At 45.0% G+C, this 111000-nt stretch overlaps 8 protein-coding genes and 3 long non-coding RNA genes across 19 annotated transcripts; 8 read left to right on the top strand and 3 right to left on the bottom strand.

The window, feature by feature from the left end:
- The first annotated feature begins 2725 nt into the window (after positions 1-2725).
- On the top strand, positions 2726-6359 carry HOXA9 (homeobox A9). Its single transcript, XM_079948091.1, has 2 exons — positions 2726-3413; positions 4799-6359. Exons 1-2 carry the CDS (start codon positions 2861-2863, stop codon positions 5035-5037), a joined length of 792 nt encoding a protein of 263 aa, XP_079804217.1. The 5' UTR covers positions 2726-2860; the 3' UTR covers positions 5038-6359.
- A 6776-nt stretch (positions 6360-13135) lies between these two features.
- On the top strand, positions 13136-17067 carry HOXA7 (homeobox A7). Its single transcript, XM_079948094.1, has 2 exons — positions 13136-13735; positions 15093-17067. Exons 1-2 carry the CDS (start codon positions 13357-13359, stop codon positions 15413-15415), a joined length of 702 nt encoding a protein of 233 aa, XP_079804220.1. The 5' UTR covers positions 13136-13356; the 3' UTR covers positions 15416-17067.
- A 40-nt stretch (positions 17068-17107) lies between these two features.
- Positions 17108-25616, top strand: HOXA6 (homeobox A6). Its single transcript, XM_079948093.1, is given in 4 exon segments — positions 17108-18504; positions 18507-18509; positions 23070-23340; positions 25026-25616. Coding segments are annotated over 4 exon segments (720 nt in total). The 5' UTR covers positions 17108-18315; the 3' UTR covers positions 25283-25616.
- Positions 18364-30229, bottom strand: LOC307199924. The gene is made up of 3 exons (XR_013832261.1): positions 30105-30229; positions 20763-20830; positions 18364-18501 (listed from the first exon to the last, which is right to left on the bottom strand). It is a non-coding gene; the product is annotated as an uncharacterized lncRNA (long non-coding RNA).
- HOXA3 (homeobox A3) lies at positions 18368-70786 on the top strand. Of its 9 annotated transcripts, none has more exons than XM_079948057.1 (6): positions 32098-32231; positions 41247-41354; positions 46914-47092; positions 51933-52014; positions 65384-65999; positions 69074-70786. In XM_079948057.1, exons 5-6 carry the CDS (start codon positions 65501-65503, stop codon positions 69835-69837), a joined length of 1263 nt encoding a protein of 420 aa, XP_079804183.1. In that variant the 5' UTR covers positions 32098-32231; positions 41247-41354; positions 46914-47092; positions 51933-52014; positions 65384-65500; the 3' UTR covers positions 69838-70786. The 9 variants fall into 9 exon arrangements, with proteins under 9 accessions (XP_079804184.1, XP_079804190.1, XP_079804182.1 ...); XM_079948059.1 differs by lacking the exon at positions 32098-32231 and adding an exon at positions 39273-40011; XM_079948058.1 differs by lacking the exons at positions 32098-32231; positions 41247-41354 and adding an exon at positions 18368-18509.
- On the top strand, positions 27567-31105 carry HOXA5 (homeobox A5). Its single transcript, XM_079948087.1, has 2 exons — positions 27567-28524; positions 29732-31105. Exons 1-2 carry the CDS (start codon positions 27831-27833, stop codon positions 29980-29982), a joined length of 945 nt encoding a protein of 314 aa, XP_079804213.1. The 5' UTR covers positions 27567-27830; the 3' UTR covers positions 29983-31105.
- Positions 42757-45194, top strand: HOXA4 (homeobox A4). Its single transcript, XM_079948084.1, has 2 exons — positions 42757-43527; positions 44039-45194. The coding sequence occupies exons 1-2, from the start codon at positions 42846-42848 to the stop codon at positions 44371-44373; spliced, it is 1017 nt and encodes a 338-aa protein (XP_079804210.1). The 5' UTR covers positions 42757-42845; the 3' UTR covers positions 44374-45194.
- Positions 70750-73744, bottom strand: LOC307199925. Its single transcript, XR_013832262.1, has 2 exons — positions 72446-73744; positions 70750-71481 (listed from the first exon to the last, which is right to left on the bottom strand). It is a non-coding gene; the product is annotated as an uncharacterized lncRNA (long non-coding RNA).
- A 21-nt stretch (positions 73745-73765) lies between these two features.
- HOXA2 (homeobox A2) lies at positions 73766-78056 on the top strand. The gene is made up of 3 exons (XM_079948077.1): positions 73766-74691; positions 75724-76152; positions 76916-78056. The coding sequence occupies exons 1-3, from the start codon at positions 74682-74684 to the stop codon at positions 77680-77682; spliced, it is 1206 nt and encodes a 401-aa protein (XP_079804203.1). The 5' UTR covers positions 73766-74681; the 3' UTR covers positions 77683-78056.
- A 127-nt stretch (positions 78057-78183) lies between these two features.
- Positions 78184-82680, bottom strand: LOC307199919. Its single transcript, XR_013832256.1, has 2 exons — positions 82562-82680; positions 78184-79265 (listed from the first exon to the last, which is right to left on the bottom strand). It is a non-coding gene; the product is annotated as an uncharacterized lncRNA (long non-coding RNA).
- Positions 82681-83015: 335 nt separating this feature from the next.
- Positions 83016-86032, top strand: HOXA1 (homeobox A1; the record flags this gene model as incomplete). The annotated part of the gene is made up of 2 exons (XM_079948085.1): positions 83016-83670; positions 84310-86032. 2 exons carry the CDS (start codon positions 83016-83018, stop codon positions 84663-84665), a joined length of 1011 nt encoding a protein of 336 aa, XP_079804211.1. The 3' UTR covers positions 84666-86032.
- Between the last annotated feature and the right edge of the window lie 24968 nt (positions 86033-111000).

The following is a 111000-nucleotide window of genomic DNA, read 5'->3' as shown; positions in this document are numbered from 1 at the left end:
TTTACCCAGAAGTAAGTCCCACTGAGCTTTAATGGGACTTACTCTGTAGTACGTGCCGGGGATTGCAGCTGGATCATTACCGTTGTTTCCCACTCTCAAAGGCTTAATCCGGAATGAAAAGTCACTACCGCCTCCGAAACCCCAAAAAGTCATAAAAACATTTAGGAATCCTGCTGTTAAGATTATTTTTCTCCTTCGAGGAGGAAGGAAGTTCTGCCAGCATATTTCACAACAGCTGACTCTCGATTTTAAACAAAAATGACGTAAGACTTCCGTCTTTCCAGGAGAGAAACCGACTAATAATAATATTTTCCTCCTCTCTCCTGTTGAGGATATCGCACTAAGGCGATCACATACTTTAGCTGTAATTACATAGGAAGACATTTGTTTACATTTATTTTTATTTTTTTTAAAGAAATGGCTTTGTTGAGGCATGGGAAGAGATTTCCAGCAACGCCCCTGCGAAATTGTTTCTGCTGAGGATCTGTGAAATATTAATTGTTTCTTGTAATCTCGGGACCTTATGTCAAAAAAAGAGAACTGACTGCTAATTTAAGTTTTTCTCAAGACTCAGCTATTGGAGAAGTATGAAAGGGGGAAAAGAACGTTGACGTGATGTAAAGCTAATGAGAACCATACTTTTTGCGCTCACAATATTCACAGACGAATTTCATTAGCACGGTTTCCTTGCTATTTGCCCCGTCTCTAGCCTGACGAAGAGTTAAAAAAAATAATAATAAAATAAAATACAGAGATCCTTATTCTCTTCCCCCTCCTCCCAGTAGCAGAACACAGCATTTCTTTCCAAAGAAAGAAAGAAAAAAAGAAAGAAAGAAAGAAAGAGAAATAAATAGGGGGGGGGAAACGTTTAGGAATCCTCCGGAAAAAGACAATGAATGCAAATGTCACCGACAATCCACCATTTAGTCATAACTTTAATCCACAACACTGGACTTGATCTGAGACCGTATCACCTTCTCCTTGTTTTTCCTAGACGGCGGTAACCCTCCGCCGCTTACAGAAGCCATATAAGAACGTGCCAGAGAGTAAATAACTATTTGCACCTCAAATCCGACGGCTCGGGAACGCGATCCGCCAGCGGGGATACTGCATAAAAATGCAAGGGCGAAAGAGGGTGCCCCTTTAAAGGCAGGCGACAGACAGGATTTTGCTCCTATTTTGCTTTCATGCATGCTTAGGAATTAATCGTCATGAAGAGTGTGTGAGTGTGTGTATTTTTTTTGTGTGTGTGTGTGTGGTGTGTGTGTGTGTGTATTCCTTCCCCACCCACAGACAGACACACAGTCTCACACACTCACAGGCTCCAACATAGCTGTGCTTTATCCGGTTCTTGACAGAATGTGTAGTTACACTTCAGAGAGAGAGGGAGAGACAGAAGGGATAAAATGCCCAGTGGCCGTGGATCCCGCCGCAGTCAACTTGATCGAGGGGGATGTGTCCGCTCAGTTTTTCTCCCGCATAAAAGTTCTCTTCTGCATTCCTCCTCTTGACTTGGTCTCTTCCTTTTACCAAAATAAAATAAAATAAAATAAAATAAAATAAAATAAAATAAAATAAAATGGTTATCTAGTTGTCAAACCTGCCTCAAACAACTTCTTGATAAAATGTCACAATGTTATTTAAAAGAAAAACAGCAAGAAGGGTAATTGTCTCCCACACCTGCACGTTAAGCTAGTATTTGTGGCAGAATTTAAATGTGTCTGCGGTTCCTTGCCTTATTCTGCTGCTGGAATTATTTCGGGGGCTGTGCAGGGGGTGAGGGGAGGGAGAGAGAAGAGAAAGAGATTACTGAGGAGCCAGGAGGTGGGTGTTTGGGATTCCTAGTTGTGGGTCCGATTCCACAGTGAGGGATTCCTGGCTGTGGGTCCGAGGACTCTTAGATCGGAGGTGCAGATAAGGATGCAAATTTCGGTATCGATTTGAGATCTCTCGCCCCCAGCCCCAGTTATCCTCCTGCTCTGTTCGGCGGTGGGCAGATTCCCTTTTGGAAAGGGGAACCGTGTTGGATTTGACTTTTCCCTGCCAGCCCCAGTTAGCTCTGAACTCAACGGCACAGTATTATTTACAGTGAGTTCCCAAACTAAACACAATAGTATAATTTAACCTTTCCAGGCACTCGTAAATTTTTACTGCTGTGAAACACAGCGATGCAAATGAATACGCTCGTAGTTACTGACTTAATAACAACCCCGTGGCTCCCGAAACAATAACTCCTTATGAAATATAATAAATATATATTTAAATACAGTATGCCGCCAATGTTATTTTGCTTTTTTATTGCTTCAATTATTGTATAATTTTATGTGAAGGTCTCCGATCACAAGGAGGGTAGCCTGTCTTTGTGTGTGTGTGTGTGCGTGAGTGAGTGAGTATGTGTGTGTGTGTGTATGAGAAAGAGACTTGGCTTTTTTTTTTTTTTTTTTTGCAAGGAACACGGACCATTGATGGGATGATTAATTATGATATAAAATAGTCCGCTTTAGAAAGGTGGCCATACCCAAAATTCTGATCTTTTAATCTCGATCAGCCACAATTAAAACAAATATTGCCGTACAAGTCGTCTATCCCTTTGCATAAAAACATATGGCTTTGCTATAAAAATGATGACGGGAAAACACTGACCCATTAATAGCCTGCGGACTGATTTATACTTTATTGTTCTGCTGCCCGGCCATGTGACGCGAGGCAGCCAATGGGCTGACAGGCAGCCTTCAACTTATTAGGTGACTGTACTTCTTCGTGAGGACCAAGTTGTTACATGAAATCTGCAGTTTCATAATTTCGCCAGGTCTTGCCTCTCCTTTTTTTGCACTGGGGCTGGGGCTGGGGCTTGGCTTGGATGGCTATGTCTTCTTCGGGGACGCTCAGCAACTACTACGTGGACTCTTTCCTCATCCACGACAGCGAGGAGCTGGTGCAGTCCCGCTATGGCTCGGCTTCTCTAGGTCAGCCGGCCAGGCAGGCGACCCTTGGAGACCACCCCGAGTTCACCCCGTGCAGCTTTCAGTCGAAAACCTCCGTCTTCAGCACTTCCTGGAACGCCGTGCACCCGCCGAGCGCTAACAATGTGCCCACCGTGTACCACCCGTACGTGCACCACCAGGCACCAATGGCAGCGCCCGACGGCAGGTACATGCGCTCGTGGCTGGAGCCCATGCCGGGCTCCTTGTCTTTCCCGGGCTTGCCGGCCAGCAGGCATTACGGCATTAAACCTGAACCGCTCACGGCCAGGAGGGGTGACTGTACCACCTTTGACACGCACGCGCTCTCTCTGACTGACTATGCTTGTGGTTCTCCTCCAGCTGATAGGGATAAGCAAGGCAACGACGGCGCGTTCTCGGAAAACAATGGCGAGAGCGAGGCGAACGGAGACAAGCCCCAGATCGACCCAAGTAAGTGCCATCCGCCTGGGCTTGGGCGGGAGGAGGGTGGGCGGGTGGTAGAGGGCTGGGTGTCGAGAGCCACCGTCTACCGTGAGCTATGCGGCAATGGCTGCTGGGTGGGTGACTGGGTGGGGGCTTCTGTGGTCCTAGAAGAACGTCCAGCTGCACCACTGAGCTTCTCTCTATTTCTGTGTGTGTAGAATTGTGTGCGTAAAACGGGAATATGGTTGCGCATGCATATACGCGTGTATGTACATATTTGGTGCCACAGTCTTTGTAGGCTCACGGTCTATGCAGCCAGCTAGGTCTGTGTGTGTTTCTCAGCGTCAAGGTGCCAGCAAAGTCCAGCATGACCTCCCTGTCGCAACAGTGTGCAGGGGCGCGTCACCAGCGTGTTTTCCTGGGCGCACGCTTCAGCTACCAAGCCACACTGGGGGGATGGGAGGAGAGAGCCGGGCTGTGTAGGGGGGGCGGCGTGAGAGGGTGGTGGTCGCGCACAACCCAAGTTACTTGGGAGAGGCGAGGAAAAACAAAACATTGGATGTGAATCTGATCCCTTTGTGACGACTAGCTGAGCTAGGAAAGCCAAGAACAACAACTGTTCTTGTGTGTGTGTCTTTTCCCTAACTTCATTTTTGCCCTCTGTTTGGCGACTATTTATTCCACTCCTTTGCTTGTTGCTAACACCTTCGCTTGCCTTTAGAACTGTGCCAGCGGATCAATAGTGCAGGCACAGCAAATAATGCCAAATGCAAATGTGTGAGTGTGTGTTTTCCCACCTAAAGCAAGCCAGGCTTAGCCTGAAGAGAGGGCCGGGTGGGTGTGTTCCCTTATCTCCTTGAAAGCGCCCAGCGGTTATATAAGAGAAGGTCAGAACTGGAAAGTGAAACATTTTCATTATGACACTTATTCTCAGGGGTTGTGCACCGGTCCTATATTTTTTTTTTTCCGGAGGGGGAGAGGAGAGAGAGTGAAATCAGGGGGCTTGGCTGAGAGGAGTGTAAGCAGCAAAGGCAGGCTTTGAAATTACACCCTATATAAACACTATGAAGAAGTGAGGCGGTGGCCAGTGGGGTTCCCCCCTCCCTTTCTCTCTTGCTTTTTTTACTACGCGTAATTCTACGTGACCTTTTCCATGTGTCTCAGTTTGGAGTCCATTGTGTCTGACCCCATCCTGTATGTCTGTCCAAAGGAAAGGAATGTCGTAAACCACCAATATCAGGGCATCCATGCTCTTCAAAAGGAAGGTGGTGGCTTGGGGGTGGGGGTGGGAGGAGATGCTGTTTGTGTGCCTATGGGGTGGAGATGCAGTCATAATAGCAGTGCGGGGGGGGGTTGGTGCGGGGTTCTGTCCTTCGCCAACTTAACCCTCTTTGGCGTCGTTTTCCTTGCAGACAACCCGGCCGCGAACTGGTTGCACGCGAGATCCACTCGGAAAAAACGGTGCCCTTACACCAAGCACCAGACGCTGGAGCTGGAGAAGGAGTTTTTGTTCAACATGTATCTCACCAGGGACCGACGGTACGAAGTGGCCCGGCTCCTGAATTTAACCGAGAGACAAGTGAAAATCTGGTTTCAGAACCGGAGGATGAAAATGAAGAAAATCAACAAAGACCGAGCGAAGGATGAATGATGCTCGGCTTCCAGGTTTAATCACGTTTCAAACAGCAAAAATCTCCCCTTCCAGCGCAACGCAACACAATCCTCCCCTCTTCTGTTCCCAGCATACCCCGAGACTGTGTCCAGGCCTCATGTGTTGTTGTTGTTGTTATTATTATTATTATTATTATTAATATTATTTGGGGTTTCCCACCCCTCTGGGGTTGTTGCTGTTGTTTTGTCCTTGGCCAATTCAGCTCTTGAATGTATCTCGCCAGCTTGCAGGGAGATATGGCTGTGCCCCGGTGCTATTATGGAGGTACCCAGATTTATCATTTTCTAATCATAGGAAAGGAAAGGGGGGCATTAAACTCGGAAGGCTGATCTGTTGGCTTGTCTAAATCTACCTGTCCTTCACGAAAGAAAGAAAGGAAAAAAGAAAGAAAGAAACTACCTTTTTAATGCACAATTCTTTACAGACTGTATAGGTTAGTCGACGTAGTTAATTTTATTTGCTCTTTGCGCGGCAGAGAGAGGTCTGCTCTAATACTTGAACACTGTGTTTTATTGTGGTAATTATATTTGTGACTCAATTTTTTGTGCTTGGGTGCTGTACCAGATGTGATTGTGTAAGCTAGGATTCAATTTGAACTCAGGTTGTTTATTATAAAGGTTGCATAGAGTATAGCTCGGTAGTGTAAGGAGTCCTTTTTTCTGTATCATTATTAGACAGTGAACCTTGGATTGTACCGGGGGGAAACCAATTCGTTCGCTCTCTTTCTATCCCAGCTTTTAAACACAAAAGTGGGGGGCATGATCTGGGATAGCCAAGGACTTGTGGATCCCCCAGTTCTTTTGAAGCAAGTCATTTTCGTATGCACACTTGATCTATCTATCTATCTATCTATATATATATAGTACAGTCTTCGTCAGTTGTATATATCATAATCTATATATTAAAGAAAGAAACCCTTAATAATCAGGCTAGCTTGAATCTTGTTTTTGCACCCGTGAGCAATTTTCAGATAACGGAGCTATACCTATATGTGAAAAAGAAGGTAACTACCTATGGTTTACGTTTTGAGTTTAATCGAATTTAATTGATTCTTATTGTAATGAAGTTTAATTTTATTGATAATAAATTATACACTCTAAAAAAACCTACCTTTTGGTTATTGTAGATTTGTATCGATTATTAACATAAAAAATAAAGAGTCCTGGACGTTATGTTTATGCAGAAGCTACACTGTATATCTTGCAATAGTTACCTCATGGCCTACTGACCAAATAGTTGTGTCCAGAATGATATTTAACTTTTTGCTAAATAAAATATATATTGATTCTTTTAAAAAAAAACATTGTGCTGTTTTTAAGATTATTAAGAAGGCAAAACCTGCCCATCTTTACCTTTGGAGAGCAAGCAAAATCCTAACACTGATCCTTTAACACGGTTACTCAAAAGGAAGACCCACTCATTTTGATGGAACTTCCAAGCAGTTATGGTTCACATGGCAAATCCTTCTCCCAAACGAAAACGCGAGTGGAATCTGGGGGAAGAAGACAGTGGAGTAACTCGGCCAGGCATGTTGCACCCAGGCTATCCAATGATTGCATAGAACCCTGAACTGGAAACTAAGGATAGTAACTAGCGTGGGTGTCTTTAATTAGTTAAGATGCTGTGAAATAATAATAATAATAATAATAATAATAATAATAATAATAATGGAATTGATCAACATACAGCAAAGCAGCAGGACAAAATTTCGGTGACCTTTTGCAGGAATAATCTAGTTAGTACCCGCCCCTCTTCAACTCTCATTTTAAAAAATCAGCTTGGCTTCCAGGAGCAAATAATTCATAGCGTATGAAATTTCATCCATGTCTCTTCATAGAGAAAGCATTCCCAATGTAAAACCCATTCCAGCTGCTTTCTGTGTCTTCGGTGCATTCTCGCCCGCGAAATAAATACACCGCATTTGACGCAGCCAAAGATGGAGGCTTATCGGGCAACAATGGACGCTAGAAAGGTTTTTTGTGTGTCGTTGTTTATAAAGTTCAGGTTAGAAAATCGGGTTGGTTGGCAAAGGGGTGTTGGTGATGGAGATTAACCAACACTTTAACGAATACATGCAGGCGATGGAGTGGGGGTGGGTAGTCCAAACGGATGAACAATAAAAGGAATTCTGACGCGTTGAGAGTTTAGTCGTGCCTCGGGCAGGCTCGGCTCCCCGCTCAGAAATTATTATCCTCCCCCATAAAAAAAAAAAAATACCAGTTAGATCAGAGTTGTGCACAAGACCAAACAGGGACTCCTCTGTAGCTCATTGCAGAAGAGTTTATTTTAAAGGCACAAACAAGCCCGCACACTTCCAGCTAACAAGTCTTAGCTGAAGAAGCTGTTAAGAAAATTCAGAGCCATAGTGTGCCATAAAAGAAAATGACGGCTGTAACCGTTTATGGGGTGTAAAATGCTGCAGGCTTGAAGGCAAGAACTTTCAGTATCTCAGGCTTTGAAAATGTTCGAAGGTTCAGAGAGGCAGGGGAAATCACTTGGAGTTTTGTTGGCCTTTTTTAATTTTTATTTTTAAAAATAAAGAAATCTTTGGTAAATTGCATTAAATTAACACAAAGCGAAATAGTTCTCGTCTGCAAAAACAAGGGTGGGGGGTGTTTCTAATTAATGCCTGTCCCAGTGGTTTGGGATGTTGCGACGCCCTCTGTTGTTGCAGACGGTGGGGACTTCAAAGAATCCTCATTGGAAGTGCGTAATAAATGGCAGGTCTGCAAACTGTCTGGAATTCGGCCCTTAATGAGTTTACAACTGTCCAGCCACAATTAAGATTTTCTACAAAAGCCCTTTCATTTGTTTTGTCTGGCTGTTTTAGATAAAGCGGCTCTGCGGAAATAGCTCGTTTTTATTAGCCCTTTCCCCTCTGAAATGTAGGCTGTAAGGTGAACGTTTATCTTTAATGAATATACCGCTGGAACCTTTTCTATAATTGCTACTGCATGGCAAAGTAGATTACCGAAGCGTTTGCAGGGGTAGATATCAGCTATGTTTACACGTTCGTCAGATTCCTGCGCCTATTTTATTGCTTGCGGTTACCGGGACAGAACAGCAGATGGCAGTGTTGTTCCACGAAAACAAGGGCGATTTCCGCCATGAAGCCAAAGGAAAAAAATTATAAAATGTCGACTTTCTAGGAGATGCATATGCGGTTTTGAAACTCCTGATTTGATATTAACAAAAGGCGATATTATATATGTCCCCACAACTAAAAGGAATACCTTAATGCTTCAGTATTTCGTGTTTCAATATGTTATAATCTTAAAAGTCAATAACTGCAATGGTAAACTTCTCCGTTTGTAACTATTAGTATTAGTATTATCATGCCTGTTCTGTACAGATTGATATTTTCCTCTCTCAGCTTGAAGCATGCTTCACGAATCCTGCTAATTTGACCGCAGTAAGAGCAAATAATATGTCGTGCGCCTGAGTGCACGTATCAAACACATGTACAGTGAGAATATATTTAAACAGTTTAAGCTTATACAGATGCATTTGGGTTAAACATCCCGTGTATATTGTAATCGACTAATGAAAATGCATAACGGATATATAATGTAAGGGATATATAATGCACAAAGTCAAAGCAGATATTCTCACACAATATAATCGTTTGCATTAACCCGTTCATGGCTTAGGCAATTTACCTGGGGATCTGCCCCAATGAATGCAGCAAAGCTTCTTACTTCAGAGTAGACATGTATAGGACTACACTACGCTATACTGAGGCCGCATAAGCAATTTTTATAGCCGGGAATCTCAAAGCGCTTGGAATGCGGATGCTGGTGACTGAAACGCGGCGGAGCTGTTAAAGAAACATGCTCAGTGTGTATTTTTAAAAAAACAACAACACACAGTTAGACGTGGGTTTTTAAATATTTTTTTAAAAAAAATGCTCCGATCATTTTTTTTAAAAAAGTATTTATTAGGAGCAAACAGTTTTCACAATGCAATGGGCGAGCTTTTGAATTGCTGAACATGGATGGCTCAGTCTTAATCTCTTATTCAGCCAATGATCCCTGCCTTTGGTTCCATTCTGCTCTGGGCCAGAATCCTTCGGAAACGACGTTCTTTTCACCGGGCCAAAACAGAGGCTCTAAGTTGGTGGCTCGGCAACAAAATTTAATTTGAAAATTATTTACCGGCCACTGAATTTCTTCACCAGATGTCTTTGAGGCAGTTAAAGGCTCCCGCTCGCTTTCTTAAGCAATTTCATCTCTGTGGGACCCGGTTTAATTATGCAGTGCAGATGATAACAGTTCTAATACACCGCAGGACTAAGATGCCTGTACGAATCTAGGCTGGAACTCTTATGGCATTTTATTTACTCTTTCATATGTGTGTGTGTGTATGTTTATGTATATATTGTATATATATTGTGTGTGTGTGTGTATATATATATATATATATATATATACACACCTCTCCTTCACTTCTGAATTCTACGGCTCCATCGATTAGTATATGAGCCATATACACAAACACACATACCGAAGATAGATGAATGGACTCGATGTTTGTGAATAAATAAGACAATCAAACCACAAATGTGTGCCTACTGTACCGAAATTAAGAGCCAAGAAAGACAAATAACATTATTGGGAAAACGCTTTAAGTTTGCGTCTTTTTTCCCTGCCAAAAAGAGAAAAAGAACGTTTAGCAGTCAAATGACACACTAAATGTGATTATCAAAGGTATTTCATTGTAATTCCTTAGTAGGAATCCAGGAGGATTCCTAAAAAAGACTGGAAATTTATTGTGCATTTATTTAGGATGGAACTTACATATACTGTACTTAATACAAATCCCCTGTAGAAAATGTCGTTTATATGAACGAATGACTGGTCATGGCAGCTTTTAATGTTAATTCTTATTGTCTCGTGTGTACTTTTAATGTAGCTTGTCCTCAATGACTTCAGCTACAGTAAAATGCAAACACGAATATATACATTTGTTGTAAGTAATTTGGACAATGGGTGATCAATGGAGGGAATAAAGGAGGAAGAAGGCAGCTGAAACAGCGGAATAATACCCCAAGTCCAAATTGCAGAAAATTCTTTGCTTGATCCCAAAATAAACCACCCTGCAGAATGACCATTTGGTGTGTGTGTTTTTAAATCATCCTCGTTATTTTTAACATTTTATTCTGTGGGTGGAGGTTGTTTTTAAACGAGGTTTGTTTAGAGAAACCTAGAAAGCAGTAGTTTCTAGGTTACAATTTTTTAAAGGGGGCGGAGAGGGCATTTTGGATGGAATGAGTGACCTAGGGAAAACTTTAAATAATTAAGCAGTATCCATTCCAACATATCTTTTCTTTTTCTTTTTAAGTGGGATGGAGAATAGAGGCATCTTCTAAAACTGGGCACCATTAAATTTCCGCATTCATGTACCGTAATATGTCCCGGAAACATTGCTTAGAAGTGAATAATCATTTCACCCCTCTTTTTTTGCTATTTATACTGGAAGTCTATACTCTGGAGGTGATTCGGAGCTCATTCCGTTTAGCGAGGGTTAGTCCTGAGTCTTTATTATAAAACGCCCTATTTCCTGGAGGGGAGGCCGTGGACAACGGCGTGTGTGTGGGTGTGTGTGATGGTCTTCTCAATTTAAGTAGCACTTCCAAGAAGTGACTTTAGGCAAACGCGATTTTAAAATATATTTATATAATCCCAGCAGAACTGAGACACACACGTCTAAGAAAGCAGTGTGCGGTTTGATCCTCCCAGAGCTCGGCCTCAATGCTAGTTGCACTTAACGGTGTCCTTTAAAGACTCATCGATAAAATTCTGTCTTGCTCTTATCAATACCCAAGTCTAGACTGTCGGTTCTGTTTGCTGCTGCTTTCTTCTGGCATCTTGGCTGCGTTGTCACCAGAGGAGCAATTTATTGGCAGAATGCCGTCTAATTCCGCTTCTTTGATCTGGCTCGTCGTCTTTGGCAGGTTTTTCCTTCGCCTTCCCTTCTAACTTCTTAGCCTTTTTTATTTTTCTCAGGAGGCTTTCCTTTCTTTCTTAAAATTTCGAGGTTATTTTTTTTGAGGGGGTATTATTATTATTATTGTAGCCCCGCAATCTTGCACCACACGCCTCTCTCCCCCCCCCCCCAACAAACACGTTTTCTTCCTTTGGGTTTGACAGCCATCTTGGTGCCTTGACCGATCTTGGCGGAATGAAAACCAAAGACGTCTGTCGATGCAACCAGCCTGTACTCTCCTAGGAATAGCAAAGCAAACCTCGAAGGGCGGTCTCCGCGCCCAGGACCGGCTCCAGTCCATATCACTGATTGTGAAGATGAGTTCATGACAATAACGTCCTTCCTTTCCAAAACTGTACACCAACACCTCTCTCCAGCCCCTGTTGCACCCGGGCCTCCTCAGGCCCCTTAGATGAGCCCTCCCCCCCTCCTTCCCTCCCATGGGTTGCCAAAATGTGCCCCTCTGAAGGGTCCCTGCGAAATATGGGCCAGGCATAATTTTAAACTGGTGAGAACCTCTTTGTACACACAGGATACCAAACTCTATAATCTAAAGGGAGAATTTCCGGGGCAATCTCATTGTCCTCCTTCCAGTTTATGATGTGCAATATAGCAGGGCAGTAAAAGCTGTCTTTACCAAAACTCCCCCGTCTGAGGGAAGGAAACTAGTTTTACGATCCGTTTTAAAGGAAGGGTAGGGCGCAACATCCTCAATGGCGTGTTCTCTTATTGCTTGGCGGGGGCCGAATGTTAAGAAATTAAGGAGCTGCCTTATCCGAGATCTGGGACACACACACACACACACGCCACCGCTCTCGACACCACCAACACCACCACATAAAACCAGAGGTAGGTATTTATTTACCCCGGGGGCGGGGGAGGAAAAAGAAGAAGCCAGATGAAACAAAGAAACCTGAGTCCGCATCCCAAGTCTCTTCGATTTTTTAAAAAATAAGAGGTGCTGAAAGTCCGTTTGTTTTTATTATATTTCCCACTATATCTTTTTTTTGGGAGGGGGTAGTGGTGGCTGAAATATGCATGCTAATGGATAGAAGAAATCCGCACTGGTAAAGGCAGACCGGCTGCATTATCACCGAAAAACAAAAAACAAAAAACTCCTCCTGGATATAAACCTTCCTGGAGTAAGAGGAACAGGCAAAAGTAGACAAATGCCTTCATCTTTCTTCTTCTTCTTCTTCTCCTCCTCCTCCTCCTCCTCCCCCCTTTCTTTTTAGGAAAGATACCCACCCGTCCTCCCTTAGATATGCTGTGCTTTTTCTCTGTTTGTGTTTTGTTGCTGAGGAAGAGAATTTGGCAAAAGAGGGAGAGAGAGATGATAGAACACGTATTTAGCAACCCTTCACTCATCTTGCCAGCAGCGATTAGCCGAATATGTCTGTCAATATCTTAATAAATCTGCGAGCAAATTGTGAAGCCTCTCATATAAATATTTCACTCTTTCCTTTCCTGAGGAAAAATAAATGAGAGCAGGATACAGAAGGATTTGCCAAATGAGTTCATTCAGACACACACACTTGAGGTAGACAGACGCAGATAACACATCCTGAATAATGGTGGTGGTTGTTTTTACTATGGGGTATTTTTATGGGCACCTTGCCTTTGTATTTTATTTTTTTAATGTACTTTCCCTCCCGCAGCTCTACCCCTCCCCTTTCGGAATATGGAAGAGCTGAAAGGCGGAGAGTGATAAGAAACAAGAAAAACAAACAGGAAACATACATGGAAACTCAGAGTTGTGTTTGTGGTTTATTTCCAGCTCTGCAGGAAATATGACTGAGGAGTGGGGTATATGGAGGAGCAGAACAGAAATGCTGTTTTCCTCCCCTTAAAAAAAGAAAAGACGAGGAGAAAAGGGGTAGAGAGGCTAAAGATGCAAAGAGGAAAATGTGTATTTCACAACACTGGGTTGACGTTTCTTATTCTAGCTTCCCTCTGGCTCGGGGCTGATCTCGGCGCTCCCTCGGCTTTATCCGGAGCCGCTCCGGGAACCCGGGCCCCGTTGGAGCTGGCCGAGCGGCCAAGTCTCCCCCTCGCCTTCGAATCGGCCAGGCGTCGGCTCGATCCTCTTCCCCTTCCATCATAGGACCTTGTGAGCCACCCTGATCTATACCACCTGTGATGCAGGAGGAGATTGGAGGATGGGGTCATATGACTGGTCACGTGGTGGAGGCAGCTCAGTCCAAAAGAAAATGGGGTTTGGTGTAAATCTGGGGGTGTAATGTTATCATATATCACGCTACCTCGTAAAACCGACACGGAAGCCTACCGGACCACAAATCACCGGTCAAAATTATGAGTTCTTCGTATTATGTGAACGCTCTTTTTAGCAAATATACGACGGGGGCTGCTTCTCTCTTCCAAAATGCGGAGCCCACGTCTTGCTCCTTTGCTACCAACTCGCAGAGAAGCGGCTATGGACCAGGCGCTAGCGCGTTCACCTCCTCCATGCCTGCCTTGTACAACGTGAACAGCACCATATATCAAAGCCCGTTCTCTTCCGGATACAGCCTGGGCTCCGATGCCTACAATCTGCATTGCTCCTCTTTTGATCAGAACATTCCCGTCCTTTGCAATGACTTAACCAAACCCAGCTGTGACAAAGCGGAGGACAGCAACCTGCACAGCCAGGCGGAGAGTAATTTCCGGATATACCCCTGGATGAGGTCTTCAGGTATGGGGGAGGAAGGAAGGAAGGGAGGGAGGGAGGTGGGGGACAAAACCGAGATGCGGGCGGGGAAGGCCGGGCGGAGGGGGGGGGGAGCGTTGGATTGAAAGCGCTGCCAAGAAGGCGAATGGCAACTTCCACGCGGGTGCGGGGGCAACTTCCACGAAAGGAGCGCGCGCGCGCCTGCCCTGCCTGCCTGCCTGCTTTTAATTAGAGCAAGCGGCGCCATTGCGCAGAAAGCCCGTGGCATTGTATGTAAATGAGTCTCATAAAACTTTTTATTGCCCAATTAATGGGTTCTAGCCTCGTAAATTTATTTAACTCTCTCTCTCTTTCTCTCCCCCCCCCCCCTGATATGGAATGGGAGCGTTGGGTTGAATTTTTGGTCGGGGCCCTAGGGAAATATGGGAAGGGTGATGGCGAAGGTGGCCGGAGACTGGCAGGGGGAGAGCCTCGCTTCTCCACGCCCGCACTGGCGAAGGAGGGGGGGGAGTAATGCTGAGTGAGAGAAGAGCCGGGGGTGCGGACTGGGGTGGGGGACGTATCAGAGAGAGAGAGAGAGAAAAAAAAAATATGAGGGGAAAAATGGATCTTTCTATTCTTGGAGTGAGCGAAAACGTTTGATTCCCTAATATTTATCTCACCCACCCTCCGCAAGAAATATAGACGGTGAGTGGTAGGTATGTCAATAAAGAAAGGTGTTATTGGAGCGACGCAAACTCGAACCTGCAGTTAATTTTGCGGGAGGACAGGAAGACCTGCTCTTTTAACTGGGAGCGAAAGCGAGCCCTGAGTTCCAGACACCGCTTTGACTTCCGCCAGAGTCTGGAATGTGGCGGGCAAAACCGGAGAGAGTTTGCTTTCAGTCAATCGCCCTCTTTCTCCCGCCTGGGTTTATTTATTTAAACTACATGGTTAAAACCCGAATTTCTCCACCCACCCAGTCTCTCCCGGCTTGTCGCCTTTGCCCGGGGCACTTGAGGGAAAGCTAAGCCTTCAGTTTTTAGTATACTGTGCAGGAAGTCAGTGGGATTTGCTTCCGAGTAGACGTGTCTCAGAATTGGACGGTCAGCTTCTACCCACTGGCCAGGAAGTTACGCATTGCTGGACTCAATGGAGCTTACTTCTGAGTAGGCATGAGCAGGCTTGAAATGCTGCTGTCCCTTTCCGACACACACACACACACACATTTATTGTGGTGGGGGTGGGACTCTGTGTGTGTGTGAGAGAGAGAGAGAGAGAGAGAGAGAATAGGAAATAGGAGGGTTTTGTTTTTATTTGTTTGCAAGCTGTTGTAAAACTATTTCCTGGTCTTCTAACTTCGGTGGTTCTTCCCGGGTTCTTCCCCAAATCCTTTCTTCAGGTCCGGATAGGAAGAGAGGGCGTCAGACCTATACCCGTTACCAAACTCTGGAGCTGGAGAAAGAATTCCATTTCAACCGCTATCTGACCCGGCGGCGGCGGATAGAGATCGCCCACGCCCTGTGCCTGACCGAGAGGCAGATCAAGATTTGGTTTCAAAACCGGCGCATGAAATGGAAGAAGGAGCATAAAGAAGAAGCTGGAGGTGGCGGCGGCGGCGGCGGCGGCAGCGGCGCCCCGGCGGCCAACGACAGCACATCAGCTACTGCCTCTGTGGAGAAAGTAGAGGAGGAGGAGGAAGAAGAGGAAGAGGAAGCGGAATGAACGGACAACTCCCCCCCCCTCTCCCGGGCTCTCTTTCGCCGGAGCCCAGCGCTCGTCTTCTGTATGCACGTGACATTGTAAATGCTCTCTTCAAATAATAATTAAAATCTATTTAAAAAGGAGACCCTTGTAATCGCCAATTCCAATTATAAGGGATGGGGGGAGAGGTGAGTTCACCTCGACTGGCCCTTCCGCATTCCCAGAGCATCCGAGACACAGCTCTGTGTAAACTAAGAGTAAAATTATCACTTGAACACCCGGACCAGTTTGGCTGTGAATGTCCAAACCTGTTGTATTATTATTTTTTGTTACATGATAGACGGATAGATTTTTCTCCCCGCCCTGATATCTGTGAGGGGAGGGGGGTGTCGTAACTTGCACATAATAAGAAAAAGAAAAAGGGGGGACGCTGGGGAGCCCCATATAGTTTAACTTCCAAATAACTACCTGACTCTACTGGTCCCAATCAATCGCTAAGGGACAAGTGCATTAGGCTCACACTCAAACTACCTAATTTACGATGAGAATCGATGTACTTCCAGTTACTGAAATTTTTTGTTGTTGTGTCTTTGTTTAAAATAATCTGAAGAAGGATTTGGGGCGGGTGGGGAATTTCTAATTCCATGCGGGAAAAAACAATGACTTAAACCACTACACTCAGCTGCAGTGATTTGTACTACCTATTTTCCAAACTACCTATTATCTAGCTCCGCCTACCTATCTTCAAAATTATGCTGTATTTTATTAATGCAAAAAGGAAAGATGACAATACTTAAAGCGGACTTCCTAGTGGGACCTGAAGCTTAGCGCATAAGGTATAAAAGGGAAAACAATTGAAATGGGAGGCCTTCCCAAGTCCGCCGCAGGATTTGATGCCTGGTGTTGTTGAGTATAATTTAAAATTTTTAAATAATAATAATAATATATTTATTCTAAAGCTGTTATTAAGTGGAAACAATATGCTGCAATGTAAGCTTTCGTCACACAAGTCTTCGCTAGGCCGAATCTGATGGAGGTTAAACCATCGCAATAGATTTGTACAAAGCGGTTTCATCGCGTCCTTTTTGTGCGGCTCTGTTCATGGCCGATTCAGTGTTCCCTTTTGAGTTTTCTACCATTCTGCTTGATGCAACTGAAAAAAACACAAAGCAACAAATTGAAAAAAAGATGTGAATTTAAGCACCGGCCACATATACCTATTCTCAGCCACCTTATTCCCTTCTCCCTATTGCCAGAATGTGTTAAGTCTGAAGCAACGTTAATTTTCATAACAATGAACGAATATTGTATATTGGATCGAGGGAGGCTTGAGCCATTTCAGATTTTCTTGGACCTCATTGATAAATATACCATGTCATCTGCTGGGAAGCCTGTACTTGGTTAGGCAAACTTTGTAGCATGAAGCAACGTCGACAACTCTGTATAAATAAATTCTGCCTTGAAAGTTTTGGCTAAACTTTATTCATAAAATGTACGTTACAATGTGTTTTTCCACTGTGAACATTGAGGTATCTCGTGTTAAAATTGAAGGGGGCGGGAAGTGCGTGTGTGTGTGTGCGTCTGCGTGAATACTCTTCGGAGGTGCTGTTGTGTATCGCCCACGTTCGATGTGTTTTATGTTACACAGAAATAAAAAATGCTTGTTGACAAAATATCCTCTCTTTTTTATTATTAAAAGTTACATATCTATATAAACATTTATATACACATTTAGGCAGGCATGCAGACCCGCATCCAAATGCGAAAGTCCCGAGTATATACAAAACAACCCAAAGCAACTAACTATAACTCTGTCAACCTGGTACTTGGAAATAAATGTTAATATAATCACTAAGATCTGCTCTCACAGTGATCTACTTTATATATGAGAATGAGCGAGCGGGCTGCTAGCCACCCAGCAAGCAACCCAAATATTACTTGGGCGGAAATCTCGTGGATTCCAATCAGAGTTCCTTCCCCATAGTATAATGGGGATACAAAAGAGAGATTTTGCTTAAGATGAGTCTACTGGTTCGTTGGAAAACATACATCTGATTTCGAAGTAGGTCCTAATTAACTAATTCAGGATTTGTTTTTCAAACGCCTCTCGCGAGGTATATATAGGCTGGTATAGTCCGCAATTTGGAGAGGAAGTCACTGAAATTTCTGGAATGGAATGGAATGACTATAAGGCGCTTTAAGGCGCCGTCTGTAGGGTGCACGGTAGCCCCCGGAACACGGAATTAAGGACAATGCCATCAGCAAAGATATAACACGTATAGAACCTATTTCCATAGCATATTCCTAAAATATTTCTCCTACGAGCAATTTTTCTCCCCGCCCCCTTTTTATTCATTTAAAGCAAAACTGAGTGCTATCTCTCATATATATATATATATATAGGGAAAGATAAATAAGAGTGGTGAGTGAATAAGGGCAGATTTCCTGCTGCTCTGTTAAAAGCGTGTGGCACAGTTTTAATATTCCCCCTATTATAAAATGCAATTCAAAAATTGTCCAGACTGTGGGTCCTTTAAAAAATCTAGAGCTTGCCTCTCTGGTAAAATGGCGCCTCTCTAAGTCCTGCCTCTTTCTTAGTGAGGAGGAAAGAGCCATAAATCCGTTGTTGTTTATGAAAATTTACAACTTTGCAATACAACTTTATGAGTGGTTCCGTTCCTCCATTGGTTGCCGATGGTCATGTGGATGGCAACCGTGAACATGAACTTTTTTATAATTTCCCTGGCGAGAATAGAGCTGCATTCTTTTGCTCAGCTCTGTCCTGCTTCGGATCTCTCTGGCTTTTCAGTCCCCCCCCCCCACCTCCACCACCCCCGATTTTCATTTGTCCTTTGTAAGTCAATAGGGAGCCGGGTGGATGGAGGTTCAGAGCAGGCAGTCGCCTAGAATGCAGGTCTTGGATGGCAATTTCCAGTTCCTCCGCCGGAAGGTGTGGCATATTGGATTCAAAGCGCTGGAGTGGCAGATTTTCAACTCGCAACCTGGCTAATTTCCTGCTTCTTCTGGCACCAAAAGGAGGGCGATTCGTCTCCGGTGCAGCCAAAGCGACAGCTGTCAAAGTAGCAGGGGCTCCTGCAAGCCAGAACCTAAAAAGGTGAGAAATCCAGAGAACTACCAGCATGAACGAGCAACCCATGTTATAACATTAGACTAGACAAACCTGGAAAATCAGCATCCTTCTCTGAAACAGATTAGACATAGAATGTTGTTCCGCCAAAGGTGCGATGGTGCCAATTGACTCTCTAAGCTTCCTGGATTGTGCCGGGTGCAATCAAAACAGACCAGAACTGCTAGTGAGCCTGTAGATATGCTATTTTGGCACCGGCTGCAGCTACATTTGCTTAAGAAGAACCTGTATTTTTTTTGAAGCTACGGGAGATTTTAGAAACCGTCTCATTAAATGCTGCGTTGATAGTAAGGCAGAGCTGGAATGCTTCTAAAATGTGAATTTAAGCAAAGCGGGTGCGTTTTGACTTTTTTGTGTTTAATGCGTGGTTGTTGTTGCTATGAGATCTGTCGATGTAAATAGAGAGTTTAGGAACTTATCGCTTCATTTTAGATGTTGGAAATTAATTCCGGTAACGTCAGAGGTTAGATTATGCATGCACTTTATCGCTCCATCATCAGATGAAGAAGTACGTACAATAGCATGGTTGTCACGTATATCGTATGGCGCCTGGATAACATTAGGAGGTTTTTAAAGTCCCGAAATGCAGCTTGTTCCTTAATGATAACTAAGGATTAAATGCAATAAGGAAGCTTACTTCAGAATCACAAAATGCGGCTTTTTGTTTGGTGGAGACGGGGGAGTGTTTGTGTGGATGTGAGAGAAAAACAGGTTAATGAAATAATAGAAAATTATCCTCAAAATTGGTGTAGATGGAGGGATGTGGTGAAGCAATATTTTCGTAAGGGTATGTAATTTTGTGTTATGCGCCCATTTTGTGTCGTCTCCTTAAAATGGTTTTCTGGGAGGAAAATATTTCGGATTGCATATCTTCAAATATTCATTTCAGTTGTTAAAGATTAGAAGCAATTATCTTATGTGTTCAGAACGATGGGTGCCCCCCCCCCACTTCTCCGAGCTGATAAAGAATTACGTGTGCATTGCATTGCAGTATCTGGCTGACTGCAACCGCAGTGAATGTCGGATTATTTATCGCCAAGTGGAGTGTACTCAGTGCTGCCACTGTGTGGTTGAAGGTGGTACTGGAAGCAGAGTGAGCTGGGGCAACCGCCAGTATCACACACACACACACACACACACATCCAAACACACACACACCCCCGCAGAACGTAGCGGGTGGTTCTCCATTGGAAAACTCTATTTGTAAAAATCGGCCTTCAGTTGCCCACCTCCAGCCGTATCGCTTTAAGGATTCTTTTTCCGCGAGAGCTTAAAAAATTTACGTGGCAGACGGGATTTGAAGGGGACACCCCGGAAAGATATTGTTGTTGAACTGAATGTTTTGGCGTGGTGAATTGGAAGGACCAGGAAGGGCTACTAACACGTCCAGTCTAAACAATAGCTGGGATTGCGAGAACTGTTTGGATTAGCGGCTGTTAGCTAAATGTTGCTTTCTGTTACATCTCTGAACCTAAGAAGGATTTGCAAGTGGATTTATACTTTAGGGAAACGGAGCTTTTAAGCTTAAGAGGGTAACTGCCCCCCGCACCTGTATTCTAACTTTGTTTGACTTATGGCTTCGATTGAATGAAAGCCCGAGAGGAAAGGGGGTGGATGGGGGAAATCCTCGCACTGTTAAACGGGTAGTCACACATTTTAAATCGATGGGTACTGCTATACAGGTATATATATATATATAAAGTTTTGGAGTTTTGCATGTTTTCTTTTAAACGGGGCCACTCCAGCTGTTTACCTTGCTTGGGTTAGGAATGTGTCTCCGGGAGCTTGTCTGGGTTCATTTGAGAAGCTGCAGTCTATGGCAAGGCTTCTGCTTAGCAGATGTGGGTCTCGGAACCTCTAGTTGGGGAGGGGGGACTTTTCTACTAGCAGATCTTTATATATATATATGTATGTATTTGTACATTGGACTGCAACCATGACATTATTATTATTATTACATTGCATATTGCTAAATAACCTCGTTAAGAGACCTGGTGAGCATTGCATGCACTTTTCTACTTTAAATTCTGCTTTATTTGGTTTTTGGTGAGTAAAAGAAAAATGAGGGAGATTCCTTCGTTATATTGCGCTGAATTTTCCTGGCTGCTGGTCTTCGCAGGATGATTTGAGAATGGCATTTTGGTTCATTAAAACTGATGGGAAGGGAAACCTTAGCACAACTTCCAGAAAATATTAATAGAGAGTAAATAAATGTTTTACCTGTCCTTCAACCGTATGAAGTTTCCCACTTTCGAGTGCCTTGTGCATCCTGACGTTATATATCTGCACTGTAAAAATGTTTGAAACGTGATTTACTCATTTTTGTTGTTCTCGGCGAATGGTCAGCTTCCTGTTTCTCTGCTTCTGAGCTCTCCCACCTATACTATCGATTGCATTTATAGGTAACCTTTTAGCGGAAAGATTGGGGAAGTCCTTTGAAAGCACTCGCCGTTATTGGAGGTAATCGAGAGTTGCCTGTGAAACCCCGATGAGGGGCGCAAACAATGCACACGGTGGGGAGACGTTTTAACTTATTGCTGTTTTATAGATCCCGTAATGGGACTCCGGAAATGAAACAAACCAGATTGCAACTGGGACAAAGCTCACGGCTTTCAAGCCAATTGAGGGATAGTTTTTAAAGCGCCCTTTCAAAAACCCGAGTCTGTGGAGGGAAGTGTAAATCGCTACCCAGGCAATTGGCACAGAAAACATTTTGTGGGCCTCTGCCCTAAAAACACTTTACTTGGGACCAAAGTCCTAATGGGCTGGGGGGGGGGGGACTTACTTCTGAGTAAACGTGCTTAGAATTGAACCAGATGTATTAAAAGCGTGGATCTCTCAGATGTTAGCATTATCACCTTTGCTACCTTAGGCCTAGGCAAAACCCCTTCTTTTCATTACCCTAAAATTTCCACCACGTTTGTGGGGGAGGGATTAGTGTGCTGCTTGCTAGGTGAGGTCTGGGGAAGTCCACAACAGACAGGTTAAATAGAAATATGAAGAGGGGCAGCCCCACCACCCAAAGTACTGGCTATAAAGGGCATTTGTGCAGAGTTCGCCATGACGGGTTTCCCCTCTGCCTGCCAGACTGAGACAAAAACAAAGACTAAAGCTGCGGATATATTCCTTGACGAGTTAAAAAATGTCAACAAGAAAAACAAGCCTGTCCTTGCCGGAATGATTCAGCCTTTTCAAAGCTTCTGATGTCGTATCCTCAGCTACTTTCGAGAGGATTCCTTTGCCAAAAACAATAACAACAAAAAAACACACCACCCACTGCCAACACACAATAACAACCACGTCGAGACATCCTCACTTCTTTCCTGCTTTCCGAATTACTATTAAAATTGTCTGGGTCAAGCTTAACAGACGAGATTCTTTTCCTCAGCTACCAAGAGGCTCAAAGAAGAATAATTATTGCAGAGAGACGTATCTGCGTCCGCGTGTTTTCTTACTAACCAAATAAAACTAGGCTAAGCTGTATTCGATATTATTATTATTATTATTATTATTATTATTATTATTATTATTATTTATTATTACCTGAATCGAAACCTTTTGGGAAGCCTTGTATGACTAAGCTTATTCTCCCCGCCCCACCCCGGACTAGGAATATGTGAAAATAATTGAAGCTTTTAATTGAGGTGGTTTCTTTTTAATCCGGTCAGTGAGCAAAAGTTCCCGTTTTCGAACTTGTTTGACACTTTCTTATTATATTTTTAAAATTCTTAGATACCACGTAAATCAACCAACCGGCTGCCTTGCTTTCGTCTTCCGGGGAGGGGGGGGAGGCTGAAGGGTCCTGGCGGGAGAATCAATCGAGAGGGGGCAATGGGGAGTTTCCTGGGTGCTGGTTCATAACGCCTTCAGTCTAGACACCTTAACTTTGCAGAGGTGCCTCTTTTGCTTACAGATGCCAGCGGGGTTGTGCTCTGGGTGTCTACAATCACCTTGATTTATTTATCTATACAACACACACACACACACACACACACACACACACACACAATTCCTCTCTAGCCGTCCCCACGCCTCCAGCTTTTTGGCACAGCGGACGATAACCGCTGTTTCCAAGTTGCCATCCATCTGCCGGGCTCCGGCGGCGGCTGAGATACGGCGGCTGGGGGGTGTTGTTTGTAACTTTGCTGGTTCGGTGGCGGCGGGTCCCAGGGGAGAAGGGCCCTCCGCCGCTCTCTCATTGGTCGCCGAGCCATCAGCTGGTGCTATTTGCTGCTGTCGCTTTTGGCGCTCGGCCATCCAGAAACAAACCACTTCGATGACTACTAATAGTTATAGCCAGATGTACTAATACACAACAAATCACGGTCCGGGATCTGGGGAGCGTCAATGAGTTCCTATTTTGTGAATCCCACTTTCCCGGGGAGCCTGCCTAATGGGCAGGAGTCGTTCCTCGGGCAGATCCCCATCTACCCAGCTGGGTACGAGGCTCTGAGGCACTTCCCAGCCTCTTATGGGGCCGGCAGCCTGCAGGACAAGACCTACTCCTCACCTTGCTTCTATCAACAGTCCACCAACACGGTCATCGCCTGCAACCGGGCATCCTATGACTATGGAGCCTCCTGCTTCTATCCAGACAAGGACTTGGGCGGCGCCTCCTCGCCCTCCGGCAGTGGCAAGCAAAGGGCCAGCCACCCTGGGGACTATATGCCCTGCTTTGCTTCTGACCAGCAGTACAAGCCCGAGAGCGGGCCGGCCAAAATCCTAAACGAGGAAGGAAGCGACCGGAAGTACAGCAGCCCTGTTTATCCTTGGATGCAAAGGATGAACTCGTGCGCTGGTAAGTCACAGGGATGCAAGCAAGACTCAAGGGGGGCGGGCGGGCGAGAGAGGGTGAAAGTGAAGGTGAGGGGGGAGAGAGAGAGATAAAGGGTTTTGGGGGAGGATGGAGGAATATGAGAGGGTTTTTTTGCAGGGGGGGCGGGAAGCTGGATCTATGAAGACCAGTGTCACCTGCAAGCAAATGGGTAGACTGAGATTCCTCTCCAGGTTCTTCTCTATCCTGACACTTTGCTGGGCGGGGTGAGGTGGGGTGGGGTGGGGTGGGGGTGTTACTTTGAAGAAGTATGCATTTATTATTATTTTTTAAAGGAAAGGTCGCCTAAAGTCTGAGTCAGCAGATAAAGGTTGCAATGCCCAAACAATCATACCTGAGAGCCAGTTCGGTATAAAGTACTAAGATCTGGTGCTCGTTGTAGGCTTGGGTGGTGGTTACTGCTGCTACTAGTACGAAATAATCATTATTAAAAGAAGCCCGCTTCCATGAGAGCCAGAGACTGATGCAGAGGAATATGCCCTCTGTATTGACTGCTCAATATATTTGCAAGACAAATCCTCTCTTCCCCCTCCCTTCACCCACTCATTAGTGTGTAAGTATTAGCTACTGAATGCACGTTTTCCAGTAATATGTGCACGCACACAAATCATCTACTGGGGGCGGAGGAGGTGGGAAGAGAGGAAACTTGATCAATGGCCAAATTCCCATTGATTTCAATGGATCAGAATTTCATCCTTTGTCCCTCTTAAAGGAAAAGAGAAAAGCCATGCAAAATTTAAACTCCACGACGCATTTTTATTCAGGTTTTTCCTACATAAGTTTACCTTCTCCATTGTGAGTTTGTTTCTTTTGGGGGCACCACACTGCAGTAAATATGAGGTGGGGGCTTGTTGCTTTAAGAATGCATATTAGGATTTATTTCTTTGTAATTATACTTCGCTTCTAGGCTGTCATCCTAAGAGGGCTTGCTTGGAAGTAGGCTTTACCGAAATCAAGGGCCTTGCAAATAAATGAGCTCAGGAACTGGTATCTGTTGCTTTAATTATTATGAAAGGTCGTGGTCCAGACAAAATTAAGCACTTTCAGGTCGCACTTATTTTAAATAGAGCAGAGTTAAGGACGTGCGCCTGCTCGAGTATGCCTCTGAAAACCAATGGAACTGCTTAACTTTGTCCGACTCCTGCCCAGGTACCCTATCGGCGTGATCTTAGGCATGTTCACTTATAAGTAGGTTCTGTTGAGTTCAATGGGATTTACTCCCAGGTAGATGGGTATAGGATTACAGCCTGAGTTTTTGCCTACGCCACAGCGAGATAGAAATGTTACACACCCCACACAGAGTCAGTCACAGCGTGTGCATATGTGCCCGTTTGCGTGCCATATGAGGGTATTCTCTGCGTGTTGAGCGCGGAATTTTAGCCCCGACGTCAATAGGAACATTCGCTTCCCAAAGTTCTGCTACCAACTAGATATCCCTGGGAGATATTTAACCCGGGAAACGTTGAGGAAGGGACTGAACTTTCCCCACGCATCTCCTTATATCTTCCTATGCAAGGATATGGGCTGGGGGTGGGGGAGAAAGGGGGGGAAACACACACACCAGCGCAGCTCGAAGCAGTTTTCCTCCATTGTTAACAGAAAGCACGAAGGCCTCTTCAACTGAGACCATCTTGTCTTTCCTTCCATAGGTGCAGTATACGGAACGCACGGCAGACGGGGCAGGCAGACCTACACCAGATACCAGACCTTAGAGTTAGAGAAGGAATTTCACTATAACAGATATTTAACCAGGAGGCGACGGATTGAGATAGCGAATGCTCTCTGCCTCACTGAGCGGCAGATTAAAATCTGGTTTCAAAACAGGAGGATGAAATGGAAAAAAGAAAGCAAACTCATCAATTCCACCCAGCCGGGAGAAGAAACAGAGGAAAAGTCAGGGGAGTAAAACAATGCTTACAACGAGGCGGGGGGGGGGGGGCTGTGGAGTTGCCACCATACCCTTTCATTAGTCGCTCTTTACATCTCCCCTTGCCCCCTCCCCTCTTATGTTCCTCCAGGAATATATATATATATATAGATATAATTCGTATTGTAATGGTTCTGACGACTTTCAAAGGCTTGATTAAAATATATACCTATTTATATATATCTATATATATTTGCAATTAACTGTGAATTTCTGGATCGGTAGGATAAATGGACATGGAAGGGAGTGGTGTACATAACCAGGTCTCCAAAGTGTAGGTTAGGATATGCTTCAGATGGTATCAAGATTCTTTTTTTAAAAAAAACCCCACACCAAACAAACTTTGAAGTGGAGCATCGGTGTTAATATGAAAGACTGGAAATTGGTGGACAAAAAAAGGGGGAGCGGCGGTCGCTTGCTCAGAGGGAAACCTCCATATTCTAGGACTGCCAGAGATGTACAGGCGTCTTATTTATGTCTTTGCTGCTAACTCGGGATAGATTGGTGCCATTGTTCGTCTCCTTTTCACCTCAGACCTGAGCCTATTCATTCGGATTTTTTAAAAAAATACAAAACAAAAAATAAAAAGACTCCATGATTAAAGTTGCCACTATGGCGACTTTATGTCACCGAAATATTACAGTACAGATTAGGAAAAGCGTGTTTCCTTGTACATATGATTGAAATATATAGTTAGGATCCCACCCCACCAAAATAAAATAGGGAAAGGGGAAATTTCAATAATGAGATTAAACGTTTTTCTGTTGTTGTTGTTTTAAATACAGCCTTGAAGTGTTGATGAACCGCTATGGATGTTTCAAAATGGCCACATATTTGCGTAGTGTTTTGTTTTAATTAGCAAAAGCCTGCATTTAAAAAAAAACCCCACAAAGCTCAAAATACTGTAATTAAAAGCACAACAAGTGAAGGGAGAAGTATCTCCAGGCAGGCAGAGATGGGTAGAGTTCGAATTAGAGGAATGTGTGTGTGTGTGTGTGTGTGTGTGTGTGTGTACGTATATGCACGCTCATAAACACAACTTGACTATCGAGGGTAACTTTGATTTCTGAGTACTGTTGAAGGAGCAGGCAGAATACTGAATTGTGGCTGTTTCCCCAACCCCCCCCCCCCATCACATTTGGTTAAATTTCTAAACAACGACAATAAATTATGATGGTGATGGAAGCAAAGTCGAAATGTAGCTACTATTCTATGCTTTCATTGAGAATGTGTGAAAGAAGGATCCGGCGCAAGCACGGTTTGCTTTAAATAACAGTGACAGTGAAAATGTGTCTTTATATATGCGATTAAGTGTGTTTGGCGTCCTCTGTGTATATGTGGAAATGCAAAGGTCTTTTTCGATACTATGAAAAGTGTACTTTTTGGGAAATGACTCTGAATATTAATAAAAGTGAAATAGTGAAAACCTACCCCTCAAAAGATCACCACCATTGTATATATATATGTTGTTGTGAAATTGGGTGGGGGAGGCAGAGAATATGCCACGGTGTCATAAAATGATACTGGGGTTTGCTTGCTTTTAGTTCCAGGCTGTTTAAAAGAGGCTTAGAGAACAGCTCAGCTGTAGGAAATTTTGAAATCGGCACTGATCTTTAAAAATACACAGCGATCGATCCCCCGCCACCCCTTTTATCCTGGTTTTTCAAGCGCCTGAGAAAAAAGGACACCATAGTAATTGTTGCTAGAATGTTGGGGTTTATTGCTTTCCTCTAATTGGCTTCAATAATAATTAGTCTTTTCCCTTCCTCCTGCAAAAGAAATCCCTATATATATATATATGGCTCTCTCTATTTATATAGCTTTTCTTTGTAAAGAATCTCTAGCAGAATGGGGGATGTTAGAAAATAATAAAGGAATGTGCAAGATTAAAAGGAATCTTACTGAAAAGGAAAGATTGAATATATTATTTCTCCCCTATGCTTCTGAATTCTTGCTGGTTTTCTGATCTGGAGCCGATAGCCCTTAAAAATTGGTCCATACTAATGGAACTGTGTGAGAGATGCCATAATTTTGCTATAATGGGCTGTAACCTCGATTCGACCCCAGACTTGCGAGTAAGCCCCTGGCTGGGGCGGGGGGGGGGGTGTTGCGGAGGTGAAGATCCCGCTTTCCTCCAGAGGGTGGCGCACGAGGCCGACTGACAGTCGCGAGCTGGCAGCCGGGTGCGCGCGCCGGCGCGCGCGCCCCAGCCCTTCCAGCATCCACCCAAACTCCCCCATTTAGTGCACGAGTTTACCTCTAGAGGTCATCAGGCAGGATTTACGACTGGACAACAAAAGCACGTGATATGAAGCCGTACCCCATATTTGGGTGCCTACGTAGGAGGGAACCAAGTACATGTCCCAGTCATTTCCATAATTCATCATAAATTGTGCTAGGGTGCTATAGACGCACCAAAAAACGAAGCAAAGAGCCACAAATCAAGCCCCCCGATCAAAAAAAAAAGCAACAAAAAAATCCCAACCAACAACAACAACAAAAAAATCATCATCAACAAAAAAAACAAATGAGCTCTTATTTTGTAAACTCATTTTGCGGTCGCTATCCAAATGGCCCGGACTACCCGTTACATAATTATGGAGATCCCAGTGCCGTGAGCGAGCAATTCAGGGACTCCGCCAGCATGCATTCCGGCAGGTACGGCGGCGGCGGCGGCGGCGGCGGCTACGGCTACAATGGCATGGACCTCAGCGTCGGCCGCTCGGCTTCCAGCCACTTTGGGGCAGGGGGCCCCTCGGAGAGGGCTCGCAGCAGCTACCCCGCCAGCGCTGCCCCCGAGGCCAGGTACGCCAGCCGGGCGGCGGCGGGGGCCACGGGGGCCACTCACTCGCCTCCGCCTGACCCTCTGCCCTGCGCCGCCGCCGCCGCTGCCGTGGCGGCCACCTCGCCTGTCAGCGGCGACGCTCATCACGGCGGCAGCGTGAAAAACTCCACGGCCAACTCGAGCAGCACTTCGTCCACTTCCAGCAGCGGCGCCAGCAGCAGCACCAGCAGCACCAGCGCCAGCACCAGCGCCAGCAGCACGGGCAACAACCCCCACCACCTAGGCAGAGAAGGGCTCAGCACGTCGCCAGGCACCCAGGAGGACGCCCCGGCCAGCAGCGAGCAGGCGAATCCCCAGCAGAACGACCAAAGCACAGCTCCACAGCCGCCACAGCCCCAGATCTACCCCTGGATGAGAAAACTGCACATAAGCCATGGTAAAAAGCATGCCCGGATTACAATATCTATGTATGAGAGAGGGGTGGGGAGGGGGGGAGTGTGTGTCGAGGGAGAGAGAAGGTAGATTGTTTGCAAAATAGAAAACGTGGTGGGCGAGAAATGTGCTTTCTCTTGCTCTCTGTGTTCCTCTGCCTGCTTGTCTGATCGTCTGGTCTATGCGGAGGAAACCCGCCCCCCCCCAAAAAAAACCCCGGTCCCTCCTGGAAAAGGCAAGTGGGACTTTGGAAATCGGGGTAGGGTGAGCCAAGCTCTCTTTAATAACTCTTCTAAGTCTCCCGGACTGTGAGGTGTAATTGAAATTTGGGGGGAGGGGAGAGAGAGAGGGAAAGCGCGTGTGTGTGTGTGTGTGAAAGAGAGGGCTCTTGAATAGTGCGTGTCAGTCCTTGTAATTTATGACGAGGACCGTCCAGTGAAAAACACCGTTACTAATTATATCAAAAAAGAAGTTGAGTAAATAATGTGTGTGCGTGTGTGTGTGTGTGAGAGAGAGAGAGAGAGAGAGAGAGAGAGAGAGAGAAAGGGGGTGTGGGGGAAAATATTTTTTTCTGGGAGGGAAGGAAGTCGAGGGAAAACTTAAGAGAGGAGGTTGGAGGGGGGCAATTGGGGGGGGGTTAGTCCTGCAGTCCAGAGTGCACTTGGAAATTCTTCCCAGTGACTCCCAGATAAAGTGTGTTCAGATCAGGAGTGGGACCAGAACTTCAGAGGGTGCTTGGTTTGGGTGTTTATGTTTGTGTAAAACTCACTCTAGTAACAACTTCCCCACGACCCTCAGCATACTGTCAGGAGGAAGTAAGTTCTCATGAAGCCAAATGGTTTTGTTTTCTTTTACTTGCGAGTAGTAATACGTTAAGGATCGGGGTGCAGAAGGGAGCTGCCATCCTCCCCAGATTAAATAAAATTCCTCAGAAGAGGCAAAGGGGAGGCTACTCAAATTCAGAGCCCGGGATATTATTTGAGAGAAGGGGAGAAGAGATAGATGCGGGTGGAGAGAGAGAGAGAGAGAGAGAGAGAGAGGAGAAAGAGCTACTTGTTGATCATTTTCTCCCAACTTAACGCCCATACCAAACAGAGAAGGAAATCAGGGAGAGGAAGATTGGAGAGGAAGGATCCGGGGTGGCGGCGGTGGGACGTCTCCTCTTGTCAAAGGTCTAAACCGTGTCCCCCCCTTTCTATTTTTTGTTGCAGACAACATAGGGGGTCCCGAAGGGAAAAGGGCTCGGACTGCTTACACCCGCTACCAGACCCTGGAGCTGGAGAAAGAGTTTCACTTCAATAGATACCTGACCCGCAGGCGGAGGATTGAAATAGCGCACGCTCTTTGCCTCTCAGAGAGACAGATCAAGATCTGGTTCCAAAACAGGCGGATGAAATGGAAAAAGGATAACAAGCTGAAGAGTATGAGCATGGCAGCGGCGGGAGGAGCCTTCCGCCCTTAAGAGGAAAACCCCCCGGCCCTGAAGCTGCTGCTGCTGCTGCTGCTCCTTCTCCTTCTTCCTTCCCCGGAAGAAAACAAAACAAAAAAACCCGAGTAACTGAGCAGTATTATAATTGAGCTGACCCTGCGTGGAATGTCAGTAGCCTCTTCCCGCTCTCGCTCTCCTTCTGCCCCTCGTTCTGTAGACCACACTGACTTGCTCCAACTTCTCTGGGAGGCTGAAGATTCCCTCGCCCATCGCTTCATCCTGAGCCTGTTTTAATTGAGCCCCCACCCCGCCCCCGCCCGCGTCTCTCTCTTCCTCTCTCTCTCTCTAGCGCGTGTTACGAGTAGATCTGCTTCCCGTGCATTTTATGTCTTGAATGGCTTTTGTCTTGAAGGGGGGGGGACAATGTAGATGTTTTAACTTATTTATATGAAGCGAGTGGTGTTACTTGAAGTAACTGTAAAGTGGGAGGGGGAACCGGGGGTGGGGGGGAAGACACCCTAGACAAACACAAAAGTAAAGGAGGACGATTTGGTCCCTCGTTCGCTTCCCGCTCAAGTCCTTCCCATCTGGCTCCCCTACAAGTCCTGTTTGACTCCCAATGTTCTCTCTCTGTGTGTGTTGCACTCGCTGTGCTTTGCTGTGCATGTGTGTTCAAAACGTGTCAGTGTCTGTATAGCTCCAAGCTGTGGCCGAGATTTCCGATCAGAAACGACCTATCTTATTTCCCTGTGTCCATTAATGGCTGTTGTAGAGGTGAATATGACGAAATACAAAAACGGAACGTGTCCTAACGTGTAGTGAATAGTGAATCTGTGACGAAAACTGTGATTCCAGACAGTATGTCCTTTGCTTGTGCCTTTGTATATGACTCTCTTTGCACGAAGTCTTAGAAGTGGCTTTTTTATTAAGCGCAGCTTCAGTAACGTATTTCCCACCCCCTCTTCTCTCTTATAGCTTCCTTCCTTTCTTTTGGTGAACAAAGTTACACATAGAGTCAAAGTCTGGCTGTTTGAGCAAACAATAATAATAATAATAATAATAGCAGCAACAACAACAATAATGTGATCGGCTTTTGAAAAGAAACTGTTTTTTTTTTTAATAACTGACTGGAAAAAAAATAAACTTTCTATTGTAAGGGTTTCCCCCTTTTCTTTCTTCCCCATCGAACCCCCGTTTTTTGTTTTTGTTTTTACTTCTGCGGGTAGTTTGGTTTCTACCCTAACGGAGATGTCCTTAGCTTCATCACTCTAACTAGAGCAAAGTTGGAGAAGGACCTAACCCAACTTCAAAGTAGATGCAGACACGATTGCCCCAGATCCCTTGGAATTGTAAAGTTATTCTTTGGGTGGAGGGCTCACAATAACAGACCCTCAGCCAACTCCTTGTCTAGAAAGTGGGGTGGGAGGGAGAAGGAATGCCCCAAACTTCTGCTCTTTCTTGGCTGGGGAGGAAAAAAAGAAGAAGAAGACGACTGTCCTTTCTTCAACAACATTATCATCTCCAGAACCTGCTTTATACTATCTCCATCGGTTCATCCTCATAAGTTAAAGAAAGCTAGACCTGCCAGAAAGGTCTTGCATCTATGAGCACCAGTCCAACATGGGGGGGGGGGAAGTATTTAAATAAACCAGATACACCCACCTTCTTATTCTTGCACTCTTAAAAAAAGGTATTGGGGAAGGGTTTTGTGGCTGTTGTTGCGCGGGTGGGGATAAATTCCACCCTTCGACATAACAGTTATTTATTTATTTATTTATTTTCGCTACAGCTACTCTTTTTTTGCTAGGAAATGTAACGTTACTTACCCCCACCAGGGCTTGAATGGTTAACTCTCCCGAGCTTCTAAGCGCAACTAAAGCTTTGCACATTTACAGACGGCTTTACATTGATGCCTTCCCTTAAAAGTTATAAAACAGTAAACTTTATAAGCCCCAGTTCCGGCTATATGACATTTGGGTGCCAAATGAATAGGGTTTTGTCTATGAATTAGATCGTAAAATCATCCATAGCACAGACAGATAGGCTCACTGGCTATAAAAAGTCACGTGGTGCCATTAAAGTAAGTTTTATGGTTTTGGGGAGTTGTCATCCAACATTATATACCACATAACATATAATCACACTGACGATGGACTTCATTTGACTCTTTTGCAGGCTACGTGCGCCTCCTGGCCATTCAAATTGTCAGGTTTAGGTACAGAAGTATCCATTCCCCCAAGTTCTCAAATACTCTCTGAAAAAATGGCTCATTGCAAGTTAAGGTAAGTTTCGTGCACAAGTTGCTTAAGTTTATTTGTACAGTGAAGAGCTCGCCTGTCGTTGCCTGGCTCCTTCTTAACGCTGCCCCGTTGATTCGGACGGGAATAAATAATATTTGAAAGGTGCGGGTTACAGTGGGTGGGGGGCCGTTGTCCCTCCTCCCCACTTTTATCTAACCTCTCCTTTTTAAAATTTTATCCGTCAAATCCAGGCAAACCACAATAAGCGACTTTGGCAGAGATGGATTTTGAGGCCTAACTTTAATTACTTTGACTACGGCAAATGATAATGACTTCCTTTGCTTCAGGAACTTTTCCGTGCCCAGTGATTTTGTTTATTGAGGGGGCAGAGAGTCCGCAGGCGATTTTTTTCAAAAAAATATATTTTAATGAAAGGAACATAGATCTGGCTATATCTGTAGACTGGGCATCCCTGTCTTTGCGGGGCGGGATGTGTGTGGAATTGACGCAGTCGTAGGTTTTCCAAGATAAGTTTTCCAACTTATCGTCTCTAAAAGACAAGGAAGGTGCGCTCCAAGTCTGACTTTTACGTGGTTAAGGTTCTTTGACATTTATCTCTCCTTCATAAGTACCCTCACCTAGCTACATCTCTCTCGGTGTCCCTCTCTGTGTGTACATAGAGTGTATATATACGCAATTTACACCCTTACCGTAGATTCCCCACAACCCCAGTGTCTTCATTTCCCGCTGGTTCCTTTATCCCTTCCCATGAAGGAACAAATTGACTGTAACTTTTACAGGAGATTCTACGTGCCATTGGAGTGCTTGGAATTATGAAGGACAATACGCATAGGTTTATAGGCGATAGTAAATAACCCCATTTATATAGATATCCATATATATATCTACATACACACATTACTGGCTGGGAATTGCAGGCTAGGCCCCAGCTGCCTGTTTATTTCAACATTCTTTTTTTCCCCCTATTTAAGTAGACTCTTCTCACTAGAGTGTGATTACTCAGCAATAAACTTTATGACCGGATTCAACTTTAAGTCTTTGAATTTCCAGGGTTGAAAGAGAGCGTGAAAGAGCATCCCTTTTTCCACTGCCCTTCTTCTTTTTGTTTTGTTTTGTTATTTCCTTTTCTTTCTTCTCAGCTTCTTTGTACTGCCAGAGCCAAATCCTGGAAATCTTTGCTCACACGAGCAGCTTTTAAGTCTTATCAGTTGTATCTTTGGAGCGCCTTGTAGCTAAAAGCCATGCAGGTGACTAAGAATTGGCAAGATAGGACCCTACTCTTTTTGAAAAAGAAAGTAAGAGGGGCCCGTACAAATGGGCTCATACGTTGAGGTGACCCCACGTGAGGTTTGAAACGATCTCGCCCCAATTCCTGCCTTTTAAAAAACAACAACAGATTGTTATCAGCGTGTGGGGTTCTAGAATATGCTTTTCCACTCTTATATCGCTTTGGACATCAGAGGAAAAGACAGTGTTGCCAGAAGATATAATAGCGTAATATAACATAAGCGTGCCCTGTCCTAGTGGCTGTTTGGAAAGAGATATTCTGATGAAGGATATTTTTTCTTGTGTATAGGTGGGTAATATTAGAAGGTTGAGAAACTTGCAGCAATAAGTGAATATATATCTTAACACTTCAAATATTTTTTATACATTTCCCTGAATACATATGGATACGCTAACAATGCTGGGTGGAGAGGAGCAGTGTTTAATTATACATTTAGTCCAAGCCTATGTGGCAGAATTAATCACACAGAACCGAATGCTAATACTCCTGGCATTTTTCATGGTATTTACTTTCCTACACCTTAAATAGTTAGCAATGCGTATACACGTGTCTGAAAACATGACTAGACTTTTTTCAGTAGAAAAAAATAAGGATTTAAATATAATGCAAATCTGCTAAAGAGAAACAGACGGCTGAATTACAAATCCATAATCCAGTTAAGGGAAGGACCTGATTTTACACTTTTTTTAAAAAAAAATCCAACGGGACTATTGTTGGACTCCTAAAGTATTTACTGGGAAATTCGAGTCCAGGCTTTCAAGGGGATATTTCCCCAAGTAAAATATGACTGAAATCCAGGTGCTAATCTACTTCAGTTTACATGAACTGAACTTTAGCTTCTGTTTCCTAGTGAAAAACAAGGTCCAGTTTAAGCTCATTCGGGGCTGGATGTGATCTCATCGTCTTGGATGAGACCATCTGAAGGTTGTGGTCATTCTGCTCCATACCTAGGCAGAAGAAAATCGTACTGAAGTCTGTTGGATTTACTTCAAAAGAGTTCAGGAATGGAGTAGGGAAATCCTGATGCCGTCTGATTTTGTAACTGGGGGGAAACAATTCATTGAGCTGAATGCTTAGTTAACTCTTACCGTGGCTACCTAGCGATCCAGCCTTTTGATTGCTAGTTGACTGAATGGATACTAGCCAGTGAAACACATACAGCTTTGTGAACAATGTCATTTAGGCTGCAATCCTATACTCACTTCCCTGGGAGTGAATCCCATTGAACTCAACGAGACTTTCTTCTGAGTAGGCAAAATACCCCACGCACAAAAAAACAAAACAAAAAAAGCCAACCCCTAAACACAAGATGAATTCATTGAACATGCGAATAACTATGGGAATTGTCACTATTTAAAAATATTTCTAGTTTTCTGCCGTGCCACCTTGAAACACTCTACCGAATAACCTAGGCAAAACACATCCACACGAAACTCCGGAATGTAAAGCCCATTTTAAAATAATATTGTATGTGTATTTAGTGCAAGTATATCTGATGATGATGACTGTCGTATCACTGTTGCTTTCTTTCTCTGACAACTGTATGGTTTATTTTACTTAAATTACCGCGAGCAATTCTGAACCTTAGAAGTACTTCGCTGGGCCAGATGTAAGCACCAGCGCCATTAAAGGTTAGACAAGGGTGTGTGTATATAGCAAGGGCGTCGGAAGACTTCACTTTCTTTAAAGCGTAAGATGGCTTTTCTAAGTCACATGATTCGATGGTTTGCGCGTGCCCCTCACTACAAAGCATCATGGGAAAATTATTAGTGGCGTTATCTTAACGAATTAATTTCCTTGTCTTCAAAAGAGTGAAATTGCAAGTGTTTGCTACCTTATCTGTCCAGCTTTCAACATTACATTCTAATATCGAGGACATAAGCACTTGGATTGCATCTTTCCTGTAATCCCTCTCTTTCTTCCCCTCTTTCATCTGATTTTCTGATCTGTATAATTCGGCCTTTGGGAGTTTTTTGTTCTTTCTATCCACTCTGATCACACAACCTCTATTTTTCGCAGGCTTTGTTTTCACGATTCTCCAAAATCCTAGTAGTTTCCCTGGCGGCTAGCGTTTCTCCAAAACAGCTCCTCCACAATCACAGGGCTGTATGGTTTGCATATTGGACGCAAACAATGCACTGTGATCTCAGAGAGAAAGACACCATGTTTTCCAAAAGGCGTCTCTTTCCAGGGAGCCTGTCCCCTTCTTTTCCTTCTCCACATAACCCTCTGAAATGGGCTTTTCAATAATAATATTTGTTATGAAGGTTATTGGGTAATTATTGCAGTTTTTGTGAAACAGTCCTTGCTCGAGGTGAAGTCTGTCTCTGGATAATAAATGGCAGCCCGCGCAGTTCATTGCCAGGTTAAGTAAATGCAGAAACTAAGATAAATCTGCACACTCCAGAACTCGCCAGCAGAGCTCGCTTTAGACCAAGTTCACAGTCAACTTGCTTTCTCCGTGGGCAAGGCTTCTCGACTCCGTTGGATCAGGGTCTTTATTAAATAAATAAGATGGCACAATGGCCAGCCTGGATAAATTGCCCGGTCACTGCGCCCCACTTCGCATCCAGAATTTACACATCTACCAATGGAAAGCACATCGCTCCTTTCAGTATAATCTAGTTAATCTCCCACGCTGGTGTCTGGGCTTTGCGTTTGATTTTAGAATTCGGTTTCAGTGATGGAAGCCGTTGAGGCTGCTCTCTTTTTTAAAAAACCCCAAACAAACAGCCATGCAGAAACTGCATTCCCTTAAAATCTTAGCGAAAAGGGGAACAGTCAAGGCTTGATGGCAACAAACAAGAGAGATGGAGATTCTTTTAAGGAGATAGGAGCTGCTCCGCTTTTGTATATCTCTGTGGTTAGGGCGTAACAACTCTAGGTCAAAAAGTTGAGGGTCAAAAGTTTACGTTGTGCGCCACTCTTAGTCATGAGCCCAGACAGAGTTTGATGTCAATGTTATAGCCAAGATCTTGACTATCAACACAAAAGATAAAATAGCTTTGAGTTAGGCGTGTATCATAGTATGGACTCCAGGTGAACTCTAGTGGTTGAATGACCTCAATTACCGAGGAAAGGATAGAAAATCCCTCTTTTCAAAGAGTAATGCACGTTGTATTTCATCTTGAATTATCAACCACATTTCCCCCATTGAATATCGTTGGCTGGCAGATGCATCAGGTGAATGCGGGCGCACATTCCCCCCCCCCCCGCAACTGCGCATACACGCACCACCACCAATGCATTTTAAAGGTTCGTGCGAGTCCTATCAGAGTCCATCGGAAATTTCCATTGGATTTTAATAGTTCTGAATCTCAGCGAAGTGGACTCTTGTTCACAGAAGCGTACGCCATAGTACAATTGTCTGGCTTTTAAGTGCCACAATACTCTGTTTGTGTGTGTGTGTGTGTGTGTTGTTCGGTTTTGCTACAGCAGACTAACACAGCTAGCCCTCCCAAAAGGCTCAGTGAGGTGCCAGTTGAGTTCTTAACTGCCCAGTGGGTACCAGAAGAGAGCCCGCTGGGTGATAGCAATATCTGAGGAAACGAGTAGACTGAGATGACCATCTCACTGCCGGATACCGCAGGAGTATAAAATTCAAACATGACAATACTGGAGAAGTCCAGATATGCTGTCTTTCTGAGTGAAAGTTAAGGGATGACCCTATGCAAATTGCATCCCCCCCTCATCCTTTAGGGTTATAGGTTTAATAAGAAATATATAGCTTCACCCTTTTGGCCGCCTTATTTAGCCACAATGAAGCTTCATTTTGTCCTCTTTTCCCCCCAAAGCGTGTTTGTATCTGAACAACTATTTGTTTCAAATAGGGAAGTAGGCATTATTTATTTAGCTATGAGTAGGATTGCTTCCTGAGATGGATTTTCCGTTTTCACTGTGTTGCCAGATGTTTTGTTTCTTTTGTGTATTTTTTTTTTAATCCGAGAAGGTGCGTTTTTCAGTCCTAAGAAATACAGAATATTTCAGAAAGATCCAGTGAGTGGTTTATTACTAAGCAAATACGTAGGAGAGATTGCTCCTTTCAGAGGTGTCGAAACAGAGATAACGTGCGGGAGAAAGTAAGCAAGTTATTATTAGAAGGCTTTATCAATGCTTTGAAAATACACAAAGAACTAGGGAACACCTCCCCGTTCGACAAGAAATAGTTTTAATTATAAGGCGAGGACATTGGGATTCCAGGAAACATATTTGCAATGTCTTTTGGTTTTCCATCAGCGACCTTCTCTTGAAAATTATCTTGCAACGTCCCCCGTCCCCCCGTGTCTCCTATATGTGCTTTTGCACTGAAATTACCATTGTAAGGTGGAGGGGGATGCTATTCACAACACACTGTTAAAAACACGCCTCTGCTATTTCGGTTTTACCCTTGAAATACTGCATTGCCTATTTGGAAATTTAATTATAGGAAGCATGAACATTGCAAGGCGGAATGTTTGCCTAAACGTCCCTTTTATATACAGAGGACCAGGGAGACTGTTCCGAAGACAACACTTCTTTGACTCCGCCTGTCCTGAAAAACTTGGCTAAAAAAAAAAAATAGAGGGAGAAAAAAAGAGAGAGAATAAGATCTCTGTGGAAAGTAGCAAAGCGAAACCTGGCTTTCTTTCTCAAGGACTCCTAGTGCCAATTTATTTTGCTTCCATTTAAGGTGGAATTTTGGGCGGGGGGTGGGAGTAGGGACAAGTTTTTTCAAATACAGAATATTTCCAGAAGGGCTTCAAAGAGCATCTGGAAGAAGTATCGCCTTCTCAAGTCGTTTTCTATTCATTCATTTTTTTAAAAGGTAAAAATAAAAACGACACAGTGGGCTTTTGTTGCTTTGATCGGAGTCATACCCATATAGTCGGAGGGTCCTACCTCTAGCGCAGCACAGACACTGGTACTTGGTGCGTAACGTGACCTTTGAAAAGATTAGCCTTCTCAGCCTCAAATGTAGATGCCAATCGCCCCATCTTCCCCTTCTTTAGAATTGTGCTTATTTACGGTCCTGGACGACCAGGACCTCAAAGTCCAGTTGCCAAATACACACACACGTACACACACGAGTTAGATCCTTATAAATAAAATCACCAATATTTCGGAATGGTGGGGAAGGAAAACATCCCAACCTCTTGTCCCAAGAATGAACTCCATAGGAACTCCATCACACCATCCTGTTCCCTGGGAGGACCTTTTGCTGATTCAAAGGAAGTTTAGGATAAACGCAGCCGCTGCGTTATCACAACGTTTACATGTTTTCTCGCACGGCCGCCTTAAGATTCCTTCCCCATTTGCGAATAAGTGACCTGCCCAGAGCCTCCCTCTGCCCCTTGCTATTTTTTTTTAAAGACGCTCTTAAAGACCTCGGAAGGGGAAGAAAAAAACCCCCTAAGTCCAAGGCCGAGGTGAACTTCAGGTCAGCGCGTCTAACAAATATGAAAATGTCGCTTTGTGAAGGGCACGCCTTGTTATTTAACAAAGACTGTCAATGTGTAAGATTAATAAGAAACAAAATGCGCCCGGTGTCACTTTTCGGTCACTTTGAAACTTGGGGCAGGCTTGCATTCAAGAGTGAAAGCTGGGTTAAATATATTCAAAATGCCTCGAATCAAATTCAAGCCAGGCTGCCGGGTGTCGCTCTCCACCGCCACCCCGCCTCCCCCCCCCTCCCGCCCGCGTCTCTATTGCTCGCTCGCTCCCTCTCTCCCTCCCAGGCGCGTGGGCATGTTGGAAAGTTTAATTGCATAGATTATCTATAAAAGCGCAACCTAAGATTGCGATGCGCGCGCACACACATCTATATTTACACTCTGAACTTGCTAGTCGGGGTTGGCACTCTCCGCTTATCCATTTACTTGGTTTGCTCCAGTTCTGAGACCGGCTCCTGTTTCTTGGGAACCTTGGATTTTATCTTGCCATCAACTTTCATTTCGGTCAATCTTCCACGTTCTTCACTGGTTAGCTGCTAAACTTCAGCCTCCCCTGATTTGTGATGATGATGAGGTCTTGGTGCTGAAATCCCCCTCACTGAAATGTATGTGGTTTAAAAAAAAAGATAGGCGATGCTCTGAAGCAGTTTCAGGAGGCCAGGGTTCAGGGTTCGGTGTAGGTTCGTTCCGGGATTTGCTCCGCGGAGCCATAAATCTCTGGAGGGAGCGGGAGGGGAGGCTGAACGTGGAAACCGCCGCATATGAGATAACAACTTGGTGGTCTTGGCTGGGCTCTTGTTTATGATATGTAAACCGCAAAGACGAGGAACAGGCCCATCTCTGCAGCCTGATAGAATCCCATGGAGGTGGGGGTGGGGGGGAGAGAAACCCTGGCTGCTCCCGCAGCTGAGCAGCTTAGGTCACCTTGGAGATTTACAGCCCCAGCTCTAGAATCGTATTCATTGCTTGTTGCAACTGAGCAAAGGAGACACCCAGTGGAAAGCTGACCAGGGGGAAACAGACCAGGCTCTGAGATACAATCAGAAGAGCTAATATTAAACAGCCCCTGGGACGTTCTCCGAAGGTAATAATCAGCAGACAAAAAAGAGAGAAGGTACCTGCTTTCCTTGTTTTGTTGTGGTTTCTTTTCTTTTTTTGTTTTGTTTTGGAAAAAAAACCCTGCGGTTTTGACGCCTGGTGGTTTTCTGGTATTTACTATCGCCCTCAGATGCAAGGGCACCGCTTTATCTCAAGGGAAATTGATAGTGTTTATGTCAGAGGTGCATCTTGCAGTGTTTCTGTGCCAGAATCGCACCGTCCATTTCAGCGTGTGCGAGAAAAGGGGAGGGAAAAGCGAAACAAAACCCTGCGCCTTTGCTTTAGCCGTTTAACACGAAACCATGGGCTTAATTGTTGCTGTTTGTAAGTGGCAAAAGACCTCCCCAAAGGGACAGCTTTGCATCCCGGTCTACTATTCCGTGAAACCATAAAACGGGACTGGAGCCGGTTGTCATTCCTACAAATGTCATAGGCGCGCAATCAGCGTTAAAAAGCCAAGTGTTGGATCCTGCTATTTGACTTCCGCATTGTCTGCGAGTGTTTTACGGCCTGCCACTCGCCAGTGGCATCATATTTGCTTCCACAGTGTATGGTGCATTCGAGAAAGCTTTGCATACATAGAGTATCCACTGGAGATGTACAAGGTGGGGGTGGGGAGGGCTCTTGCTATTTCCAGGACGGAGGTATTTCCGATAGTATCTGGAAACCAGCACTTTTATTATTATTATTATTATTATTATTATTATTATTATTATTAGTATTATTACTATTATTGTTATCGTGGAGCAAGGTCTCAGCAGTTTAAGGGAGACGCACAGAGAAGAAGAAGGGAAATTCAACGAGAGCATAAAAATGGGACCTATTGAGCGCACTGACACACATTTATACACAAAGAATTGTAGCTGGTTAATCTAGATGCAATCGTCATCCACATGAGCGCCATGAACGGTTGATACAACCGAAAAAGTCATCAGTCCACACTTCGAGTGAAATAATCACGATGAGAATGAACACCTATTCTATGGATCTTTTTCTTAAAACTAAACTGGTTCTTTGGGAAGAGGGCAGAGCAGCATTTTATCAAGTTCCAAATTCTTATTATTTTTAACTAATATTTATATTATATTAAATTAAATGGGTGTGTCCCTAAAGGCTCAAATATTAAAAACGAAGGTGGGTCACTAGACCTACCAAGCGGTTGAATTAATATATACTATCATAAAGGCTAGTTTAACGTCCAGATTTCAATTACCCCCCTAGGTCAGGCCATCGCCTCCTTTTCCTTCCTGTCTTGTAAACGGATCAATTTCCAGCAATCGTAACACAAGTCGTAAAGACTATTCACGACGCTCAACTGCAATGTTTACGGTACTTGTGAAAGATAACAGTGTATTCTGTTTTAAATAACCAATTCCTCTCCCTTTCTCAAAGGGAAATACTGTTTCCTGGGGACTAGATAGCTTTATTTATTTATTTAGGCATGTGAATGGGCTTAATTCTTGATCTTAACTGCCTCTCTAGTCTGCTGGAGGTTTTGATTAAAATCTATTCACCTTTTAAAAAGAAAGTATTTTTATATTGGCCTCTCTATTTAATGATATGCCCCCGCAGCTCCAAATTTGCCACGGGGTGGAAGATTTTAAAAATAATTAAATTATCGTAAAAGAGCAACATTTAAAAGCCCCCGGGAGGTATCAGAGAGAAACAAATAGCTAGTTGCAATTAGGTGGTCTCTGTTTTCATAGGATCGACTGGTCTCATTGATTGCACTGCTACCGTCCAATCACTCATTGATGCCCCCGAAACCACGCGATCTCGGGTGCCCTTTTATGTCTCGGGAGGACACGGCGTTTCCTTTGCTTTCCATGACTTGGTAAGGGCTGGAGATACAGAGAGCGAAACCGTACGCTGCGTTTGATGTTCGGTTTCAGATACATATACAATGCTGGCGCTCAGTCACTTTGCTCACACTGTTGCTACCCACGGCCTGGTGCTTGTGTTCAGAAATAGCACACATGCGCAAACTCTCAGCTTGTGTTCAGGAGGATATATTATTCCGGAATAAGGACTACCCTTGGCTCCCTCATCCTGATAGCACACAAGGACGTCTCCCGCGACATACACTTTTCGGCTGCCCCAGATCACTGCCTAAACCACCTTGACCTTAAGTAGCACATAGCTGTTTTAAGGGGTAAGGACCGTGCGTGGTTAGTTTTATGTGACCTAGCATGTCAAGCAAGGATCCCTCGCTGCTTTCACTGGGGAAACTCGCTCAAAGCAGCAGCCCCCTCGCCCACAGCTGCATGGCCCGGAGGCTTTCCTCTCGGCCTAATTCTCTAGTTAGGCCGCTTGCGCCGACTTCGGTTCTGACTGCCGCTGTCTGGAGCGCGCAGAAAGGAATCTCCAGCTTCTCCTTGCCTCTGCCGCGAGAAAGGCAAGACAGGCAGGCAGGGACCGTCCTGGGCTTGTCCACCAGCGTTTCATTTCCTGATCCGGGCTCTGCCAACCGCGTAGCAATTGGCCCTGCCGGTCAGGTGGTGGGGGTGGCACTGGTGTGTGTGTGTGTGTGTGTGTGTGTGTGTGTGTGTGTTTGCGCGCGCGTGTGTTCCAGGCTCTTGGGGTGGGAATTGGAAAGGAAGGGGGGAGCGGAGGCCCAAACTTTGGCAGCAGGCGCTTGACAACAGCAGCAAGGGGGGTTGGAGGAGGAGGAGGAGGAGGAGGAGGGAGGGAGGGAGGGAAGGAAGGAAAGAGGGAGGGAGGGAAGGAAGGAAGGAAGAAGGGGGAGGAGGGGAGGGGCCTCCTCGAGCCCAGAAAAACGACAACGCGAGAAAAATTAGTATTTTTGCACTTCACAAATTAATGACCATGAGTTCGTTTTTGATAAACTCCAACTACATCGAGCCCAAATTCCCTCCTTGCGAGGAATATTCGCAGCTCGGCGGCGGCGGCGGCGGCGGGAGCAGCTACCACCACCACCACCAGAACCAGCCCCACCATCAACAGCCCCACCACCACCACCCTCAGCCGCAGCAGCACCTGCGCCAGCAGCACCACCAGGCTCACCCCGGCCAACCTCTCCCCGATTACTACCAGCGGCCGAGCAGGGAGCCCGGATACCAGCCGCCAGCGCCGCCGCCTCCTCCGCCTCCTCCTCCCGAGGCGCTGTACCCCGCGCAGCCACCCCACCACTACCCGGAGTCGCCTTATGGCTACAGCAGCCTCAGCGCCACTCCGGGCCAGGAGCAGCCGCCTCCCGGAGCCTCGCCGCCGCCACCGCCTCCTCCGCCGCCACCCCCGCCACCGCCTGCTCCACAGACTCCCGCGCGGAAGGGCCACCATGCCCCGAGCCAGCCCTTGCTCCAAGGCCACGTCCCGCCACCGCCTCAGCCCCACCAGCGCCATTGCGAAGCAGCGGCGGCGGCGGCGACAGCGCCCGGGGGAATCCCTGCCTGCCCGCTCTTGCCGGACAAGAGCCTGCCCGGCCTGAAAGGCAAGGAGCCGGTGGTGTACCCTTGGATGAAGAAGGTCCACGTTAACACGGGTGAGTTGACCACCTTCTTCCAAGGGGAGCCGGGATGGCTTGTATGTGTTTATGTGCGTGGCGAGGTGGAGGAGGCTGGGCTAGGCTGGACTCCGAGGTTGTGTGCATATACGTGTGTGTGTGTGTGCTGGCGCATTTCCTAATTTTAAAAAAGCGCGCACGCACACGTGAGAAGCCTTTTGTACTCGGGGCCCTTTATCAAGAGATTTACGAGACGCCAAACTGTTAGGGCAGTAATTATAGTCCCCATAAATTTAATCGCCCTGCCTGTGGCTCTGGGCCACGTCTCTTTGAAGCTTTTCTTGAACCCAAATGCCCGTCACCATTTTTTATGGCTCCCCAATTGTCTCCTATTGTCACGAGCCTGTGAACCATTTTCTTCCCCGCTTCTGTGGCTAATCTAAACCCAGTGTCGAGTTATTATATAATAATGATAATGTTCCGTTGCCTTCTTCTCCTTTGTGTCCGTGCGTGTGTGTGTGCGTGTGTGTGCGCGCCTGTGTACGCTCAGTCAACCCCAATTACACTGGAGGCGAGCCCAAAAGGTCTCGAACTGCCTACACCAGACAGCAAGTCCTGGAGCTGGAGAAGGAGTTCCATTTTAATCGCTACCTGACCAGGAGGCGACGCATCGAGATCGCGCACACGCTCTGCCTCTCCGAGCGCCAGGTCAAGATTTGGTTTCAGAACAGAAGGATGAAGTGGAAGAAGGACCACAAGCTGCCCAACACCAAGATGCGCTCCTCCAACCCCTCCAGTCTTAGCCAGCAAGCCAAAGCGTCAGCACAGCACCATCAGACACCACCGCCCAGGGGTAGGACGACCCCAAACTCAGCAGCGCTCTGATGGCCCGACAGACGCAGGGACACCCTAACCCATCACACGTCCCGCTCCTGCCTGATTTAATTTGCCATAGGGACTATATTAAGGGGCATAAATGCAGAACAAGAACCAGTCACAGGGCACGTGTGTTCAAACCAAAAACCAAAACCAAACACCTTGGACAAAGTGTTCACCTTCTGTAAATATGACCTTTCCATTCCCACCATGTTTCATTTTTTTAATTTATTTATGGAAATACGGTCCACCTGCAGCATCATTAAAGAGTTGAGGATGGATCCTGTACCTAAGAAGGACCCTTTGCAGATATGTTTTAAGGTGTCAACATATGTTAATCAGTGACTTTGTGACATGTGTGTGTAAATCATAGACTTTGTCTTATTTCGTGGAACATTCGTGGACTCTCAATTACAGACAGAAGCAAAGCCATCTTATGACGTGGAAGTATTTTGGAAGTTGGAGTGGGGACGATGCCCAGAGACCCCAGCACCCTCCAGCCCTTACCGACCAAGAAAGTATGTTTTCTGTGTAATAAGAACAAAAAAGTGTAGTCTCTGCTGTAGTCGTGATACATTATCCTCCCCCGACGGTGCATTTGTTACTTTTTTATAAAAAAAAGAAAGAAAAAGAAAAGTACACCAATATTGCTATAAAGACTATTTCTGTCTTTGTGTCTTGCCATAGTCAAACGTCCGTGTACAGTTTGTGAAATCTATGTGTACACATTTGTGAATGTGTGATGTATATATAATGTCCAGTGCTGGTAATAAAATAAAATAAAACAAAACCACACCTCTCTGTACAAAAATAAAACTTAAGGCACTAGACACACCGTGAGAAGCGTGCATTTGCCTAGAATGTGACTTTGTTGACATAAACATGAAAACTCTCGAGGATGTCATGTGTACAAGCTGTTCAACCCATTCCTTAGGAGAGGCCGAGTACCTGCATTATAGTCGAATTAGTTTTGTTAAGGAGTAACGTTTCTCCTTCCCAAACACCCTAACCACTTTACGTGTCAGGAAGTCACGTCGTTTTAGATGATGCTGGCTTCCACATAGGACCATAGACCAAAGCTCCTATGGAAACCAGAGAGTTAGGAGTAATTCCCATTGAAACAGGTTGCCGGGGGGTGTCGTTGTAGATGGGCTGAATAGGCTGCCATCCAAGTACCCAGTTTTAAGTGAGTTGTGGATCGTCCTGCGCAGCCTACCCATTTCCCTAAGGAGGCGCTTCGGCTTAGCCACTCCTTCTACAGGATACAGTCCACTGTGTGTAGAACAAGAAAGGCGTCCATCCCCCCAAATTCTCATTCATGACATGTGTCCTCTGCCTACACCATTGGGGAAATATAGCTCTTTCCCGCCTTGCGTGAAGAGAAACGGGGCTAATCCAGTAGAATGAAGGGAATAATAGCAGTAAGAGTAACACTGCACTATCAATGCTTAAACATATTGCAGCATCAGTAGTGACCTCTTGGTTTATTCCAGCCGCAGCAACTTTCCACAGGGGGGAAGAGGGTCAAGTTGCAATGGCCCACCGCTCTTTGGCAGGGGAACAAACCGGAAGCGTTAAAGCCGCACACCCAAAACATTCTGGTAAAGCCAGATGATGCCCTTGACATGGAGGTTCATTGGGGGGGGGGGTCTTCTAAACAGCTTAACCAACCCATGCAATAAGTACAGGTGAAAGTTGCTAATTTAACTCTACACCCCCATTGATGTTTACTCCGAGGCAAGTCCCACTGTTGCACAGTGAGGCTTATTTCCAGGTAAGTGTGTCTAGAGTTGCACTCTTATAAGTAGCAATTCTTCAGTCTCCTCCTGGAGAGTGGAATACAGTTCTGGGCCTTCTCTGATATCCAGAACTATAATCCGATGCTGGTTTATATTGGAGACTTAAATGGCTCATTGAGTCCCAAAGCCCGTAGACAGCTCAGACAGAACTGCCGTGGAAGCATAAGCAGATAGTTTAAATGTATCCTTCGTCCATTGAGCTGGGAAGGGTGACACCGCCATTTGAAAAGTTATGGTCTCACTTGCCGTGCAAAAGAGAAGTAAACATTGCTGTGAATGATCTGGAAGTGTGCGTCGAACTGAACCACCCCAAAGGACTTCCTTTCTTATTTACTATATCCTTGAAGTGCCCTGTCCCGCATGTTTGTTTGTTTGTTGTTAAGAAATAAAAGAGAATAGGCTGGAAAACAATATCGCCCCCTCTCCTCCCTGTTAACATGGACCTCTTTTTGTCTAAAGTCTTTGTTTGGTCTGCTCTGGAGAATTCTCTTCTGCTAAATTCACTGACGCTCGAAAATCAAGAGGAGTGTCCCAAACTGTTAAATCAATGATTAGTATTGAAGTATGACTGCGGATCTTCCCTGACTTCCGTAGTCTTACGCTTGGAGCAACCCCCTTTCCCTCCCCCTCTTTCTCCATTGTGGGGGGGTGGGGTGGGGAGAGCCCGAAATGAAATCACGCTGAAAATAGCAATTTTACTAGGAATCATTAATCACCTCCTACAATAAATACTTCTTTGTAATTCAACAGCGATTCTGAAAGGCATTCTCTTGGAAAAAGGTCTGAGAAGACACGAAGGATTTTCCTGGGGAAAATGGGTTCATGTAGAAAGACACAGTCGCTTGGCTGTGCCATGAAAATGTATAATTTCTGGGTGGAGAACCGAAGGAAGACTGGAAAATGCACGTGGCAGATCACCATCATTCAAGGTAATGTTTTTATTTGATTTTTGGGGTTGTTGTTTTTTTGTTTATGCCGTTCCCCTTGAAAACGCAGGGCGCTTCACTGTGATATGTAGGTGTCGATTTTTTTTTATTTTTTTTTAGCTTGGCTGCCATAATCGATGTAACAATAAGTTCGAAAACTACACCCGACCATTGTCCTGGTTTGTGCGAGGGCAATGGGGAGAGTTCACCGAAAGGACAAATTTTCTATCCCATTAATTGTTTTTTTAAGAGAAGCAGACTGACCCATCAAACCCTTGACCTTTATAGGCAGGATTCTTTCTAGCTGCTGGACCTAAATCTACTCCTCTTGCCCCGTTTCTCTCTCTCTCTCTCTCTCTCTCTCTCTCTCTCTCACACACACACACACACACACACACACTTATTGCATATTACCAAAGAAAGCTGCTCTGGATCCTAAAGGTGGAAGCGCCTTCATGTTTTAGACAGAGTATATGCAAATACCAGTCCTTGAAACAGTCGGGCGTGAAGGTCTAAGCTCTAAGGGGTCCCAACCACAAACAAGCAAGGGAGGAGGGCTAGAATAGTGCTGCTTGCCTTTTCCTCCCACTCAGAGGTGTGGCATGCACGGCGCAGGTTTGTTTGTTTGCGTTTTTATTTTATTGCTGCCTTCGGGATTCACCCATGGCCACCATCCAATGCCGAAGAGGGATTGCCACGTGGATTCCTGGAGAAGGGACTGGCCATTTTGGGTTGCAGCAGCTACAGGACGAGATGGGTTTCCGTATGTAAGGGAACGAGAAGGGAGGAAGGCCCAGACTGGTGGGATTTGGCTGGTTTCCATCTCATGCTGTCTAGATTTTCCCCAATTTTGTAAGCAGAAAGGTGTGTGTGTACGTGGTGCTGTGTAGGGTTAGAGGATTGCGAAGGACCGTTTCGTCTCTCTCCCCCCCCCCCAATACACATAACCCATCTTCAAACTTCAGGCTCATATTTGCTAACTTTGAGCGTGTGAAATGATCCCCGCAGGCCTCCAGACGATTCTACAAGCTCCAACACTCCTGGTCCAAGTCTTTCATGCCCAACAGATGCTACAGAACTAGCTTGAAACTCTGCTCCCCCCCCTACTTTCCTTTTAAGAGAAGTGCCCCTCGGTTTGCTTAGCTTGTTCACTACAGAAATATACAGATCAATATCTTGGTGACACCATTTCACCGGGCAACCTCAGCGTGAACCGACCGGGAAGACCAATAAACAAGAACTGCGAGGTTTTGGATGTGATTTATAGTATGCGGAGAAGAGACATTAAAAAAAAGACAGAAAGAGAAAGTTTCAGAAAGAGAAAGTAGTGTCTTTTCCCTACACTTCCATTACAAGAGAGACAGATGGACAGATGGACACCTAAGACAGAAGTGCTATTCTCCGGGCAGAGACAATCTCTGACGCGCAGGCTTGGCTAGGTTGAGAAAGAGGAGTAGGTGTGAAGATATTGTTCTTGCCCTGCTTTGAGGGAAATGTTAGCTTTGCAGTTCTGCTAATTGCCAGCTCCCCCCAGAGCAGTTTAATTTACTCACTCCTTTGGCCATGCTGCGGCCCAGGAGGATTAGGCCGCCAAGTTCTCTTAACTTCATACTTTGACCCCATTTGAGCTCATTGGTGCTTTTGCCTGTTTCATGAATAATAAGCAGTAGTCGTCCCCCCCGTTTAAAAGCACATATTACCCCCCCTTCAAGAATCCTGAAAGCTGTCGTTTACCCCTCCAGAGAACTACAGTTCCCAGCACCTTTAACAAATTATGGTTCCAAGGATTCTTGGGGGGAGCGGGGATGTGTTTTAATTATATGATGCCCAGGCAACTCTAAGTTAGGAGCGTTGAAATCTGGGTTGAATCCAACCTAAGGTACCTGCACTTGGATGCCATTGAAATCGATGCGACAAGTCAGACATTAAGCCTGCAAGCCTAACCCCACTTACCTGGAAGCCACCCTCCTTGCATGCAATGGGGCTTGCTTCTGAGTAGACGTGGCCAGGATTGCTCTGCTAATGCCTGAAACCAGTAGGCCCTAAGTGCAACCGCGCCTTAAGTGCTGGCCAGTCCTCATTGCATCTCATCCAGTCGAGTTTCCGCCTGCCTCGCTTCCTTTCTGGAACTGGCCAAGGTGTGAAACACCTTTGTCTCACAGGGCTGGGTGGCAACACTCCTGCTGACCTCAGAAGAATCAAGTTGTCACCCCATCCGACCAGTTCAAAGGGAATACGTGGCCCTTCTCTTAGCGACTCGCCTGCGTGACATCCCTATCGCCAGGACTTTTTATCAGGCGGTCCCTCTTGTGATGAAAGGCGTGGGTTCCAAATCATGTCTGCTGCCTCAACCTGCTGCCACTGACAATAAAAAGTCGAATTCAAATGACTGATTCGGGGGCTCGGCCGCTTCATTCTGTCTGGGCCTGACAAGCCCCGCGTTATTAATGCCCAAAAGATCTCCCCAGAAACTGAAAAGCTGTCAAAAACCGGCGAGATGATGAGGCCTAAATAAGCAATAGAGAAGCACTGCGAGGGTAGATAAAGGTGTTGTGTCTGTTCTTCTCGGGTATTGAAATTTTAATCTGGCCGGGTTGGGGAGGGGAGGGTTGGGGGTGAGAGAGAGAGAAAGGATGGGATGTCACGTGACATTAAATAATTAATGCAGATCTTCACGAATGGATCTGTGACGGTCAGTTCTCACTAGTAGGAGTGATTCTTTCCGAAGTGAAAGGGAACTTCCTCTTTGACTTTCTTTTTTTTTTAATATATAAAACAAAAAAAACCCCAAAAAAGCATGCCTACCTGGTTTATCTTTTGCAAGGCTCCTTAAACTCCTTAAGCGAGCAATAAGGGGGATGAGGTCGGTAAGTATGCGCAGGCCGGTCGTGTGCCTGGATTGCCTTTCATTGTTTGCACTTGCCTTCCTTTTTGATTGGGAACCTTGACTTAAGCGACGGGGAGATTTACGAAATGTTCCATCTTTGTTGCGAAGCTGCCTTGTGGTCGCATTATGCCTTTTTGGTGATTAAACCTAAAGCGAGGCGAGGCGATTTGATAACGTTCGAGTACTAATTCACACACTGTGGAAAGTTGCCACAGTGCGGGAGTCCTGGCTTTTGTGTGTGTTTCCCCCCCCCCCCCCCCAATTTGCCAGGCGTTCATAAATCACCGGCTCGCAGAGCAGGGCCAAGAAGGGAAACCGGAGAGGTGGCGGCAGCGGCGGCAGCAGCAGCAAGCATTGTGAGGAAGGGAATAGAGGCAGGCGAGGCGAGGCGGGGGGGACGGGGGACGACGACAACAGAAGTCATGGACACATTTCTCTATGACTCATCATTAAGCAGCGCGATTTAGTACCCAGTTTAAAGCACCGCAATTAATAGCAGAGTATTGTGATAAGGTCCCCCCCCCCTTTAACTCATGGCGTTTTGTTAAATGCTCCATTGCTACTTTCTAACTTTAAAGCTGCCTAAAGGAGCAGCCCTCTCCCCCACCCCAAGAGGTCTCTAAAATATCATAACATGTAGTTTAATCGTCCCCAAATATACCACCAAAAGCTATTGAGTAGCACGATGCTGATTTAATAGTAAGCACATTAAGTGGTTGTGTATGCTACTGCTTTCGATTGTATTACAGTTTGCCACGCGATGGGCTGTTTAGGAAGTAGTTTGAACGTTAAACACCAAAGGAGTTTCCCAGAATAGAGAACTGGTAGGATAGAGAGCGAGCAAGAAATATTATTATACCCTTAAATACTCCTTGGTATAGAAGCAGCTGTCTGGCAAAATCCACGGGCAGTTCCAGAAATCGAAGCATCTTACTAATGTGGGAGTGCAATAAAACCCCCAGTAAGCGATTTAGAGCTGCTCCTTTCTTTTGTCCTGCTAGATGCCTGCTTAGCACCAAATCTAAAATTATAATAGTCATTACCAAACGATCCAATTACCAAAAGCAAATTCTATCATGCCAAGTTCTCCCAAGATGAGATTTAAAACTTTTTTTTCAAGCCTTCGATGACATTATTCCAAGAAACAACACTAAGCAATTATTAGCAGTCACTTTTGCTAGCCAGGCGAAGGAGAATCCAGCGGGACATTTAAGGGGGGGCGGCGGCCTGTCAGTGGATTGCGGAAAGCGGGGCGAACATCTCATTATTATTATTATAAATGATTAATAAATATATTTAAATAAAATTATTATTGCTTTGAGAAAGTCAATATCCTTATCTTCAGGCTACTTTTCTGCCAACGGACCAAAGAACAGCCATTTAAACCCACAACACACGTCTGTTTCCCCCGTTTCAACACTATTTTTATTGCTATTGTCCCTAGTCTGATTTTTAAGTCAATTGCAGCCAATGGGAGACAGTTCAGGGACGGCAGATCAGGCCCACAAGATTCAAGTGTGCGCCTAGTTTGGACCGACGTGTGCCTTGCATTTAAAGGAGAGAGTCACATTCTTATGCCATTAAACAGAGATGAACGTGGCCAGTTGTATATAATGTCCTTACTTGATTAAATGATGCTAAACAAAGGCTTCCCAGAGGAATATGAAGCTTACATTTCATAAAAGAGGAATTATAAGATATTCACAGGGAGAATAGTTGTCTTCATAAGAAAGGAGCTTATCTTTCAATTTCATACACGATTGCAAAAGGCAATATTTTTACGTGTGTTTTTTTCTAAAAGAAAAAAATACGCAACTCAACAGCGTCCTTTTAATGATTATATACCCACCGAGGATCTGCTAAAACAACTCAGCAGCTGACCCACGTCTTGTCTCGAAAATAATGCTCATCCCGTATAGTTTTCTTATTTAGCTATTGCTTGTTCTTTATTTACAGCACTCCGGTGCACCGGAAAATACGGTTTAAAGACACCTACAATCTGGAAACAATTCTGCCCGGTGGTTGGAAACGCGAGGAGGTAAGAGCCCTGTGGGTGGAAAGAGGGGGGGGGGGGGGGAAGAAAAAGCAAGGAATCTGTTGTCCAATTGTTTAAAATAGTTTCATATTGCAGAGACGAGGATTCGGTTTGCTAGCGCTTGTTACAAAGGTTACTGTGAGCTTCGGGTTTGATAAATAGCTAAATCGGTTGGAATTTTCTGCACTGCGCCAATTCATCTTTCGTCGTCGCTGAATGCACGTCTTGTCAAACAAAGAAATACATAGAGCCTAAGTAAGAGCAATTCTTTGAGAGCCATTCAGAACAGGGAGGGTTGCACACGGGCTGGAAAGAGCTAGAGAAGCCAATGAAGTCTTTAATGAAAATGCATTTTGCTTATAAAATCCAGCTCTCTCAGGATAGGTTCGTGATTAAGAGCAGCTCTGCATTTATGATAGCCTGCTTTTTGTTTGCTGTTCCGGATGGCTTTAGATTGTTTAGAACATGAGAACAAAAGTCACCTTTGCAACTTAGAATACCTGAGTATTCCCTATGGCTGCTAGAAGCTACTACTAGGAATCAGTAATATCGTATCTGCTTTACCTGCTGTTGTAGTGAAATTTAAAATTTTCTCTAGGTGGCCTCGTTTACACCCAGCTGAAGGCAAACGAAATATATTCATTGGTGGCATCTATTCATTGAAAACTGCTCTTAATCCTGATAGAGGTGCCTTGCACTCTTCTCTCGTTTCAGTTCTTAAAATCGATGAAAACGCTTAAAACGCCACCATATGATTTTTTTTTTTTTATTAGCCAGCGTTAGAAGACCAAGGGATATGTAGAGCCGCTTGAATTTCCTGCTAGAATTACCTGCTTTTATGAGGCTGAAGTACAATTAGTTTAGTTTACTACCTTTTAAACGGCAGGCATAAATTACAAGCCTACAAAGGCTTGTTGTGTTGATTTAGCAGCTTGTTGAAATTCTCCCTGCTAAAAGGCGCTGCAAGTGCCCCTTCCTGAGCCATTTCAAGACAAAATGTTGATTTAAAACTATCAACATTCCAAGAAGGGCGGGGGGGAGAGGGCAAATTACTTTAAAATACAAAACACTTCCAAGTGTCTGAAATATAGCCTGACCGTATCCTCCCAGAAATAGCCTAGACTTTTCTAAGAATAGTATTCAGCGCTTAAATATATATATATTGCACTCGTCCCCATTTCTCTGATAAGGATGCATGAAATTTGGACAAACTTTAAAAGATAATAGATGTGATGCAGCGCAGCTGTCCTAGTACTTAAACGAAAAAGATAAAATTATTTAAGGGGGACCCAAAAACCCCAACACCCCCCCAAAACCTAGTGACATAAAAAACTCACACCAGGCTCTGATAATAACAGAGTCTCTATGAGAACGTCATTTCCTAGTTCTGATACCTTGCTTTGCATTTTCAGACATAAACGTGACATAAAATATTCAGAGAAGTTCACTCGGTTTCTTCTCCGTGTACACAACATTTTAAGGTTAACGTTAATAATCAGCATTCGTTTTAAATGAGGCGTATTGCGGAACAGAACTTTAAACTAAGCCCGAAACTCAATTCCTCTAAAGCAAAAAGCACAAATCGCTTTATTTAATCTAAGCATGGATAGCGGAAGGGAAGTCCCACTTTCTTCGGAGGATTCTCTGCTCAGTATATTTACTTGGCAGAAAGTCCCACTGAAATCAATAGGACTTACCTCTGAGTAAATATGCTTAAGCCTTGCAGCTTTCAAATTGGTGGAGACTTTACAGCTTAGTTGCACTTGGATGCTAACCAATCATTTGAAAAACGACGTCCATTTATTTCAGCGCTCGCCCTCTCTCCCTCCAAGTAATTGTGTCTTGGATCTCGACCTCAGCTCTGCTCCGCGCCTTCTTTCTCCCGCATGCATTCCACTGCTATGTGTACAGAAAGAGGCGGGGCAGCCTAGCCCTGTTCCCTAAAATGAAATGTAGCGTTTTTAGCTCTCCCAAAAGCGTTCAGATTTCCCAGTCCTCGAAGTAACGGAGAAGCTCCGCGAGGAAGGCGAAATGGGTGGCGAGGCTGCTGCCTTCCTGTCCATTCGCATTTGTATTTCTCAAAATTCAAGATCTCTGAAGTTCGACCCAAGCAAATGAATCCCAGGTCAGCTTTTTGGTGGGTTTTTGTTTTGAAAAAGGAGAAATAATAAGCAGAGTTACCAGGACTCCAGTGAAGCAAGCTTGTCTCCTATAAAGCACAGCCTGAAGAATTAGCTCCTCATAAATCACCAAGAAGTTACTTTTCTTTAGGGGGAAAAACACCCCACATACTCACTATCCATGCAATACGCACCGGAGTTAATAGTTCAACGGCAGATTTCACATTAACTTGATCGTTAAAACGAATACAGACCTACATAGCAAAGGGCCCTTTCCTTTTTTAAAAATAAGGAAAGGAAAGGAAAGGGAAAGGGTGTACTCATAGATGGCGTTAAGGCGTGTAAGTTATATATGCACCCCACAGTTATGATTTATGGCTTTGTAGTTTCTATTTGGTAAAGTCATCTTTCTGCTTCTGACTCAAAGCAGTCGATAACGTTTTACTCGAGATTCAGGAAGATTTGCTGTGGCTCCCTCCCCCATCTGCTCCATTATCCATTAATTTTGGCTGCATTGTTGCTGAAGAACTTCTGAAGGCCTCTTTTGACTGCGCTGAAGGCACTTTAGTTTAAATGCCTAGGAATCCATCTCTTGGATAAGGGTGCTCCCTGTTTAAAGTTTAGCATTTGTCAGTGGACCTATTAGTGATGCACGTGCCTATGACTATTCTACAAGTTTCCCTCGAATACTGCCCTCACTTTCTTTTTTAAGGTTGCTTGTGTCCTAAGCTCTGCAGGTTCTAGTCCTATCAAGCGGTGTAATTTGGTTCCATTAAAGGCTATGTTCCGGGAAGGAAAATGTATAAAGGTAGCTGCGAAGTAATATATCTTTGGGCATTCTGCCACTGAGTTCAGAGGGAAGAAAGAAAGAAAGTTGCTTTCAGAGGAATTCTGAGCTTATGAAAACTCTGAGCCTAGAGAGCTTCTGGGTGACAAGGGGAGCTCTTTGTGTGAGCGCAGAAATCCCCGCATTTCCACTTAACACGGTTGTGGAAGAAGATGAAGGTTACTAGTGTGGTTAAATCCACCAACCTCTTAAAAGTTAAGTTGCAGTCAAAGGAAGAGGACGGCTCATAATTTGATCAAAAGGCTGGTAGACGATACATTTCATCTGCTCACACATAGTAAATGGGGTTCTCTCCCCGCCCCGAGCCCTAATGCAAGTGATGAAAGAAATAGAATACAGTGAAACTTGCTTTAGAGTTGGTTGGAGGAACAGCTGAGAGGGATGTTACATAGGAAACCGGGCAAGAAATTCAGAACCACCATCGGCAAAGTGGGCCCATAGTGCATTTAAGGTAGAAACGACGTTTGCCTTGTAAGACATGGTCACTTTGTTAGAGCACTATGCAGCTTGTGGAAACTGAACAGAAAGAAAAAGAGAGCTTTTAGATCTGCATACAAATGAAAGATTAATTCATTTCTGAGGCTCACTCCAGGGACCTGTGTGAGATCTCTCCCCCCCCCCCAATTCTTGCTTGCTTTTTCTTTTTTAAAAAAACCCTCCCTCTCCGGACAGTTAGATCATTATTCCGCGCTAAATATTTCATCGTTCCAGAACCCTATAATTTTGTACATCACTCAAGTACTTGCATAGGAAATGCGTAAGCGCAGGTTGAAAGAGAAGGTCCCAACAGAGTTTGCAAAATGTAGATCCACCACAAAGCCAGCAAACGCCTTCCTCCTCGTCGTCGTGGTCGTCCTCCTAGGGTGTTAACAAGTATAGAAGCCCACCAACTCTATACCAGAAGATCCTTGGGCCTTTTGTCAGGTAATTACGGGTCTTTGGGGTTCCTACAAGGGCTCTGCTGTAACGTGGGTGTTCAGCAAGCTCCATTCAATAGAAGTACAGAGGAGCCCGTGGGATGGCGGATATCCCCCCCTTTAATACTGAAGGGCTTTTCCTTATGGAAATAGTGGCAGAAGTTCATCTCGGATGGAGCCAGCTGCCCTTTTTCCTCTAAGGGTCAGCGGAGAGTTTCTCCTTCAGAACGAGGCCAGTTGGTTAGCCTCAAAAAGTTATGGGTAATCACATGAGAGGGGGGGGAATTGTTGATTCTTCCTATCTTCCGTCTGAAACGTATATAGAAAAATATTCGTGGGAGGAGTGGGATAAACAAATAAAAGATAATCTGTGCCCCCCTTTCTTGGCTAAAGCGTAAGGAGGGGTGAGAGAAGAAACAGAAAAGAAAGGAGGAGAAACACACACACACACACACACACACACGAGGCTTGCGCTTCCAACCCTTGTTCCTTCAGTGATTCCCTATTTCAAATAAAAGGATTTAAGTTGACGTATGACCACGTGAGCACATAATACAGCGCATTATTGTGGCATTTGGAGTGGAGACCCGGACTGGCTTCGCCCGTGATTACGTTTTTTCCGTTTCTGTTCAGAGCAAGAACTGCTTTCTATTATCCACCATCAGCGCCGCCGCCGCCACCGCCGCCTCCCCCCCCCCCAAACTACCAACCCACCCGCTCACCCTCGGAGAGAGAGCTTCCACTTGAGCTACGGCGCTCGGTCCTTATGGAAAGGTTATCGCCGGACTGTTAGGACGCGATGCTTCGCTTAAAAAAAAAGAGAGGATGGATTTTATTTTAAGGTATTTCCGCCGATTGTTCCTTTACCGTGGGTGACTTATGGCTGGGCGAGGCAAAGGTCAGGAGAAAAGGCTTAAGGGTGTATATGGACACCAGGCAAGCCTCGTTTCCCCCTTTGTTTCCCTGGGCTTGTGGAAGGGGGGCGAGAGAGAGAGAGCTTTGCAACAAACAGATCAGAGAATATTTGCCCCCCCCACTAAGGTTTTGGATTTCTGCGTGTTCTTGTGGCTGGGCTTTGGTGTGGCTTTTTGTTGTGGTCTGGATGCTTTAGTGGCCGTTGTTATTTAAATCGCCCAACAGAAGCAGGAGAGGACAGTGTCAAGGCTTTTGCTTGTCCTGTTTATTATATACCTCTGATGCTGATTTAAGTGTGTTTTGGGAAGCGTCACGCGACCGTGATCCGAGCCATCTTTCTTTCTTTCTTTCTTTCTTTCTTTCTTTCTTTCTTTCTTTCTTTCTTTCTTTCTTTCTTTCTTCCTTTCTTCCTTTCTTCCTTTCTTCCTTTCTTCCTTTCTTCCTTTCTCCCTTTCTCCCTTTCTCCCTTTCTCCCCCCCCCTCATTCTGGACCCTCAAATCGATGAGTATGCAATTCAGCTACCATTTTATTTATGCCGCTTACTGGTTTTTGTTGACTGGTGGCCCACTTAACGCGCGACTGGTGGGAGCTTCACCATTCCAGGAGAAAGAAACCAGGCGGTTTTCCTGCTCTCCCTGCTCAATTTTCAAGCTGTTTCCCTGTCTTCTCTCTCTGTGAGAATGGAATAAAAGCACCCATCCATACCCCATAATAATCAATGGTAATATTGGAGCGGGGAGCTGTGGTTGGATTGAGCAAGGATCTGGAAAGGAAAAGAGGGCGCTTGAACCTATTTTTCTCTCCAAAAGCTTTACATTCGCAGTTAGATTTCCTTTACCTCTCACCAAATCTTAACCAGCTATTCATTCAGTTTTATGGAGGGAGATGCACCGCAAATAAGGGCGAGGGGGAATGAAAGCACTGCTTGTGTTATACAAGGGGACAAATGTTATATAAAATTACATCCACCACTGAGTCCCAGCGTTGCTAAAGGTCAGAGTGCTGACTTTTGATTTATGTTGCCAGTGGGCTAGGGGCAGAGCGCTCGCCTACACGCTGCCGCGCCTCCTCCCTCTCCCTTCTTAATGCCCAGTTGCAATTATTCAATTCAGGGTTAGATTTTAGAATTGGGGGTTAAGGAGCAAAAGCTTCTTCTTCTTCTATTATGAATAAAACTCCCTTATCTAAAACATGATGGTTGTTTAATTCTAGAATGGGTCTTGCGGATATTGTATATTTCCCCCCCTTCCCTGATCTGTTCACCGACCAGATCCTAAATGAATAAATGAAAAGTAAGCTGATCCAAATTGTCCAGGCATCTCTTTACACATATGCACCTATATACACTCTTTCAGATATATATGAAAGAGGTGGGGGATTTTTTTTTTCTTTGTGGGAAGGGGGGAGGGGAATTAAATTTCAAATAGGCCGAAACCTGTTTGGGAAAATAAATAAATAAAATGTAAGTTTTAATTGTGGCTCAATTACTTTGTCACGGTTTCTTATGATTTATGACCTAGTTTTGGTGCATTTTGACCCAGATAAAAGAGTCATAAATAATAGGAGTGCTGAAACTGATATGAAAAAGGGCTTTCGTGCACAAGTGTTGGAAAGTAAGTAAATAATCATAATCATAATCATAATCATAATCATAATTCCGGTTAAAATCCTCAGTATATATGCTGAGTAAATACAAAACGAAGTGTCAATAGCGGTTATATGGGGTTTGATAAGATAAACAGTGATAAGAGACCAAAGAGGCTTCTTCTGTCTAAGGTTGGAAGCGATACACTTCTGGGATTGAGATCCTAAACACCCTTACCGGGAAGCAAATGCCATAAAAAGCCAATGGTACTTACTTCCAAGTAACCAAGCTGAGGTTCGGCGTATTAAGCGTCTCAGATTTGCATTTTATCAAGACTCTGTACCAAACAAGCCTCTCTCCCTGCAATTAAATCAGCTGAGTAGTTCTTCTCGGTGCCTTCTTGCAGTATAGTTATTCCGGAGTTCTGAATAATTTTCTCTTCCCAGGAAATATATATATATTTATATTTTCTTTCACAATGCATTCAGAAATCTTTGGGCTATTTGCCGAAATGATCGACGAAACTCCCCTGGATTTTCTACCCAAAGAAGAGAAAATCTTCGTTTACAAACTTCAGCTCCTGGTTCAAAATGTAGTGTACTATCTGTTGGTTGGTTTGTTTGTTTTTCCGGTGAGCAGCCCACCCCCAGGTTGCAGAAAGGATTTTTCAGGGGAGGGAGGGGCACCCTGAGATATTCATTTATTCCCCAGTATAATCCAGTTAACTGGAAACATATTTATGCCGCTTGACTCCCAATGGCATAAATCCAAACATCATGGCTTCTTAGAAGGGAGAACATTAGGCAACTGCAGCTATATAAAGTAAAAGTAAGATTTATTTATTTTAAAATGATCAGTTTGGATAGAGAAAAGATACAAAGCCTAGAACAGAATTCGGGGTGGGGGGTAATTTCACTTATTAAATTAAATAGCCTATTTAATTTAAATATTCAGGGCTTAGAAATCCACCCCCGCTTCCAACCACAGATCCTTTATCTGATTTACCTCTAAGGTGAAATATGTTATCTCTGCATCAGAACATTGCTAGCCACAAAATTATCCTAAAGTATTTCCGAAGTGTGACAGAGCGCTCCCACCTCGCCATCGCTGCTGGGAATCCCAAGACTGCCTTTGTGGCAAGTGGAGTGCGCGCGCGGTGGATACCCGGGCCGTCTTCTGTAATTTCTTCCGGAGAGGGTTTCTCTCTCTGCCACCCGCCTTGCTCCCCACGCAAATCCTCCCCCAGTTTCTTAGCCGGCATCTTGCTCTCTTTTTTTTGGTGGCTAAAAAAAAAAAAAGGAAAAGTGTAGCATCAGCAGTTTTCAGAAGAAAAGTACGAGGTTGATTATTGACCAAAAGAGGCGTTTTCTCTTCCAGCGCAACTTTCAAGGGGTTGTTTGTAGCAAAAAAACTGCCTACCAGTGAATTTTTTTGGGGCCCCTCCTACGCCGCTCAGTTTTCCCCTTTCAAGTTGAGAGCCGCCGCGATCTGCTACGAGGAGCAAGTGTTTTCTGTTGTGAAGCTCTGTTTACAGCTTGGGCGCACGGAGTCATAAATCTTGCCTAGCCATAAATGACAAAAACCATTGGTATGCGTAAGAGGCCACCCTGGCCTTAGAGTCCTTGTGTGTGCATGTGTTTAAATATCCTCTTTCTTCCCCTCCTTTTGCTTTGTTTCTGCTTTAAGGTGACATTGCGGTTTAAAGGGAGCCCTTTGTATTTCTCGCACCTTGGGTTTTATCGAAGGCATGTCAGATTCACACCTAGGCTTTATCCGAGTGCACCGCGGAAGGTCTGAAGCGCCGAGCGGCTCCTTTGTGTTGCCTTAGAAGAGCCTTGATGCTCTCCGTAGGTCTAGCTTGGTTTTGTTTTTTGTTTTGTTTTTGGAACCCAGAAGCATTCTGCTGGCTAAACCTCGCGACATTTGGTTGGTGGTTGGAAGGGAATAAAGAAATGGTTAGGAGAAGGGAGACTAGGACAAAGATTAAGAGGGGGGCGGCGGAAGAGAACTGAAGTTCACAGAACCAAATATCCACGCCCATCAGCATGCAACCACAACATTACATATGTCTGTGTGCGTATTTTTATAAATACGCACGGAGAGGTGTGTCTTTATGGATGAAAAGACTTTCATGCTGGCCTCTCTGAACGCATTTACAGATGTCCTCCACGCACACCTAGGCTTCAGAAAGTCTAGGAGCCCCTCCAAATTATTTAGAACCCGAGTCCTATATGTTTCTGCCGCGGAAGGATGCGCAGCTTCCCCGTTCGATCCTAACGATGTTTGCTCGCCAGCAAACCCCGTCGATTTCAATTCGATCGGCTTTCACCTAAGCACCCTTTAGGAGTAGGTTTGCCTGTCTCAGTTCCATTGATCTGAACAGACAAACATGCCAGCAATTCGGTTCTAACTGGGAACGGAGTCTTTATGGGAGTGACATCCCATTTGCGCGGGTTTCAATGGCAAAAAAAGAAATCGCCCCTCGGTGTTGAATCTTTGCGGCTTGTTTGCGTACCACGGTCGCGTGGGTATCCCGCATCCAGTTGCGCGCGTTAATGTAAGCCTAGGGGAAGGGCATGTGTGTGTGTAGATGCGTCCTTACATGGGCATCTGGCTGCGGTTGCCTATCTCGGGTGAGCGCGCCCGTTCATCATCCCGAAATGTCATTACTTTAATCGTTCCTTTGAAACGTTGTCTAGATTGGCCTGGGTGGTAGACAGATCAGAGGGCTCCTGGTTTATTACAATGGGGAGCATCCCAGCCTTGCAGGAGTTCCAGGTTTTCGACCCCTTCTGCACGTCCAAAAGAGTCCATATCTACCATAAGCACCTTCATATAACGTGGAAATACGCGCGCGGGCGCGCATATATATCAACAATCCGGTCTAGGGAGGGTGACCCCTTTGTGAGCATCCTTTGTCTTCATTTGCATAATTTCCCTGGCCTTCAGTGCCGCCCCGGCGCTTCCCTCCCTCCCTCTTTCTTCGCCCTCCCTCCCTCCCTCCCTTCCCGCTCCCCACCCCCCACTCTGCTCGCCTGCCTGCCCCGGACTTCCCGAGGCAGCTGCCTTACCCCCCCCTTCAGACAAACGCCCCCTTGGGCGCACAAAGATTTCAGAAGAAACATCTCTGCTGCTTTTTTTTTTCTTGTAGAAAATCTGGTCAAGGTGGGAGAAGCCGGGCTCCGGTAGCCTGGGGAGGCTCTCGATCGCGGCCAGGCCCCGAGGAGCGTGGGGAGGTGGAGGTAGGGGCTGGAGCGAAGTGAAGGCTCGCGCGGGGCGAGGAGGGGAGGGTGGCTCTCCGTCAGAGGCGAGCTGGAGAAAGATCCCCTTGCGCACGTGCCCTCTTCCTGAGCAAGGCAGGGCTGCTCCCATCTGTACTCGTGGGCTCGTCCTGGTGGAGATGAGTTGAGCTGGGACCCATCCCGGAGAAGCTGAGGGGACTTGCTTGGGGAGGGGGACTCGCGAGGTGGAGTGGGGGGGGCAGTGGATTGAGGAGAAGAGTCGTGCTCCCAGGGCTGGCGGGGAGCGACTGTCGCCGAGCCTCCAAAGAGCAAAATGCGGGCTTCCGCCTCAGTCGTCAGAAGTTAAGGTAAGCAGGCCACAAATACGCTGCTATCAGTGGTGAATGGCGGAGTTTATGTCCTGGTGATTTATGACCAGAGACTTAAATCTCGGTTCAAGAAGAGTTCACAGGCTGGAGCTTCCTTCCAGGCAGTGACGGATAGACCCTGGTGCTTCGAGTTCAGGCCACTTGCCCACCCCCTCCCCTCCACTTTCCCTTTATCTGGCAGGAAATCTTGGGGCGAAGGGAAGGTGGGTGAGAGGGGGTGCCCGCCTGGACTGAGCAGGGTGAAGGGAAAAGACGGGAGCGCGAGAAAGAAACAGCTCGAGATTGGTCGCCGCAGCTCGCTCCACGAGCCAGTTGAGGAGGATTGAAACTTTTAGGCCAGTTCAGTCTCCCTGTTTTCCAACCAGGACTGTATCGGCTCATGTCCAGGCAACCCGCCTTTTTCTGAGCTGCGGATCGAGGCGTGGAAGGGAGGAGGGTTTTTTGTTGTTGTTGTTGTTGTTGTTTTTAAAAAAACTGAGTGTGGGGTGGGAGAAGCAATAGGGAGACTTCCCTAATCAAGCAAAAGTTTCCACCAAAGCTTTCTAGTGTTTCTAAGGAGCTAGGAAAGTCCTAATTGATGAGGATATTTTATTTGCAAGGGCCGGTCTAGTCTTCTTGCTCACCCCTTGGGACACTTTTGGATCCTGAGATAGTACAATCCTGCGCACATTTCTTCCTGGGAAGGGAGTCCAACCGAATAGAGTGGGACTTACTTCCCGGTTAAATAGACATTGGGTCGCCCTATAGGGCAGCGAGAGTAAACTCCATGCAACTCCATGGAACTTACTTTGGAGTAAGCTTATGTAAGACTGGGCTGCGTATGATCCCACGATAAGCAATCAAGTTTTTATGAAGTCTGCTGGCCAAGTCACTGGGTTGCGTGACAAACTTCTGCGCGGCCTAATTTTGCTTGTAACCTGTTCCTCCCCGCCAGTTTCCTTTTGTCTATCATCTGTTCATCATCATCAGCAATAGGCAAATGATATGAAGGGTGCATTTTACTTTGAATTGATAATACAGTATAAGATGTGATCCAGAGTCATGCCCTTTCGTGGAAGTTTTGCCCATGATTTCAACCGGAGTTGTTTATTAGCACCGCTCCTTTCATTGTTTGAGAATACTTAGGTTTACCTTTGCTCGGAGTGGGCTGCTGACATTAAGGATGAGAATTGCCTTATTCCTCTCACTTCACACTCTCTTCGGCACCATCCTCCACCTGAGCTGGTTCTCGCCTCTCTGCCAAAGCTTACAAGAACAAAACTTAAATGCCTGGGACAGCGTGGAAATATTATGAATATGATCAAACGGGAACCACGATCATAACAGACCCCACCACCTAATTTGTGGTTCACAGAAGATAACAGGCCTCTGCAAAGGAAGCCCGGGAATTAGCAGAATGATTAGAAGACAGATAGCAACAGTAGGATCTACAATCAAAGTTTTTTGTTTTTGTTTGTAGGTATTTTAGGTTTAAGTCGATTCGCTCTCAAACTGGAGGAAATCAGTTTATGGCTGGATTGTGTTCCGGGGCTACAGTTTCTAAACTGCAGCCAAAGAAAGTTAATTGCCTACATTTTTAGCTCTTAACCGCCGGGTTAAGAAAGGACTTGATTACTGTTTAAATAATAATAAGAATCAAAAGGCAGCTGCCATCTGTAAGGGGTTTATTAAATTAGTTTGTCTCTACAATGTGCCTTGTTTTCTAAGGAAACGAGTGTGGACTGAAATGCTAACACATGTAATGAATTTGAGTGGGTGCCTAGGGTGCTGTGTAATGTTTTCTTCAAGAATATAAGCCTTGGCACAAGACCATCTTGGCGGAGAAGAGGGAACCGAGGGTGTTTTGTAAGAAGATGGGGAGAGGGAAACTATTAAGGTGCGGATAGATGGGTTTTGATATCGGGGTTTGGCCGGCCTGTAAAAAAAAAAAAAAGTTCTTAGATGGCAGATAAAATTCCTGGGAATGGAAGCCCAACTCCAACCTCGGTTGTACTCATACAGGTAAACATTGTGGAGTGAACAGAAAAAGATTCGCCTGGGTTGTAGGAGCCTTCTGCGGTTTTGTGTGTCCATTCTCCTTTTCCCAGCCAAATGACCCTCATACATCAAATTACATAGCAGTTCCAAAGACAGAGCCTATTATCGTTAAGTTGGTAGGAAAGTTCAATCCGTGGTCATGGAGATGAACGCTGGTTTTTCAGGTTCCTGGTGTGTGTCTTTCCCCCAATCCATCATGTTTGAGCAGGTAGAATTTGGGTATATTACATGAAGGGGTTTGGGGGAGGGGGAAGTGAAGATACTGAATGATAATATTTTAAAAGTTCATATGTGCCTAATATACCCCCGAAATAGTTATTAGCTGTTCCCGCGGAACGCAATGGACAGAAATAATATACAGTATAGGCCCGAGGGTGCGAAGGAAACTTCCCACAAAAGCAGGTCTAGCTGAAAGGCCGCCTAGGATTATTATGTTTGGTTACATGTTGAGGCTGTTTGATCCTGGAGGCCAGATTTGTGTCTCTGTCTAAAGGCGCAGCAGTTAAAGCTAATTTATGCGCAGGAAGTTGGCTGGTTATTAAACTGCGAAGGAGAAGGGTTTCCCTCGTCGCTGTGCTGTTTCATCACACGAGGGCCATTATGGGTTGCATTTGTCAAACGTTTCCTAGCAAACAGTTCATGTGTTCGAATCCCTCGAGTGCCAGAACGTTGAGTAGCCCTTCACGGGGAATGCGATACAGTTATTTATGGGTCTTCTAGCTTTCCCTTTTCTTTTTTCCTTAAAAAAAAATGCAATTCAAAATGATGTTTGCTTAATAATAAAAAAGGAGGGGGGAGCAAAAAAAAATAGTCTAAAGAGGAAAGAGCTACGGATTTGCTCATTATTTTGGGGGTGGGGCGGGGAGAAAATATCACTTTCCCACGGTGACCACAAGTTTACTCTGGTCGTTCTTATCTAGAGACTCTCCCTTTAAATAACCTACGAAGTCCCTTTCCTGAGAATTGATAAATTGGTTCTTAGAGTAAGGGTGGAGGTGTGTGTGTGTGTGTAGATTTTCATGTCTCTCTCTCTCTCTCTGTGTGTGTGTGTGTGTGTCTGTGTCTATACACAGACACACACAGACACACACACACACACACACACAAATATAGATATGAAAATCCTAGAAAACCACAGTCTCCCGGAGCAGTAAAGCACACAGTACGGCTGCCTAGTAAATCCCAGCCACTATCGAAATTCTCTTCGCCCTCCAGGCCAAGTCATGCTGCTAAATATTGCTGACCACTTTTTCTGTTATGGCTTTCATGTCACTTAGCTATTGAAAGTAAGATGGATTTGTACTATTTCTTCACTCTCCTGTGGTTTCCCTACACCCTAGGTCTACCAGGACGGGCCATTGGAGGAAAAACGTCACGTGACAGAGGGGTGCCAATGTTATTCTTTAAGGGTGTCAAGACCCTGTCAGTTTGTGAAATAAATATTGGGAAACAACGAAATGCAAAAAGCGACCTACTACGACAGCTCTGCGATCTATGGCGGCTATCCTTACCAAGGAGCAAATGGTTTCGCTTACAATGCTAGTCAGCAGCAATATCCTCCTCCGCCTCCTTCTTCCTCGCTGGTGGAAACGGAGTACCATCGACCGGCCTGCTCTTTACAGTCCCCCGGAGGCGGAGGCGGCGGCGGCAGCACCACCGTGTCCCACCACAAGGCCAATGAAATCAATGAGAGTTGTATGAGGACCATCACCAGCCAGTCTCTCCAGCCCCCGGTCCTTTCAGAGCAGCCTCAGCAGCAGCCTCCAGCCCCTCAGCAAGCACCACCACCTCCACCCCCCTCTGTGTCACCACCTCAGAATGCCACCACTAATTCCGCCCCGCCTAGCGCCACCAAGAGCTCCATCTTGAACTCGCCCACCATGTCCAAGCAAATATTCCCCTGGATGAAAGAGTCTCGACAAAACACCAAGCAGAAAAACAGCGGCTCCAGTTCAGGTATGGCAAAAGGAGGAGGGCTAGTAGAGATTAACCGAGCGATGCACTTACAGGCAGCCCCATTCACCAAGCCCTTAAGCAGAAGTTATTCAGATCCTTGACTTCTAGGTGTTTCATTAGTCTTGCAGGAATGGTTTAGATTCCCCACTCCCCAGCTATTTCACTTGGAAATTGGAAACACACACAATGGCTTGAGATCAGAAAAATGGCCTTATCTATAGCTACACACAGAGATATCTATATCATCTCTATCATCTCTATCTCTATCTCTATCTCTATCTCTATCTCTATCTCTATCTCTCTATCTCTATCTCTATCTCTATCTCTATCTCTATCTCTATCTCTATCTCTATCTCTATCTCTATCTCTATCTCTATCTCTATCTCTATCTCTATCTCTATCTATTACACACAGTGGCGTAATGTGGATTGTCAGCACCCGGGGCAAGGCAAGTAATTTGCGCCCCCTAACCCTATCCCTAACCCTAACCCCCAGATGTTGCGCCCGGTGCGGCCGGCCCCCCCCCTGCACCCCCCACGCCAAGCCACTGATTACACATACACACAGCAAAAGATAGATATGCAAATGCATACATACATACAGCTACATGTGCACATATTTAGGTAGGGGTTTGTGTGCGTGTGTGCGCGCACACACATCCAAAGAGGCTGATCTCCAGAAAGAGGAGGACGCCTGAAGTTTGGTTGCTTTGCATGACCTCTGTTAAACTCTAGCAAAAGAATGTGAAGTTGCTTAGCTTCCAAGCTCTTCTCCTTGCAGGCTTTGAGATGACTGTAACAGGCACCTCTGAGTCCTCAACATTCCATAGACAACCAGCCCCCTCCTTTCTGCTTCTATTAAATCATGTCCAGATACAAAGGTCCAAGGCCTATCTTCAACCAGTGGCAAGACCTGTGTGCATTTCTCTCTCTCTCTCTCTCTCTCTCTCTCTCTCTCTCTCTCTCCTTTTTTGGCACAGTGCTACAGTCACAAGACAGTGACCTATCCCTGCTGAAGTGTAATGAGAATAAAATAGCTCATCATTATCTGCAGTCAAGATCAATGCTTTGTTTGATATTCATAACCTCTTTTGATTTTAGCGCACAGACTGGCAACCTTACAAGCACAGTAAACAAAGCTTAGGTTTCTTTAGCACTTTGCAGGCAGGTCCATAAATACATTATGGGTGGATTATAGTGTTTATCAACAGTGCTATTACATAAGTAAACCCAAATCGATGAGAAAAGTATTAGCGTCAGTCTCCCCAGGCATTTGGCTCCTATTTACCACTTACTTCCTCAATTTATCTTGTGCTGTGAAAATAGATTCTAAACTTTTTGCAAATGTTTTCTTCGATGCATTTCTAATACTGTTACAGTGGTGTATCAACACTGACAAGCCTGATTATTTGATATGTACTGTGGTTTAAACTGTATATTTATCTACATGCATATTATATCATCTAGGACCCTGGCTCTGATCCATAAACCCGGGCAGTCAAAGTACTAAGGGTGGCAGCCTAATTCTAAACATGTCAACCTGGAAGTAAACCCTGCTCAGTTTAATAGGCCTTGCTTATTAGTAAATATGCAGAGGACTGCAGACATATCTCATTAGGTGCAACTGTTGGAAGGACAGTCCCACAGAACTGAATGTAATGTAGGCTTGATACTAAACTTGGAAGCAAATTCCTGGAATTCTGTGGGGCTTAGGAACTCTGCTTAACAGTGGATTCCTATACCTATCTACCTAGGAGGAATCTCACTGAGTTCAATGGGGACTTTTCCTGGGTAAGAAGGTATAGGATTAAAGCCAAAATCTCATGGAGTTTGATGTGACTTCAGAAATATTTCACTTATTTGGATTGTGCACTCAGCAAAAGCTGAATACATTTTGGAAAATGTCCCCACTCCCAACCCACCACGGTGGTAAAAAAACCCAGCACAATGAATTGAACAATTAACCATTTTGCTGCCCTTTAATGGTACCCTAAAATCACTGCCTACAGCAGGCCTCTTTGTCTTTCCCAATCACAGAGCTGGCCCTGTGTTCCTATCCATTCCATTCACTTGAGTGTGTCCAAGCTGGCTTTAAGCCACGTAATTCTTCACTGGTGTGTGGAGCTGGCAGACAAGCTGGTTTTATATTTGGGGAAGGAAGTGGATGGAGTATGGATGTTTGTCTTTGGCTTTTTGTATTCTGATTCTCGGCTTATTGACATAGATACCTATCTTGTTATACTTAATGGAATATACCTTTTGAAGTTCTCTGGACCTCTCTGAATGTCAGCCGCATTATCCTGACCCCACCAAAGTCAATGGGACTTTTGCGGTTGATTCTAAAAGAGTCAAGTTTTCTCTTCTCTAAAGTTCCATATGAAAGAAATAATTCAACCTACCACTTCAATTGGACTTTCATTCAATTACTTGGGAGTAATCCAATTCATATAGCAAACAACTTTTGTTTTAGCGGTTTGGGAGCTGACAACATGTAACCCCAAAATCCATACCTTCATTTGCCATGGTGTTTATCTTTCCCATAAAAGCATGGTTTCTGGTCAGACACATTTCTAGTGGTTTTCAAAGACCGTATCTCTGATTCTACAGAGATACAGGCAATTTGCATATATTGGTGCAGTAAATGACTGTCACTTGAGCATATCGTTGGTCACAGCAGACAACCTCATGTGTGAAAGAGCCAATGCTACCACTAGGTCAGGGGTAGGCAACCTAAGGCCCGTGGGCCGGATGCGGCCCAATTGCCTTCTCAATCTGGCCTGCGGACGGTTCGGGAATCAACGTGTTTTTACATGAGTAGAAGGTGTCCTTTTATTTAAAATCCATCTCTGGGTTATTTGTGGGGCATAGGAATTTGTTCATATTTTTTCCCCCAAACATAGTCTGGCCCACCACATGGTCTGAGAGACGGTGGACCGGCCCACAGCTGAAAAAAGTTGCTGACCCCTGCACTAGGCCCTGCAATGTACTAGCCCAGGCAAGGCTGATTGATGAATACTGGTTGTTGTGTGTTCAGGTGCCCCCATACTCACTTTGTTCTTTGTATGATTTGCATAGGTGAGAGTTGTGCTGGTGATAAAAGCCCCCCAGGGCAAGCTTCCTCTAAAAGAGCCCGCACGGCTTACACAAGTGCCCAGCTGGTAGAACTGGAAAAGGAGTTTCACTTCAATAGATACCTTTGCAGGCCAAGAAGGGTAGAGATGGCTAACTTGCTCAACCTCACAGAAAGACAGATCAAAATATGGTTCCAAAACCGCAGGATGAAATACAAAAAGGATCAGAAGGGCAAAGGCATGATGACCTCTTCAGGAGGACAGTCCCCCAGCAGAAGTCCTGTCCCTCCGGCTGCTGGAGGATACCTGAACTCTATGCATTCCCTAGTAAACAGTGTTCCATATGAACCCCAGTCACCGCCATCCTTCAGCAAGCCTCATCAGAACGCCTATGGCATCCCTACGTCATATCCGGCTCCTCTCAATAACTGCCCGCCTCCACAAAAAAGATATACCGGAACTGCAGCAGTGACTCCTGAATATGACCCTCATCCTCTTCAAGGGAATGGCTATGGCAATCCACATATACAGGGAAGCCCCGTCTATGTTGGGGGCAATTATGTGGACACCATGGCAAATTCTGGGCCTTCCATCTTTGGTCTGACTCACCTCCCTCATCCTTCCTCTGCCAACATGGACTACAGCGGGCCAATGGGCAACAATCATCACCATGGACCGTGTGACCCACACCCAACATATACAGACCTTACTTCTCACCATCCTTCTCAGGGAAGAATTCAGGAAGCGCCCAAACTGACCCATCTGTAATATACCATCAGTTACTTAGTGGATCATAAAAGTCCCCCAGCCTTTTTTTAAAAAAAAGAAAAAGGGAAAAAGAAGGAAAAGAAAAGAAAAATACTTTAAATTCCTCCCCCTGCCCTTTCTGTTTTGCTTCTGATTTCTTTTCTTTTGGTTAAAAAAAGAAGAAGCATTTTCTAGTTTATGTGACGTAGCAATATCTGTTGCTTGAATTGCTCCCTAGTTTCAATAGTGGATATTTATCTCCTTGAACTCTTTGCCTTGTGTTCTCCCTTTGAGAGTATACATAGGCTTTCTACTCTTAACTTCAACACTTTTATCAAAACAGGGTATATGAACAAATTTTCTATACAGATGGTTCTTAAATGTGAATTTGTTCGTACAGAATCGATCCCAACCGGGGAAGCATTTTTATTTTAATTGCACTTCTTTTAAATAGCGAGAAAGAAATAAAAAGGCGCTTGAACAGGGGCTCCCTGAGCGAACTTATTAATACGTGTACGTCTTTCAACGTGTGTATGCTGGTGAACTTTCAGATTTATTTATATTTTTTTGCAAACTTTGAATAATCTAAGTGTTTAAATTTTTTTATTTATCCCCATCTGTTCATATTTATATATATAAATATATTAAAAAAAATAAACTTCTGTACCCTGAATATTCAGGAGATATTTACCTGGTTGTATGTTAAATGACATACATAGGAAATATCATTTGGAAGGGGGGAACTTAAACTCCTTTATTTAAAAAGAAGAAGGAAAAAAAATGCAATAAAATCTGGAAAATAAACAGCAGGCCACCACAGGAACAGAAACGGGTGCCTGTTAACATCGAACTAAAGGGAAATGTGTAAACCTGAACGAGAACAACACAAAGCTAGATTTTGTTTTGAAAGTTATACATTCCTTGCTGCTCACATTCTGGAAAAAAAAAATAAAGTTTTTATTCTGAATAATACAGACTTAAGATATGATCATTTGATTTTAGAAAGGAGAAAAAAAGCGAGAGAGAAAGAGAATAAGGACTGATGCCCTTGGAGCTTTTAAATACATAAATCTCCAATATCCAACCTTCAGGTCTCCTCTGCTTCTCTGAGCTTTCAAAGCTTAGAAGACTTACACATTTTTGTCTCCCCACTCCTCAAAAAACAACAACAGTGGGGAGAATTGGAGCATTGAAAATATCCAAGATGGAAAAAGATCCGCCCTTTCCGACCATAGCTCGAGGACTGCAGTTCTCCAGACGTTTTTCATAAACGCAGCCCATAGGTAGCTGTGGCAGCTTGTTCGTTTTTTGTTGCATTCATTGTGGTCAAAGGGAAGCGGAGGAAGGGGTGGAGGTGGGGAAGAGAAACTGTGTCCCCCACGTCTGGAGCGATATGCTGTAAATCAAGCTCAGGTGGCTGCGTCGCCTCTGCAGAAGGGAATCTTCTCCTGAGGCCGCAGGATGAGCTGGGTCCCGCTTGCAGGCTGTTCTCCCTCTCGCCATGTTGGGTCCACTCTCTGCTGGAGGAAGCCAGCCGTTCCTAATGGGAGAAAAGGCTCTCCTCGCCTCCGCACTGGGGACCTTTGAGCCGATCGGCAGCTCGCTACTCCCACACTTATAAGCTCCTCTCGGGAACCAAAACGGACAATTCAGCGACTGTTTATGCTGAGTGATGGGGGAAATATTTTTTTAAAAAAAGGAAAAGGAAGGGGTGGGGATTTGGAGAAAAGAAAAAGAGGCGAAATTAAATAAACTTAAGGCTAAAAAAACGAAGACTCGTGTAGTTAGACTCATATTTGATATGGCACGAATTCAAAAGCACATTTGTTTACAGGCAAAATACAATTCATCACCCTAATAATGAAGGGACAGATTCAGCAATAATAAATCAGGCCTGTTTGCCAAGCGATCTGGCCCATCCCCGGGGTTGAAAGAGAGAGTTTGTTCCTTATGGTCTTCTCCACGAACTGAGCTGCTCAACTGCGGTCTCAGAAATTGAAGGGCTTTAATAATCTTTGCATGACTTGTTAATCGAGCGTCCTTTCCCATCCTGCACCCCCACCCACGTCTTTTCTAGATTGGGTGGGCGAGGTGAGGCAATCGAATGTAAATCTTCTATTGTGGGAGGGGGGAGGGGAAATAAAATAAATGAAATCCTTTCTTTCCGAAATACCTTTTGATATATCCATAGCAAATTGGTCTCGAAGACCCTCATGCATGGATCTGCGCTAATAAACGAGTTATAATAAATCCAAACAGTAAACAGATAATTTAAAGCTGCGGGGCTTATTTGTTGTAGCAATTGGGTTTCGGATTCTAAAAACACCGGTATACACAATAGTGCATTTAGAGGGGAACGATTCCACATTCAGCATCTGTTATGTCAATCTGAAGGAGATTGTCGCCATGTTGGTCACCTTGGTAGAAATATTATTCATCTCTTCTCTTTTTCACAGTCTTAAGAAACTTCCTGATTTCTTGTCCCAATAACATTGCTACCCCCAATATAAAAAAATAAACACAAGGCGTAGCTAACTACAATGCAAAGAAACGTAACTCTGTATTATTATTTTGCCATCCATACAAACCTTATTATAGCTTGAGTTAGACAAGTCCCATATATACTTACAGCGACGCGCTCCAGACTGCAGAAAGGCTGCACCCAGCCTTTTAAAACTCATTAATCTGTTTTTAAAGGGTCTTAGAATGGGGGGGGGACCCCAAATTGGATCTCCGGAATGCAGCATTTGGAGAAAGATGAAGCGAAAATGGATCGTGGTGGATATTCTCCTGTTCAAAATTAATTTGAGAGATGATGCCTTATATCAGTGGCGAATAGCTGACTGTTGGGTATTGAAAACCAACCTTTTAACACAATTTTCTGGGGAGGGAAAGTCAAAAAGCATATATTTTCTCCTCGTGCATTTTTTTTTTTTTTTTACCGGAAAGGGCTCACCTAAATTTTCTCCCTGCACTCCCTCGACTGTATCACATACTGTTCGGATTTCATTTAGAGAAACATAAATTTTGTTTTTGTTGTTGTTTTGGTTTTGCAGAGGGTTTTGAGTGGAGGGCATGGGGTTTTTTTGTTGCTGCCCAGCCTCTTTGTTCCAGGTGTTTTTTCTATTAGGCTGCCCACCCCAAAATGCTGGCCCTAACCCTCCCACGCCGATTTGACTCACAAAGCCTTCCTGGACCCAACTGCCCCAGCCTTCTCCCACGTTTGCCTTCCCTCCTAGCGGGTCCTCGAACAAACCCTCCCACCCATTTCACTTCTAGCACCTATATTCTATAGGGGGGGGGAGTAAAGATTTAAAAAAGAAACAAACAAAAAAACAAAACCCCAGGATCGGAGCTGTCTTTCAGGGTAATGCGAAAAAGAGCAAGATCCCCACCCTTAATACAGGAAAATAAAATCCATTTGGGGAGCAAAAAGCAGCCTCGCCGTCCTCTTTTTCCTTGTTTACTCGCATTTCTTGCTCTCTCTCTTTTCCCCCTTCTTTTCTCAGCCACATTTGATCTGGGAAAGAGCAAGAAGCTTCAAATGTGTTCTTAAAGGCCAGAAGCTGTCAAAGCGTTTGGCCCGGGAAGATTGATCGCGCGCAGGCTTCAGCGGATCTTTGTTTGGAGTAAAAGCAAGAAAATTAAAAAGAGAGAGAGAGAGAGAGGAAAGAAACCCAGCCTACATCTTCCAACAGCATGTATATTTGTAAGGCACCCTTTTCCATCCCCCCCTCCCCTCCCTCCTTCCTTCCTATCCTGTCAAAGATGCATTAAATAGCAACCCCAATCTACATTTTTTAAAAAAATGTGAACAAATTATTGCAATATCTCGGCCCCTCCCCCACCCTTCCTCAGCCCCTGATCCATATTGTGGGAGTTTGTTTGCTTGAAATAAAAAAGGGGTTTTGCTTCTTCTTCTTTTTTGCTTAAAAAAAAAATCACCTTTAAAAACATTCTCTCTCTCTCTCTTTTTTTGCTTAGTTTCACTCCACCTGAAGATGTAATGGTCAGTTTATTGTTTTAAGCGCTTCCAAGCTCTGCTCAGGATTCTGCTCTGAAATCGAACAAGGACTCGAGGTAGCGGATGGAGCACTTTCGGGCTTCACTGGAATGTATAAATATAGAAAGAGAGCTTTTCCACCCCACCCCTCTCGCCGTGCAGAAAGCCCTCATCCCCAAAAAAGGGGGGATGCGCGGCCTTATTCCTGGTTTGCTTTGAAGAAGAGGAAACCTTCGCCTCGTTCCCACCGTGTCCTTCTGAGTCTTCTTCTCTCCTCCAGCGCTGTCCACCCCTCCCCTCATTTACCTTTTTTAAAAATAATAATAATAATAGTAATTGAGGCGATTGAAGAGCTATCCTGTCCAAACTATCGGCATCGCGGAATGAATGAGCAAATCGAATAAACCGTGCGCTCCCAAACGAGATGGTAAGGGCAGGGACGGATAGTCAGTTTCACAGTCCTTAGAGCTCTTTGGTTTAATCTGCAGCCTTATTGTGGTTTTGTTTCGTTTTTTTTAATCCCTGACATTGACTTTTGACATATTTCACTGGAATCGAGAGGGGGGGAAAAATACTCGCCGGACCCCATTTTATTGGGGCTACGGAAAGAAAATGCGTCAGCTGATTCCAGTGTCGTTTGTGTGAATGCTCTGGATGTTGTTTTGTGACACCCTCCCCGTTTTTCTTCCCTCTTTTGATCGGAACCTGTGTTTACAGTCCCAGGGTCTAATGGAAATCTGTATCTCCTCTGAACCGTCCGCTTCTGTCAAGACAACTGCGGGGAGAAAGTAGCGACCCACCAGCCTGCGTGCTCTTACTCTTCCCCTAGGAGCGAAGCTGCTGGAGAAATTCCTTCGACACAATGGATGGAGGCAGGGACCGGCGGCCAATTGTTCTCCATACTGTACCCTCAGCTGAAACGGGGAGAGAATTGCGGGGGGAAAAGATGCCAGGTCGTGATCGAGGGGGAGGAAACCCCAACCTTGCCGTCCTTTGATTTTTTCTTAAGGAAGTGGTTAGTCCTCAGCACGGAGTTGGGTCCGGGTTTTGTTGGAGATGGGGGCGGGGGGAGGGGGAAAACAAACCCAAATCAAATATAAGCAAAGACTCCCTTCCTTGGCATCCCCTGGCCGGGTGGAACTTTTTTTGCTGCGGTGGAGATGTTGGGGGCCCGCGGTGTCACAACTTTGGAGATTAATGGAGGACTTCGTTAATGACTCAGGGCGTCCGATGGAGGTGCGCCCGTGATTTGTGAGGTGCAAGGCGCTTGCTTGACAGTCCCAAACAATGAGAAGGGGGAGTGTGCGGAGGGGAGGCAAGCGGGGCAAGGGAGCCTCCCCGGCCAAGCTAAGCATCAGAGGCAGCAGCAACAGCAACAGCAGCTCAGACAACCCACCCAGGCAAACACGCAAACACACACACACACACACACACACACAGACCCTCTCTCTCTCCCTCAGATATCATTTCAGATTAGGAGGCAAAAGGGGGAGAGCGAGCGAGAGAGCGCGCGGCGGAGATACCCTTTCCCCCCTTTTAAAAAGTATAAATAATGCCTTGCTGGCCCCCAATGAGGCGTTCCTTCCCGACTTTTTTGGATCAATCAAACAGACAGTGGCTTCTTTTGATTAAAGCCCAAATTGTCATTGGGCAGAGGCAATCATGTGACAGCCAATTCGGTCCAATTTCAACCTTGTCTCCATGAATTCAATAGTTTAATAGTAGCACGGTCCCCATACGGCTGTAATCAGTGAATTAGAAAAAAAACACCCCACCAGCGATCTTCTATGATATTTTTTTTCCTTTTCTCTCTCTCTCCCTCTTCCTTTCTCTCTCTCCCTCTCTCTCGGTTTTTTCCCCCCTCCCCCCTTTTCCTGGGCCTTGCTCCCCCCTCCCCCTCCCAGAAGCGCTAAATAAGAGGGAACTTTTTCTCCAAGGGGGCTGCGAGTTGAAGGCCATGAATTTCGAATTTGAGCGAGAGATTGGTTTTATCAATAGTCAGCCATCGCTCGCTGAGTGCCTGACATCTTTTCCCCCTGTCGGTGATACATTTCAAAGTTCATCAATCAAGAACTCGACGCTTTCACACTCGACACTGATTCCTCCTCCTTTTGAGCAGACCATCCCCAGCCTGAACCCAGGCAGCCACCCTCGCCACAGCAGCAGCAGCCGCCCCAAGCACAGCCCCAATGCCAGCAGCGGCAGCCCAGTGCCAGCCGGCGCCCTCCAGCCTCCGGAATACCCCTGGATGAAGGAGAAAAAAGCCTCCAAGAAAACTGCCCTGCCGCCTCCTTCGGCCTCCGCCACTGGACCAGCCTGCCTGAGCCACAAAGGTCAGTTCAAAGACTTTGCTGCACCTTCAGCCTTCCTGGGACTCAGAGATCTCTCTCTCTCTATCTCCATATAATCTCCTTTTCTCCTCTCCCACTCGCTTGGATGGGTGCCTCTCTAACTTACGGCACTCCAATCCGAGTTCGTTGGAGGTCTGGCGGGGGATCCACAGGCAGATTCCTCAGAAACCAACCCCGCCGACACCCCCAAATCCCCCCACCCCAAACAAAGTTTCTTCTTTTTCTCTCCCCTAACTTGTTTAGCGTGGGATGATTTATTTGAGTTGGAGGTGACCCTCCTCTTGTCTCGCTGTCCTAGAGTTGGGATATTTGACAGTAATGAAGAGTGATAGATTGCTCTTGCTCAGCTAAGCAGCTGATGCATTAATTATAAATTGTTGTATGGCTAATATCAAAGTTTGCTCGGGTATGGGCAGGTTGGGGAGATGGAGGCAAATCAAGTTCCTGGAGCTAAGCGAGGAGGGTGGGGGGAGAAGCAAAAGTGGGTCCAAGAGACCGGGCTCACAGGAGTGCAAACACAATGGATTTACTGCATTCATGGGCGGCCATTTTGTTGCAGTTGAAATTTTAATGCTTTAAGAGAGAAAGAAAGAGACCCCCCCAGCTCCAACTAGCTCATTTCCCCCCACCAGGCTTGTATGTTCAAAATCCTAAAATAACACATTCTCCCTCCTCTCTCTCTCTCTTCCCCCCTCTTTCATATCTCTCATTCTAATGGTGCTTGTTGTTGTCTCCTTTTAAGCAGAATCTCTGGAGATTTCCGAAAACGGGACCGGGGGCTCCAGGAGGCTGAGGACTGCTTATACCAACACGCAGCTCTTGGAGCTGGAGAAGGAATTCCATTTCAACAAGTACCTCTGCAGACCGAGGCGGGTGGAGATCGCCGCTCTCCTGGACCTGACCGAGAGGCAAGTCAAGGTGTGGTTTCAGAACAGGAGGATGAAGCACAAGAGGCAGACCCAGTGCAAGGAGAACCAGAACAGCGAAGGGAAATTCAAAGGCTTGGAGGATCCCGAGAAAGCAGAAGACGACGACGAGGAGGAGGAGGAGGAGGAAGAGGAGGAGAAATCCCTCTTCGAGCAAGCCCTCAACAATGTCTCAGGCGCGCTTTCGGAAAGGGAAGGCTACACTTTTCAGCAGAATGCACTAGCGCAACAGCAGGCTGTCACTGTCCACAATGGAGAGTCCCAAAGTTTCCCAGTTTCGCCTTTAACGAGCAATGAGAAAAATCTGAAACATTTTCAGCATCAGTCACCCACTGTTCCCAACTGCCTGTCAACAATGGCCCAGAACTGTGCAGCTGGCCTGAACAATGACAGTCCTGAGGCCCTGGAGGTGCCTTCTTTACAGGACTTCAGCGTTTTCTCCGCAGATTCCTGCCTACAGCTCTCCGACGCCGTCTCCCCCAGTCTGCCAGGGTCCCTCGACAGCCCTGTAGATATTTCAGCTGACAGCTTTGACTTTTTTACAGATACACTCACCACAATTGACTTGCAGCATCTGAATTACTGAGAAATGGCAGACCAACTTTTCTGAAAAGGGTTATTTTCCCCCTCTCCTTTTCCATTTTTGGGGGAGCGGGAGGGGGAGGGGAATGACTTGATTTAATTTCTTTCCCTTTTCCTGGTCAGTATTTTCCTGATTATTTTTTATTTTTCCTTCTCGGTGTGTTGGAGAGCTTATTTTGCCGTTTGCCTATGACATTTTTAGTTGTGTCGGGTTTTAAACCTAGTCCCATTCTAGGTCCTTCTATGAAAAGCAATATATAAGGCCTGTAAGAAAGTGATCATATCAAAATTGTATCTTCACTTTCTTTTTATTTTTGTATTACATTAGGATGCGTTGTCATAAGTATTTTTGGTAGAATAAATTCTTGTTTGCTACAAGCATTTTTCTTATCTCTTTATCTCTCTTTCTCTTTCTCTCTGCTTCATACAAGGAAGTTAATCTCCGCCCCTCCCCTAGTCCTGAAATAAAATTAAAAGAAACAACACAATTTGGTCACAACCTTCGTCCTTTTTCGTTAAAAATATATTTATTAGGGGGGAAGCCAGCGGTAAATGATGGATTTCCAAAGTTCTCAACATTCAAATAGGGGGGAGAGAAAAAATAAACCTAAAATAACTCCAAAACTTACATAAAAATATATCCCCCCTCCCTTGAATGCACATAAGACATTAGAAGCACGTTAAAATGTTTCTGTGCTATCGCAAACGATTTATTATAGTATAGGTTGAATATATCGTAACATTATATAAAAATTCTCTTCTACGTTTTAACTGATATTGTATTATAGGCAGAATATATCATATTATTGCAAGGGGAAACAAAAAGCACTACAGCAAGCCTTGCTGCATAAATGGCCAGAAATCGACAGAAGTGTATACTGGTTTCTACCATTGAACGCTATTTTTAACTATTTCTTTTGCGACCCGTGCCTTGGAAAGGGGGGGGAGGGATGGTGGTGTGGGGAACCAGAGCTGAGAAAGGAAGGCATTTGATGGATTTCCCAGCTGTCCGAAGGCCCCGAGAAAATAAACCTAAAAGAGAGGAAATCAGAGGAGAGAATTAAAACACAAGCACACGCGGTTAGGATGTATGCAATGCATATGAAAAATCGCTTTCAAATCCTGTGGCTTTCGCTAGGTCTACGGAACAAAAGCTGTTGGAGGCCATCGAGTCCTACTGGAACTGGACTAACAAGTGTAGAGTCATGAGGTCCGTTTAAAAGTGCTACCAGGCGGGGATAGCTGTGTGTATTCTCTAATCCGATTTCAATTCGGATTGTTAGCAAAATCCAGTATGCCTCTTTTCTTCTCCTTTTTTGCCCCACAGCCTATCAGTAGGTGTTAGCATACATCTTCGTGTGTATGTAGATATGCCAACGTAGATTTTTATAGCCCGCTCCTTAAGAACTTCCCCAGATCTTTGCAGGCGCGGGTTTCCTGCTTGCTCTCCTCTGCGCACGTTTGTTGTGGTCGCCGTTGGCTTCCCTGTTTTGCAAACCCCCTCTAAGTGGGGTGGCGCTGAGCTGCGTGGGTTATAGCTGGAAAGACTGGGTGCAATTCTTCCTAAAGTCATAAATCAAACGCTTTCTGTGAATGAGAATGTCATCAAAGAGATCAATTGCAGGAACACATGCACAAATAAAAATCCTCTTACGTATTTGCTCGGGCTGGGGATCCCCGTCTGAAACCATTAAGCTAGGAGGCGGTTAGTCATAATTCATTTTTATTGCTCTGTTAAAACAACAGCTTGGCTAAGCTTCAGGTGCGGCAGGGAATCCCGGGCGCTCCCCCGCTCTTTTTTTCTCTCCCCCCACCCCCTTTTTGCTAAGGGTTTGCCTGGTTTGTGACACAGAAAATTCCACTTAGCGTGCATTTCGGAACGTTTTCCTTTTATACAGAGAAGGCAGCGCTCAGGTTTGTTGTTGTTGTGTGTGTGTGTGGGGGGGGGGGGGACCTCCGGTTCAAAGAACAAAAGAAGCCTTCCATACAAATCGACTCCCCCCACAGCAGATTCTCTTCCCCACCCCCGCATATCAGAACTAGGCCGAGCCCTGCAGATATCCTCTTTCAAAACGAACAAGAGAGAAATTCGAAATATTCTTTTTCGAACGCAAAAACAAGAATGCGCCCTGGCCGCAGTAACGAAGGCCAGAGATGGGTTTGGTGACGTTCAGAACCACCAGAGGAACCGATTCAACAAAGGCGGATGCAGGGTGACGGGAGGGGGGGGGAACCGGGGGGGGGGGCAGGGCCTGCTCTGGAAAAGGCCTTCGTGGAGCTTAGGGGGCTTTTCTGTGGGCCTGCTTGCGTTTTCCAGAAGGCAGACATAGAATGGGAAATGTGGTTGCTTCGCCACACTGGGAAAGGCGTCCCCCTCCCCCGATCTCCCCGGCCGCCGCCGCCACCCCGCCCTCCATGTGTCTCCTTCTGCATTCTGGTAAAACAGAGGAATTGTGTTGGCTTCAGAATGCAAAAGCGTTGGGCCACGGAGACAATATAACAAAAGGGGAAAGAGTTCTTCTGAACAATGGCGGAGAAATGGGGGAGAAAGTGTGGAAGGGGGCAACGGAGCAGCAGGCACGGGAGGGAGGTTTCTGCTCAGAGAAAGGCGGCCAGGAAGGAGAAAGAGAGGGAGAGGATAGGGACCCAAATGAAATGACCAACTTTTCATAGGGAACAAGGCTTCCTTTAGATCTGGATTTATACCCTGTTTTCAAAGCCGGCATGCACCGACATAGTTTTTACATCTAAAGCTGTTAGGGAAATATTAAACCCCTACATGCACGTTCTTTTGTTTTACAAAACGCCTCCTCGTGAATCCACTCCTCGGGCCACGGGTTGGCCACTCATATCGATGCGATCTACTCCCAGACCGTCGTGCCTGGGCAATACGTGACTGTGCGTGCAATGGAAATCAATGGGGCTACTGGTAAAGGGAACCCTGTATCTGTCCTTCCTTCCAGTAAATTTTAGAATATATAAATATTACTCTTAAACACACACACACACACAGAGAGAGAGAGAGAGAGAGAGAGAGAGAGATAAGTCCGAGGTGTGACTACAGGGCCAAAAGGAAGTGTTTTTAAAGTCCCACTCAGAGCGAGTTTAGCTCTACCAAAGGAAAGCCAGGAAGTACGCATGAGACTTTCAAAGTCTCGCAGCCAGATTCGGAGATTCGGGGCATGTTTGTCTTAGTAAACAGTGCATGCTTATCAATATTTTGAGTGGGCCTCGCTTTTGAGAGAGGGAGAAGGAAGAAAGGGGAAGCTGGAGAACAGCCTAATCCAGATCAGCAGCATTTTAGGAATGAAAATAGTATTATAGTTTCAGAGGAACTAGGATGGTACGGAATCATACATGGTGTGTGTGTGTGTGTGTGTGTGTGTGTGTGTGTAGATAACATAGAAGCAACAGCCATTAACACACTAATAATAAATATTGGGCTGATTTCGACATTTGCAAGATGAAAGCATAAGAAGCCCGCATAGTTATTTCCGGACTCCGGCAGGCAAAGTTTGCCTTCTTTCTAGTCAGGCCTGTTTTCCTTCCTGCATTGGAGGGGGTTGGACTAGATGACCCTCAGGGTCCCTACCATTCTACGATTTCATGCTGAATTCTGTGCTGTTGAGTCCTCTCTGCTCACCTCTCCTTTTTGTGCAGATGAAGCCCCCGAGGGACCCACCACCTCCCCACCTCCAACCCAGGGGTTTTCCTCCAGGTTTAAGCTGACCCTGCCTTTCCTTTGGACAGGTCTAGCCCCACCGAAAGCCAGGCGTCTCTCCTGGCCCCACGGACTTGAGCGGAATCAGGGATTTACATCTGCGAGAAGAAAGCACTTGCGGTCCTCGCCAGGGAATCCAGAGAGGCCTCTCCCAACTCCCGGCCATTTGTTTCCCTCGGCTCCCTCTCTCCCTCCTCGGAAGGAGGGCGGCAGCCTAGTGATCAAGCGCCTGGAGGAGCGCTGTCGACCCCCTCGCCCCTTCCTCCAGACAGTCTCCTCCCCCTAACCGCTGGCCATGCCATCCAAAGGGCTGCTATTTTAAAGACTCGCATCTTTCTAGACCTCATGGTTTCAACCCGTGGACACTCCTTGGGGGTGGGGGGAGGGAGGCAAAGGTTATACGTGAGAAGCGGGGTGGGGGAGCAAAAGTGAATGGGAGGTGAGAGAGAGGAGAGGCCTGACAGTTTGCACAGGCGCCCTAGCGGCTCAGCTGCCGGCGAGAACCTGAGCAAGCTTCCCTGGCAACCTTTGTAAGCGCTTCCTTCCTCTAACCGCGCCCAGCAGCGTCGGATCGTCCGAAAAAACAGCAACCCAGTACCCAGTCGCCAGACAGGCGCACTACCGTCTCCGTTTCAGCCCAGGCTGCCGGCTCCAACTGCCCCCCCACTGATTCCCTGTTTCCAGGAGCCAACGGCGCCATTCCCGTGCGTTAAAGCCAACCACGCTGCCCGCAGCAGCAGCAACAATGGCGTTGCCTTGCAGAGAGCCTCATTTCCATGCAAATAACCGCGAGAGAGAGGCTGGACCAAGCGCATTTTAACTCTTGCCGGTTCGCGCGCGCACGCCGGGGTCTGTCTGAGGACGCATCGGCAACTGGCAGAGCTCAGCCGCCGGCCTCCTACCTCTCCCCATGCCCCCAAACCTCCCCCAGCCCCCCTGATAGCGCTCTCTCTCTCTTTCTCTCCCCACCTCTCTCTCACACACAGCAACCCCGGACTGCTGGAGACTGCCCAAGGCAGACCATAATGATCCAAGCGATCTAACTGTAGCCGAGAGGGTTCAGCCTAGCTGTGCTCTCTCCACAACAGCCCTGGAGAAAGCAGCAGCAGCAGCAGGAGCAGCTACCCAACTGGGGACGCCCTGCGCGGGTCCCTTTGCTTACCTGCCAAGCCCAGGCTGTCCCTTCGTAAATCCATGCAAGAGCAGCCCCCTCCGGCGGCGGCTCTGTGCTTGCTGCTGCTGCTGCTTCAGGCTGAGCGCCTGGGCGCGCACTGCCTCTCCGGCCCGGCTCTCAAACCCCAACGCGCTGACTGGGAACGGGGGAGGAGATGGGGGGTGTGGAGAGAGAGAGAAGGAAAGAGGGAGAGAGGGAGGTGGTGGTGGCTGCGCGTCACCTTGATGGAGGAGCGCTCGGAATTTAAATGCCACAGCCAGGGTGATCCATCACCAGGAAGGAGCAGGGCAACTTTGGCAGGAGGAGCAGCCATTGGCTGCCGCCCTCACGTGGCCGCCGTCTCACTGTACATTCATATCATTTTTCTTCTGGCCCCCATGGAGGAAGTGAGAAAGTTGGCACGGTCACCCAGGACTCCGAAGAGCCGGTCAACCGGTGATAGATGGACACTGCGAGGATGAATTCCTTCCTCGATTATCCGCCCATCCTCAACGGCGAGTCCGCCACTTGCTCACCCCGGGCTTACCACCACCACCGCCACCACCACCACCACCACCCCGACCATGGGATTACCACAACCACGTTCCAGTCCTGCGCTGTCAGTGCCAACAACTGCAACGGGGACGATCGCTTCCTCGTGGGCAGGGGGGTCCAGATCAGCCCCCATCCCCACCACCAGACTGCTACCTACCAGCACCACCCCAACCTGGGGATGTCCTACGCCCACCCGAGCTGTGGGCCCACCTACGGCGTGCAGAACTTCGGCGCGGGGGGCTACAGCCACTACCCACTCGCTCAAGAGGCAGAGATTAATGGGGGCTTCCCCCAGTGCGCTCCTGCGCTCTACTCTGGAAACGTCTCGTCGTCCGTGGTTCAGCAGCCCCAGGTTTATGCTGGGGGCCCCGTGGGCTCTGCTCAGTACATCCACCCCTCTTATGGGGACGAGCAACAGAGCCTAACCCTAACCAGTTACACCCACCCCCTGTCTCCACTTCATTCCAACCACCAGGAAGGCTGCGGTTCCCCTTCGTCGGAGACTTCTCCTCCCGCCCAGACTTTCGACTGGATGAAAGTGAAGAGAAACCCTCCCAAAACAGGTGAGTCACCTGCCTGAGCGATCACTCTGGACTTCGGGAAGTTCGGGCCCGAAGTTTTCTTCTTCTTATTATTATTTTTGTAAGGTGGACGCGGAAGATCTGCATTTAAGGTAGATGCAGATTAACATGATGGTCCCAGGTATGATGGGAACAGGTATGGTTGGGATCCTGAAGCGTACCGGTTCTCCAGAAATGGGGGGGGGGGGAGGTCGTGTTGTGATTTAGGGTTCCTATTATAACGCTCAGTTTGATGTGTTTGTGTCCCCGCTGTGGATTACAAAGCAGCCGGTGGTCAGATCTCCCCTGATCTAGGTGAGTTCAGTTGCTGTTTCACTGGACAGGCGGACACTAAGAAGTTAGCCCATGTGCATTCGCTAGGTCTTTACTTAGGAATAAGCAGGTTTCCGATTGGCCCACAAAGTTCCTTTCACTTTAAGAGCTCGTTCTCTATGGTTTGTACCTGCGCGCGCCTGCCTATTGATTCATGTCACCTATAAATCATTGCTTCGAGTTAACGCTTCTGATGTGGGTTGTTGTTGCTGTTCTTTCTTTCTTTCTTTCTTTCTTTCTTTCTTTCTTTCTTTCTTTCTTTCTTTCTTTCTCTCTCTCTCTCTCTCTCTCTCTCCTTTCTCCCTCTAGGGAAAGCTGGCGAGTACGGTTATGTTGGCCAGCCCAACACGGTCCGGACCAACTTCACCACCAAACAGCTGACGGAGCTGGAGAAGGAATTCCACTTCAACAAATACTTAACCCGGGCCCGCAGGGTGGAGATCGCCGCCTCGCTGCAGCTGAACGAGACTCAGGTCAAGATCTGGTTCCAGAACCGCAGGATGAAGCAGAAGAAGCGAGAGAAAGAGGGCTTGCTCCCCATTTCTCCGGCCACCCCAACAGGAAGCGAAGAGAAAGCGGAGGAGTCCTCGGAAAAGTCCAGCCCGTCCCCCTGTACCCCTTCGCCAGCCTCCTCTACCTCAGACACTCTGACTACCTCGAATTGAAAGACACGCTGCTCCTCATTCTCCCTCTAAGGCACAATCTAAGAGTAAATTTATTGTGTTTCGAACTTATCCCCTTGTTTATTTTCGGACTTTCACGCAATTGGCGGAGAGAGCAACCCAAACTCTCACCCTGAACGCTTTGATCTGGAGACAAGTCTCATTGATTTGAATGGAACTGTCTCATGAATTTAGCAACTTTGAGGCTGAGATCCTATAAGGCCTGCAAGCGAGCTCTCTGGAAGCCAACACGCCTGAATAGGCAGGCCACAGGACTGCGCTGTTAAATCATCCCTAAATCCCATGAAAAAATGCGGGATGGGACTTTGTGACTATTTTAAACTCAGTTGATTTCAATGGGAGCTGGCTCACGTTGTCTGGGTTGTGGCCCAGGAGTTTAGGACCTCACTCTGAGTAGCTTATTCAGTATCACTCACTGAGTCTGCCTCAGCTCCTCAGAGTTGATCTGTTTTCATCTCTAAAGACTGTATTGTGGGAACAATCAAGAGAATTTGTTAGACCAGAATCGAGTTGCCAAAGACATTGCTACCGTTTTCTCATCCAACCAAAGACCTGTCAGACCCAAATTCACGAATAGATGCACTATTGAAAGCGTTTACACGACTTCGAGAACTTTCACCACTTTAATTTAATGTCTCTTGTCTTCTCGTATGTATGAGTTTTGTTGGTTGTAAATACTTTGTCCCAGAGATTTATCTTTTTACGGATTTTCTAGAAATGTTTAGATAAGATGATGAGCTTAAACAGGGTGGTTACATTCTCAACACTGGATTCGATTTTATAGCGAAAAGTGAGGATGTCACGAACGAAAAGTTGTTCAACTCAATCAGATACCTCAAAAATCATAGGTTGCTACTATTTCTTTGAACGAGCTAGAAAAGAAAGTGGAAATTGCACTAGGTTTTTAAAAAATAAACCTTGCTTATTAGTGTCTACTCCCGCTTTAAATCCCCTCCTTCCCGAACTCTGTGCTGGATCATTCCCAACCCCCAATATTATCATTAAAAAGGGAGAGGGGAGATCCCCCCCACCCCCAGGAAACGTTCCTTAGACTTGAGGTCTTTTCAGCCCAATTCCTGAATGTGATGAATGGCCAAACGAATGTATATTTTATGTGATTCGTGGATGGAACTTGCATGATGCACAACCGCTTGGATGTACTCAGTGAAAATAACACTGAGTTCTATCAGTTGTCATTTGTGATGGAGTACTTTCTGATTTTTTTCTGTACAATCATCCAAGGTTCTGAGATTCTGTGTTTAAAAAGAAAAAAGAAAGGAAAGGAAACGAATCCAGAGCAGAATTTTACGGGTCCTACAAATCTCTGTAATAAATATATTCATATCTCAGGTTTTTACTTTGCTTCGGTATCTTTTGGAAAGCGGAGTCTGGGGTTGAGGTTAAGCTTTCTGCACCCTTTTCAGTTCCCTTGGAGTGGCTTTTGATCGGCTGCTCAGATATCCTCCTCAGATATCCCTACATCGAATTATTCACGCCCTTTGACTGCACATTATGTACAGTACCCCGAGATTATACAAAGTAGGTCTATTAATCAATAGAAAGAGAAAGATACATGTTTATCTTCTGCAATTAAGAGAAAGGCAAAGGAAGCGGAGCTATTTTCGAACCATACTTGCGGGAACTTCCTGGGTCAAGGGCTAACCTTTTCACCCCGAACTGAATATTGACCTGTGTGTAAACAGAGTCCTCTTCAAAAGCAGAAGCTGTCTTCGGCCGGTCTTTCCTCACATCACAAGCCACCAGTTAAGAGAGTCACATTTCATTATCCCTGGGTATAAAGCTGTCCAAGGAACCCCCAGCGTCACTCCCTGCCTTCTAAATCGTCAGTGACATCTTGAAGGCACAAAGCACGATAAAAGTTCACAGAGGGAGAAAGAGGGAGGGAGAATTCCTTGTTGATCCAACTCCGATTCCTGCGTGGTCTGAAGACAATTTCCTAACCCAAGTATGTTCAACCCAACGTGTCCTTGCAAACCCCACACCATTCCCGCCCCCCTCTATTTGGAAAACAACTTCTGGCAGGTGAATCGAAGTTACTTCCTGAAAAGACTTGCAAACAAGTTTGTTTTTGCTTTTTTAAAGATCTGCAGAACCCTCTAACGCGCCCCCGCTTTTTCTTCCAATCTCTCTAGCCAGAACATCGAGGCTTTCCATTCCATTCCACTCCAGCCCGTCTGAGGAGCTGTATTTGTTTCTTTCTTTGGGGATTTAAAAGAAACAAAACAAAACAAAACACCCTCCTGGCTGCAAGATCTGCAGGAGACTTTTACAAGCTTTGAGCCCGGGCTGTGAAAACAACAGTGGAGGCTGCTGGTTCTGAGAGAGCCGGAGCGCGCGAGTCGTCTGCGGCTTCTCGGCTGAAGTGTTAAAGGCAGAGCAGCCTGGATTTGCAGGCGCATCGGCCATATCAAGAGGGCGAGGAGGAGAGACCCCCCCCCTCCCGCCCCTCTCCCCTGCTATTACGCAGGGCTGGTCTCCAAAGGGCTCCCTTGACTGCCTTGTTGTAACTTCAAAGCAGGAGACCCAGGTTTCATTTTATCCTCCCTTCCTCTGCTGGCCCCCCGCCCGCCCGCTTTATACTTTTATATACATAAAAAATAAAATCATTTTGTTGACTAGGGTGAGGCTGCAAACTCAGCAGATGGCCTTCTGCCAGAGGCTTTCGTGACCCAAAGGGCATCTATCTCTGCATGCCGAGAGGGCCTGATCGGGATCACCTCTCGGAGAGAGCTGTCCTCCTCAAGCACGCGGCGGGTTGACCCTTCCGCATCCCTTGCGCTTTTCCTCCCTTCCTGACTCGTTCGGTGGAACCGGGAGAACAATAACAAAAGGCTGGCAATAATATTGTTGAGGGTTTGGCGGGTGTTTTCAAAGGAGGACGCATGTGCCAGGCGGTGAAGGGACGAGGCTGCCCTAAGATAACCTTCTGCATTTCAATACACAGTAAGCGCCCGTCCCCAGGGATCTAAGGAACCGTAGTTGATCCTTCACAGAGCTACAGTTCCCAACACAGCTCCCAGGATTCTTGTGGGGAGCGGGGAAATGCGCTTTGAACGCGCTTTATAGTGTGGATCTGCATCTTCGCCTTATTCACCCGAGCATGCCTTTCGAGACCCATTCCTTATTCGTATTATTTTACCGTCTAGTAGGGCTGCCTTTGCGACCCGCTTTAGATCAGGCCGGGGACCGCTAGTGGGCCCCGATTCGGGGACATCGACATAGGGCCAAATCCCCCAGGAAGAAAGTTCCTCCTTCCTGCTAAAACGTTTCATGAGGAGGTTATTCAGGAATAAATAATTCACTTTTCGTGACGCAGGCTTCTTGACTGCCGCCTGCCGCAGCAGTGCTTCCTAAATAATAACCAGTTCGACCCTGGGCACGTTTACCCTGAAATATGCCCCACCCCCAGCTGAGTATGGACTTGCTCCCCACTAAGAGTGTGTGAAATTGTAGCTTCTCTGGTTTGGACAAAGACCAGCAAGAAAAAGCATTCCTCCCGAGCCGCTTCATTTATGCTGGGGCAGAAACACCGCCCTTCACTGGGAGCTGAGGCCGCTCTCCTCATATATCTATAGATATATACGTATATATGACATTTGATCAATAGACTTGTCAGCCAAATAACATGGCTGACATCTCGATCCTAAGCGGATTTAGCATGGGGTGGTGGTCGGCGGACTCTCTCATCGATGAACGGTATTTGGAAGGAGACCCCAAAGCATGGCCTAATTTGAGGTGATATATAAAGGCTATGGGACTTCCTTTGGATGAAATAAAAGCCAAGCACATTCTTGTGAATGAAGATTTGTGCACGCATGCTTCGGGGTAACTTGTTCCCAGCTTCACGGTTTCGCGGCTCTCCGAAACCCACGCTGCTGTCTCTGCGGCTGAATTAGTCAATCGCTGCTACAAATCGATTAATCACACCTGTGAATCGATTAGTGCCTCATGTTCTCTTTTTTTACAAAAGAATTTGCGATAAATCTTTTCATCCTTTCCCCCAAATTGTGCAAAGGAATGAGGAGGGAGGTCACTTCTTCTTCTTCTTCTTCTTCTTCTTCTTCTTCTTCTTCTTCTTCTTCTTCTTCTTCTTAAAATAGAGATAGATATGCCAACAGCAACTATCCTTGGTCTGCTTATTTGCATCCTGGTCCTCTTATGACTGTGTATATATTTATTACCCTCAACTCAGCCAAACGTCTCAAGGAATTGAGCGTCTCTTTTCAAGCCTGAGATCTATTTTCGATGTTCACCTTTAAAGTTTACTTTTGGAGGCTACATTGAGATGCTCGGTGTTTTCCTCTGGGGCAATCAGATTGAAAGCGATCAATATTTACTCAGTCTGAAAAGGGTTGTTGAAAAGGCAGCTCGCAACAAACTGCTTAGCTGCTCACCCCTGTTTAATCTCAGGTTCACCGAAAGTTCAAGCAGAAATGAATTCAGCGGTGGGTCACTTTAGAATGTGTCCCAGTGGTTTATTTCAGCTCTCTGCTAAAGGCAACAATTATTTACACACACACACACACACACACACACACACACACAAACACACATCTCCCAGCGGAGCCTCTTGTCTATTATTCTAATGCTAAACTTGATCCTTTGACTTAAAACTAAAAACATCCCCCCCCCCCCAGTTGTGGGGTTAAAATCTTGTTTCCTCCTCGTCTCCTTCTAGACCTTCTTTGTTCTAGCATTGATGATCTTTAGCCATTGTTAAAATCAGTGCGCATTTTTTTAAGCGAGTGAAAGAGGGAGATTGTTTGCAACAACAACTTTTAAATTATACAGAACAAAGCGCGGGCCTTTCATCTGCTTTCTGGGCAGCAAGCCCTGATGACTTCAGCAACAATGCACTTCCTGGTAAATGCGCTTTTGGATCAAACTTTTTCGCAGTATCTACACAAACCAGAGAATTTAAAGGAACCCCTCCCCCATCCCCACGCCCGTCTCCAGCCAAGCCGTAGATCCCATTGCTTCGACTTAACTGGGTCGAGGACAGTTTTGGCGGCATTATTCAAGGAAAGAAGCACTCGAAAGAGGCGGCCAGTTGAGGCGATTCAGATGTTCCTTGAAGCAAGCCCTACCTGAGATGAAGGCAGAGGGCTTCCAAATCGAGAAAGCACAGAACTCGCGTTATAATAATGCAGCCAGCCTCTTAACAATTCCCCCGGAGAGGCTTCGAAAGGCGCGCACAATTCAAATTGTGTGCGCGCGCGGCCGCGCCCTTGCTCGTGTGAACAAATGCGAGTTCTTTAACGTGTTTGCACGCTCCTCCCGGCCCGTATTTTAATGAAAGCAAGCGAGAAGGGACCGCGGGACTATGCAAAAACCGAACATTTGAAGGTGCTGCACGTTGTGTCTAATTGCAACAACCCTCCAGAGGTCAAAGTTCACCTAATCTCTGCATAAATGCATCCGGAATGGGAATTTATTAGCCTTTTTCTAGGGGCAGATCACGTTCGAGGCAGAATCTAATTTTCATTAGCATATTGGCTAGCAGGAACTATCACCCATAAACTCGGCGTCTTCCCATTTTTCCTTTGAGATGCTGAGCATCTTTAATTGTTTTGTCCTAGCGCAGGGATAACGTTGAAAGATGCTGCGCCGTTTCGCTAGGCAGAGGCATACAGAGGGACTGATTCTTAAGCGTGCGCCTCTAAGCACTGTTCCTGGGGGAAGAAAATTCAGCCGCATTTCCAAAGCGCTGATCCTGATATCCCTCTTTCTGGCATACCGCACATATTAGATATGCGGAACTAATCCAAAGCAAGCGTTTTCAGGACCCCTGCTTTCAGATTCTCGCTGGTAACCGAATATATTATGCTGAGTTTAGTTTCAGGGGGGCGTTTTAGGGGTCATATGTTTTTCCTTTTTTAGTAACCACATTTAAAAAGAAGAGAAGAGAGGTGGATGTTGATAAAAACTTACCTGTGAGGAAAGGCAGAAGATGGGTTAAAAATAAAATAATTGGGCATACTAAAAATAATTTTAAAAATATGCAGCCGATTAATACAGAGATGTGTTGGTGGGGTCAATCGTAAAAAACCCCAAGGCTCCCTATCTTCCCCTCCACCATTCCTGTGGCCTCTAGGCATGTTCCTCGGCTGTCTTTCACAGTTGAAATTCCTTTCTTTTTTAAATGGCTTGTGCATCATAAACTCTCCTGGGTGCCCCTTGCTCTTTGTCTCAAGCTCAGGAATTCCGAGGGACAACCTCGGCCAAGCCCGATCGAGGCTGAGATGTCTGCAGGAGGAAGGTGTTTCAACCCAGCGGGGCCCGCGCCTGGCTTTTGAAGCTCATCGCAGTCACCCGGTTTGCCCACGCGAGTTCGAGGGAATCCAGGGCAGGAGAGGGGAGGGGAAGAGACTTTCATTTGTCCCTTCCCCGTTTCTCTGCTCTTTCTCGGATGCTTCCTTTTGCCTCTCTTTGATTCCGCGGGGGTGTGATTAGGATGGGGATGGAAATCCTCTCGCACAATCTTGCAAGGGAGAATCAGAAAGGCACATTTGCTCTCGAAGGCGTTGGCAATTCCAGAGAACCAGGTCCGAACACGATTCCCCTGGAAAGCCTCCAGAACAGATTAAATCAATATAAAACACAGAAAAGTGCAGGGCGGGGCGGGGCGGGGGAGAGGGAGGGTAAGCAACCCCCGGGGTGAGAAACCTGGGAAAGCTAGTGGATATAATCTATATCACTATCTTGCGGGAAATCCAAATGCGAACAACTGGGCATTTCTAGGTCCACGCCGCGCTGCAGCCAGCCCGATTTTTGCGTCAGACAATTAAATGGAACGAAATCGGTTTGAATCCGAATGGCGCCCCCATAACAGGCCAACTGATCGGACTCAACAATGCGCGTTTGTCACTGGTGGGTTTAAAAGCAGGCGGATTTGCGGTACTTGGGCCGGGGAACCCTCTGAGAGATCAGAATGGGGAGAGTCTTCTGCTAAACTTCTGCGCCATCCATTAACCACGGGATCGCTTCAGCAATCTGCAGAGACTCTAATTTTAAACAGGCGCAACTCCGTTTCTTGAAGCAAAACTGCAAGAAAGGAAGACAAGAAAGTAACGTCAAAAAGGCCCGTCTTGACAGAGATGGGTGCAAGCACACATGACCACCACCGACATAGGTAGAGACCTCCTTTAAAGAGCTTCTCCACCAATGGGTCGAATTACAGGCAATAATTGCAAGTGGCTTACTTCGGTATTAATCCTCCAAGGCTACAAATGAAACGAAATTTTGCAGCCCCTTTCTTTATATAGGATCCCAACAAAAATGTAAACTCGTTTTGCAGACCATTTGCAGACAAAGGCGTCGTTATGGATGCGAGACGCGCGCAATTTAATATTTGGAACTTGTGCGCAAACGAGAGAAAGAAAAATATATTCGAAGTTCAAAGTTTGGCAGTTTTCGGGTTTAGTAGTTAACACGCGGAAAGGATGTGTTTGCATTGAGTCACCATTGCGGTACATGAAAATTAAAAAATTAAAGCGCGCCGAATAAACAAAATATCACGGGAAGGTAAAATAGTTTAAAAAAAGACACCGCGTGAACTCCGATAGGTTCCCCTCCCCAAGTCGCTTTCTTCTTTTCTCAGTTAAGAAAAGCAGTTTTTTTCACAGTTCCACTCAGGTGCTGTAGCTGCTTGTGGTTCCTTATGTTTAATACGAGCAGTTCAGGCTTCATAAGCCAATAAAAAGGCTGCTCGAGGGGGTATGGGAAACGCACTCGTTGAAATGGGTGCGCAGAACATTCTCTGTCAATCACAGATCCTCAACGAGTGTATAACCCTGTGCAACTGACACGTGCGTCAAGGTGCCCTAGAACGCACGGGTTCCCAGCCACCTGTGCACCGGTACCAACCCTGTAGAAAACCTGTCTTGGATTTAATACAGTTGCGTCTTTGGTTAAATATCCATTCCACATCCTCTTGAAGTCGAACGCAAATGTACTCTTAGGGAGATCACAAGCCGAAATGTGTGGCCTGCGCCTAATGATTCAGGAGAGCGGGACTGTCAGGCAGACTTTGACGAGAGATGCCACACCAACAGCGCTGCAGACAGAATAGCTGCTTTGATTCTGCAAAGGATTTTTTAAATTAAAAAAAAAAAAGAACCGTGGAGAAAACGGCCCAAAATGTAGCAGTCTCCAATAAAACTGCCTCGACTGATCCATTTTTTAATCCATAAATCAAGAGCAAATTCCTATTTGATTTTTCTATCTGCGCTTCAGTTTTACTGCCTGTCTTATTTGCATATCATTTTGCTATATCCCACTCACCCGAATACACACACACACACACACACACACACACACACACATATAAAATATGATTTAGAATTCTTCCCAGGGGTACTCATAATTCAAAGTGTTGGATATGTCAACAACCTTGTTAAGCCAAACTGGTATTTTATTCCCATTTTACAGGTGCAGAAGTGAGGGAGGCAACTTAAGGCCACATAATGTACCTACCCAAGTGCCCAGATTCAAGTACAGGTTTATAGCAACTTGACCATGCTGGTTATTACTGGTTTTTCAAATGTTGGAGAAGAAATAAATTGAAAAGGTCATCTCAACAGGTATCCATTCTCTTCCGTTTCAGTAGAGGGCAAAGAGAAGGTTGTCTTTTGCAAACCTGTTAGACCAAAGAACATCAGCTTAAATCCCTTTCTTTGCAAAACCTCAATGAATTTTTTTTTTTAAATTTTTTTTTGATATGTTCCTATACATGCTTACTCAGAAGTAGGTCCCATTGTGTTCAGTGAAACTTACTCCTAGGTAAGCAAGTATAGGACCTTAGCTTCTGTCTAGGAAATGCAAGAACTCAAACCTACAGCTCTTAAAAATAAATTGAGAATACAGGCTGCACTGGCCAAACATTTGAACTGGAAGTTGGTGGATTCACCTTCACTGGAGGTTTTTAAACAGATGTTGGTGGTTATCTGTTGGGGATTCTTGAGCTGCAATTCTTGCATTGTGTGGTGACCCTTGGAGTCCCTTCAAACTTTGCAATTCTGTGATTTCCACAGACAAGGCATTTATTTATTGTATCTACAGTATATCCCACCTTTTCTCTAAAGAGCTCAAGGTGGCATACATAGTTATCCTTCTCCACATTCTATCTTCACAATAACCCTGCAAGATAATTTAGGCTGAGAGTGAGTGATTGACCCAAAGGGTTGAATTTCTTGCATGAGCAAGAATGGGGAAGGTAAGGAAAGTTAAATGAGTTGGGGTTTTTTTAAAACACAGCCATCTTGCTGCTGGATCTACTGGTGGGTGGTGCATTCACTTATGCATGTTTTGTACTTAGTGCCAGGTTTTAAATTCCCTGTCCTGGATTACTTTGGAACGGAGCAAAGGGTTCCTGGGTGTTTCTATTCTCCTGAGCAGAGAGAAGTAGTAGATTTCCCTCGTCAAAAGGCACAGACAGCACCTACACTCTTTTAGGCATTACAACAGAATCTGAAATAGCCACTACACTTCATGACGCACCGGGGATCATTGTATTGATTGATTGATTTGATTTATATACCACCCTTCATCACAGGATCTCAGGGCGGTTCACAGAATAATGATTTAGCCTATATTGAAGAGTCAATCTGCACAGAACTTAAAGCAATGAACTCGTATGAGAATTAAGCAAGTTACTGCTGTTTGAAATGGTAGGCAGGAATGCATACTATATGCTTGATGCACAAATCCAATATCGTCCCTATGCTTGCAGAAAATACTTTTTTCTTCTTCTTTAAAATCTTGGTAGATGAATGAAGCATCTTGCTTGATTACTCCTGCTCTGATTTCTTTATTCTGCTAATAAGCTGATTGCCCAAACTGGATCTGCTTTCCTTTGTTTCTTTCACCACTGCCTCAGACAACAGTGTATGTACTCTAGGGAAAAGGTATTGGACGTGCCATCAGGATTTTGCGATAGGGTAACCCCTTCAGAGGTTCCTTGGTGACAGATGCTGGCATTTGCAAAGAGTTCAGTAAACAGAGACTTGGACTGGACATTTTCATAGCCCCAGATGTTTTTCATTATTTCCCATCAAGCTGAGACCAAAGGAAGATGCATCTCTCCTCACACTGTTCATCTTCCCACATCTTTGGCCGTCTTCTAGCGATGGTGACATGAACTTAAGAGCAGAGAAAACACAGGAGACTAGGTTCTTCTTTAGCTGCTTGCTAGCCAGGTGGAGAGCTGCAGCAAGTTCATCTGTAATATTTCCTGATAGAAAGGTCAAACCTATAAAATAAAACAGAAAAGGAGCTCAACTTGATAAGCCTGATGCCCTCATTGCCCTCCACTGCTGGTTACTTAAGTTGTGGGTTCAGGAAGGAGACAGTTACCTAAATTGAAAGGGAGAAATATTCACAACTGAATTTCATTGCTACATGGTTATATGAATGGACCAAATGCTTTAAAACAGAGGGTTGTCCTGATGTCTAGTCTTGACCTGTATTGCTGGAGGCGATAGCAAAATCTGCATCTAGATAGAATTCTACTGCACACACCTGGTATAACTGAACAAAGATTTTCAGGTGTAAAGAATATTCTTAAAGGTAAAGGTACCCCTGACCGTTAGGTCCAGTCGTGGACTCCTCTGGGGTTGTGCGCTCATCTAGCTTTATTGGCCGAGGGAGCCGGCGTACAGCTTCCGGGTCATGTGGCCAGCATGACTAAGCCGCTTCTGGCAAACCAGAGCAGCGCATGAAAATGCCGTTTACCTACCCGCTGGAACAGTACCTATTTATCTACTTGCACTTGACGTGTTTTTGAACTGCTAGGTTAGCAGGAGCTGGGACCGAATAACGGGAGCTCACCCCGTCACAGGGATTTGAACCACCAATCTTCTGATTGGCAAGCCCTAGGCTTTGTGGTTTAGACCACAGTACCACCCACGTTCTGCAAAAAAAAGAATATTCTTAGATATAAATAATTGCCATAGGCAGAACTTCCTATGAATGAAATAAAACACAGCCTTAATATATACACATTCAGTGCTCTGTATAGGTAATACATATAGAATATGCAATACTAAATCTAATCTAATAAATAAAAAATACTAAATATGAGACAGGGGAATGTCCAAAAATAGGTACTTATAAATTCATTGAGGATTTTTATTATTATTGCATAGTCTTAAGAACATGAGTGCAGAAATCCCCATGTATTTAATGTTAATCCATTTCATACATTTAAGGCTGTGAACAGGTCTGTCAAATTTAAAGAAGTGTGCATGCTCGATAAGGCTATAAAAATATTCTTTGTTGTACAAGCTGAATCATGTCACAAAGGTTAGCAAACAGCACATACTGATGGTGACTCAGGTTTGGCCTTAGGCAGGAGAATTGTAGTTTGTGCAGCAGCCAAGGGGCAGGACTTTCCCTTCTGAATGCAGCCCTAGCATACATTCATTAGGTAAAGAAAGGAAGGATATGGTCTTGCAAAAACAGGCTATCCAAGTAATAGGCAGGGTGGGAGATAAGAGAGGGTCAAGAGAACAGCACCAGCCCTTTGGGCACCCAGGTCACGCGATGAGTGAGGAGTGTGCAGAGATGGTAGGAGTTGCAAGGCACAACTATGGGCAAAGGAAAAGGATGGAGCTAAGCAGGGTTAGCAGCACGGCTTCTTAGACCCATGAATTCCAGGTCCCAGGGCAGAGGGGCTGGTGAGTAATTTTAGTATTTCAGTTGGAATGCCCAAGTAACAAACTTCATGCTGCAGTGCTGTCATTTCTTGGTGCACATTTCTTGGTCCAAAATATGGACTTCTCGGTCCAAAATATGCTTGAATGTACAGTGGTACCTCGGGTTACAGACACTTCAGGTTACAGACGCTTCAGGTTACAGACTCCGCTAACCCAGAAATAGTACCTTGGGCTAAGAAATTTGCTTCAGGATGAGAACAGAAATTGCATGGCAGCAGCGCAGCGGCAGCGGGAGGCCCCATTAGCTAAAGTGGTACCTCGGGTTAAGAACAGTTTCAGGTTAAGAACGGACCTTCAGAACAAATTAAGTTCTTAACCCGAGGTACCACTGTATTTTTAAGGAAGCGTCCTCATGATCACAGCTGTGGAAAAAGCCAAATGGTGTCTAATCTCTTTCAAGAATATGTGGAGCTATTGCACAACACCACAACCAGGTTCTTCTTAATACTAAAAAGGTTCATGACGCAGCCCTCTATAGCCAATGGCAGAATGACTTCAAAAGCTTGGAATTGCACTTAGTGACATCTCGGCCTTCAGCGAACTCTAACAAGGGATGAGGAGCTGTTGTCTAGAAAGTCGACATATACCAGCTTCGCTTTGTAACTAGCTGCAACCAGCTGTGACTCGGAAGTCTATTGCGTGTAAATATATGTGTACCTCGGGGAAAGCCAGCTAATAAGCAATTAATGGATCTGGACATGGGTCTACTGTTTTTTACCTCACCCCCACCCACCCAGCGCAGGGCATGACACCTTGATACGTCTCCAAGGAGACTCGAGGTTCTGAATCTTTGGGGATTTCAGTTTGAGAAAGAAATACTTCCTAGGCATGTAAACAGATTACAGGGTTTGATTTCTGTTTGGGGCACAAACCCTAGAGACACGCTTGTGCTGGCAGAGGTCAAGACACAGATATAGAAACGCTGGGGTTGGAATGAGAGCTGACAGGCTTCTGCAGAGGGATCTGAGAGATGGACTCAGAAGCCTGTGGGGTAAAACTGAAGGAACCCTCAGCTCCCCCCCACTCTTTTGCTCCTTAAATTGCTTATTTCACTATCAGAACCTGGAAACTGAATGCGATTGCATTTGATTCTTTGATGTGTTTCTGAATACTTGGTGGTTTCCTTCAAAAGCATTCCTTGTTTGAGATGCAAAACTGAGTTTGTTGTTTAGACTTCATGAAATTGAGAAGAGCTAACTTTCTCAGTCAACAAGCTGCTGTGTTTCTACTGTCAGACTAGCTAGAGAGGCTCCCTGAAGGGAATTCATTGGCCTGTATGAAGATTGGTAAACCTCTGTGTGGTGTGACCCTTGGTCCCCCCCCCCCCAGATCGTTTGACTATAAACAATGCTTTTGGGACATAGCAGCAATTATCTACGCTAATATCCAAGCAGAGAACCTGTGCAGTAGCATAACATGTGCCTTAGGATGCATGGTGAGGCATTCTGTAAACATTAACATATCCACTGGTAGGGAATGCTGATACTGGGCGACACTCTGGGGTTTTTGGCTCCCCACTGTATTTCCAAATGGCTTCTGCTCTTTCAGCCTAAAGTCACAATGCAATTTGGGCTGCAAGGCCAGAAGCAGTTCAGAAATATGTTATGGAGGTTATGGGATATCCATCGATTAAAGGTAAAGGGACCCCTGACCATTAGGTCCAGTCACGGACGACTCTGGGGTTGCGGCGCTCATCTCGCTTTATTGGCCGAGGGAACCAGCGTACAGCTTTCAGGTCATGTAGCCAGCATAACTAAGCCGCTTCTGGCGAACCAGAGCAGTGCACGGAAACACCGTTTACCTTCCCGCTGGAGTGGTACCTATTTATCTACTTGCACTTCATGCTTTCGAACTGCTAGGTTGGCAGGAGCAGGGACCGAGCAATGGGAGCTCATTCCATCGCGGGGATTCGAACCACTGACCTTCTGATCGGCAAGCCCTAGGCTCTGTGGTTTAAGCCACAGTGCTACCCGTGTCCCTTACATCCATCTATTAGTGATAGATAAATAAAAATAGACAGAGGTAGATTTGGATGGATGATGAATGGAAAGTTTCAAGGTTTTATGATTGTTCATATTCTAAGAACATAAGAAGAGCCTGCTGGATCAGGCCAATGGCCAATCTAGTTCAGCATCCTGTTGTCACCGTGGCCAACCAGATGCCTGTGGGAAACCTACAAGCAGGATTTGAGCACAACAGCACTTTCTTCTCCTGTGTTTTCCAGCAACTGGTATTCCGAAGCCTTGCTGCCTCCAATTGTGGAAGCTAGTAGCTATCGATAGACCTCTCCTCCATGAATCTGTCTTATCCTCTTTTAAAGCCTTCCAAGTTGCTGGCAAGTTCCAATGAAATATAGCTTTATTTGATATTAATAACATTTGTTTCCTATTTTTTCTGTATCAGATCAGGTTTGTTTTTGTTTCCTTGCAACATCTAATTCACTGTACTTTATTTTATGAGCTAATGGCTGTGAACCTTCCTCTTTTCTGAACTCCCCCCATGTTTCATTTATTTTATTTCTCTCAAAACTTATAGAGAAAGGGGTCCAGCAGCATGGGGTGGCCTATGGCACCAACAGAAATTAAAAGATTTATGTGGGCATCCATTGCTCTCAGAGAATCTTAGAAGCTGAGTTCCCTGTGTCTCTCAGTATAATGGACCGAGCCAGTCACCACTATTCCCTGCCTCCTTGGCAGCAATGGAAGTCTCACATGAGTACTCATGCCTTCAAGGTGAGATGTCTGCTACAAGCTCTCCACACCAGTCGTCCCTGCTGCTGTCCACCATCATGAGGGTAAGTCTCTGAAAAGAAGTGAGAAGCAGGAGGGCTGGAACTGAGTGCCCTTGGGGTGTATAAAATACAACCTAATTAAGAGATAAGTAGGGAAGTCAGGGGGAGGCATTGCTGATGACCGCATTAGGCATTGGCCTAAAGAGAGGACCCCGGGGTTATGGAAATGTAGAAAATGAGAAGCCCCGGAGAAATTAGGAATGAAGCAAAATTAGAAGTAAAATAAGGGCATTGTTAATTACATGCTTATCCCAATCGTCCTTTAAAGAACTGAGGGTGGCTTTGTATGGGTTTCTCTCCCCCTTTATCTTCACAATAAACCCATGAGCTAGGGCTAGGCCACAAAAGAGTGGCTGGCCCAAGGTCACCCCGTCAGCTTCATGGGCTGAGTGGGCACTTGAACCCAGGTCTCCTTGGTCCTAGTCTGGCATTCTAACCACTATGTCACTCTGACTTAAAAAACCAACAAACCAACAAACCAACCAACCAACCAACCAACCAACCAACCAACCCACCAACCCACCAACCCAAGACCAGGATTGTGCACTATTGGTAAGAAGAAAATGGGCAAGGTAAGTGATGTTTGGGAGTGCTATAGGTAAGGTAGCTAAGGGGGCACACAGCTGCTAGTTTACAGTCTAGAGAGGCCCACCTCCAACTGGGTGCTTGCCAGACATGGTTGAAATCTTATTAAGTGCCACCAAGCTTGGTCAATGGTCATAGGTGATGGGAACTGTTGTTAGCATCCATCTGTCTTGAGGTGAAGTCAAACTGCTATGGCTGCAGAGACTAGTAAGTTGTAACTGCTGCCTCACTTGTCATGTTACATGTTAGCAGCACTGAAGTGACCTCCCCAGGGCGAAAGCCAGGGCAGTGTGTATGGAGGTCCTGGGCTGCCCAGTTGGGAAGACCCCTCCCTCGGCCTCGCTGATGTGGTCCAAAGGAAAGCAGAGCTGGCACTAGCTTGGCTACAGGAGTTGCCAGAAGGAGGCATACGAGGCGCCATCCAACCATCTTAGGGACTCCATTCTGGATTTCTGTAGGGTTTACTCCCAAAGATGTATTGCAAGGCAGTGGGTACAGATTTTTCCAATACAAGGAGTGAACCAGCTTGGGAAAGACTGAAGTATGACAAAGAAATTCTGCCAGTTACATAGGGCTTCTTCTAATAATAATGGAACGAAAACAGCTTCTTATAATAAAATAGCGAGGGGGGCGGTTGTGTTGTGTATGTGCTGAGCAGTGCAGGGGCAGATGGGGAGCCTGAATTTCACATGTCCATTTGAACTAACCAGCCAATTCTTTGTTTGCAAGCTTCTTATATATTTGTAATGTGATTGTTCTAAAGACTCTGGGCTGTGTGTGTGTGTGTGTGTGTGTGATTGGTGCATGTCAACATAAATGTAGCTAACAGGAATGACAGGCCAGAGAAATGTCTTCACACTAATAAAGCATGTGCAAATTTATAATTAAGGCTTGTCTTTCTGGTATACCACTGAGACTGGTGAAAAACATGGAGAAGTTCGATAGGCACAAGGATCTAAAGAGACTATCTATCACAATAAAAACACCAGGTGACATGGACCCGTGATTATAATGTCTTTTGTTGTCATTACTCTTTCCATTGCATACGTTTGTCAGAATAATAATTAGTGTTCTACTTTTAAAAAGATGGATTTCACTCATTGTTCTCTCTTAAGATTATCTCTACCATTTGTAATGTAGCTGGAAACCATAATGGGTTTTTTGGTGGTGGTGGGGGGGCATATTGTAAATACTTTAGCTGTTTTATTAATGATATAGAGACTTATAATATCATGTTTTTACCCTAACATTAACTATGCTGGACCTTGCATAAACATACACGGGGATAGGTTTTCAGTAGTTCCACAAAACGTTCTCCTAAATTGCATCTTGATGTTATGATTATGGCTATAGTCATCGCTGGAAAGCATCAATGTTTTAAGTGAGATAAAGGTGATTTAAAGTGCATTTGTGACTCTGGCAATGAGTTGACAGCCATCTTTAACCAGTCTGACCTGGGAATGACCCTGAGCTCAGCTGGTTGTGAGATACTTTGGTCTATTACGGGACAAAGTATCATATGTCTGGCAGGAGGCAGAGAACACATTGTAAGATCACGGCTGAGTAACACCACAAGACAGAACCTCATATCGTTTGACAAGGAAACTATACACAAATTTTAAAACAGTTTCAAAAGAAAGAAAGAAAAGAAGTGCCTTTCCCCTCCAAATGTATAAAAATTCACATTTGTTAACCTCTTACTTCTGTCCTTAGGTTAAAACAAATGATCTTGGTCCCAGATTGCATATAAGCAAGTTAACGCATGATGATAAATTAAAATGGACATACATCTTTCATTTGGCTTTTCCCCTTCCCATGTGGCTTTTACTAGTTATCCATGTCTATTAATACTGACACCCCACTAGCAGTTTTGTCCAAAGCTGCATACATAATTTTTGTCACGCACAGTAGTATTGGAGGTCACCTAAAGAAGGCGTCTTGAAGCAGATGATATCAGCCAAAGATATGATTTGATGACTGGCTATTACCCCTCCATAGGCATGTGGGTACATTTACATGTGTGAATGACCTGGAAGGGGCACATCAAGATTATTTATTTATTTATTTATTTATTTATTTATTTATTTATTTATTAATAACACTTTATTACTGCCTGATCCTGTGCAGGTTAACTTGGAAGTGGTGTCCTCTGAATTGCTCATAGATAAGTATGCACAGGATTTCCTAAACCATGATGAACAACTCTCTCTCTCTCTTTCTACACACACACACACACACACACACAGAGAGAGACTGGGATGAGCTGAAGGGATATAGTCTTTCTTTCTTTCTTTCATGGGGAATTGTTTTTCCCTATGCAGGGCTGTTGACTCACAGGGAAAGTCAATTGGGGGCTGGATCCAATGCAGGTGGAACCATTGCTCTCTCCCACACTCATTCTCTGCTACCCCCTTCTCTGCTCTCCTTATTTCTGCCACCCCATTTTCTCTCTCCCCTTGCTGCTCCTCTCATTTCTCTTGCTCTTTCTTCCATCCCTTTTCTCTCTCTCTCATGCTTTCTGTCACCCTTTCCCTCTTTACTCCCCCCTCCTCTCTCTCCATTTCCCATATTTCTGCTGTCCCCTTTCTTTTTCTTTGCCACCCTGTCCCTCTGGCCTCCTGCTCCCACTCCCAAAACAAGGTAGCAACTCTTTGGTGCTCTTTCAACCCTCTTCCTTCTACATTCCAATCTGCTTTTTCATCAGGGTGAGAGGGTGAGTCTAGGATGGTCATTTTGGAGCAAGAACCCCTGGATTCTCAAGCAGGATTGGTTGGAATAAGTGAATGGCCAATATCAATTTGGAACTGATCAATGCATGGATCGAAGTTATGGTGTTCCAGATGAAACCATGGGTTAGTGTGGTGTAGTGGTTAAGAGCGGTAGTCTCGTAATCTGGGGAACCGGGTTTGAGTCTCCGCTCCTCCGCATGCAGCTGCTGGGTGACCTTGGGCCAGTCACACTTCTCTGAAGTCTCTCAGCCCCACTCACCTCACAGAGTGTTTGTTATGGGGGAGGAAGGGAAAGGAGAATGTTAGCCGCTTTGAGACTCCTTTGGGTAGTAATAAAGCGGGATATCAAATCCAAACTCCTCTTCTTCTTCTTCTTCTTCTTCTTCTTCTTCTTCTTCTTCTTCTTCTTTGGCAGAACATGACCAATAGGCTGAATCCAACCCAAGGGTTGATGTCTTTCATTCCATGCATCTGGCCTGATTCATTCTAGCCTGTGTGACTGCTGCCCAAACTTCAGAATGTGCAGCATCACAACTATAGCAGTAACAAATGCAAGAAGCAGTCTTATGGGTCTTCCTGTTTCCTTCTTCACTGGTCAAGTTATTATTTCCTACAACATTATTATTTCACCTCCACGGGGATCACTGGTGCTGTTGTAAGCCCTCATGAATCAGGAGACTTGTGTGGTTGGCATTACCATTACAATGTCCATGGCCAATGCCTTTGTTGACATGGGCATGAATCTGCTGTATCCGTCCTTTTCTATGTTTTCACTCATAGTTACTTGCCAAACATAGGAGCCAACTCCTAGGGGCTGAGGTCTCTTCATCCCCCACCTCAAATAAAATATTTGAGGATGTAGGGCCCCCCAAAATTGATAGCCATTGCCATTTAAATGGTGTGTGCCCCGCCACACCTTGTGATCTATTATGTGGAGTGGGGTTTCCCTGGGCCCCCTAATATTTTATTCAAGTCCGCCCCCCGCTGCCATAAGCTTTTCACGAGGCAGCTATAGATATAAATAATTTTAATTACAGTAACCCCCTTCATGATGAAAGCCCAAACATGTGCATAAATTAACCCAAGCATGAATCTGAATTTATACACACTTCCTGCTTCCTTGCCTATTGGCATATGGTTGGCTTTGGCTTGGTCAGATGGCCTCCAGGATGAGATTTACAAGATATGAATCATGTGACCTCCTGAACGGAGAGGCATTAGAACAGCCCTGGGGTGGCCACACTTCTATTGCATAACACCCTGTGGGTAGGATCATGATTTTGCTGCAAAGATATATCCCACTCTGCTCACTTGTGTGCTGCAACTGCTTTCTGTCTTCTGAATATTGACTCATGTGCCAAAATGTTAGAAGACTTCATCTATGGCCCAGCCAATATATCTTTACAGTAACAGGCCAAAGGATTTTTGTCAGGGAACAATACTCAGGAGAGTTTCATGATGTGGGGGGTGGCAGCACACACAAGCTGTTCTGAAATATAGTCCAAGAGAAGCAGTGGCAGCAATGGCTGGGGCCAGGGATATATTTGCCCATTCAGCTTTTCATAGAAATGCCTTCTTTTTATCATCCTGGCCTGTGAAAAAGTGTAAAAGATACTATTGGATATTTGAGGAAGGGGGACTGGATGGAGAGGGTGTTAAATAAATAATAATTTAGAAGCAATCTCTATGTCCTTCCCTATCAAAATTGGCACATTTTATTTAAATATTTTGAATGGGGCATTTCCCGCATTTCAAAATGCATTGTTGTACTCCACCTCCGTGGCTTCTGGCTGTGAAGCAGTTAATAGATGTGCAGAACAAATACATTAATTCTGATACAGTGGAGTGTATTTATCTCTTATACAGCTCTTCTATAATCAATCTCCTATACAGATTGTAACCTCTGCGGTTAAACAGTGCATTTCTAGCATTCCGCTAGGTAAGATGGTGATGATTTAAGCTTCTTGTTTTGTAGACCACTGTTCTAATTCATTTGGTGTGAGTGGAACACCCTTTCTTATTTTGTGGCATGGAGGAGGCTTCCCAACTGAAAGGTTTGAAATGTTTCCAAATTGAAACAGAGCTCTTAGGCTATACTGTGCACTGCGATTAAAAGAAGGGGTGGGGAAATGAGGAAAAAGACACATGGGGACGAAGTAGGAAGCTGCTGCAAGGTTCATGGGGGACGCTGTGTCATGGGGATACTGATCAGTCAAAGCACAACTGTTCAAGGGCCACAATGCTTTTATGTGGCATCCATTTCAGCAAACAACATTCACTTCACATTACATGAAGCTCAAGCCTGTACTAGATTTCATTTAACAATGCAACCCAAGGAATATGACAACCAGGACCTGCAACAGAGTGTTGATATAAACCCTTATACCTAAGACGAGTGCTTTTCTTAAATACTCCAGTCAGCCTGGAATGGGATGTCTGCTTGGTAGGGAAGGACACCTCTCCCCTCTCCCTACCACCGCTGGGACCATCTCCTGGTATAGTATATACTACTAGAGCAGTGGTTCACCAACCTATTTTGAGCCCCCCCCCAACCTATTTAGACTATTGGCGCTTCCTTTATCAAATGATATCAGGGCCACATAATTAACGACAACAGCAGTTCCCTCTCTTTACAGACTCAGCCGCAATCAGAATTCTGAAAGCCCAGAAGTTCTTATAGGCAGATTTTATTTATTTTATTTTTATTTTCAAATTTCTTTATTTCTGCATACCTAGTGAAGTGGCCCTGCTTCACTTTCAAGTGAACAGATACTTGACAATGTTGTTGTTGTTGTTGTTGTTGTTGTTGTTGTTGTTGTTGTTGTTGTTGTTGTTAATGGTATTTTTACTCTGCTCTTTAGCTGAAATGGCTCCCTGAGCAGGCTTATAAAGATCACAAGTCGTAAGACACTTGCTACCCTCAGGCTTACAATCTAAAAGACTCCATAAGCAAAGGGAAAGAGATGGGGAGGGAATGGTGGGGGGCATGATTAAGCTCAGGCACCAGTTCTTAAATTTACTGTTTTTATAATGACCAGCTGTTAGAGGAATAATCACAAGTTACTTGTTCAAAAATACCGTAGTTCATTTTGGTTCCATTCCGGTCTATGGAGCTGTTCACAGTATAAGTAAAGTCACATTACCATGTTGGTATGCAGGAAATGTGGATGGAGAGGTTAGAGTTTAGAAAATAGAAGGGTGGTCATATTTTGGCCTCTATTTTGAAAGACTGGTGGAAGACACTCCTCTATTTGAAGGCGGTCTGCCAAGAAGAAGAAAAATAATAATAAGAAGTACCCCGCCTATCTGACTTGTTCAGTGCAAGAGTGGTTTAAAGATTAGGAGCCATAAAAAGACAGAGCAGGAGTCTTGAAGTTGCCCATTAACAGAGAGCAGCACCTGGTCAGCAAACTGGGCAGGGACATGTCATCTGGTATATTCCCCACTATGGTGAGAAGAATTGTATTTCTATTTAGCTTATCGTCAGGGCTGGATTTAGGTTTGATGAGGCCCTAAGCTACTGAAGGTAATGGGGCTCTATATATGTCCAGCTGTCCTTTGTCAACAACAAATTGTCACTGTTTTTTGTGTTGAATATATGCTATATGGTAATTTATGGACCTAATAGGTATCTAAAGCCATTTGCACATAGCAAAATAGAGGCGTACACAACACAAAACACTGTTGCTGTATGTAGGTTTTATTTTATTTGTTTTTTATCTTGTATTTTGGAAATGTACATCCAGTTTTTCCCCCTTTAATTTTTTTGGGGGGCCCCAAGAAAGTGGGGCCCTAAGCTATAGCTTGTTTAGCTTATAGTAATTATTTCTGAATTTTCACCTACACATATAAATTGACTTCTTTTTTGTGTGTGTTTGTGTGTAATGCACATCTTTCTTTTAAGGCAATGTACTGTATAACTGGCTCCCCAAATGTAGAGCGAACCAATCCTGCATTTCTTTATCACACTTTACAGAGCTGTTTAAAAATGTTCTCAGCAGTTTTGCAATGGTGATGTAAATATAGATCAATTCCTGAGCTGAATATATGCTGAAACAATTCCACCTACACCCTGAATGCTGCCTGGATCCAAATATTTTCAGCGTGCCAATCTGATGTTGCGAACCCAGCCTAAATAATAGCAATAGATTGACTGAGAGGCAGAAGCACTAAGTTAATTAAATTGCATTGTGCACATTTTAATGGGCCAAATCAGCATTTAAGAACTGAACTTGGCATAGATTGCCATGCTGCTTGAGCATGAACGTGTGGGAGATGGTTTGTCATGTCAAAACTGCATAATCTTTAAAAGTATTTTATATACAGTGTATATATCTATATCTATATCTATATCTATATCTATATCTATATCTATATCTATATCTATATCTATATCTATATCTATATATATAGAGAGAGTTAAGTATTTAAGTGATTGGTTTGAAGTCATGTCATTTAGAGATGATTCTGCTTTATGTTCCTAGTATCCCTTCAGTATTTCCAGAGGGGGCTCACTCTGTACATAAAACTGCTGTTGGCGGTATACCATTAACATAACAACCCAAGTAAGATCTGTACCTTGACACAGGGTGACAAGGATTTTATAATAAAACCACACCAAAATAGTATCCATAACAGCGAGGCCTAGAATGCCTTTTAAAGCAAAGATTTCTTTTCAGCAAGTGCTTAAAATGGATTTTCTTTTAGTGCTTTTATCATAATAATATGGGCACACATTTCTAACTGGCAAATAATGATAATCCCTATTGAGAGTAATATGCCTGTTGTTGTCATAATGGATCTCCATTCACACATTTAACAGCTTGAAGGTACACATTTTAGACACCATAACTTACTGTAATTAATCTTTATTACGCCATTACTGCCATGTACTCATAAAACGCAGAACCCATGTAGGAATTTATCACTTATATTAATGAACGTGCCAGAGCCCTGCTAAAATTGCAGTTCAACTTGTTTTTTAGAGACACCACACACAAACAATGAGCCTAGGAATCGGCTGCATGCCTGCCACTCTGTTGGAATATGCATCTATGTTATAAGCCTACATGAAAAGATGTTGCCTTCTGTTTTAAAATTCATTAGCTTCCTAATAAGACAATATTAGATCTGCCAATCACACGGAGATCTTGGAAAGTGAGGATTTCATTACAGTCTTCAGTCAAGTATCTTTTCCACTAATAACCATCACTGTTTGTTAGGTCAACCGGCCTCTTAATTATGTCTCAGGAATAATGAATCTCTCGCCACAGCAAGAAAAGATTTGAAAGGATTTCCAATTGCAGCGTAAAGATCCCTGGGCCACAAATCTTGGCTGTAAATGAAATGAGACTGCAGTGTCCCTGCTGAACTTTGCACGGGGATTCTAGGATCATAAAAAAGGGAGGGAGACCTAGGAACAGGAGTGAAAATAAGAATGGGATATTAAATCCTGGAAACAAACAGACAAATGGAAAGATGCGTCTGTGTTCACATTTAAAGTATATGACTTTCCCCAAAGAATCTTGGGAACTGTAGTTTTCCTCTCACAGAGCTACACTTCCCAGCACCCTTGACAAACTACCATTCCCATGGGGGAAGTCATGAGCTTTGAATGTTTGTTTTAAATGTGTGTTTCAATCAGTCTATGCTTATGTGTGTCCCCCTGTGTGGTTTTGAGAACCCTTTTTTCCATGTTTCAATGTAATTCGTAGGGCAATAATTTCAGAGATTTTTTGGCAGTCCTGTGCCCAAGTAGCAGGGAATCTGTTGGAAAAGGAGCCTGCTCATTTTGCCTCTGGGATGACAGCCTTTATTTACTGCAGTTATACACCTTCCAAAATCAGCTCCAGTTAAGAGCAGTCCACAACCACACAGTGCTGAATCGCACACTGAACGCTTGGTAGTTTTATAGCAGGTTGGCTCTTCACATAAATTTGGAATGTGTTTACCTTTCCCATTCAAACACTGTTTTGACTTATGGCTCGTGAGAACATCTGGCATGCAACTGGCCCAGCCAAGGAAGGGCTAAAATGGACTTTGTCAAGAAACTCTCAGAATGAAGAAGTGTGCATGGCAAACAACAATATCTTCCATTGAGGTGTTTATCTTGTCTCTGTGAACCATGGGATGAAATTGAAGAAGCAGAAATCTTTCTAGATGTTTTCCAGGTATCCTTCTTTCTTGTCTGGACTAGTTGCCTGCTGTCTGTGGTATCTGTGTCTGTAAATTCCAATGGAACTAGCAATACCTTGGTGATGTCATGCACTGGATTGCATCCACCGAAAAACAAGGACACAGGTGTGTCACTCACATTTTCCTAGTTTGGTTTGGTTGGTGACAGTATCTTGAATTGTCTATTTAACGTGGACTTCTTTTTCATGTAATATTGCAACGTCAGAAGAAGTATTCCTTATCCGTGTCTTTTAAAAGCACTTGAACATTTTTTAAAATATATACATGCTAGGAAAAACAGTTTAAAAAAAAAAAAAAATACTTCACTTTCCTAGTCCAAAGAAGCAAAATGAAATAGCTGAAACTAGATTGTAATATGAATCAGATCACTTAAAGGAGCATATAAGATTTAACTGATACATATTAGAGATATCAAATGATAAAACTTTTTAAATTTATTACTCAGTACATTAATGAATCAAATATTTCATTCCATTTCAATACATTTCCATATTACTAAAATTAGATTTGTTTTGAAATAATGAAGTAAGAAAAAGATATTGAAATTTAATAAAAGAAAGCTACCACTCCCTGCATGGGAGTGGCCAGGATTTTCGTTGGGTGGGGGCAGGCCTTTTGTTAGGGGGGCAGAACTGACATGATTGGTCAGTTAGTTAAGTATTCCTATTGTTTTATTTGATCTGGGAGGGGGCAGCTGCCCCCCTGCCCCCCCGGCTATATATATATTCTCTATTACATTAACACACAGGAACCAAAATAGCCTCAATGTGATTTAAATTTGCCCACACTAATTGCAATTAATCAAATAAAGCTTTAGTTGCTTAGCTTGCCAATAAACCCGATTAAGAACTTGATTAAGAACCTGAGTAAGAACCCGATTAAAAACCCTACTTACTTAAGAAATATATTCTATTCCATTCATGCCACAGGACACAACTCTTCAACTTGCCTTAAAAAGAGATAGAATCAAATCAAATAAGAATTATTTGGGACTCTTCTGTCACTATTAGTCATCTTATTAATTTCTGTTTGTTCAGTTTGTTATCAGACTGAAGGAGTATCATTTGCCACCAATACTGTGCTGTAACAATTAAACGCTGAGTATTAGAAGGCTAATCCTACGCATGTTTACTCAAAAGTAAGTCCCTTTGCATCCAATGGGACCTGCTTCCAGTCAGCATGCTTTGTATGCCTACTTGAATGTCAGTTCCATTGAAAGCCATTATAAGCTATTTAAAAGTACCTGTGTTTTATCCATACCCTATCATATTATGGATTAATTACTTAGGGATTAAAACTGTAATGCAGTTCTCTGAGCTGAGTGCACAGACTGAATGTCTATCTGAGCAGCCATGAAGACGGCTATTAGGATCGAGAAGAATATAACGTTCTACATTAGTCCGAACCTAATCTATATGACACCATATAGAAGCAACAACATATCCATTTTCAAATCACTTATCCACTTCCTCGTTTGTTTTTCTCCTTTCATATATCACAAATAAATTCTTGTTCTCACTACTGGCCATTTAGTTGAAAAAGCAACGTATATTTCTGGCTACTTGGTTCTGCAGTTTGCTTGTAGGTATTCATTTATATATTCACAGGCTTCTATAATATATTTAAAAACCAGAAATGAAACCCCATTGCATTTTTCTTCTGAGTTAGATTACATCAAATGATTGGGAAATAATCTCCTGTGCCTTTTATAGTGAAATGATACACACGTCCCCGTGTTCTCTGCACCATGAAACCACAGTGCCTTGAAAAATAAAACGGTACAAATTGGTAATTTACCAGCATGCTGCAAGTAACTGCGCCACTTCCCTTGCTGCATATCAAACCTGCAGCTTCACATCTTAATCAGGTTTTTATTTAAATAGTTTTCACCGTAGTACAATAGACAGAACAGACAAGCTGTTCTTCAGTAATGAGTTACATTGTCATCATGTCATAATTCCTCAGAATGATGAACCATAATATGAACATAGAGCACATGTCACGAAAGAGAGGCATTTGTGGGGAGAATGCTAACTGTCCCTGTGTACGTCTCTCTTGCTTTGCCTCCTGAGGCTACGAGACTGCCTGACCAAAAATGCAGTCAGGCAGCACTTGAAAAAGATCTCCAAGCATCACCGTGCCTCCAGCTCAGGTACTGACCACCTCTAGAAAGAGAACCTGCCTGTGCTAAAACTTTGCTTCATATGGCATGTGGAGATTGGAGAAGCTCACTGGTAGAGCATCTGCTTTGCTTGCAGAAGGCAGAAGACAGAAGACCTCAG

The sequence above is a fragment of the Podarcis cretensis genome (genome assembly GCF_951804945.1).
Source record: "Podarcis cretensis genome assembly, chromosome: 12".
Classification (NCBI taxonomy): domain Eukaryota; kingdom Metazoa; phylum Chordata; class Lepidosauria; order Squamata; family Lacertidae; genus Podarcis; species Podarcis cretensis.
Note: the sequence above shows the minus strand (reverse complement) of the source record. Positions and strands in the feature narration are given on the sequence as shown.

What these genes read in the sequence shown, in the direction of transcription:
- HOXA9 (XM_079948091.1), top strand. Translation starts at nt 2,861, where the DNA reads ATGGCTATGTCTTCTTCGGGGACGCTCAGCAACTACTACGTGGACTCT. An exon ending in CAAGCCCCAGATCGACCCAA is followed by an intron (nt 3,414 to 4,798) that starts GTAAGTGCCATC and finishes TTTTCCTTGCAG; the next exon opens with ACAACCCGGCCGCGAACTGG.
- HOXA7 (XM_079948094.1), top strand. Translation starts at nt 13,357, where the DNA reads ATGAGTTCTTCGTATTATGTGAACGCTCTTTTTAGCAAATATACGACG. An exon ending in CCCCTGGATGAGGTCTTCAG is followed by an intron (nt 13,736 to 15,092) that starts GTATGGGGGAGG and finishes TCCTTTCTTCAG; the next exon opens with GTCCGGATAGGAAGAGAGGG.
- HOXA5 (XM_079948087.1), top strand. Translation starts at nt 27,831, where the DNA reads ATGAGCTCTTATTTTGTAAACTCATTTTGCGGTCGCTATCCAAATGGC. An exon ending in AAAACTGCACATAAGCCATG is followed by an intron (nt 28,525 to 29,731) that starts GTAAAAAGCATG and finishes TTTTTGTTGCAG; the next exon opens with ACAACATAGGGGGTCCCGAA.
- HOXA4 (XM_079948084.1), top strand. Translation starts at nt 42,846, where the DNA reads ATGACCATGAGTTCGTTTTTGATAAACTCCAACTACATCGAGCCCAAA. An exon ending in GAAGGTCCACGTTAACACGG is followed by an intron (nt 43,528 to 44,038) that starts GTGAGTTGACCA and finishes GTGTACGCTCAG; the next exon opens with TCAACCCCAATTACACTGGA.
- HOXA3 (XM_079948058.1), top strand. Translation starts at nt 65,501, where the DNA reads ATGCAAAAAGCGACCTACTACGACAGCTCTGCGATCTATGGCGGCTAT. An exon ending in AAACAGCGGCTCCAGTTCAG is followed by an intron (nt 66,000 to 69,073) that starts GTATGGCAAAAG and finishes TGATTTGCATAG; the next exon opens with GTGAGAGTTGTGCTGGTGAT.
- HOXA2 (XM_079948077.1), top strand. An exon ending in AGCCTGCCTGAGCCACAAAG is followed by an intron (nt 76,153 to 76,915) that starts GTCAGTTCAAAG and finishes CCTTTTAAGCAG; the next exon opens with AATCTCTGGAGATTTCCGAA.